The 117603-nt window shown below is 32.5% G+C and overlaps 8 protein-coding genes and 1 long non-coding RNA gene across 13 annotated transcripts; 5 read left to right on the top strand and 4 right to left on the bottom strand.

Annotated features, from left to right (window-relative positions):
- The first annotated feature begins 11827 nt into the window (after nt 1-11827).
- Nucleotides 11828-14900, top strand: LOC146934635 (pectinesterase-like). The gene is made up of 2 exons (XM_085706544.1): nt 11828-12857; nt 13859-14900. The coding sequence occupies exons 1-2, from the start codon at nt 11924-11926 to the stop codon at nt 14548-14550; spliced, it is 1626 nt and encodes a 541-aa protein (XP_085562670.1). The 5' UTR covers nt 11828-11923; the 3' UTR covers nt 14551-14900.
- Nucleotides 14901-19849: 4949 nt separating this feature from the next.
- On the bottom strand, nt 19850-23272 carry LOC146934634 (pectinesterase-like). Its single transcript, XM_085706546.1, has 2 exons — nt 22225-23272; nt 19850-20807 (listed from the first exon to the last, which is right to left on the bottom strand). The coding sequence occupies exons 1-2, from the start codon at nt 23168-23170 to the stop codon at nt 20116-20118; spliced, it is 1638 nt and encodes a 545-aa protein (XP_085562672.1). The 5' UTR covers nt 23171-23272; the 3' UTR covers nt 19850-20115.
- Nucleotides 23273-31407: 8135 nt separating this feature from the next.
- LOC146934633 (pectinesterase-like) lies at nt 31408-34410 on the top strand. Its single transcript, XM_085706545.1, has 2 exons — nt 31408-32450; nt 33313-34410. The coding sequence occupies exons 1-2, from the start codon at nt 31502-31504 to the stop codon at nt 34002-34004; spliced, it is 1641 nt and encodes a 546-aa protein (XP_085562671.1). The 5' UTR covers nt 31408-31501; the 3' UTR covers nt 34005-34410.
- A 10542-nt stretch (nt 34411-44952) lies between these two features.
- On the bottom strand, nt 44953-52297 carry LOC146934632 (phosphoglucomutase, cytoplasmic). Of its 3 annotated transcripts, none has more exons than XM_085706541.1 (19): nt 52210-52297; nt 51962-52069; nt 51265-51346; nt 51095-51150; nt 50504-50617; nt 50265-50327; nt 49112-49231; nt 48900-49000; nt 48501-48560; nt 48296-48395; nt 48032-48189; nt 47855-47950; nt 47300-47363; nt 47136-47217; nt 46867-47039; nt 46706-46782; nt 45733-45865; nt 45353-45469; nt 44953-45266 (listed from the first exon to the last, which is right to left on the bottom strand). In XM_085706541.1, the coding sequence occupies exons 2-19, from the start codon at nt 52040-52042 to the stop codon at nt 45195-45197; spliced, it is 1749 nt and encodes a 582-aa protein (XP_085562667.1). In that variant the 5' UTR covers nt 52043-52069; nt 52210-52297; the 3' UTR covers nt 44953-45194. The 3 variants fall into 3 exon arrangements, with proteins under 3 accessions (XP_085562667.1, XP_085562668.1, XP_085562666.1); XM_085706542.1 differs by having other exon boundaries at nt 52197-52234; XM_085706540.1 differs by having other exon boundaries at nt 51962-52048; nt 52205-52234.
- Nucleotides 52298-57992: 5695 nt separating this feature from the next.
- Nucleotides 57993-60462, top strand: LOC146934631 (uncharacterized). Of its 2 annotated transcripts, XR_015007834.1 has the most exons (5): nt 57993-58214; nt 58748-58869; nt 58983-59037; nt 59130-59720; nt 60170-60462. It is a non-coding gene; the product is annotated as an uncharacterized LOC146934631 (long non-coding RNA). The 2 variants fall into 2 exon arrangements; XR_015007835.1 differs by lacking the exon at nt 57993-58214 and having other exon boundaries at nt 58830-58950.
- Nucleotides 60463-61532: 1070 nt separating this feature from the next.
- LOC146934630 (LEAF RUST 10 DISEASE-RESISTANCE LOCUS RECEPTOR-LIKE PROTEIN KINASE-like 2.1) lies at nt 61533-65814 on the bottom strand. Its single transcript, XM_085706537.1, has 3 exons — nt 64998-65814; nt 63062-63097; nt 61533-62884 (listed from the first exon to the last, which is right to left on the bottom strand). Exons 1-3 carry the CDS (start codon nt 65773-65775, stop codon nt 61722-61724), a joined length of 1977 nt encoding a protein of 658 aa, XP_085562663.1. The 5' UTR covers nt 65776-65814; the 3' UTR covers nt 61533-61721.
- An 8221-nt stretch (nt 65815-74035) lies between these two features.
- On the bottom strand, nt 74036-77248 carry LOC146934629 (protein SAR DEFICIENT 1-like). The gene is made up of 7 exons (XM_085706536.1): nt 77068-77248; nt 76824-76899; nt 76082-76640; nt 75362-75522; nt 74817-75014; nt 74629-74728; nt 74036-74476 (listed from the first exon to the last, which is right to left on the bottom strand). The coding sequence occupies exons 1-7, from the start codon at nt 77160-77162 to the stop codon at nt 74235-74237; spliced, it is 1431 nt and encodes a 476-aa protein (XP_085562662.1). The 5' UTR covers nt 77163-77248; the 3' UTR covers nt 74036-74234.
- A 15606-nt stretch (nt 77249-92854) lies between these two features.
- On the top strand, nt 92855-93726 carry LOC146934628 (uncharacterized). Its single transcript, XM_085707929.1, has 2 exons — nt 92855-93532; nt 93655-93726. Exons 1-2 carry the CDS (start codon nt 92855-92857, stop codon nt 93724-93726), a joined length of 750 nt encoding a protein of 249 aa, XP_085564055.1.
- A 15847-nt stretch (nt 93727-109573) lies between these two features.
- LOC146934627 (protein SAR DEFICIENT 1-like) lies at nt 109574-113594 on the top strand. 2 transcript variants are annotated; one of them, XM_085706535.1, is made up of 8 exons: nt 109574-109759; nt 109968-110043; nt 110240-110798; nt 111452-111612; nt 111732-111929; nt 112018-112117; nt 112269-112533; nt 113329-113594. In XM_085706535.1, exons 1-8 carry the CDS (start codon nt 109665-109667, stop codon nt 113330-113332), a joined length of 1458 nt encoding a protein of 485 aa, XP_085562661.1. In that variant the 5' UTR covers nt 109574-109664; the 3' UTR covers nt 113333-113594. The 2 variants fall into 2 exon arrangements, with proteins under 2 accessions (XP_085562661.1, XP_085562660.1); XM_085706534.1 differs by lacking the exon at nt 113329-113594 and having other exon boundaries at nt 112269-112883.
- Nucleotides 113595-117603: the final 4009 nt, after the last annotated feature.

Raw genomic sequence — 117603 nt, 5'->3', positions numbered from 1 at the left:
TAAAATAAATAAGGTTAAAAATGGAAGAAAGTATAAAAAGCTAAAAGCTATTTGAATTAGCTTCTTAAAAAACGCTATAAGCTAGTGAAAAAAGTTTTTTACCAAACACATCTCATTTTATCAAAACAAGCTTATAAGCTAGTCCAACAAGCTATAAACTAGCTTTTTTTATGTTACCAAACACAGCCACTTGATTTTTCATGTGGGTATGAAGTTTTGAATTAGATGGGCTCACGTGGTTCTGTGGCAATGACATATGCACGAGGGTTGCTTCTAATTCTTCAAATTTTGCCCTTTTCACCTGCTTTGTTTCATTCAATTACATTTCTCTAATCGGTTTTCTTAACAAGGAATTGGTTTATGGACTCTGTTTTAGTGCAGTAAGTATGTTCAAGAAACCTGCGGTTTGGCCATGGTTCAACATGGCTAAAACTCCTCTCCCAAATTTTCCATATCAGAGAAATTGGCTATCCTTCAACCAAAAAAGGTTTACTTAAGATTTCCAAAAATAATTCAATTTCGGAAAGGAAAAAATTAAACAATAAAATGATATAATTGACATTTCTAATGATTTTTCAGGGTAAAGGAATAATTGTAGGGGTGCGGTATAACTTCCCAAGAGTTTTTGGGTAAATGATCCAAAATGAAATTTTAAATCCTCTGCGTCAAATTCAAAAAAATTTAGAAAAGTTGAGGGACCAATCTGAATTTTTTTTTCTTTTAAAATAAACTAAAAATAATCATCCAAGCAGTGTAACTTACATCGAAGAATTTGAATTATTACCTTAAATTATATTTCCTTATAAAATTATCTCAGATTCTTAATCAAGCAATTTATATTTCATTGCATAACAGTTTCTTATAACATTTTCAAACATGTTACATTAATCTAATCTCTTATGGTTAATTAGATTGGGAAGAATGAGAAGATGGGTATGAGTGTAATTCCATTGAAAGAGCTTACACAAATGAACCAAAAGTACTTACTCTTAAGTTACTCAAGACACTAGCCAGCACCTAATGATCTGAGAATGAGAAGTCACCTGGAGAACTCATTGTGGAAGTTATGTACAAACCTTTCAAGCAGGATGAATCATCCAAGAATACAGAAGACACTAAGGACAACCCAATGCACTTAAGCTTCCTCCTACACAGGCTCCGAGAACGGGTCTTACGATTTAGATGTATTGTATGCAGCCTTACCATGTTATTTACACAAGATGCGGTTTTCAGTCACGTGACAATAACATTACCATTGCGACAAAGCTCCCTCTTAATACAGAAGACACCAATGCAGTACAAAAGGCTCCTAAAGGAACACTTACTAGTGGTGGTTTGCTTTTGATTATCATACATGAAACCGAAGATGTGGTTTGAATATTTTTTATAAAACCACTTTTTGCCAAGGTAGAATCAAACATATACTTAATATTTTTTCGTAAGTGAACCACCAATTTTTCCCTAAAATTTGTAAGGGCTAGGCATTTATCCTCCTAAAATTTACGAATAGGCAAAATTACTTTGATTTTGAATTACGCAAAATAATTTGGTCATTTTGTTAACTTGTATCTAACTAACTAATTTACTCTCAAACTAGTACCAAACCTATATCATTTACTCTCTACATTATATCACTTTTTAGTAAATTAGTCTTTGAATTATATCACTCATTATAGCAAACTAATCACTGAATTATATCATCTATTATTAAACCAATCTCCAATCTTTACGAGTTAACACGGTGATCAAAATTGTCCGACGTCATACGAAATAAAGATATATTTTTGTCTAGTTAGAGCATCCACAATGTTGGGTGCTTCACCTATTTAGAATCGGAATAAATAAGTACCCTCATTGTGGAGAGAAAATGTTTGGTACTTATAAAGATGAATGAATATGTAAGCACACAATCTCTCTTTAATTTTTGTGAGTCATACGTAATAAATTACACACAAATCAATAAAGTTTGTTGAAATACAATAACATTGCGTTATTAATAACATTGCGTTATTAATTATCAGTTGCTGGGTTGAAGAGATTATATGCTTATTAAGTAATATTAGTGAAAATTATAAAATAGATAATGTGTACATGCATGATCCACTTAAGCATCCAAGATGGAGTGCTCTATTGGAGATAGTCTTACAAATTTCAAAGGAGTAAAATGTACGACCCTAACAATTTCAGCTAGCAAATCGTTGATTTAGTATTTTTTTCTTCATAGAGCAATTTACCTTGGGTCTATAAAGTGCTCTACCGATTGAATTCTGTGTTTCAAAGCATACTAGACGAGTAACGCCAAAACTATAGAAAAAGAGAGCAGACATATATCGACAAAAGGTTATGGATTTGTGGTTATGTATGGAAGCTTGGATTATGATGATAAATGATGATTTAGCATATATGAAGTCAATGCAGAAATTTTGTTAGTAAGTCTTAATCATACTTTGCTTTCTCATTTGAAGTTTTGAACCAGTTGTGCTGCCACTTTCCCTTAAAAATGATTCAAAATAAAATATTATTGCCTATTAGAACTAAAAAAATAATTAATTGCACCAAAAAAAGAACTAAAAGCATAAATAAAAATATTATTGCTTTTGTGTAAGAACTTGGCTACCATACGCAAGGACAATGACAATAATTTGATCTGACGGGTGTGTCATATATATAAGCGAATTAATTAAAATGATATGTAGCATTTAAAATTGAATGGTTGAGAATGCATAACAACAAAATTGTTTTGTTTTCCACTTTATAAAAGTGCATACTTATCAACAGGGACGGAGCCAGAAATTTAAAGTTAGGAGACTGAGTATAAGGAATATAATTTGATTAAAAATAATTATTCAAATACAAAAAGTATATAAAAAACCGACTTTACTTACCTCTCGGTCGAACTCCAGATCATAATGATCCCATTACCCGAGGGTTGAAAAAAATGACAATTGACTAAATAGAAAAACTTGTCTACGAGTGTGAAAGACATGAGATTTTTGTCACAATAGAAGAGATAATGCATTAAGAATTAAATTGTATTTTTATCTATTATTTTTATTTTATGTTTTAATTTGCTCTTTTGTTTTGGTTTTAAAATAGCCTTTTATTCTACAAAGTTATATCATTGTGGTCATTCCATTTAAAATATGTCATAGAGATGACCATATCAATATATTTTACGAAATGTAAAATAATTTTAAATAGTATTAATTAAGTACAAAAACTAATGATATTAGTTGCCAATTAATCTAATAACATAGTAAAAAACTTTACAATTTTTTTTTGGTAAAAAAAAACATTTTAATCAGATTAATTGGGACCATAACCTAATATATATTTTACTAAACATTTTAATGTAAGTAGTTGTGGTATATAAAAAAAATTATTGAAAATATGGGGGGACCATGGCCTCTAAAGGCCCCCCGTCCCTCCTCCCCTGCTTATCAATTATCATGTTGGTTGCAAAATTTGATATAAGGAGTACTTTTCACGTAGGATTAAGGTTTGCTCCAACTCTGCGAATTGTTTTATTGTGCTAATTAGGTTATTGCTAATATAAGTTCTGTACCAATTAGGTTATTGCTAATACAAGTTCAGCATGGTAAGTTATACGAAGAAAGATACATTAAAGCCTTGACCTATTTAGAAGAACATCAGCACAATCCTAATAAATAGGTGTATAATATGAAGTTTCCAATCCAGTGGTGCATATGTACGATGCTAATAATGCCCATATGGTCTGAAATTTGATAGGTTACCAATTTTTTAATTTTGTTTACCCAAATGCCAAATTTTGATTAATTAGATCATCTAGCATAGTTATATTATTATTATTATTTTTGAAAGAAACTAGCATAGTCATATGTAATATTTTAATTGTAACAACTATATATGATAATTCCATCATGCTAAATATATAAGAATATATGTAAAAAGAAGCTAACAAAAATATTTCATACACCATTCGATCACTATTATAAGCAAAATGTATTTTTTATATTTATTGAATACATAATGTACATGGTGTATAATATAGCCCACAAACGTAATTTATTGAATGAATTTAAAATATTTATTTTTACTTATAATAGTGACTAAATGCTATATATAATATATTTATTGTTAGAAACATATATACACATGACCTTCACTATAAGATTTTTCTGAATCCGTCCCTGATTAGATGTCCCGATATGACAACCGACTATTCCTTGCATGAGAGTAGCTCAATTTTCCTATCGAAAACGTAGCTTGAGAAAAAGTAAAACGTAAAGGGCATTTAATATGAACTTCAAAAAAGTTTATTAAAAGGAAACATGTGGTATTTTTACTAAAAATGATTTTTTAGGGATTTTATTAAAAATGATGGAAGTCCGTCTTTTTTATTTTATTATTTTTTTGAACAAACTAAAATGATATATGCTATTAACAACTGAGATTTACCTCGCACAAGGCGTGCAAAAGGCAAACCATCCAAAAGTATTTACAAGAACAAGGTGCAAACAAAGAAAAGCATCACCAAAACAACAAAACAGAGAAATAAAATTACAAATGGATGCCCATACAAAGAAGGGGATGATTCCATCAATCATGGTAACTGTAGCTAAATAATCCCTGTTTTGATTTAAACCATAAGAAAGAGTTTACTTTAACCTTTGCCAATAGAGTTGAAGTATTAGAAATCATATTTTTGAAAATACGGTCATTCCTTTCCTTCCAAAGGACCCAAACAGAGACAAACCAAATGATTCTGAAGTACAAATGAGTTGACCTAGGCAAACCCGCCATATTAGTAAACTGAATGAAATGTTGACGAAGATCACCTGAGGATACCAAAGAAATACCCAACCAGAGCCAGGCATGAGACCAAAGAGAGCTAAAGATGTCACAAGCCGAAAACAAATATGCTGTTGTTTCCAAATTCCCACATCCTGACATACAAACCGCCCTGTCATGATGAAGAACATGCCGCCTCACCAAATTAGCCTTGGTGGGGAGTCTATCGCGAAGAAAGCGGCATGAACAAAGACACCTTTGAAGGAATATGCTGATGCCAAATGTCATCGACTAGAGACCTATCCACTAACTCGCCGGAATCAGTGAGAAAGCGATACACTCCCCGCACCGAATAACCATTGGAAGGGTCTAAGAGCCACCGCCAAGCATCATTGACATTATCCTGCAAAACAATGTTATGTAACAACACAGAACACTCTCTCACACTCTCCTCCTCCCAAGCTAGTAAACGACTACGACACAGGCTCTCCCACCCACCATTCGCCCCCAGCACCCTCACCATCTCCTCCACCGAACACTCCTTGTTAATAAACAACACAAAGAGTGGGAAATTTTAGTTTCAACGGTACTTCCCCCACCCAAATATCATACCAAAATGAAGTACCCTTTCCATCACCAATCACCCTCCGAGTGTTATTTTCAAACCAACTCCCTACACCCTCACCAATCCATTCTCTAATCCTACTCAGAGACCATCACCATGCCGAACAATACGTTCCTCCCTCTTTCAACCGCCCCCCTCCTCCTCCTCCTTATTATTATTATTATTATTATTATTATTATTATTATTATTATTATTATTATTATTATTATTATTATTATTATTATTATTATTATTATTATTATTATTATTATTATTATTATTATTATTAAGTTTTTAACAGGGAGAATCCCTTTAAAAAAAGGGAGAATGACCAAAACTTTAGGATAACAAACTAAAGAATTCAATATATTTTTTAAAAGGAATTGGATGGATCATGATAATCTAATCCCATTTACAATCAAACCAAAGCTACTCTAAACATAAAAACGATTCAACTTGTTTATTATCCCATTTCCGATGGATAGATTCGTAAATTATATTAATTTTTTTTCATTATGTTATAAAATAAAATTGTTTTATAATATATCTTATTATTTAAAAATCACCTATTAAAAATATTTTATCGTGAAAGTCAATTCGCGTGAGCCGGATCACTAAATAGTAGCCTTCCCTTTTAACCTTGAGTTATTCTTACTCGACCCCTAGTTCATCCCTAGTCAACCTAATATATCCGCCCAACAGAGTCGGGGACGTTATACCTTATACCCCTACTTTTATACCTTCACCCCAACATTTGACACAAACTATCCAATATACCCTTTATATAAAATAAAACAAAACACAATTACCCTTTCACTTTTCACCCCCGCATACACTTTGTACGCTTTCAACCCTTTTTTTGGAAAATAAATAAATAAATTCTTCTACTTTTACTTCTACTTCCAACAAACAGTAAGCCTCCTTTCATATGTTCTCTTCATCGTTTCTGTGTTATTTCCTCTCTTTGTTCTCTTAATTGTTTACTGGAATCATTGATTGAGGTTTGCTAGGGTTTACAAGGTTTTTGGGTTAGTGGGTTAGGAATCCGAAAATTGTTCCGGTAGATATCTGGAAAACGCGTGCAAACTGTTCCGGTGTATTCTTCCCAGAATCGTTTTGTGAAGAATTCCGGTTCAGCCACATCTTTTTTTTTTTACGTTCTTAGTCTTTTTTTTTTATACTCAAACTTTGATTTTCTTCTAAGGTTTCATTGATGTCTCTGTTTTAAGCCTTCAGGTGTTCTAAGGTTTCATTGATGTCTCTGTTTTAAGCCTTCAGGTGTTTTTCCTCAAGGTGTGTTATTGGATTGTGGGGCTTTCACTGTTTGCGCACCCCCTTCGTTTGAACTTCAACAAAAATGTGCATTGTACGTATTTGAAGAACAACACATAATATGCTGATATAGACTAATTAACTCAACAAGAAAAGGAAGTGATTTGTGCGTGTTTGAACAACAAAGTTATTTCTCCCCCGTGTCCTTAAACAACACAAAAGTTTCAGTTTTTAAAAAAGAATAAAAAATAGCCAACACCGGAACACTGCTATATATAATTTGAGTAATGATATTTTGACATCCATTTGATTACAACTTTGTTGACAACCTTGTTTTTCTCACTTCTTATTGGTCCAAAACAATGGAGAGAGAAAAAGGAAGAGAGAGGATAACAACATCATGTGAGTATGAGAGAGAAAGTTGTCCAAAAGTTGTCAAAAAGTGGTTGTCAAAATATCATTTCTCTATAATTTTCCGGTTTACTATTTCAGAAAGCATAGAATAAGCATTCTGGTATATGTTTCGGAAACCTTAACATGAGTATTCTGGAAATATTTCGGAAAGGCACACGAGTATTCCGAAAATTTTACGGAAACGTTTTATATATTAAATATAAAAATCCAAAATGCATATATGGAAGAATATCATGTGGGGGTGAACTCATAGTGAATTGGGATTGAAAAATTTGAAAGTGAAAGTGAAAAATTAATGGGTAAAATGTTAAATAGAAAAAGGGTAAAAATGGAATTTATGAAAATGTATAGGGGTGAAAGTACATATGTCGGGATATAGGGTATAATTTCCCAGAGTCGGAGCGACTTTGAAAAGTAGGAGAGAGAATATAAAATATGGAAGTGAGAAAAGATTGTGAGCATTAAAAAATTAAGGTGATACACATGATCCCACTAGATTGTAGCCTTCCCTTTTTTTATCCGATCTATTATTGAGGTGCATCAATGTAACCAGGGGCGGAGCCACTCACATCACTGTGGGGGCTCCTGCCTGCACAATTATTTGAAATCCATAATATATACTAGTTACTTTAGGGTGCTTTATTTTTAAGGGAACTTTGGGGGTAGTTTTGATTAGTTGAAATTTTAACGGTTTCCTTACCGGCAGTCCAACACATGAGAAAAAAAAATTTCACCTCATTAATTTTTGTCACAGCTCACTATAACTTGATGGCAAGTTTAATTCAATTTATTATTTAAGAACACGAATATACTTAAATTTATATTGCATATTTTGTATCGTAATACATTTATAATGGCAATTTTAATTTATTTCAACAATCAATATATAACATGATAGTGTTAGAAATAATTGTTATTCTTCATTTTTATAAAGGCAATTTCTATGGTACACTCATGTTAGAAAGAATTTGAGTGTACCGGTACACTTATATTTAATTTAATAGTTTAATGAGTTATTTTTCTTAGAAAATAAAATATTTTTCTATCATTTACAATTATAATAACTATATTTTATTTCTCAAAAGTGTTAGCGAAGCGAAATTCATTTATTTTCATAATTTAGATATTTGTAGAGAATATTATGATGTATATGTATACCCTTAAATATGATATTTTTCATATTACATTTTTTTTTTTGACGGAAATTTTTCATATTACATACGTAGAATATTGCCCCCACTACATGCAATTCCTAGCTCCGCTACTGAATGTAACATCCTAGACGACGTTAAGCATTGCTGATTGACCCTACAAACCAACATGAGTCTTTTCAGTGTGTTTTGTCCTCACTTGCACGCTTACCGAAAAACTTTCCGGTAGGTCACCCATCCAAAGACTACTCCAAGTCAAGCACGCTTAACTGTGGAGTTCTTATGGAATGGGCTACCAAAAAGAAGATGCATCTTGCTTTTGGTATCCCATTCCATAAGAACTCCACAGTTAAGCGTGCTTGACTTGGAGTAGTCTTTGGATGGGTGACCTACCCGAAAGTTTCCTGGTAAGTGTGCAAGTGAGGACAAAACACGCTGAAAAGATATATGTCCTCATTTTTATTGAGGCAGATATATGCCCCATTTGGTATACATATTTTAAAAGGGTAAATACAGACTTTGGTCCCTTAACTTATTTTTGCGTTTCATTTTGGTCCCTTAACTTTAAACTGTATCAATTTAGTCCCATAAGTATCTCTCCGTTTACCAAAGTGGTCCCTTCCGTTAGTTTTTTTTTTTCAAAAAACGTTAACTTTGGCAAGGTAAGCTTCCAGGCTACACATTGGAAGATATTAGCGTCGGCCTAGCCGAGGCTACACATTGGAAGACTTGCAATTATGCACTTTCTCAACCACAACCACCACCTTCCATATCCAAATTCATCTCCAACCGAGGCTACAACATCATGATCATAAAGTTCCAATTTTTTTTCCATCAAAAACTCTTCTAGCTTCACTCATTAATCCACTATTAGCATACATATAAATAATAGTATTACAAATAAATTGATCCTTTTGAAGACCTAATTTCACAACTCTACCATGAAGCTGAGCTCCATAATGGGCATGACCCAATTGAGCATAAGCTTTGAAAACATAAGGGTAAGTCAGAGGTTGAATTTGAGAATACAACATGTCAACAAAAAGTGATATAGCAAATTGTGGTGTTGAGGATCTAGAAAAAGCTCTGATAATTGTGTTCCAAGAATAAAGATTTGGGTTTGCCATTCTGACAAACAGTTTGTAGGCATAGTTAATGTTGCTAGATGGTGAGGCACAGAAGGTGAGGGCACGTGTGGAAGCAATTGGGTTGAGAGTAAGGCCAGTTTTGATGATGTGAGGGTAGATTTGGTGGAAGTGGTTGATGGTGGTGCAGTGGTTTTGGAGCATGGTGAGACATGGGTGGTTGGAGATGAATTTGGATATGAAAGGTGGTGGTTGTGGTTGAGAAAGTGCAGAATTGCAGGTCTTCCAATGTGTAGCCTCGGCTAGGCCGACGCTAATATCTTCCAATGTGCCACCTGGAAGCTTACCTTGCCAAAGTTAACGTTTTTTGAAAAAAAACTAACGGAAGGGACCACTTTGGTTAACGGAGAGATACTTATGGGACCAAATTGAGACATTTTAAAGTTAAGAGACCAAAATGAAACGCAAAAATAAGTTAAGGGACCAAAGTCTGTATTTACCCTATTTTAAAACTATTCCTTAAAAAAAAATATTTTAAAACCAGTTAACTATATAATCGATTTTTTTTTTTAGTAAATATATAATCGAAATTTTATCAAGTCAAACAAATATTAAAAATAAAATTTGTGGGCAAGATTCCTCCTAATCTTATTGGTGGGGAAGTCTGCCACTTTAATCGGTTCAAAACTTTTCATTCCCCCCTTCCCCATGGTAGTTGGAGTTGTCTTTGTCCTGACTAAGACTATATGAACTTTTTTTTGTTTGAACAAATGATTTTTTTTAAGGAAAATGAACATTTATTATAATCATCAATAATGCAATACCATAATATTATCATCAATTAAACGAATGACCCAGAAGCAAAACAAATTAAAAATGAATATAAATACTAAGAGGGTTAAATTTAGTAGATATATATGTAGGAAATTGTGGACAATTGCTAGACACGTTTGCAATATTATTTTATGTATTTTTATTTATTTATATAATAATTTAAAACAGTTTGATATATTCCACCAAAAAAAAAAAAACAGTTTGATATCTGCCTCAATAAAATTTTTGATAAGAGCAGACCCCTTGGGGGACACGTGGTGTCATAGTAGTATACCAAATGTATACATGTATATGATCAAGTACACTGCACACCAACAACCATACCTGTAATTGCCTTATTGGGGAGTAAGGAGTGTGTTAGTGCGTCCATGACCATGTAGCTATGGGACGCTCACCTAATATAATCACTGGTTTAGGTTTTAGTTTAGATGAAAAAAGCAAAATTGAATCATAATCAAAACCCTAAAGCTTCACGAGTGATATCATGTGTGTTAGGAGGACTATAATGTGGTTGAGCTGCAAATTTAAGCTACATATGGTGTAGCTAATTAATCAGTGCAAGATGACTTGGTTTTTTTCTTTCTTTTTTCGTTTTGATTGTTTTGTAGAATAATGGCCTCAATTATATAACAACTTTAGTAAATAAATTTTCCTCCTTAATTTTAATTTATTTGCAACAAAAAAAAAAGATAAAATATCGACAAATTACTATTGGATACGACGTGTACCTACTATATTTCCAAAGGAACATAAGTACCATGACTTATAAAGAGCTAGTTACCGGAAATAACCAAAGGTTTAGGGAATATAGGTGGGTAACTTGGAAGGTTTAGGGAATAATAGCTTAGTTTGAAATAAAGTAAATCTTGTCCGTTTTGAGAGAGAAGATTAGTGGAAGAAACTATACGTACAATCGAAATCAACGAAAGTGGGAGCCAACTGTGTCTAACATTATGCCATTATCCAATCCAATTGTTATTAATTTAGTTGATTAATGTCTCTAAAAGTGATATGTTAAATAGAAAGAACAACGCAAAGGCCATTATTAAAATTGATTTATTGAATCCGTCACTTCCTACCTTTTGAAACCTTACGTGGTACGAAATTTTCGAAAAGAAAAAGTGTATTTTACGTGGCAGAAAAATAAGAGGCACTAAGTTGCAAAAAGAAAAGGTAGGGCATAGATTTTCTTTGAATAATTTTGATAATTTATCCAATTTTAATGAGTAAATTCAAAAGTATTATTTACAAACTGATTTTAACTCCACTTTATAGATTTACTCACGTGGAAAATTCTTTAAAAGAAAAAACCTTGCAAAAATTAGTGGTTTAGCTTTGACACGGATCAACTAAATTTGTTCTAGAAAACAATCCTTTCCATTTATTTTTCTCTAAAAATACCAATACAAATATAACTTATAAGATTTTATTTTCTTTATCTTTGATTCATTTTAATTTATGTAAGTGAACGCTAGCATTGGAGTAGTATTTTTCACGTAAACTTGGTGCATGACCCATCGAATAACACCACCAAGAACTTTAGGAAATGTAAGTAAAACCTTCCATATAATAATATGACTATTCCCTTAATTATATCCTAAGCTTCGAAACCCACAAATTAGTATACCTGTATGGCCTACCTAAGCCAAATCTCTTGACCTATATATAGCACCATTCCTTTGCACTTAAATTTCATTCATAAGCAAATATTTCTAAGATAATCCACTCATCCATTCCTATATACCTAGCTCTTCCAAATATATTTAGCCATTAAAAAAAAATTCGATACCATGCACAATATTGCATATCCTAATATGAATAAACTCATATTCAACTCTTGCATTGCATACTTTCTCCTTTTTTCTCTCTTGTTTGTGCATGGCAAAGAGTTATCATGCAATCAAACCCCATACCCTCATGTGTGTAACCATTACATTGGAACCACCACCACCAACACACTGTCTACCCTAGATTCTTCTTCTTTCCATGATATGGCTCTTAAGGTCACCATGGACCAAGCCATTGAAGCACACAAACTTGTATCAACCATGGAATTAAATAATTTCAAAGACAAGCGTGCCAAATCAGCATGGGAAGATTGTTTAGAGCTTTATGAGGATACAATTTATCAACTCAAACGCTCAATAAACTCAAACAACCTAAATGATAAATTAACTTGGCAAAGTGCTTCCATTACCAATCATCAAACTTGTCAAAATGGTTTCATTGATTTCAACCTTCCATCTCACTTAAACTACTTCCCATCCATGTTAAGCAACTTCACTAAATTGCTTAGCAATTCTTTGTCCATTAGCAACACTCTAACTTCATCACCATCATCCTCATCCACATCATCAAGTACTAAACAAAATGGAGGGAGAAGGTTGTTATCAGATAAATTTCCATACTGGCTTTCAGGGTCAGATAGAAAGCTGCTTCAGGCAACACCAGGGTCAGGGCCAGCACCAAGAGCTGATATTGTTGTTGCACAAGATGGAAGTGGAAACTATAAGACCATCTCAGAGGGTGTTGTTGCAGCTGCTAAGCTTAGTGGGAAAGGAAGAGTTGTCATTCATGTGAAATCAGGTGTTTATAGAGAGAATGTTGATATCAAGAAGACAGTGAAGAATTTAATGATATTTGGAGATGGAATGGACTCCACTATTGTTACTGGTAATCATAATGCTATAGATGGTTCTACTACTTTTCGTTCAGCTACTTTTGGTAAGTTAATCAATCCTTAATCACTAATCTATTCATATATCTATATATAGTTATATACTATAAATTATTATGTAAATAAATATCACAGTTGTTTTCTATATGCATGGGAGAAATCATATGATCAATGGAATAGTACGTAACAATAGTAGTAATATAAAAACAGTTTGAATTAAGTGAACACTAGAAAATATATCACTTTGGCCCCATTAAGATAGAGACATGCAGTACTTATTTATGTACAACTTGTGTTAAGGATCAAACATTATATTATATATTGAGTAACTACTTGTCATATGGCTATCAACAGATTAACAATAAAGTACAAATTTTTTAAATATCTTTTATCTTTGAAAACAGATAATATTTTCAAACTAAGTAATCTCTTTTTTTTTTGTCCCTACTTTATTTAACATTTGTTTTTAGTTACTTTTCTACTTTCTCTCAAAAGGTATTTTTTGTTCAATTTTTTTTAATTAAAACATGTTGAAAACAAAAACAAAAATATTCTCTCAAAAAAAAAAACAAAAATATAGCGAAGACATCATAACAATTATAAAACTGATATAAAGTCTAATCCATACGACCAACAATTAGACCTTTTACATCAGTCTCAGAAAACATTGTGATTGAGATGTTTTTACTGTATAATAAAAGTGAAAATATCTCATTTCTATGTATTGACGTTGACTTTATTTTTTGTTTGTCAAATGATATATATTAATAAAACCTTTTTAACAATATTCACTAAAGTTCTGGAGTTTAATCTCCATGAACCGGTCAATTAATGTAAAAAGTTTTCAATTGTTCATTATTGTTTTACTTCACATATGAGTATCGTTCACAATCAATCATTTGCATGCCTTTAATAAAGTAATTATGACCACATACTATTAAATGTTCAGGCAATTATGATTGATCCATAGTGCAAAAAATTCTTTACATAAATATACTGTATGAATTAAATCTAAAGTTCTAACTATGAAATAAAATAATTATTGCAGCTGTTATGGGAGATGGTTTCATAGCTAAGGACATGACCTTTGAGAATACGGCAGGACCCCAAAAACACCAAGCAGTAGCTCTCCGTTCCGGCGCCGATCACTCTGTTTTCTACCGTTGTGCCTTCAAAGGCTACCAAGACACCTTATATGCTTACGCCAACCGCCAATTCTACCGCGACTGCAACATCTACGGAACTATTGATTTCATCTTCGGCAACGCAGTTACTGTCCTTCAAAACTGCAACATCTTCGTTAGAAAACCAATGAGCAACCAACAGAACACCGTAACAGCACAAGGAAGAACAGATCCAAATGAAAACACAGGAATTGTAATACATAACTGCCGTATAACCGCAGCAAATGATTTGAAACCGGTTCAGAATTCAGTTAAAACATATCTTGGTAGACCATGGCAGAAATATTCAAGAACGGTTGTAATGAAAAGTAATCTTGATGGTTTGATAAATTCACAAGGTTGGGCTCCATGGATGGGTGGTTTTGCATTGAGTACACTTTATTATGGTGAATATATGAATGTTGGTGGTGGTGCTAATACTGGTGGAAGAGTTAATTGGCCTGGTTTTCATGTTATTACTAATCCTTCTGAGGCTGTTAAATTTTCTGTTGGTAATTTTTTGGCTGCTGATTCTTGGATTTCAGGGAGTGGTGTGCCGTTTGATGCAGGTTTGTGAATATTGATTAATTTCTGGTTGAATTGATCAAAGTATAGTGAAAGAAATAAAAGTGGTTGATGATTCAGTGGGAAGACTTGAAATGATGATGACTTTGGTTGTTTTGTATAAAAAAAAGAGGATGGTGAAAGCGTGGTGGTGACAATTGAAGATGGGGAAATTATTGTCATGTAGTATTTGTTGGGTGTTTGCCTTGTACAAAGGTTACACAAGATGTTACGTTGTACTTTGTCTGTCCATTATTTATTTTTTTTTTTTTTTGGGTCTAGGTGACACGTTAATTTGATTACATAATTGTATATGTACGTATTATACATGTATAAAAGATTTTATTTTCTCACTTGATTATATATGGCTGCTTTTGACGTTGAACAATTAGCACTTGAGTTTGTGAGCAGCGAAGAGACTCTTGCGAATGAACCTTTCAGGTAATATCTATGACCGATCCATGCGATTACATATAGCCGGCCCTAGTTTTTTAATGAGAAACTTCAATTTCTCCCTAAATTTTCTTTTTCCTTCATTCATCCAGGAGGGATGATTTTAGGTCATTTTTTGACATATAATCACCCATCTACATCGTTTTTTCTCTTTCTTTCAATCTAAATAAGTGGTTTTCACATATATTAAATTTTTCTTTGTGTTTTTTGTGATTTCGTCGTCTAAGTGCGGCGTTGTGTTGTTCGTCGTTTTGTCTGACGTTTGATTTTGCGTCTTGTCGCGGTGTTCGTTTAGTTCATGTTGAAAGATTGACATCAGTCAAATACAAATATTCAAGCAATGGTTTGGGCGTCAACGTTGCAGATCCGAAAGCAGGGTATTTCAGTGATTTAGATTTTATCATATTATTCGTAGGCATTTTGTCTTTGTATGCTCTTAACTTGGGTGCATGTGAGTTTGTTCGCATATTCACCATTTACGTTTTTTGCGATATTTGTATTGTATTTGATGTATTCTATCAATTTGAATGAATGAATATTGTTTTATTTTTGTCCAAAAAAAAGAGGTACTCATGGACCGGCTAATTTTGGTTGGATAATCCATATTTTTATCTTGAATTTGAAATTTAAAGCCAATTTAAATTCAAACTTAAAAAATATCGAATAAGAAAGTTATGGGAATAGTATGCACGTGGACGACTGCGATGTTTATTTAGGAACAAAAGTTGTAAAATATACAGAAATGATTTCAAAAATAAAATAAAAAAATCCATATCTACAACCTTTGTTTTTATCATGGAGAACGAGTTAGTCTTATTTCGTCACAACCAAATCTATAATGCATAGGCATACACACAAAAATACAAAAAATAATAATTTTTTTAATTGTTGACATTGTGTGTCTAAGTACTATAGATTTGATCTTTTGACCATACAAAAGATCATTCGCAGACACATATTGCTGGATGCACGGTACAAGACGAGACAAAAAAACTCATAAGAAATACATATCTAAGTATTTTCTTTTTAGAGAAATAGTAACGAGTGTCTTAAAAATACTTTTTAAAGACTTTAAATAGAAAAATTTTATAGAAAATTTTGCATTCAATACATCAGAAATTGAAGTGTTACATTTTTTATTATTACCTTTATGTGCTAACTAAAGTCAAGTCTTATACTCCATCCGTTTCAAAATGAGTGTCGCTTTAGCCAAAAAAATTTGTTTCAAAATGAATGTCACTTTCAGTTTCCAATGCAATAATAACTTTTTCTTTTCAATTGTACCCTCCAATTAATACTCTGCACACTACTTCAAAAGTATTACTTTTAAAACTAACCAATAGTTAATAAGGATAATTTGGTAAAATAACCATTCTCTTTCTTTTAATCATTGCATTTCTTAATATGTGTGTAAACACCTAAAACGACACTCATTTTGAAACGGAGGGAGTACATTATTACAAATTTTAAAGAGAAAAGAATACTGAAAGTAACATTGATTGCTTTTACACGTATGATAAAGATTCATTTATATGCATCGTTTACATGCAGGGGCGGATGCATGTTATTATGTGTGTGGGCATGTGTCTGCACAAAATCTTTAGAAACATTTTTTTTTAGTAATATAATGTATTAATAGTTGACATTTTGACTATATGACTCACACTTATCACAAATTATTTCTCTCTTGTCTCACACTTATCATCATATTATCTCAAATTCTTTCTTGATAATATGAATATTATCAAGAATTGAATGCGAAATCGAGTGGGAGATGATCAATTAAATGATTGTTTAATTATTTATATAGAGAAATATATTTTTTATGTGAAAATTATTCAAAATTAGTATAATATAAAAAAATTGTGGAGGACAATTTTATATGTGATGCCCCCACTATTCAAAAATCTTGAATCTGTCACCACCGTTTACACGAAAAGTTTTATGTAATCATAGAATCATTAAAACTTTTGAATTTTATTCTAACTACTTCTAATTAAGCCACACACATGGATTATTATAAAGTACTCACATCGTAAAACTTACATAGAGTGTATGAAAATACCTAACTTTCTTACCCCCTATATATAGCCAAGGAGTTATTCTTCCATGGCCACATGACCAAATAAATAATATTTGGACACACTCACATAAAGATATTATCTTTAAAATATTTAATTATTTTTTTTTATCAATTTTCTTTTCATCATTAAAAAAATATTTGTTTATGTGTGTGTGACCAAACACTATTTGTTTGGTCTTCTGACCATATTAGAATTTCTCTATAGCCAAGTCTGAGCAAGCCCTAATCATCCATGTTTTACCTATAAGCACTAAACACATTAGGTCTTGATCATGCCGCATCGTTTGCAAAATCTACCATACAATCCTTAGCAAGAGCAATGTTAAATCGTAAAACTAGAAAATAGATGTGAGATAGTTATAATTTAATTTGTGTTATATTGTCTTTTCAAAACTTTTTGAGATGTTTTAAAAGATTACCAACTTAAAAAGTAAGTGATATCATGAGGTAATTTGGTTGTATGATTATATGTATAAAAAAAATTTAGACACCGCTTTTAGAAAAGAAAGAATATATTGAAATGAATAAAAAATTCTATTGAAATGATAGGTGGATCAGTTTGTAAACCAAGCTTTCAAGTTCAAATTACGCTTTATTAATTGCCTTCATTTTCCTTTGCTTTTCAATAACCATCATTAATTATCGTACTAATTAAACATAATTATCAGAAAAGGAGATGCATGCTGCTAGTAACAACTTGCTGCTGGCGGCTGATAAATAGTGACCAGAAATTAATCCAAATCAATTAGAAAAAACAATCCATAAAGAAAATGACATTTGACTTAATTAGCATGAGCTGTAGTTTCACATCAAATTAATCCAAATCAATTAGAGTCTTCTGACTCCTGTTTATTGGTTAATGTATCTATCACAAATTACAATTAGAATGTTAACATCAACAAAAGTACCATTGTCTAATTGTGTTATATGCACTAATATAGCCAATTAAACCATGTGAGGTTGCTTTCTCACTAGTCCTTAATTAGTCAATAATCATGTTATTTAACCTTTTTTAGGGGAATCATGTTAATTAACTGTCAAGTACTGGATTAGGAAATGACATTTATATTTTATTCTACGTTAACATATCCTTTAGTCTTACATGTGGGGGATTCATATATCAATATAACCATTCATTATTCCATGCAACTTTAAATTAACGCATGTCTTCCCACCAATTAACGCATGTCTTCCTTCAAACGGAAAAATTAGATCAAATTAAATATGTTTTGTTCATATTAGTAAAAAATAATTATGGAAATCATAATTAAGCGGGTCCATTTCAATTCATTATTTCTTTCTTGTAAAAAAAAAAAAGCTCTGTTTCTTTTGTTTAAGAAGATAATTAATTGCCCATCAAAAAAAAAAAGAAGATAATTAATTGAATGTATAGATTAACATAAAAAAAGGGGAGAAAAGGACAATATAAGCATGAACATATTTTCCATATGATAATTCATTTCTGGGTCATGTTAACTTGTGTCCTTAGGGCACATGTTAAGCAACCCAAAAATGGAAACATTTTGTTAAATTTTGTGCATTCAATTATTGAAAAGTAAAAAAGTTAAAGTCAAATGCATTAATTATAATAGAATATTTCTATTTTGAATCATTAACTTGTACCTTAAGGGCACAAGTTAACATTTCCCTTCATTTTTTTAAGAATATTTGTTGATTAATTAGTGGGACCTATAGTGCAATATAAAAAACATCCAATGTATATGCAAGTGGAAACAGAAGACTTTTATACATATATACAATTAAGTAGTACTCCCTCCGTTTCAAAATGAGTGTCGCTTTAGCCCATTGCACACAGATTAAGGAATGAAATGAAATAATCATTAGACATAACACTTTTACTAAACTGCCCTTACTTTATAAGAAAAAGACAAACTTAAAGTTGTATTGAAAATTGTGACAGAAAAGTTGAAGAGGGTAAAGTTGGAAGAAAAAAATTAAAGTTGTATTGGAAATATAAAGCGACATTCATTTTGAAACATTTTTTTTTAGCTAAAGCGACACTCATTTTGAAACGGAGGGAGTAATAAAAGAGGAAGAAACTAACTAACACTATTTTTTCTTTACAATTTTATTGAAACTAAACATAGTAATAATAACTTATTTTTATCTATCTATTTATCTACGGTTGACCTCAATAATTTCCCTATCTTCATAGACAAAGTACAACATCTTATGTAACATTTGTACAAGGAAAAACCCCACAAAAACTACATGACAATAATTTCCCTATCCCTCTTTCAAAAAAAAAAAAAAAATTCCCTATCCTTATATATCACTTCAATAATTTAACAATTTGGTGTACCGGTACACTCAAATATTTGGGTGTACCATAGAATTTGCCTAATTAGTGGGACCTATAGTGCAATATAAAAAGCATCCAATTATATATATAAGTGGAAACACAAAGACATTTTTACAATTAAGTAGTAATAAGGAAACACAAAGACATTTTTACAATTAAGTAGTAATAAAAGAGGAAGAAGCTAATTAACACTATTTTTTCTTTACAACTTTATTTGTTATATACTACCTCCGTCCCAATTTAATTGACACAATTTTGTTTTTCACACATATTAAGAAAAATGTATAAATAAAGGAGAAAGTGGAATATATTGTATTGGGAATGATAAAAGTAGTATTATTTAGTGTTATATTGTATTGAGAATGATGAAAGTTGTATTGAAAATAGAAGTGGATCAGTTATTTTGGGACATTTTTTTTTAGAAAATGAATCAGTTATTCCGGGACGGAGATAGTAACTTCTTATTTTTATCAATCAATCTCTGTATAGTTGACCCTTTGGAGTAAAGGAAATGGACAGACAAAGTACAGCATCTTGTATAACTTTTTTACAAGGAAAAACCCAACAAAAACTACATGACAATAATTTCCCTATCTTTATAGACTTCAATTATCAACACCATATGCTTTCACCAAAGTCATCATTTCAAGTCTTCTCCACTATACTATACATCATCTCATCTCATCTCACTTTCTTTGAATGAATCAATCACTCAATATTCACAAACCTGCATCAAACGGCACACCACTCCCTGAAATCCAAGAATCACCAGCCAAAAAATTACCAACAGAAAATTTAACAGCCTCAGAAGGATTAGTAATAACATGAAAACCAGGCCAATTAACTCTTCCACCAGTATTAGCACCACCACCAACATTCATATATTCACCATAATAAAGTGTACTCAATGCAAAACCACCCATCCATGGAGCCCAACCTTCTGAATTTATCAAACCATCAATATTACTTTTCATTACAACCGTTCTTGAATATTTCTGCCATGGTCTACCAAGATATGTTTTAACTGAATTCTGAACCGGTTTCAAATCATTTGCTGCGGTTATACGGCAGTTATGTATTACAATTCCTGTGTTTTCATTTGGATCTGTTCTTCCTTGTGCTGTTACGGTGTTCTGTTGGTTGCTCATTGGTTTTCTAACGAAGATGTTGCAGTTTTGAAGGACAGTAACTGCGTTGCCGAAGATGAAATCAATAGTTCCGTAGATGTTGCAGTCGCGGTAGAATTGGCGGTTGGCGTAAGCATATAAGGTGTCTTGGTAGCCTTTGAAGGCACAACGGTAGAAAACGGAGTGATCGGCGCCGGAACGGAGAGCTACTGCTTGGTGTTTTTGGGGTCCTGCCGTATTCTCAAAGGTCATGTCCTTAGCTATGAAACCATCTCCCATGACAGCTGCAGTTATTATTTATTTCATAGTTAGAACTTTGGATTTAATTTATATACATCTAGTTAATTAGTAAGACTTTTATCATTAATTACTTTTAAAGTCATACAAATGATCGACTCTAATTTACTGTGAAAGAAATTTGCAATTACAATGCATTGTATTTTGTTAGAAAAGTTATCGTTACATATGGATAAGATATTTTCTTCGCATGATATAAAGTAAGAACATCATAGATAGATACCATGTTTTGTGAGACTGCTGTAAAAAGTGTATGTTGAGTAATATTGATATATTATTGCTGTGATTACACGGTTATAGAAATTAGAGTTTTTTTTTTTTTGAAAGAAAAATTAAAGTTATTAGAGTTTTATAATTGACATGATCATATCTTAGCTAATTTTTTTTTTTTTTTTGAATATGCGTTTGAACATGTTTTAATTAACAAGTCTAAAAAAAAAATATAACAAAAAGTACCTTTTGTGAGAAAGTAAGTAATTAAAAAAGAGATTATTTTGAAAATATTATCGTCTTTGTACTTTTTTGTTAATTATCCTATTTGTTAATTATCCTATTCTTTGATAGCAAAACGACAATTTTCTCAATATAATATTATATGAGCTATATGCTTATCAAAAAAAGAAGTGATGTATGATCCGTACGTAACACAATTTGTACAAAAGTAAGTACTGCATATGTCTCTATCCTAATCCCAATGGGGCCAAAATGAATATTTATAGTGTTCAGTTAATTCAAAGTGTTTTTATATTACTATCATTGTTACTATTCCACATATGATTTATCCCATGCATAATAGCAAACAATCATAATATATTCTCGATCAAATGAATCTAAAGGTCCTTTAAATTTTTCGTTTTTTCCAAAGTGATTTTTAAGTTTCAAAAGTCCCAAACAAGTCCTTTTAGTTTTTGAATCGTTTCAAACAAGTCATCATAATAGCAAACAATCATAATATATTCTCGATCAAATGAATCTAAAGGTCCTTTAAATTTTTCGTTTTTTCCAAAGTGATTTTTAAGTTTCAAAAGTCCCAAACAAGTCCTTTTAGTTTTTGAATCGTTTCAAACAAGTCATTTTAGAGGATAATGGAGATGATTCAGATGATAGCAACAAAGAGCATTATCCACCATTTGCCATACCTAAAAAGATGACTAATTTTAAGTGGGTGTTAGAAGCCAGATTTGGTACCAAAGATGAGTTCAAGGAAGCAATTACCAACTATGCTATCTACAATAGGACTTGTTTGAAACGATTCAAAAACTAAAAGGACTTGTTTGAGACTTTTGAAACTTAAAAGGACCACTTTAGGAAAAACGAAAAACTTAAAGGACCTTTAGATGCATTTGACCTATATTCTCACACAATAATCTATATGAATGAGTAATTAACTATTGAAGAACTTACCAAAAGTTGCTGAACGAAATGTAGTAGAACCATCTATAGCATTTTGATTACCCGTGACAATAGTAGAATCCATTCCATCTCCAAATATCATTAAATTTGTCACTGTCCTTTTGATATCAACATTCTCTTTATAAACACCTGCTTTCAGATGAATAACAACTCTCCCTTTTCCACTAAGCTTAGCAGCTGCATCCACACCCTCAGATATTGTCTTATAGTTCCCACTTCCATCTTGTGCAACCACGATATCAGCACTTGGTCCTGCCCCTGACCCCGGTGTTGCCTGAAGAAGCTTTCTATCTGACCTTGAAAGCCAGTATGGAAATTTATCTGATAACAACCTTCTCCCTCCATTTTGTTTAGTACTTGATGATGTGGATGAAGATGATGGCGATGAAGTTAGAGTATTGATAATGGACAAAGAATTGCTAAGCAATTTAGTGAAGTTGCTTAACATGGATGGGAAGTAGTTTAAGTGAGAAGGAAGGTTGAAATCAATGAAACCATTTTGGCAAGTTTGATGATTGGTAATGGAAGCACTTTGCCAAGTTAATTTGTCATTTAGGTTGTTTGTGTTTATTGAGCGTTTGAGTTGATAAATTGTATCCTCATAAAGCTCTAAACAATCTTCCCATGCTGATTTGGCACGCTTGTCTTTGAAATTATTTAATTCCATGGTTGAAACAAGTTTGTGTGCTTCAATGGCTTGGTCCAAGGTAACCTTAAGTGCAATATCATGGAAGGAAGAAGAAGATGATGAAGAAGAATCTAGGGTTGATAGTTTATTTGTGGTGGTTCCAATATAATGGTTGCACACATGAGGGTATGGAGTTTGATTGCATGACAATTCTTTGCCATGCACAAACAAGAGAGAAAAAAGAAGAAAGTATGCAATGCAATAGTTGAATATGAGTTTATACATGTTAGAAAATGCAATAGTGTGCATGGTGTATCAAAATGTTTTTCTATAATATTATACGGGAGCTAGTGCTAGGTGTATTGGAATTAATTAGAGAGGATTTGCTTTGGAGTATATTTGTTCATGAATGAAATTAAGTGCAAAGGAATGGAGGTATATATAGGTTAAGAGATTTGGCTTTGGTTGGCCATGAAGGTATACTAATATGTGGGTGTAGATTATTGAAGCCTAGTGAGGAAATAGTCATATTATATTATATGTAAGGTTTGATTTACTAACATTTCCCAGAGTTATTGGTCGTGTAAATTGATGAGCCATGCACGAAGTTTACGTGCAATATACTGCAATATTGCTTTGTTTTCTTTTACGTCTACAATGTAATTGGCGTTTACTTACATGTATTTATGAGTTACCCTAACAATTGTCCTAAGCGTGGGAGTCAATGGTCTCTCTATTTTTTATCCTTTCCATTTTTATTATCAAAATTTTGTGAATATAAATGTAATAATATGATATTTGGTGGGTCTAATTATTTAACATACACTTTAATTAAAATTTATTTTATGTTAACCCTTGGTTCATAGAAGAGGGCGTCGATAATTTAAAGTTCAGTTGAAAGGTAAATAAAATCTGACCAATAATTATTGACACATAAATTAAACTCAAATTCTCATAAATAATTTGTTCTTTAATGGGACTTATTATTCAACGAGCACGATTACTTGGTCCACTTTAAAACTAGTAATAGAGAGGAAAACTAGAGAGAAAATTTAAAACTCTTCAAATATCTTATATTAAAAATAAAAAAAATATTGTATTTTTAAAACATTTGAAAGGTTGTCCTCGTGAGCTTAGCTCAGTTGGTATGGACAATGCATAAAATATGCAAGGTCCGGGGTTCAAACCCCGGCCACCACCTAAAACACCACCTAAAAAAATTTAATAACATGACAATAACATGACATTTTTTTGTCAAGTAGCCTAGCGGCTAGAGAAATCCACCTTAAAGTAAAAAAATTTAATAACATGACAATAACATGACATTTTTTTGTCAAGTAGCCTAGCGGCTAGAGAAATCCACCTTAAAGGTGAATAAGTGGGGTGTCCGGGGTTCGAACCCCGGCCCCTCCATAAAATATACATTATCTCTTACCAAGTGAGCTACGGGGACAATAACACAACAATTATATTGTTTTTGATTACTTGTTAACATTTTCATATATTTAATCGGCCAATTAAAATTAATCAGATTATAGAAAAAGAATCTATACTAAGTTATATTCGTATAAAAAATATATTAACAGCATAATATTAGTATGGTTTTCTACAATTTTCTTGTTGAACGATATATTTCTAGAACAAATTTAGTTGAAGCGATCAAGCTAAGCCACGAAATTTTGCAACTTAGAGCGTATCATGATTATTTTGCCACGTAAAATGTACTTTTTCTTTTTTGAGAATTTCGTGCCACATAAGGTTTCAAAAGGTGAGAAGAAAGTGACGGATGCAAATGCAATAAAACAATTTTAATGATGGCCTATGCATTTGTCAAGAAAAATAAAAAAATAATAATGGCTTTTAAAGACATTAATCGACTAATTAATTAATAACAATTGGATAATGGCATAATGCTATCATACAAACGTTGGCTCCCACTCTTGTTGATTTTGATCGTGCGTATAATTTGTTCCACTAATCTTCTCTCTCAAAATGGATAAGATTTAATTTGTTTCAAACTAAGCTATATTATGGGAATCTTGTTAGGAACTCTCAATCGAGCTTTCTAACTTCCAAATTTACCCACCTATATTCCCTAAACCTTGGTAATTAGCTCTTTATATGTAATGTAATGTTCATTGCGAAATCTAGGTAGATGTCAATTCCAATATAGTAATTTGTCTATATTTTTTTTTTGTTGCAAATAAATGAAAAATAGGGGGGAACATGTATTTACTAAAGTTGTTATGAGATAGAAAAAAGAAAGACCAAAGTGATCATGCAATAATTAATCGGCTACACCATATATAGCTTCACTTTGTAGCCCAGCCATACATTTAGCTCTCCAAAAACACACGATATGACTTGTGAAGCTTTAGGGTTTTGATTGTGATACCATTTTCCTTTTTTTCATCTAAACCAAAACCATAACAAAGTGATTATATTAGGTGACCAACACATAGCTACATGGTTTTGGACACACTATAGAGCAACACATACGCACACCTCACCCTCAATAAGGAAATTTAAGATATGGTTGTATGTATGTACATGTGTAGTGTACTTGTTCATCTGGTATAATACCTATGAAATGAAACGTGTCCCTCTCCCTCAAAGGGTTTGTTCTTATCAAACTTTTTTTTAAATTATTATATGAATATGTATACAAACTTTTTTTAAAATTATCATATGAATATGTATAAAATAATATTTCAGACGTGTCTATCGATTGTCCACAATTTCCTATACATATATCTCATAAATTAGTTTTTTTTTTTAAGGAATATATCTCATAAATTAGTTATCAAAATATTTATATGCATTTTAATTTGTTTTTCTTCTTAGTCACTCGTTTAATATGATGATAATCATGTAGTTCATTATAATTATTATATTATCATTATAAATTTAATAAAAATGTTATATAGTCTTAGTCATGGACAAAGACGACTCCATCTACCATGGGAAAAGGGATAATGAAAAGTGAACAGATTATCCTTCAAAAAAAAAAAAAAAGTGAACTGATTAAAGTGGCAGACTTCCCCGCCAATAAGCTTAGGAGTGAATGTAACTTTGTCCACATGTTTTATTTTATAAAATAATAATTGACTTGGTCAATTTCGGTAATACCAAACAAGTAATAAGCGCTTATAATGTTAACTTGTGTCCTTAAGACACATGTTAATGAATTAAAAGTAGAAATTTTGTTTAGGAAATTGTGTCAATTTTTTTTTAGAGATTCAAAATTAATGTTTTGTAATAAATATTAACCATTTATAAAATCTTTAATATGTACTCTAAGAGCACAAGTGATACCCTAATTTATAATACACCCTCCGGTCACTATTATAAGCAAAAATCTATATTTTAGATTCATTCATTTAATGATGTATATAGTCTTTATTATAGACCACATACATCATTAAATGAATGAATCTAAAATGTAGATTTTTGCTTATATTAGTGACCGGAGGGTGTATATGTTTGTGTTTGAAGTTATTAATTATAAAAAGAACTAAAATTTTTAATTATAAATTAACTTGCATGCTTGTTGTATATTTTTCTTTGTTTAAAGGCTTTTACAGGGCATTTAATTAACATGGTATTTTCTTCGCCATATATGAATTTCATTAAGTTATTACTCCCTCCAGTCCTATTTATAAGAAAAAGTTGGGTCAACAAAAGTTGATGTATCTGGACTGAATTTTTAACAAGATACATCAACTTTTGTTGACCCAACTTTCTCTTATAAATAGGACCAGAGGGAGTATTACATAAAGGGATTTTCTCCGTCATTAAAATGATTGAAGATGGATCTCTCAAAAAAAAAAAAGATTGAAGATGGTGTTAGTGTCTTACATGTTTTTCATCATCTTTTTGTCTCAAGTTAAGGTGTTATGTGTATATTGCATGGTTTTTGTTGTCCACATATTTTTTGGTAATTTAATCAAGTGGTTGCCATGTCAAGTATGGTTTAGTACGTATGTTCATTTGAAGATGTTTAATTTAGTTTTGAATTTCATGTCTTTGTCTATCATGGGGGATTAAGCTTGTATTTATTTTTCTAAACGTTTCTAATTTGCTTTGAACATTTGGCACCTTTTATTCAGAAAAAAAAAAAAATTAAGTGCTTAAGACTCAATATGTTGAGTAAAAAAGACCAAGTATAAAATATTTCATAAAGTTCACAAAAAGTAAATAGGATACTCAACATATTGACTAAAAAAAATAGGATACTAACATAAAAATAATAATTGGGGGGATTGTGGCCTCTGCTGGTCCCTCTTCTACCTTCATAAACTTCAAGCTGCAATTTGCACATAAGTGTTAAATTTGAGGTGTGAAAGTTTCTTATTTCAAGGTTGGTAACGTCGAAAAAATGTAATCAAGCAATTTTTTTTTTCAAAAAATATACAAATGCCCCTTGTTGTGTGACATTACCTTCAAAATATATGATGGTATCAAATTGACAGTTAACGACCACGTCATACCCTTAAACAATGAAAACTAATAGAGGGACTAAAATGAAAGACGCTTAACAATTTCAGTATTTTCTTTTGTCATTTCACTAATTTTAGGTGGCATATTTGAGTGAAGGACAATTTCAGGGAGTGTGATTTGTTATTCACTCATTAAACAATCCATCAATATTTGTAAATTTTTAAATACCAAAAAACTTTTTTTTAAAATTGTAAAAAATCTAAGTTGAAATACTACCGAATTTTATGGTCTTTTTAAAAAAAATCTTGTTAATTTTAATTGTATACTACTAATATTATTATTTATATCTATAAAAGTTTTAATTAAATAATACAAAGAATATCAAAAAAAGTTTTTTTTTAGGAATAAAAAAAGTGTTTTAAAATCCCTTACGATCCTAATCCAGTACACCATCTAAATATATATTTTTTCTTCGCAAAGCAATTACCTTGGGTCTATAAAGTGCTCTATTCATGACAGAATATTATGTTTAGAAACATACTAGACGAGTAGCACCAAAACTATAGAAAACGAGAGGAGACATATATCGACAAAGGGTTATGTATGGAAGCTTGGATTATGATGACAAATGATGATTTAGCATATATGAAGTCATGCATAAATTTTGTTAACAAGTCTTAATCATACTTTACTTTTTTCATTTGAACCGCTAATGCGGCCCCTTTCCTTTAATTTCAAAATAATTTAAGGTAAAACATTGTTGCTTATTACAACTACAAAAATAAAAATAAAAATAAAAATATCATTGTCTTTGTCTAAGAGCTTCGCTAGCTTAGGTAAGCATGAATTAACTAAAATGATGTAATATTTAAAATTGAATGGTTGAGAATGCATAACAAATTTGTTTTGTTTTCCACTTTATGAAAAGTGCATGCTTAAAGTTGAGAAATGATATTTTGACAACCACTTTTTGACAACTTTTAGACAACTTTCTCTCTCATACTCACATGATGTTGTTATCCTCTCTCTTCCTTTTTCTCTCTCCGTTGTTTTTGACCAATAAGAAATGAGAAAAACAAGGTTATCAACAAAGTTGTCATCAAATGGATGTCAAAATATCATTACTCCTTAAAATTTCATGTAAGGAGCACTTTACTTTTCAACCCACTTGTCTTGGCTTTGGTGTTAACTTGAGATTTTGGATTGTACATCTCTTGGATAATATTTAGATGATATAGTTTTTGGTGATGATGGTGACATTGTTCATATCTCTTTTAATCAATCATTATCTCTTATCTAAATAATTTATTTTAAGTATTTATTCACCACTCTCTTTCATCTAAAATGCATTAATGTCACCAATGTCATCTAAGTGAAATTTGATTCTCTTATGCATGGTCTCAATTTTGATTCTTCTTAATGTTAATTTCAATTAGTTAGTTTGACTTCTTAAAAAAAAAACAACCGAATCAACCTTTTTTGTACCAAAAAAAATTATTCTTTACTTTCATGGAGGTCCTATTTAATAAACTGTTTTAAAATAAATAAGTTTTGATAAAAATATAACGAATTTTAATTATCGGTGAGACACATCTAATAAAGAATGGTAATGATTTGAGTTACAAAATTCTTCGTCAAAAGATTTCACTATTGTATTTTCATTGTTGAAAATACTTGTATAATCACAATAATTTGTGCATAATGTTCAAACACATACACATCAAAATACATTTTTTTTAATCATTTTACTCTTTTTCTAATTTTATCATTTTCAAATATGTGAGTGTGTCTGAATATTATGCTCAAATAGTTATAAACATCAAAAACTTCTTATTCATAGCTCATCACAAGTTATAGAACACCTTGAGGGAAGTGAAAGATAGAGGGAGACCGTAAATTTTAAATGTTTAAAAATAAAAAAAATAAAAAAAATAAAAACTAGTTTACTATTCCATCTATTTTGGATCAAGTCAACAAATATATAAAATAAAATATGTGGTTAAGGTTTCTCCTAAGCTCATTGGCGGGGAAGTCTGCCATTCACAACTTTTCATTCTCCCTTTTTCCATGGTAGTTGGAGTAGTCTTTATCCTATGACCAAGACTATGAGCATTTTAATTATGGGACCCTTTAATTATAATTATAAGAGTAATGCTAACTTGTATGATGATAATGAACTACTTCTCCTAAAAAAAATTAATTATAAATTCATATTAAACGGATGACACTCGAAACGGACAAACTTGTGAAAGTGTTAAGACATGGTCTGATTATAGTCACACTAAACTATTTAAAAAATGTTGATTATATTAGAAATATTTTTTAGTAACCAAATTATCAATCAATAAAGTATAAAAATGGTTCAATAATTTGTTTAATGACTAAAAAAATGACAAAAATTTGTTTAGCGACCATTATAATTTAATTATTTTATACTTTAAAAAGAGATTTTGATAAGAACAAAACCCTTGAGGGACACGTGGTTTCATAGGTCTTATAACAGATGTATATACACATATACACAATTACACATGAACATGAACAAGTACACCAACAACCATATCTGAAATTAGGAGTGTGTATGTGTGCGTATGTAGAGTGTCCATAAGACCATAAACATGTAGCTCTATGTGACTTGTCACCTAAGCTTCACGAGTTATGTGCGGTTAGGAGGACTAATTAATTAGTAGTGCATGATCACTTGGTGTTTCTTTGTTTTCTTTTCGATTGTTTGGTGGCCTCTATTCAATGATTATTCTAAAATATTCTTGACTATTTATTTCAGAGAGAAGAAATATTTCAAATACTATAAAGTATAAAAACCGGAAATTTAAAAGAACAACGTGGTACGACTTTTAACTCTTACTCCATGAGCCTCTTCTTAAAAGAATTTTTAACAAAAATCACTGACATGAAGAAAAAAAAAAGTGTTTGCGTAATAATTTTGTCCATTTATTAATGTTAATTTTATACATTTCAAGATGAATTGACGGTATGTGTACAAGGATTATATTTGAAAAAGTGTAATAAATACTTGTAGAATTTTATAGAAGGTCTCAGGGACAAAGAAATTTTCGTTAAAACTATATCAATCAGAGATGAAAGGGCCATTTAGTGATAAAAAATGAAAACATATACCTAGATTTCCGAGGAACAAAACCAAGGTTTAGGGAAATAGAGAAGAGTAAATTGAGAAGTTACAAAGCTCGATTGAAAAGTTTCTAATTAACAATAATATTGGCATGCATCATTGCTAGTTTGGAATAAATAATTGTCCATTTTGTGAGAGAAGATTATTAGTGGAGGAAATTATACGTACGATCTCTTCCTACCTTTTTGAAACCTTACGTGGCAAGAAATTCTCAATGAATGAAAAAGAACATTTTATGTGGCAGAAAAATCATAAGACGCACTAATTAAGTTACAAAAATTGATGGCTTAGCATGACCGCTTCAACTAAATTTGCTCTATAAAACTATCGTAAAAACAAATCTACAAAACTAATACAGTATTTTGCAGTTAAACAAAAAACAATACAAATTCCTTAAAAAAAAAACAATACAAATATAATTCCTTTTAATTTGATCAATAAATATATGTAAACGGTAACAATATTGTACATTTTTTTTGAGGCAAACAAATATTGTAGACATAAATAAAAAGCTTATCAAGATCTTCCGCAATACACTCATAAAAAAACAACTTATTTAGTTATTAATTTAAGAATTTGATGTACAAGCCGAGCTTTGTAACGCAAATTTGTAACCTAAGTAAGTGCATTAAAGTGTTGGAAGGTCTTTGATGTGGGTAAAAAAAGCTAAAAAAAAAATACAAAAAAAAAAAAAGAATTTGATTTACAAGTATTCTTAAATTTTTTGGTATGCCATGAAAATTTGCCTCGTATATTTCACGTAAACTTCCTGCATGGCCCATCACATAACACGACCAAGAACTTTGTGAAATGTTAGTAAATCAAACCTTCCATACAATACAATATGACCATTTCTTCATCCTAAACTTACACCCACAAATTAGTATACCTTTATGGCCCGCCAAAGCCAAATCTCTTGATCTATATATAGCACCATTCCCTTGCACTTAATTTCATAAGCAAACATTTCTAAGCAAGTCCTCTCGTATTCATTCCTATACACCTAGCTCTTCCCATTTATTATTATAGAAAAACATTTGCTGCACAACATGCACACTATTTCATTTTCTAATATGGATAAACTCATATTCAACTCTTGCATTGCATACTTTCTACTTTTCACTCTCTTGTTTGTGCATGGCAAAGAATTGTCATGCAATCAAACTCCATACCCTCATGTGTGCAACCATTATATTGGAACCACCACAAATAAACTATCAACCCTAGATTCTTCTTCATCATCTTCTTCTTCCTTCCATGATATTGCACTTAAGGTTACCTTGGACCAAGCCATTGAAGCACACAAACTTGTATCAACCATGGAATTAAATAATTTCAAAGACAAGCATGCCAAATCAGCATGGGAAGATTGTTTAGAGCTTTATGAGGATACAATATATCAACTCAAACGCTCAATAAACTCAAACAACCTAAATGACAAATTAACTTGGCAAAGTACTTCCATTACCAATCATCAAACTTGTCAAAATGGTTTCATTGATTTCAACCTTCCCTCTCACTTAAACTACTTCCCATCCATGTTAAGCAACTTCACTAAATTGCTTAGTAATTCTTTGTCCATTAGCAGCACTCTAACTTCATCACCATCATCCGCATCTACATCATCAAGTACTAAACAAAATGGAGGGAGAAGGTTGTTATCAGATAATAAATTTCCATATTGGCTTTCAGGGTCAGATAGAAAGCTTCTTCAGGCAACACCGGGGTCAGGGACAGGACCAAGTGCTGATATCGTGGTTGCACAAGATGGAAGTGGGAACTATAAGACAATATCTGAGGGTGTGGATGCAGCTGCTAAGCTTAGTGGAAAAGGGAGAGTTGTTATTCATCTGAAAGCAGGTGTTTATAAAGAGAATGTTGATATCAAAAGGACAGTGACAAATTTAATGATATTTGGAGATGGAATGGATTCTACTATTGTCACTGGTAATCAAAATGCTATAGATGGTTCTACCACATTTCGTTCAGCTACTTTCGGTAAGTTCTAACAACCATTAATCAACCAATATCTATTCATGTAGCTCTATAGTATGAAATATTATGTGTAACAATATTTTTTTATTGTTTCTATATGCATGGCAACAAAAAAAATATATATATATGATCAATGGAATAGTAACAATTATAGTAACAATAGTAATATAAAAAACACTTTTATTATATCACTTTTGCCCCATTAAGATAGGGACATGCAGTACTTAGTTTTGTACAAACTGTGTTACGGATTAATCACGTAATATATTGACAAACTTCTTGTCATATTGCTATCAATCAAAGATTTATTAGCAATAAAGTACAAAAAAAAATTCTTATTAAAAATGTACAAAAATTTGAAATATCCTTTATTTCTCAAACGTTACTTAGCAACTCATGGTTTGTTATTAACAAACTTTCTCACAAAAGGAACTTTTTGATCAATTTTTTAAAAAAAAAAAAAAAAAAAAACATGTTCAAAACAGAAATATAGCCAAGATATCATATATTAATATTACTCAACATACACTTTTTACATCAGTCTCACCAATTATGGCATCTAAGGTATCAAAAGTAAAAATATCTAATCTATGACATTGACTTTGTTTTTTGTTTGTCTATGTATATATAGACACACACACGTTAAAAAGTCTTGAATTTAAATTTTCATGCACTATCTGTTTGCAAGTAAAAACTAGTTAAAGTTATACTGCTAAAAGCCTAAAAGTTTCACACTGTTTGTACATCATTGGTCATAATCAATCGCATAATTAAAAGTCAAATTAATTTGACAATTATGACTTATACTTACTATGTATATAAATTAAATCTAAAGTTCTAACTATGAAATAAATAATTATTGCAGCTGTTATGGGAGATGGTTTCATAGCTAAGGACATGACCTTTGAGAATACGGCAGGACCCCAAAAACACCAAGCAGTAGCTCTCCGTTCCGGCGCCGATCACTCCGTTTTCTACCGTTGTGCCTTCAAAGGCTACCAAGACACCTTATATGCTTACGCCAACCGCCAATTCCACCGCGACTGCAACATCTACGGAACTATTGATTTCATCTTCGGCAACGCAGTTACTGTCCTTCAAAACTGCAACATCTTCGTTAGAAAACCAATGAGCAACCAACAGAACACCGTAACAGCACAAGGAAGAACAGATCCAAATGAAAACACAGGAATTGTAATACATAACTGCCGTATAACCGCAGCAAATGATTTGAAACCGGTTCAGAATTCAGTTAAAACATATCTTGGTAGACCATGGCAGAAATATTCAAGAACGGTTGTAATGAAAAGTAATATTGATGGTTTGATAAATTCAGAAGGTTGGGCTCCATGGATGGGTGGTTTTGCATTGAGTACACTTTATTATGGTGAATATATGAATGTTGGTGGTGGTGCTAATACTGGTGGAAGAGTTAATTGGCCTGGTTTTCATGTTATTACTAATCCTTCTGAGGCTGTTAAATTTTCTGTTGGTAATTTTTTGGCTGGTGATTCTTGGATTTCAGGGAGTGGTGTGCCGTTTGATGCAGGTTTGTGAATATTGAGTGATTGATTCATTCAAAGAAAGTGAGATGAGATGAGATGATGTATAGTATAGTGGAGAAGACTTGAAATGATGACTTTGGTGAAAGCATATATGGTGTTGATAATTGAAGTCTATAAAGATAGGGAAATTATTGTCATGTAGTTTTTGTTGGGTTTTTCCTTGTACAAAAGTTATACAAGATGCTGTACTTTGTCTGTCCATTTCCTTTACTCAAAAGGGTCAAATATACGTAGATTGATAGATAAAAATAAGACGTTACTATATTGCATTTAGTTTCAATAAAGTTGTAAAGAAAAAATAGTGTTAATTAGCTTCTTCCTCTTTTATTATTACTACTCAATTGTAAAAATGTCTTTCTGTTTGCAGTCGCATATAATTGGATGCTTTTTATATTGCACCATAGGTCCCACTAATTAACATGTAGGTCTAGAAAAAGACCAAGCAGCAGTTGAAATTCTTAACAACATACTCCCTCCGGAGAGAGTATATAGTGACTTAAAAAATGTTTCATGACACCCAATTTTTCCTATACATTTTGATTAATCATACAAATTTGTGGTTAATTAAGTTTAGAATATTATTAATTTTATCACGTTGAAATTTTGAAATTCTGGTTGATTATATATTCGAATTAAGCATATCTTTGGTCATAAATTAGATAACCGTACACTCAACTGAATTAACTATATTTTAAAAATTGATTAACCAAGTATTAGACTTGTAAAAAAAAAAAAAGAGTGTTTGCGTATTTTATGTTTTAGTAGATAGATAAAATAACATAATACTTGGAAACTAAAAAAATAACCTTTGAAAACCCATGAAACACTTAAGTAAAGGAGGTGAGATTAGTGTAATAAAATACTACTTCGATTAGCTTAGATCTCCAGTGTAAGGAAAGAAAAAAAAAAGATGGTTCTCATTTAAAGCAAAACACAACTGATCTTATCTTAGTTTAGAGCAATTCTTACATGGTCACAGACCCAAATCAAATTTATTTGGTCACACACACACAAATGTAATAAATTTAAAGAAAAATTATTTAGTCACATCATTCAAATTCATTCTATTTTATTTTTTCTTCATTTTTGAGTGTGTGTCCAAATAAAATTAATTTAGGATTGTGTCCAAGTTAGAATTTCTCCCTAATTTAAATGTATTAACAAAAATAAATGAGACAGGAGGAAGTATATTAAAATATACTTGCATGCAACGAATACCCTTTCTCACTTTGTGTGCTAAAGTCAAGTCTTATACTTGAACGACAAATTTACCATTAAAGGATATGCTCTTTGTCCTTTTGCCGACCCATAGATTCTCGTGAAGTATTTTGGGGCACAAGTAGTAGGAGTAATAATTTTGTAAATAATTTTTTTATATGATGAAATCAATTGAACAAATGAAGAGAAGGGTTAAATAAGGTTTAATTTCATCATCATGCATGTATATTGTAGCTTCCTATATGTATTTAGGGGGGAAATTATTATGTGAAAAATTATGGTCATGCTTATATAATTATATTATCTTTCTCTCCTCTTTGTTATGTTAAACCATATATTCAATTAATTAGCATCTGATAAAATTATTTTAAAAGAAAATTTTGAACATTAGCTTTTTTGATAATTATGAATTCCTTAAAGTTGTATGGAATAATGAATGGTTATATTGATATAAGCACATCACATGTAAGACTTAAGGATGTGTTTACATAGAATAAAATAAACGTGTCATTTTCTAATCTAGTACTTGACAGTTACTTAACACGATTAACGATTAACTAATGACTTGTGAGAAAACTACACATGGTTTAATTTGGGTATATAAACACAATTAATTGATAATGGTCCTAATTTTGTTGATGTTAACATTCTAATTTGTAATTTGTGATAGATACATTAACCAATAAACAGAAGTCAGAAGACTCTAATTGATTTGGATTAATTTGATGTGAAACTACAGCTCATGCTAATTAATTAGTCAAATGTCATTTTCTTTATGGATTGTTTTTTCTATTTCTGGTCACTGTTTCTCAGCCGCCTGCAGCAAGTTGTAACTAGCATGCATCTCCTTTTCTGATAATTATGTTTAATTTAGTATGATAGTTAACCATATGGTTATTGAAAACAAAGGAAAACGAAGGCAATTAATAAGCGTAATTTGAACTTGAAAGCTTGGTTTACAAACTGACCCACCTATCATCTCAGATAGCTGTCTTCACTTTCAATAGCATTAATTGATAAACTATTTCTTTTTTTTGGTTACAGAGGCGAATAAAAGAAAAAAGAGCAACAGGAAAGAAAAAGAAAAAAGACCACCCAAAAAGGACTACTCTCTAGGAAAGAGAGTCCCAGTAGCGTCCGCTCTAAGGAGATTCAAGAGATCATTCGGTGGGGAAGGATGGTAAAGCAGCTCAGTATCTGAAGAGGCACCAAGTTTCGCCATGAAATCCGCACATTGGTTACCTTCTCTAAGGGTGTGGTAAACACTGACATTATTTTGCTCCAACAAATCTTTCACATCTTGAATCAAGACAGCGTAGACATGAAAACTCGAGTTGGGACCTTTAAGGAGGTTGAAACAATGCAAAGAGTCGGTGTAGCAGACTAGATCATCAATGTTTAGGCTTCTAGCCAAAATAAGGCCCTGATGGATAGCATAAAGCTCAGCATATAAGATGTCAGAGGAGTCAGGAATAAAACCGGAAAAACCTGATAAGTAATAGCCTGCATCATTTCGAATGACTCCACCATAACCAGCTCTCAAGGGGGTGCCCAGACAACTACCATCAACATTAAGGATGATGCCAGGATGATTGTCGTTGTTCCACTTGATGAAAATGTCATCTAACACAGTTCTTGGATTAGAATCAAAACAAATTTTGAAAGAATCCACCATGCTATGAATGTTATAAGAGAGGCGACAAAGAGGCCAATTCTCGTTACTTAAACACATAAGATTACGGTGGCGCCAAGCCCACCAAACAGTAGCGGAGAAGAGGAAATTGTTATGGCCTGAAGAGCCTTCCTTCAACCAATCAATAACATTCAAATTTGCAAAGAAGTTCACATCATTGAACCCGACATGGTGCCAAATGGTACGAGAGAAATTACAATCACGAACACAGTGAAGAAAGGTCTCATCTTCAAGGCCACAATGGGAGCAAAGAGGCGATGGAGCAATATTTCTATGGTTGAGCAAAAGAAGAGTAGGAACAGAGTTGTGACAAGCCAACCAATAAAGAAATTTAAGCTTTTCCGGAAGTTTTAATCTCCAAATCCAAGACCAAGGGGAGGTAGTGCTAGAATGAGTTACCATGTTAGTACGGGCCAGCAACCACTTGTAAGCACACTTGGTAGTGTAGACACCATTTATGTTGGAACTCCAAATAAAAACATCTTCAATGGAAGGATTAAACTTGAAATTCATGGTATTAATAAAATCAGCTGCCAATGGAGGGAGTTGAGAGTATAAGTCCCTAGTATGAGGACCATTAGTGGAGAGAACATCTCTAACAGTCAAGTGCAAATCATGGATGTCTATGTAGGGGACAATGGAGCCTAAGGAACCGAGAGAACTCCAAGGACAAAACCAAAAGGAAGAGTTACCTGATCCCGCAAATCATGGATGTCCTTCAAGGTGATTGGGACAATTGATAAACTATTTCAACACCAAAAGATTTTTTTTCATTTTGTTTTGATTTTTCTTTATTACTCTTGAAAAATTGTGAATAATTTGACCTAAAAATACTAAAAATTAAGCATGCATATAGACAAATTTGGAAATGGAGTAAAATTATTTTGCGAGTGTCCCGGTACTCGTATATCATTTCATAAGAAAAAACATCATTTCATTGTTTATAAAAATCATACTAATTTTTTTTACATTTTATTGTAAAAAATAATCAAAATTCTCTATTATGAGTACTAAAAATTCAGAAAAATTTTATTTTATTTCGTCGACGTTTTTTATGAATAAGATTTAATTATTATAATTATAGGTGATAGAAAACAAATTTTCTCTTCAAAAAAATAACACATTTAACTATTAATTTAATGATTTGGTGTACCAATACACTCAAATTTTTGGATGTACCATAGAATTTGCCATATAAATTTACTCATATGACTAATAAATGATCATTGATTGCTAGGTAGTAAACTATATAGAATTCCTCAAGGGACGTTTTAACGAGTAGTGATATATGTACAACCATTTGGGACAACTTTGATGACAACTTTTATTTTCTCTCCTCTCATTGGTCCAAAACAATAGAGAGAGAGAGATAGAGAAAAAAAAAGGAAGAGAGAGAATAAGAATATAATGTGAGTATGAGAGAGAAAGTTGTCAAAAAATTGTAATAAAGTGGTTGTACAAATATCATTTCTCCGTTTTAACTGGAGTTTAAAGGTGGTGTCTAAAACTTTTTATAAATTTTATTGCGTAGTAGGAGTATATCGTTATAATACCACTTACTTTCCTTAAAATAAACATGATACCACTTAATTTTTAAGTTAGTAACTTCTAAAACATCTCCCCTTTTAATATCTATACATTGAGATAATATTAAATGTATGCATCAAAAAGTACTTTTGTATTTGTAAAAAAAAAAAAAGTGCTTTTGTATTTTTTTTATCAAAAAAGTACTTTTATAACTATCTCACATCTATTTTTTAGTTTTAGGATATTACACATCAGCAATAAAACTCCTAATTTTAAAATATTAAATAATGAATATACACACTCACACACACATGCACGCACACGCGCAATTACCCTTACACACAAAATTAAGCATATTATATGTACACCCATGATGGTGGTTGAGAGAATGAGCGTGGAAACTATAAATATCAAGGCATGATTATTGGCATTCTGCTTCTGATTTTGTTGATATAGTTGTTTTGCGATTATCTATTTGGATCTTTATAAGTTGACAAATATTGTGTCATTGTTGTCGTTGAAACATGTTACTGGTGATTTTTTAACACGCCCCATTTAATGACAAACACTTACTTTGTTGCCAGTTGTTTTTATTGCAACTAGTAAAGTTACCGCAATAATTATGAATGTTGCATGTTTCATTGGGTTGTTGCCACTCATATATCAATTCATTAATTATTCCATCTCACTTTAATAGTTGTATCTCTCGATAAGATTTCATCGACAACCTTACTTTATTTAAGTTATATAAACTCAGACAATGAACCTCTCAACAACGAGTGAATAAATGGGGACATTTCTTATTATCACTTAAATTAACCGATAGTATGTGTTCCTCCATTTCCTAATAAGAAACAAAGGACCACAAATCCCCCAAAAACCTACTGCAAATCCAACTCCCGTGCCTAGATACAATGATTCTCTTATAGATTCATCGTCTTCTTTTCCTCTAGATGGCATTGCCTTTGTATGATTTTCTTCTTCTACGGTACAGTTTTTAAGAGGAGCTCCGCATAATTGTGGGTTCCCAATGTAGCTCGATGCATCAAAACTTTGAAGTTGAGTCCCTATTGGGATTTTTCCATTAAAATTATTGCAAGATAAATATAAAACCTCTAAATAGGTTATGAGAGCCATGCTTTGAGGAATTTCACCAAAAAATTTATTGTTAGAGAGATCGAGAGATTCCATATTTTTCATGTCTCCAATCATCTTTGGTATTGTTCCAGTCAAATTATTGTGAGATAAGTTCAATGATTGAACTTGAACAAGCAGAAATAATTCTAGTGGCACTTCTACAGACAAATGTCGTTTTTCCAAGAAATCAATGTTAAGTTTTCATGAAATGTCGTTCCATTAAGAAATGTGTTTATTGGGTGGTTGAAACTCTCCCACAAGTAACCTACATGATTGTTATCTATGAGCACTACGTTACCATAATCTATGAGCTTAAGACTCATATTTTTTGTGATGATCCTTCTAGTTTAGAGGACCAATAGATTCTTGAGGCATCTAGAATTCATAGATTTGCATCATGAGGAATATGGAAAAGTTCAGTAGAATCTATAAGTGGTGTGTTCTATTCACTACACAAACCACTGGTTATGGTTCCAATTCATGATACCATATGCCCAAATATTTTTTGAGAATGGCAGGATTAGTACTACATCCAATTGATATTGAAAAATATCCTAATTAAAATTGTTTTCCATGTGAAACAAGATTACCCCAATCTTCTTCCTATATTTTTTTGGTAATTTGTAATGTATCTCTAGCTAAACATACTTGAATGGAAAGATAGACAAAAATAAGTGGGAAAAAAAACTAGTTTTTCATCGTGACAAATTTTTTTTTTTTTTTTGAGTAATCATTATGACAAATATTGTTAAGCAATGCATAAGAAATGTCCAAATTTGAAATCAAAATAACAAAACATACCTGCATAAATAGGGGACAGAGAAAACCAAAAAAGAATAATTTTTTTTTTTGAGTAATCATTATGACAAATATTGTTAAGCAATGCATAAGAAATGTCCAAATTTGAAATCAAAATAACAAAATATACCTGCATAAATAGGGGACAGAGAAAACCAAAAAAGAATAAATCATACAAATAACTTCAACCTACCACTTTAACATCAAAACTTCCACCATCTATTTAAAGATTAAACCAAAACGATCGATCATTCACCTGATTAAAATACATGTCTATAAATATTTGGATCTTTGTTGCGGTTAGAAGTTATTTCTTAGTCTAGCCGTTTTTTTTTTCCCTTAGAGTGTGTATTAAAATGAAAAATTATATAATTAGTATAAATATTTATTAGGTTAGGCTTAGACTCCAATAATAAAAAAGGCTAGACTTGACCTACGTATGAATAGCTAATAAAAATATTATAATCAATATTAAAATAATTCTCTCAAAAATTATATGAATGAATTATTAGTGATTGTGGATACTATTGATACATGTTTGAGTTGATAGATACATGTATACCTACTTTTGTTATAATTTTTTTGTAGTTTTGATTTGGTGTGAACTTTTCAATATTGACATGATATTTAACTTGTCTTTCATAATATTGTATTTCACTTGAAGGTATATTAAAAAACCTAATGACTAGTTTTTTGCACGTCTTTTATATTAACGAATATATTCATTTAAATAGTGAAGACACCCACTCGCGCGCACGCACACCCGCATACACATTCACACAAAATTAGTCACGTTATATTTACAACATTGGCAGTGGTTGAGGGAATGAGTGTGAGAATTACAAATGTCAAGGCATGATTGTTGGCATTCTGCTTCGGATTTTGTTAATATTATTGTATCACAATTATCTATTTAGATCTTCATTAAATTGAAAAATATTGTGTCATTGTTGCCATTAGAACACGTTTCTGGTGATTTTCTAACACACTCTTCTTGAATGGTTCTCCAAAGTATCCATGGCCAATACCTAACAACCTCAAACTAAACGCTAACAAATACTTTATTGTTGGTTGTTTTTAATGTAGCTAGTAAAATTACCATATTAATTTCAAATATTACATATTTCAAAGGATTACCACCATTTGCATACTCATTCATTAATTTTCATCTCATTTAGTTGTATCTCTCTTGAAGAGTTCATAAAAGACCTTACTTTATTAAAGTTACAACGGTATATCGTATAAACTCAGACAATGAAACCTTTCAACAACGAGAATGAGTGGGACATTTATTCTAAACCACATTCATCGGATTTCCAGTAAATTTGTGACTGAACCTATCGAAAGATTTTTTCTTTTGATGTTAAAACAGCCTAATGAAGCATGAAGCTTCTAGTTCCAAGGTCATTCTCGTTTTTTTTCTTCTATAAAGTTGTGTTAAATTTTCATTAAATGTCATTCCATTAAGAAACGTTGTTCCATTAAAAAAATACATAAACATATAGATGAAAAAAAAACACTTCGATAGACTACAACTCAGAGTGCAACAGAAATTTATTTGAGATGACCTGTAGATGAAGAAATGAAAGACATTCTTTGCAACAAAACAACTAGCTCCAGCCTTTTATTTCTTTAGCTGGTGGAAAATCCATCTTCCTCCAAGGCATAGCAAGGAAGTTAAACCACGGGAAAGAAAATGAAGGAATTATGAAAAGAGTAACCAAAGTAAAGCCAACCAAAGTGGAGACATTATATTCAAGGGCAGAGCCAGGGAGTGCACCTGCACACCCTCAAATTGTAAAAAGAACGCTAATTTTCATGTCTTGTATGCACTTTGCACACCCTCAGTATTAAGTTTTGCACCACTCTCACTCACCTTTCAATTTTGGGCTTGCAAGTATGCTACCTTTTTGGAGTGACAGTTGTTTTCATTTACTTTACTTTAATTAATTCATTCATTAATACACCTTCTGTTCACTAATATAAACAAAAACCTACATTTTAGTTTCATTCAATAAATTGATGTGTGGAGTCTTCACCCCTAAAAAAAGAATAACTTTGATTCTCCAAAAATTGATAAACTTCAATCTCTCGCTTCAGTTATAATGTATTAACATCTCCAATTTTTGAAATTTGTATTTTTTAACAAAATCATTGTTTATCCTCGAAAGATTCTCGTGAACGAGATATTTTAAAAAATAAAATAAATACACAATAGAAATGGTGAGTTTTATCCATTAATTCTAACTCTAATGACAAAAATGTTAAAATTGTTAGGTCTGACACCGTGACTGGAGTTCAAACATCAATTCTTCTACTCGTGTGTGGGTTTCCAATGACAATTGTCAGTTCTTCACTTTACTCAAAAATGGCAAATTTTAAAAAATCGGAGAAAAAAGAGAAACTAAAAGTGAACATGATAAATTTTTAGTGACTAAACTTATACAATCAATATATTTATGAGCAATGTTATTTAGTACGGAAATTTTAACCACGAAAAGTGACCAATGCAGCCAAGTTCAACTTTTAAGGAATAACTTTATGAGCAATGTTATTTAGTACGGAAATTTTAACCACGATAAGTGACGAATGCAGCCAAGTTCAACTTTTAAGGAATAACAAATTGATTTTGGGGAAAGGATTGTCTCCGGTCAAATTTTCTCATGTTTTCTCCTGTGAAGCAATCTGAGCCCTCCATTTCTTTTTAATGAAAATCAATGGCTATTAATTAAAGCAATTAAAATCAACATAAATTTTGTCTATTTCATTTCATTTCCTTCTTTCTTCTCTCGGGAGACCAGCTACTGTAAAACACAAAACTGTTTCATCTTCTTCAATAATAACAACACAAGTTACAACCCAGTGAAAACCATCTATATTGATGATGCCATCTTTTGTTTGCTATGTTAGATTATGTATAACTCCAAGCAATTGTCATGACAGAATAAGAGATCACTGTTTGTATAACTCCAACCATTTGTCATGACAAAATCAGTGGTTTTCAAGCAATTACCATGACATAATCCGAACCCAAGCAATTGTCACTATTTCCAAGCATGTAAATTTGAAATTCAGATTGATAATGAACCCAACCATTTTGCATCAAGTAAATTTGAAATTAGGTTAATGTATAATAATAAGAAATGGAAATCAACCTTAAACATCAGAAAATATACCAAGAGAATGAGAGAAGGAAGGAAAATAGAGAAGGATGAAGGAAGGACGTCACTGTTTTTTCCTATGAGAGAAGGAAAGAAGAGGGGAAAATAGAGAACAAACTTCAATCGCAAAAATGGTTTGTGAAGAAGGGGATAAGTGAGGAGTGTGAGAAAGGAAAGAGACAAAATCCATCATAACTAATTGGTCTTGTTTTTAGCCGTTGATCTATCATTAAAAGAAATGGAGGGCTCGGATTGCTTCACATGAGAAAACAGGAGAAAATTGGACTAGAGACAATCCATTCCCTTGATTTTGTATTTGTAAAAATAAATAAAACTGGTTTAGTTGCTGTTTGTCGGAAATCACGGGGGTAGTGGCAATGTAATGTTAGACAACTATAACGTGAAAATAAGCAATAACACTTTGGTGGTTTTTCGTTGCCTATCTCGTCGTACTATCTATCATTATCCTTTTTAAAAACATATATCAAATGTGTGTTTAAAAACAAAGTTACAAAATTAACCTTTGGTCTATATTAGTTCAAAATAATAGATAGTGGTTTTTTGGTCAATATCAAATGGGAGTAGGCTTGCTAACTTACTCCTTCATGTTTTTAGGTGGGAGTAAATTATATATATAATACTACAATTATGTTTTTAGAGAAAAGCTAAAGTGCACGACAAAAGATTCGTCACTATTGCACGAATGAGTTCTATGTTGTTTGAATTCTTTTTCAATTATGATTTTAGTCCAAATGATCTGTATAGTCTAGGTTTATGTTTTATTATAAAATATTATAAGGTAGCAACCATTAAAAGAGAAAGCCACTTGTTATTATAAAACATCCAAATGAGACAAACGGTGATGTATCTATGCTTGTGAGCTGCAACACATGTTTCACCATTTGACAGTCATTGAAGATCAATATGTTACAAAGCTACAGTGATGTGGAGAAAAGTGTGTGTTTTCTCATAAACAAACATATGCTAGACTATACAGATCATTTGGACTAAAATCATAATTGAAAGAGAACGTGCACTTTAGCTTTTCTCTTAAAAAACACAATTGTTCTTTTTTTTGTTACGATCAATAACCTTGTTTTTTCATTAAAAAAAAAAAAGACATTGTTATAACCTTTGAATTCAGATTTATTCTTTTTTCTATAAATTTTGTCTCCCAATCATCTCTACACAAATTTTATCAAAACAATAAAATCATCTCTATATAATACTACAACAGACAAAATAATTTATAAAAAAAAAAAAAAAATGTGCAACACTGTTTCACTTTTTTTTAGAAAAAAAAAAAGTGAAACATTGTTTCACCAGCTTGAAATTTTATTTTAAACACCGCCGCTGAATATATTATTTAAATATATTATCTTTGAAATTAATACTGCTACTGAAAATTTATTTTAAACACCGCCACTGATTATATTAAGAGTGCATATATATATATATATAATCAGAACTCAGCAGTTTCAAATTATTTATCACATCAAAATTTAGTTAAGTAATACAAATTCCACTCAAGTGCCCATATATAGGGGCCGAAAACAACCAACAGTACAGGTTGTGGCTACTCAAAATTAACATTGGATGAAGATTTTAACAGACAATAAGAAATGACTTGGTTTCGGAAGTAATGTATTTATGTGATGACTGTGGGAGCAGATCGACCGGTGAACTCTTCCATCTTTGAAAGTTTCAATGCAGCCTCCACCTGTAATTAAGATATATTTCAACTGGTCAAGATGTCTGCAAGCTTGGCAATGAAATTTATACTTAAAACTATTATAAGCATCTTACAAGAGGAGCAAGTGCTTCATGTGAAAGTCTCCCGATCTTTGATGGATCCTTCTCATATTGCTCAATGTATAGTCTAATAGTTGCACCTTCTGATCCAGTTCCAGAGAGGCGGAAAATCTAGGGCAGTAAAGTGAAGGTAAGAAAAGAAGAGTTAATAGATCTTGTGAAAAAATGAGTAAGGAGGAAAAGGTAGGCATAAAAGTGAATGTATCCATGGAAACAAAAAAAAACACATTAAATCCATAACACGTGAAAAAGATGAACTGAACAAAATGCATTTACAAATCTTAAAGTCCACCTGCATTTTCTATCCCAATAAGCTAGTAACAAATAATCAGTGAACTTTTCATCAAACAAGAAATAATAATCAGTAAACTTACCAATCGTGATCCATCCTCAAACAAATATCGGATGCCCTGATGTGATGAAATGGAACCATCCACAGGATCATTGTATTCAAATTCATCGCCGTGGACAACATTTGAAACATCAGAACTTGCCCCCTTAACAATCCTATATAGACAGTGAATAAAATCCATTAGAAATTTGTGATGAAGCCTTAAATTCAACCGTTCCATTTCATTCCTCAGACACATACTATATATGATGGTGACACATACGGGTTTGTCATACCAAGTCCATCAACTAATTAGTTTTGGACTTACTCTTGAATAATCACGAAACTGTATTTTCAAACTGGCCCTACAATGAAAAATAGACCATGACCATCATGAAAGAGCAGCTGATGTGACTACCTAGGAACTGAGGCAAGACAGAAAAGAGGCTCAGCACCGGAGGTGATCAGAAGAAGGATAGCATATTCAAAGTGGCAGCAAAGAAAAATAAAAAAGACTTCTGAAGTTGTGTGTACAAGACATCACCAATGGTATGCTCGTTCAGGAAGTGCAGTTACCTAGGTTCTTTTGATATGGATAATGAGTTTTATGTTTCATTTTAAGTCATGACTCCAGGAGAAATCTGCCCGGATGTTGGCAACGATTTTGTTCAATGATTGCTCAATTTATTGGTTAATGGGTCATCCGTTCTTTTTGTTTTCTATTTGTAAATCTCTTATTTAACGCCTTTAATAAAAAAATTACAAGCTAGTATGTCAGCTCTCACTGGAAGAGTATTTTTGAAGTGGAATAAGTACCATAAGTGTAAGAAAGCACTGCTAAATATCCATGGGGATCATTAATCAGAAGCAGAAGTCATTTTCTATTTTCTAAACATCAACGGCTTAGAGCATGTCACGTCTTAGTCAGACTTGAAAAGCTTCTACTTAATCACGAGGAAAACATACTGTAGGATATCTCTCAGTTTAAATAATGTCGAGTATTAAAATTAACATACTCATTGACTTCTGAAAGTGAGGACTGCAGTTTGACTAAATGTGCCATCAATTCCTTTGCTGCACCTGCATCCACATTCTTTAAGGGGGGTAGGAATAGATTAGGTTAACTGATATTCAGAAGGAATTGTACTAAAGTAGAATAACTGTAATTGAATCATACTTCGTAGTCATATCGAGTATAATAGTGGCGCCCATACTTAGCCCAATGCTGGCGAACTATGTCTTCAACTGTTACAAGCTTGTCTTCAAGATTATCTTTATTTTTATATGCAAGTATAGATAACCAAGCCAAAACTGCCCAGATTCCATCCTTCTCACGAATGTGATCCGAACCTATCCACAAACACAACAACAATCACAAATAATAAGAGGTTTGAGTACGGTTAAAGGATGTAGATCGCTCCTCCTAATGTAGTAGCAAACACTTACCAGTCCCAAAACTTTCTTCACCGCAAACTGAGCACAATCCAGCATCCATTAAATTACCAAAGAACTTCCAACCCGTGGGGACCTGATTTTGAATAATAAATTAAATAACTGTCTAAAAACAAATGTGACCATTTTCACACTTCAAGACATTAGAAACAGTATACCTCAAAAAATTTCAAATTCAGATGTTTGGCTACAACATCCAGGGCAGCAGAGGTTGGCATGCTCCTACAAAACATTTACAGCTAAAGTTGATATGTAATGGTAAAAATAGTGACGTGAGGTCAAGTTCTAAAAGATCAAATTGCTAGGAAATAAGCTCAAGAACCAATAGCAGATAAGAACTCTGGGACACCGGGGCAATATATACAAACACTTATATTGCATCTTTGTATTAAATTCAATTGAGTTCCTTCCTATTTCATTGTCCTACTAGAAATGCATATGATTGGCCCTTTTGCAGCAACTATCTAGATAATTACAAGACAGTTAACTATAATCAAGCATATACAAGTATAAGCCTTCCACTAATGCATTCGTATGACCACATGTGCTCTTATATGCTTGTAAACACACACTTCAAAGTGTGTGTGTGTGTGTGTGTGTGTGTGTGTGTGTGTGTGTGTGTGTGTGTGTGTGTGTGTGTGTGTGAGTGACAGAGAGAGAAAGAGAGGGAGAGGGAGAGGGAGAAGCTAAAAACTTGTAAATATGATGAAAACCTGGCAACTCCCTTTAGGCCAGCAGAAAAGTATGGTATTGCTTCAACAGCATTTGCAGCAATAATGGCCACAGAATCCGAAGGAGTGACAAAGAACCTAATAAACAAGAGACAAGTGTAAATAAAAAACAAATAGTAGAAAATATTTAAACTTATCACAAGTTAAGGGCTCCATTACCTTTTACCAAGTATCATGTTGCGATCTGCATCACCATCAGCAGCAGCACCAAACTCTGGGGGCTCACCTTCTGATTCTGATTTTCCCAACCCCATACGAGCAACCAATTCTTTTGCATATGTCAAATTGGGGTCTGGGTGTCCCCCTCCAAAGTCTTCCTGTATCCAAGAAGTCATCCACAAATCAACAAGTAGTCATTGCTATATAATTCAGAGTCGGGCTACTTAAAGCTTATTATTGGAATAATCCATAAGAGAATAAAACCTTTGGTACACAGTTCAGCAAAGAGCTTTCTTGTGCTCCAAGCTCATCCACAAAAATACGCTTTGCATAAGCTCCAGCAACTCCATGTAATCCATCATAACTTCAATAAAGTAACAGAAACTTATCATCATTAAGTTTTGAGATGAAAAAAAGAGCAAAAATAATATTCTATATCACAACTTAAAACAGTATTCATAAAAGATACCAGAATGTGAATTTAGGAGATGACAGCAGTTTCTTGATAGATCCAAAGTCAAAAATTGACCTGCAAAATTTCAACAGAGGGTAGGAGAGAATTGAGTCTCAGTAGGAGCACATAGGTAGATAGAGTGTTTGACTATCTTATGAAAATCAAAATTCATACTTTCAAGAACTGTTTCAAAAGTGACTCCAAACTGAATACTCTAAATGAAAAAAGCAAGAAAATTTATTAAAATAAACTTTAACAGCCGAATTTAAGAATATTTGATTCCTTAAAGCATTATCCAATTGTGCAGATCAAGTGGTATTGTAACATGACATGGTTAAATCCATTTCCAAAAAGCTCTTTCATAAAATGAAAAGTGCAAGACAATGTGAATAGTATAACTGTAAAATATCTCACTTCATCAACTTTATATAATCGCTTGCTGAATCAAAAACCTCAACGTCAAATGGTCCTTCAGGCCCTGTAAAGTTTGTGACACCTACTGTGGTGATATCCACCTGGGAAAATAAATTAATGTTTGGGACGAGGTTTAGGTAGATGAATCACATAGCAACATAATTAGATAAATAAAGATAAGGGAAAATATGTAGCCAGGTCGTGAGCAGTACATTTGGCAGATCTGGAGCAATCAAGTACTCCTTGATTGTTGTTGTGTATTCATATATTTTGTTGGTAATTCCCTCTGGTGCAGGTCCACCATTTTCCATGTTATATTTAATCCCAAAATCCTGCGTAAGGGAAACCAATCGACAGTAACAATCGTTTAGAGTTGGTTTTCAATGCAACAAGATCTCACTATAATATCATACAAAAAATTTGCATCTGAATCAAGTCACCGATTCTATTTATTCAACCTAGCCTAACATCCAATTACTCAACACATACCTTTGAAAATATTCATCTTATTGAGTTAGATTATGTGAAGTGGAGCCATAAGTCATAACGCAAAGATTGAAGTTGCAGCAGTATGACTAAGAGATCATGGGTTTGAGTCATGGATTAAGCCTCTCTTCCAAATGAAAAGTAAGACTACTTGCATTAGATCCATAGTGGGTCCAATTGTTTCCTAAACCCATCATAGCTGGAGATTTATAACACTAAATATACCTTTTTTAACTTCATGTTATGTCTAATTGATATCCAGAATAAATTGATATATCCTATGTTCAATTTCAGAATCATTTTCAAGTCATCCAAAACTGAAATGTGATTCACCACAGCAAAAAGCTTATCTGCCTTTTTGTTTTTTGTTTTGGGGCAGGGACTAAGTAATGCTTTTGTGACCACATAAACACAAGATTTCAACGTCAGACAAAATCAAGCTAGGCACTGAAGACTTCACTTCCTCAGCATATCTTCCTATTTAGTCTTAACATTCCAATCAGATCATAATCATACTAAACAAACTGTTATCATCTAAGACCCACTACTACCGTTAGGCCTTTTGAAAGTTTGTTTATGGGGAATTTGAAAAGAGTAAACTGGTATTATAACTTTTCATTTCATCATCCAAGCTAGATATGAAGGAAGAATACATATGTTTCATCATAAACTCCCTGATCCAAGTAAACTACATCCAAGAAATGTAGGTCAATCTCAAATATTTAGGTGGCTAACCTAAATGTCAGGCATATCGGTTCAAACCTCAGAAATAGAATGTGTGAGAGTCACAAATGAAATCATTATACCAGATATCATCATAATCACTGATAAAATGTATTCCTCCAAATATGATTAAGAATAAAACATAGCAGTACTCACCTCATTAGGACCGCCAGGGTTGTGACTTGCTGTCAGTATAAATGCTCCTGTTGCCCTGGATCCCTGAAAATAACATTTGTTTAATCCACTATTTTTCTCTAATTCAGGAGAAAAAAATGTTACCTTCGCTTGTAAGGCTAAAAATCATGAACTACCTAGGATAAAAAAAAAAAAAAAAAAAACTATGCAAAGAGAGAAGGAAGAATAAAGAGAAGTAAAGTACAGAAGACACTACTTACATCAACCCCAACTCTTTCACGTATAACAGCAGATACTGCAGGAGTTGAAAGCAACCCATTTAGACCAACCCAAATACGTCTAACTCCATTTGCTGCGGCCATTTTAGTTATAATCTACAGATTCATGAAAATCATAAATGATGTACAATTTAATACTATATTGCTTTAAGAAGACAAGCATGTGATGTACAACAAGATACATATATCCCCAAATACAAGAAAATCATTATTGAGGATGAGGAGATGCATAACCCAATAGTGTAGTAAGCTAAGAAACAATAAATAATCTTTACTCTGTACTTTTTAGTTTAACTGAAAGTGATAGTAATTTTCATAACCGTAATAATAAATTTTATACAAAAGACCACAAGATGTACAATTAAATTAGTCAAAATGCTTTCCTAGTTAATGTGTTGGAAAGTACTAATCAATTTAAACCCAAGAAGCTCAGTTTAAAAGCAATGCAAATGTGAAGTTTCACATAGATGGTATCAATTCACTAGCACTGAATAGCACGATTGATAAATCAGTTTCTAATGATGCAAAGAAGTCCACATTAAAAGGTAAAAACGGCGTATATGTTAAAAGTACCTGAATTGCTTGCTCCGAGTAATAACGACCATCACCAGATACAACTAGTGTTGCACCTACAGATATGGAAAGTACAGTTCTCAAAATCCACATTGCAGTATAATTGAAACACAAAAAGGAAACATTTCAAAAACAAAAACATAAAGATTTGGATTTATATGGACACGAACCTCTAACTTTTTCTTCAGTTAGTGCATTGAATGATGCCTGAACAAAGTTTTCAAGGTAATGAGTTTGCACAAAAACTTTCACCTGAAAAGATCCACCCAATCCATTATTAGATACAACAATTAATAATCAACGAAAGAGAAGCAACAACCGCGTCCATACAAAACCAATCTCGCAACGCATAAGAAAGTCAGGTTCAAATTAAAATGTGATTCCGATAATTGATGATTAATCGTAAATCAAAATGTGGATCAGTAATTGCGCAAAATGAATATGAAATTTGATTTGAACATGCAAACACTGAACATATTTTCTAGCTTAGTTCTGAATTCTGATCTAATCAGAATTGATGATAAAAACTAAAAAATCAGATGCAGGTATCAAGAAATATAAATTAAAATTACAATGTTATTGGAGATAATGATTAAGCAATTAAGTAAATGAAATTTGATGCGAACATGCAAAGTCTACATCAAGACAGATTATCCAGCTTAGTTGTGATGTAATCAAAATGAATAGAAAACGTAAAAATCAGATTGAAAACAACATGATCGAGAACAGATCGGATTGATAAGATCTGGTTTCAAATACGATACAGTAACATAACATGATCATAAGAAAACATAAATCGAACAATATATATAATAATGAAAATAAAAAGAAAGAATGGAATGGAGATAAAAGAGTGAAGAAGAGGACCTTTTTGCGGAGACCAGAGGTTCCAGGCTTCTGTCCATCGAAAGGAGTAGTTTCAATGCGGGAGACATTGAAGAGCACCATGGTTACCTGATCGAAGAAAAACGAAATCTAAAAGTTTCAGAGAGAGAAGAGGATGAAGATGAAGATGAAGATGAAGATGCGAGAGAGGTGGTAGTTATTAATATTAATAGGATAGGAATGAAGAAAAGAGAGAGAAATGAAAGGAGAGAAGGACGAGTGTACCTTACGAGTTCTGGAAGAAAAATATGATTTGAGATTATAATTGTGCGACGGGGAATTTAAAGGCACTTCTCTTCACTACTTTCGGACGGACTTCTGTATTAGAATCCGCCGGTATCGCTTTATTTATTTTTTAAAACCACGGATTCTAAATAAGATAATCAAAAAATCAATTTTATTCAATTCAAAACGGATAATACAAGAAAATGAACTTGTTTCACCTCAACTCAACTAGATAAAAATTGTTTTTTTACATTAAAATTTGATTAAGTTTGATGTTTAATACGAATCTTTTTTAAATTTTGAATTCAGTTTGTTTAAAGTGTTTATAAACAACTCATTTCATCATTTTGGTTTAACTTATTTTATAATCACTTAATTCAAAAGTTATTTTTTTTTTGTCAAAAAATCAAATTTTATATTTTTGATCTCAAGGTTCAACTAACGCCATCAAAGTTGGAGATCATCCATAAACGATATCTTCATGTTAACTATAAGAGTTGAACTTAAGGCATTGCTAGATGTCATGAGTCAACATTCGTCGACTAAATGGTTGGTTTAGTCTATGTTAATTTGATTTTAAAATGTTTGCTTAACAATTTTCAATGTATTTTATAAGAAAAATCATGTGTGGATTCTATTTCTAACACTCACTCTAATATTTATTTTTTATGTGATGAAATTCAGATAGATCTCATCATTTTATGTGGATTCATTTTTAAAGTGTATCTATATTGATTTCAGTCAATAAATAAAGAGTGTTGAAAAGAATGTGTTTATAATACTCCTCATTTTATTTTCATTTTTTTTGTTTGTCAAGTAACCTATTTGCTAGAATTTCACCATTTTAAAATGAATAAATGAAAATTTAGGGTTTGAACTCCTGACTCTTACCTATATAATAATGCAATGTCTTTGATAATTGAGTTAGGCTCACGTTTTCATTTTTGTATTATAGATATTTTATCATATTTTTGACTAAATATATAATTTAGTCGAGTTTATAAACGTCGTAGTTGTTACTCGTGTCCTCGTGAGCTTAACTCAGTTGGTTGGGACAATGCATAAAATATGCAAAGGTCTGAGGTTCAAATCCCAGGCACTACCAAAAAAGTTGTTACTCGTAGATTTTTTTGTTGGGACAACTTACCCATAGACTATTGATTATGCATATAATATATTTTCCTTAATATTGTGTTAGGCATATGATATATCATATTTTGGTAGATGATTAGGCATATTTGGCATATAATATGAGAATGATGAGTGGAGCTAATCAAAAACATGACATCGAACAGATTTATTTTATAAAGAGTCACATCCATCGATTTATTTTGCCAAAATTATCTACGAATCTTTTTTTCTTTTGAAAGAAATTATCCGAAATTAGTTATTACTTTATTTGTTTTTTTAATGATAAAATTATTTACTTACTTTACAACTGTGAGTCTGTGATGAACGTTCTTACCATAAGAATCTTGACTGCATGCAGCACATCCGTTCATTTTGGTAATATTCCAATCTCAAAAAGGTTTATTCCATCTTATAGTGATAGGATGTACCAAACCACATGTCAATAAGACCCTTTTCCCCCGCTTAGGATCCTGATCCATATAATATATTAATATTAATTGATATTTGATTTTCATTTTTTTTTTACGATTAATATTTTTTTTTATGGAGATGATAATCGTTAATCACTTAGTGTGTGTTTAGTTTGGTTAAAAATAATTAGATATGAATTGATTTATGTTTTGATATAATTATTTAAAAGTAATTCTTATGAGTTGATATTCTTTAGATAATTTGAATTAAAATTAATTTTAAATGTGAAATGATCAAATGCCCCTAAACATAAAATTTCATGTATCACCATCTGGAAAGGTTGTGTTTGGACATGTGATAAAAAAAAAAAACTATATTTATAACAAAAAAAAGTCACTAAAACCCAACCCAACTTTCTTCCTAAATTAAAAAAAAAAAAAAAAAAAACCCAACTTTCAACAAACAAAAGTTGGGAAAATCATAGATTTAAGAGCTTGTAACCTTCATATAAGTTTATATACCATGTGCGTGTCCCTTCTGCTTCTCTACAACCTTCTTTAATGGTTTCTACACCCTTCCTCGTCCCTCAATACTCCGCTACCGTTTCTTCTTCCTCCATCTCTCCATAATTTCATTCCATTCTATCATTTTTTTCATCAATTAGTACTTGTGCCTGATAAAAATAATTAACTTATACAGGGAAATTCAGATATGTATGATTGAGTTTCAAAGCTAAAATGTAACACACAGTTGGTTGGAGACTGGAGTGCAAGATCTGCGTGAGGTGAAGAAGAAAGCTATGGGTAATTTGGTAAAGTGCATCAATCACCAAAAATTAAAATCCAAACACGATTTTTCTTTGCCATAGAAGCTTGGGAATTTCATCTTCATCTCTATTGCCGTTTAGAAGCTAGACGTAAGATTCCTATATTTGATTTTTTTTTTGTCATCCAAATAACAAAAAAAAAGGTGAAAATGGCGTTTGGTTGGTAAAACGCACGTTTGAAGGAGAAAAATGTGTGCCCAAACAGACACTTAATCCATATACATTTTGTATACGATAAATTTACGATGAGAAGAGGGAACCAGTGGATCCACACATAGCGTGCAGCGGCACACCTCAAAATATGAAAATTGAACTAAAAATTCTTATTTATTACTATTTTAACCCCGAGAAATTTGTCAATGAACCCTGCACCTTTTTTTACTAAGAACCATGCATCTTCTAAATTTCTATCTAACTGCACATATCATTCCGATGTGTGAATCATTTTCTTTTATGTATTTATTTTTTGATATTTACAGTGATATTTTAAATAACCTTTTCACCTTTCTCTCAATTTTTTCGGTTCATAATTGGTTAAGAATCGCAAATTAGATGATAAGTGTAATCCACATCTTATAAGTTGGTTTCGTAACATTGAATTATGATGGAGTGAGAGGACCATATGTACAAATGATATTATGTGGTTTAGGGGTGCCAACATAGTTTGAATGTTAAAGTTATAATATGATGCCTTTCCATTTTAACGTTAGCTTTAAAAGAAAAAAAGAGAGAGGTCCATATATGTTAGTAGGGCTAAAAATGAATCAAGTTGAGCTGAACTTAGATCAACTAGGCTCGATTTGGTAAAAACTAGATCAGCTCAAAACTCAACTTTTACTCGTCTTGATTATTCTTTTCAGCTTAAAATCAACTTAATTTGTGCTCGTAAATTCGAACAGTTTGATTCAACTGGATACTTCGAATCAAGAGAACCAAAAGATAAACAATTTGAAGGAACACATGCATTCTTTCAATTTTAAGCTCCATTCTCAATAAATAACAAAAGACCATATATGATTTAGGCTAGATCCGAAGATCAATTGTCTTTAAAAAATAAATTCTTTTTTATTTTAGGGTTTAGGGATGCAACTCACATAGTCTAAGCGTAAAGAGGATAGGTATTATAGGTTCGAACTCGTGCCCTAATATACTAAATGTTTTTACAGCCGTCATCTCAGCTGCACTTACGGGGCTAAATTTCACATTTCTCGTTACTCTTAAAGAGGAAAGTGTAAGAGAGTAGATTTTTCCAATGATTTCAGTAGTAAAGTCGAGGAGAGTTTCACATGTGAGATTTCTAAGCGTTGAACATAACTCAATAACAAACTTGAACAATAATGTAGCACCTAAAAAATGTTATACCGTCATACAAAAAAATTATAAATACAAATTATAGACATTATTTCAAATGCCTTTTTAGAAGTTTATTTAGCTTAAAAGGTTAGACCATTGACCATTAAAAAAGTCTACTTAAGTATATTATATTTTGTACTTTGAATTAAATAATACATTTGTTAACCTTTTTAGTAATTTAAGCTTATTAGTATATATTAAAATTTCACATATTAAAATATTTTATTATAAACTAGAGTCTAAATATGATATAATAAATAGTCAAGTTCTCTAAAAAAATCATGTTAAATATCAAAGGAGAGTTTATCTAATTGATCTATTAGTTCGCCCGTCTATTTAAACTTATATCACATTGTTTATTTAACGATACTAATTTGAAATAGACTTTTAACGTAGTTAACATGTCATATCAAGTTTTCAGAAGACCATGTTTAAGCCTAAAGAATAAGCTCTGATAGGTAAAGCTTATGCCTTACAAATCCCAAATATGCCTAACATATTTCCATCCATACATAAATTTTACAAGAAGCACTTGGACAAGGACGCATATCAATATGATTTTGAGATATAATCATAATTATAAGCACGTGGTTAATGATTTTATTTGCAGCGGTTGTGTATAAAAGAGCATTTATTTTAAAATTAATGGAGCTCATTAGCTAGATAGTTGTTCCTAACTTGAGACTAACATTTTGGATCCAAGTCATCAAATTATGTATGCAGTAACTATGTTGGATAGTTAATTTTTTTTTTCTTAAAAAAAAAAAACTTTTTGGCCATTCTATTTTTAGAAAAATTAGTTTTGGTTTCTCTTAACCTTAACAGGATCCAAGTCATCAAATTATGTATGCAGTAACTATGTTGGATAGTTAATTTTTTTTTCTTAAAAAAAAAACTTTTTGGTCATTCTATTTTTAGAAAAATTAGTTTTGGTTTCTCTTAACCTTAACAGAATAGAAAGTTTTGGTTTCTCTTAACCTTAACATTCTTTTGGTTTCTCTTAACCTTAACAGAATAGAAAGTTTTGGTTTCTCTTAACCTTAACAGAAAATAGAAATTGGTTTTTTGGTAGTGGCCAGGGTTTGAACCCCGGTTTTTTGGTAGTGGCCAGGGTTTGAACCCCGGACCTTGCATATTTTATGCATTGTCCCAACCAACTGAACTAAGCTTGACTTTTTTTTTTTTTTAAAAAAATCGATTTGTGTTCTCTTATTTAAGTTTTTGTTGAATTTTGATCCCCCGTCTCATTTTTGGGTTATTTTTTATAAGAAAAATGCTATTTCTAGTGAGAAATAAGCATAGCGAAATTTTCCTGACTAGTGTTTATTACATGATTTATAGTTCACTTTCTATTTTTCAGTCTCACCTCTGTGTATTTGGCAAATAGTGCATTGTGATTGACTGCTCTTTATTTTTGAAAAGATCGTGATGCTTCGTTTCTAGAGACATACCGGTGCTCTTTTTATAATGTTGTTTATTCATTTATGACGTTAAAGCGATTATTAGGTCACTAAATATTCATGACACATAAAAATATGTCTTTTTTTGGCAAAAATATGTCTTATTACCACTATCACATCATAAATGAATAAATTACGTTTTAAAAGAAAAAAAGACCTGAAATGAATGACCAAAATTAAGAAGAAAAAACTTTAAATAGGGAGACAAAAGACCGATTTTTAAAGTAGGGTTAAATATGTTTTTGATCTCTATAAATATGTCAACTTTTCGTTTTAGTCCTGCTAAAATTTTCCTTTAACTTTTAGTCCTTACAAAATTTTTCATTTTTACTTTTGGTCCCTCCACTACAAAAAACGCGTTGAATTGAGGAGGTTATTTTGGGGAGGTTTTAAAAAACCCCCGCAAATTAGTTGAAACAGTGACGCACTCCCATTTTTGTTCTAACAAATACTTATCAATCTGCAGCAGTTTAAAACCCCCGCAAAATTAAAGCAAATTTTTCCTTTTTCTACCTATCCCGCCACACTTTCACTTGTGGCGCACTTATATTTTCGTTTCCCTCTCTTCTATTTCATTAAAAATTAAAAACAAAACAAAACCCCTTTGTCACATTATCTCTTTCTCCCTCACAGATCCAGAACCTTCTCACTCTCTCTCACTCACAGATCCACCGCCTCTCTTTCTCACTCTCGCCGCGTGACTCTCCAGAACCGCTGTTCCAACACTCACTCTCTTCCTCTGTCACTCTCGCTGCTGTCAAACCACTCCATCACTCTCACTCTCTCCCTCCGTCACTTTCATTGTTCCATCACTGTCTCCCTCATAAAGGTATTTTTATTCTATTTTCCATAAATCAATTTGTTCAATAATTTGGGAATTAGGGTTTAATGAAATTGTCTTGCCTTTGAATTGTTTTAATGAAATTAATAATTCTAGGGTTTGAGGCTTTTGATTTTGATGAAAAATCAATATTTAGAGTTCACCAATATTTTCTGCAATATTACAATTTTAAGACAATTTTAGGGTTCTTCAATAGCTATCACAAGCCATGAACAAACTTTATTCAACTATGATACAGTGTTTCAACTCTTGAAATTCTTTGTGTAATTAATTTTGTCGTCTTAGGGTTGAAAAATAACTTTTGGAGTCTAGATGTAAGTAATTGAATTTGATGACAGTGGAATGAATGTCAATGTACCATTGTTTATTGTGTTGTGGATTATTTTTTGCTGCTGTGTTGGAAAGCTATGTTTGAACCAATTTATTATGTCTATTGTTCTATATAAACTCTGTTTTGCAGTGAAGTATGCACTCTTTTGACATGATTTAGTGTGTTTTGATATGCTATGGTTTTGCTTTAGGAAAATTTGTCTGTATCCAAGGGGGGATGGAGTAGACGACTACTTATCAATTTACTTGGAGGCTGAGAAAACTGCTAATATGTTTAAAGGGTTGCGAGAGAATAATGAGTATTTATTATTAGGTATATTGTTTGACTCATTTACTTTATGAGGTAACCTGTTAAATGATTTTGAGCTCTAATATATCATTCTTACCTGGCTGGGCATTATTCATTCCTTTCTTCTTGATATTTAGGCATTATTCATTCTGAGCGTGCTAATGGAGATAGAACACACACACATTAGATATGGTATTCCTACAAATTTACTTGGCTAAGTTTTGAAGTCTTTAGACATTGATTTATGCTTTTACATGACTGACTTAAGAACATAATTGCTACAGGTTTCCAATGCGAAGGTTTTTGTCCAGGACTCTCTTGGGATGGAAATTGAGTCTCAGCCTCTGCCTATATCTTTTTTTTTTTTTTTTGAACAGCCAATATATTAAGCAAGGAAAGCACAAAGAGTACTTGTCCCGCATAGGAGGAAAAAGAGTTACAAACGAGAGCCAAAAAACCAGCAGCATCTCGGCACCAAACAACAACTCAACAAAAAACCCCCTACAAACCAATACACTAAGAAAAGGATCCAAATAACCAAACCAACCAACAAGAGCAGAAGCTGATAAAACACCAGAAACCACTGCATCCTGGCAGCTAACACGCACCAAACCGATCAGCTGCAGCAGAAGCACAAAAGGCAACTACCCAAGCAAACTAACAGCACCAAAACAGCCCCAGCAGGAGAACAAAACAGTCAGACCAGCTTTTCTGATATACAACCGATGGCAGATAGCAGAACAGCAGGACCTCTAACCTGCACAAAACACCAAAACCAGCCCATCCAGATCACCCACGAAGACACAACAAGTAAAAAATGTCAAAGCATATATAGGATTCCTGATGAAGTGGCTAACTTCTTTGGTTCATCTAATGTGAGTTCTTTTATGATCCTATCTTTGTTCCTTTCTTTGACGAAATAATACATCATGTGACTTTTTTTTGGTCGAATACATCATGTGATTTATTAGATTGTATATGTGGGTAGCTTTAGTTTTTTTTTTTTTTTTTTGCATCAAGCTGGACAAAGTAAGTTATTTTACTTTTTAATTTAGGATGATTCAAGAAAGAGAGTTAAGTACCCGTCCAAAATGATAGATGAAAATAGCATTTCAAGTTTAAATTAACCAGTCCTGTTTTACTTGTTGTGAACTTCTGATACAATTATATGCCAATAAAGAGCGTTATGTTAGTTTGGTGCTTTTCTTAGTTTGGTTCAGAGCACGATCAATCTAGTGTGGTATTTGTTTTACTTTTTTCTGTAAGTTTTTGGAAGCTTTGTCAAATATTTTAACTAATGAAGTGTTTTCTTTTTTAATTTCAGGAGACAAATGTTGCAAGTGAGCCTAATTCGCCTTTGAAGGAAGAGGATCATGTGGTGGAAGCAACTTCTGATGTTTTTTAGATTATATAAAGGTTTTATATCAAACTTCAAACAACAATTGGTTGATTGTAGAACTTCTAAGTTTTTAATTTTAATGGAAGGTTGAGCAAAAGATATGACACTATGTTTTGTTATGATATCTCTTTTAGAGGAAGACATATTTTATGATATTATTATGAATTTGTTATGTATTGTCACAATTGATATTAGATTATATATGGATATTTTGGACACGTTGTTAGTGTTACATATTTATTTTGGAATTGAGGATATTGATAAATTTAAATCTTACAATACCAATAAATTGCAATTAAAAGCAAGTATAGATTAAATGAAGAAAAAATTTATTTAACGAAAAACAATTATATTATCTTTTTATTAAAGGAGGTTAAAAACCCCCACAAAACAAACAAAAAAGAAATTAAAAAAAATATAAATCCCTGTATCTAAGGAGGTTAAAAACTCCCGCAGATTAAACATTTATATTGCGGAGGTTTTGGGATTGAATACCAGCGGTCACGAAAAACCCCCGCAGTTAATTTGTGGGATTAGTATAAGCGGGGGTTTTGAAAAATCCCGCAAAACATTCTGTGGAGGTTAAAAACCGCCGCAAAATAGCTCTAAAACCCCCGCAATCTAGCGCGTTTTTTTGTAGTGCTCTTTTAAAGTAAACTCATATGTAGAATTCATATTTTTGAATAAAATTTTGCAAAAAAATTCATAATAATATAAGAATCTCTCCCAAAAAAAATAGATTTTTTTAACAAAACATGAATTTAATATGAATTTTTATATTTTTTATGGTTAAAAATTCATATTTAATTTATGCTTTGGTAAAAAATTCTATTTTTTTTTTACAATATTCTACACATTTCTGGACAACTTCATTAAAAAAAATACAAAAGTTAACTTAAAAATAGGGACCAAAAGTAGTGATTGAAAATTTTATAGGGACTAAAAGTTGAAGGAAAAATTTAGAGGGACTAAAACGAAAAGTTGATATATTTATAGAGACTAAAAACATATTTAACCCTTTAAAGTATAACAAAAACACAATATATATTTTTAAGATATGGACCAAAATTGCCTTCAAAAAAACATTCAATTTAATCCAGATGTATGTTTTGTTGCATCAATTTAATTTCTCTCTTTTTTTCTCAAGATTTAATTTAATTTCATACTTTGCCATTTGAGGAAGTAGAATCAATATGAACTTAGCGAAAAATCAAGAAGAAGATGAGACGATATAAGGCCAGAATTAAATCAACCGTAGGCACATCGAGAGGAACAGAGGCAGAAGCAGTTTCTGAGATTAACTGAAAACATATATAACCAAAATGTGAACATACACAAACATACATATACTGTTATTGATATACATGATGTGTATGGAACCATGGTCCATGTATCTGCGTAGAAATATGAAAAGTTCAAGCAAAATATTTATACCTCCAGTCTTGAAACAACACAAGCAATTCTTACATCATTTCCATTAGTTAGAGAAGCTTTCCAATGATTTTGATGAAGTAGAAAATTCTGGTATTGATCTTGGAGGAGAAAACATTACAGGTTTTGGTGGCATTTCCAAAGAATCCATGCTACCTTCCAACATATCAATAACTTTACTTATTGTAGGTCTATGAGTAGGAATTGTTTGAATGCACCACAAACCAACCATAGTCAATTTCTTAGCTATCTCATTTTCCTCATTAGACATTACCCCATCATCAAGTTCCAAATCATTTCCATGTTCAAGCTTCTTATAAATCACCAAATGCGGAAAATATAACTCGCTTGAACGACTAGCTTCAACAATGTTAACATTCTTCCGTCCACCAACCATTTCTAGCAACATCATTCCGTAACTATAGACATCAGACTTGTGTGAAACGCCTCCGAAACTTTTGTTGAAAACTTCAGGAGCTACATATCCAACCGTCCCTCTAGCGTTTGACATTGAAATAATGCTCTCATCCCTTGTGCTTAGTTTAGCAAGTCCAAAATCAGATATCTTCGGATGGTAAGTTTCGTCCAAAAGAATGTTATGTGGCTTAATGTCGAAATGAAGAATCCTAGTGTTGCACCCTTTATGCAAGTACTCTAGTCCTCGAGCTATCCCTATTGCAATCTGGTGTAAATTCTCCCAACTCAATGAAGGACTAGTCGTAGTTTTTGCCGCCTTTTCGGATTCTTTGTTGTGACTTTGAATGAACTTTTCAAGTGAACCATTGGACATAAACTCATAGATGAGAGCTTTTTTGGTTCCATCAAGACAAAATCCTAAAAGAGTGACAACATTAACATGAGATGTTTTGCATATGCTTGCCACTTCATTGATGAAATCTTCTCCACACCCTTTTGACTCATTCAATAGTTTTACAGCCACAGAACCACCATTGAGCAATTTTCCTTTGTATACAGAACCATAACCACCTTCTCCTAGTTTAACTTTGAAAGATTCAGTCATTTTCTTTATATCAGAGTAATTGTATCTTTTTATATTCAGAGGACCTTGACTTTCAAGGAAGTCTTCTATATGCTGATTGTTCCTTGTTATTTTGCTGAATTGTGTTTTTATAAACTTCCATATCCTAGCTTTATTTCGGCATATTATGACAGCAATAAGAGGTAGTAACATTCCAGTACCTATGAAACCTATCAAAGTCCAATGTAATATTTGATTAATTTTAGAATGCATTAAATAGTATCTTATATATACTCTTATAATCTTAGTAGGAAATGTAGAAGCAAATTGGCTTATATTTGTCTATAAGAGCACATGTGCTTAATAATTTAATAAGGAATACTAATATATTTGAGAGAAATTTGTACCTATAACCAGCTTCAACACTTTGCTTTTTTTGCTACCTGAAATGAAAAACCACATTAGTCTTGGATTGATAAGGTTCACAACTTTATATTATATTAATTGATTAATTGAATTGAACAAATGTAAGTACGACATTGTGATAGGAAAATGAATATCTGACTTGGCATCTAGAACCTAGAGGCAAAAAGAAATAAAGTGAGTGTGCCAATGTTGGAAAATAGTTTCACTTTATAAATCATATTTTATTATCAGGGATATGAATCGATAATTATACCAATTTGCATATATACATACATACATGGAGCAGCACTTGAGTGCCATTAATGGCAGCGTGCCATTAAATCCTGGCCATTAATGGCACCCACACACACACATCACATACACACACTTGAGCAATGTGTGACCCAGATCTAATGGTATGATGTCATTAATGGCACCAAAGTATTTCCCACATGTGGAGCACTTGGGTGCCATTAATGGCAACCAACAACCGTATGTTATGTTCAATTTCTATCCATGTGGGGCTGCTACTAAATTACGCAGGAAAATAATGATAATAACTAATAAGTCAACATGGAAAAAGGTGTCAATTATAGTCAAGTAATGTGTGCTACTACTATTTGTTGTGCTAGTGTCCAATTTTACATGACTTGTTTTTCAAACTGTCTTTAAAATGAAAAGTATCAGTAATGTTTTTTTATAGTAATTATTATTCCTGATATTGGTGTTTAGTTTACCTATATATCACGCAATTATGCATAGCTTCACGTCCTTTTAAAGAAGATAAATAGTAGAAGGGTTGTTAGGTGGAACGTCTACATTGAAGCATCCAAGTTAACATATGATGTTAAAAAAATCAAATAGTGGATGATGTGTCATAATTTAATTGGTTTCACTGCAACAAATATCCACTGCTTTAGGTCATATAGTCCTGTCTCATGACACCCATGGTGCATTAATTTATTTCCTTGAGCTTAAACCCTATCCATTGAGGTCAATATGAACAGAACTAGATCTCTCAAAAAAAAAAAAAAAAAGAACAGAACTAGATCTCTAAATTATTTTGACATTGCTTCAAGTATGATGATTAGATGCATACACGTTAATATTAGTTTACAAGCACATCGCATTTGCCCGAACCAGAAGAGCTTGCATTTGTTAGGACAATTTAGATTAGATCTACTACGTGTTAAATTAATTTACTTTTTTTCCTCTCATACTTTTTTTAAACACATTTTTATAGAAAGTTAGATATGAAAGAAAGACAAATTACGCCGTTAATTTTTTTTTTATGACAAAATTAATCATTTTAAAACTACATTTATAAACATGAAAGACACAACATAATTATGTATACACTACGCAACATTGATATATGATGGCATATATGATCTATATCATATTATACCCAATATAGTGATGTTACTTTTGTAGTAGTAAGTAAATACTGAATGAAAAGTGTACTGAATTGGTTTTTAAAAAAAGTGTTTATAATGAATAGACAATTTAATTAAGCGTTTATAACATAAATATTTATCATATAGGCGTTTATATTCCCTCAAAAAAAAAAGTCATATAGGAGTTTATATAAAAAAAAATTAAATCAAATCAAATCAAATTATTTTCAGATAAGCTTAAATTATTTTCGTAAGCAATTATGAAGAACTTATGAAAATAAGCTGAAAACAATTTATGACCATAAGTAATTTGTGTAAACTCTTCCATGAAGTGTAACAAGTATGTATGTTAATAGATAAGGTGAAATAATTAAGTTTATAGAAACAAATGTTTATCCCACTTAGTAAAATTATAGAATGAGCTAAACATGAATGTACTACCAATAAAACAAGTTTATGCAACACAATAAATAGCAAGTACTCGTGCATTCACACTATAAAAAAATATGAAAAAATAGAGAAGAAAAGAAAGAGTGCATACTTTTGTGAGCAGAACATTTTGCAGCATGAGTTGATCCACCAGGACAATAACAAGAAAACTGAGAAGAATCATTCTGATTGGTACCACATGTTCCTCCAGATTCCCTACACACTTCACACTCTGAGGACCACCCTGCACCTTCATCATACTTCACATCAAATCCTTCTTGCACTACCTCAACTCCACTCTCTGAAACAGTACCATCCATAGAAACTTGCACTTGAACACTAGCCCCACAGTTCTGAAGGTTTGAGAATTGGTTTTGTAACTGAGTTTCATTCTTCACCACGTAGAAAACATGTTTATTACTACCATTCTTTTCACACGTAAAACTGTTTATGTTTTTTCCAATAATTGAACTACTTTCAATGGGACAATTATAAAAAACAGTGAGATTCTGAACGTTTGGAAGAAAAGTAAAGGGACTTCCATTCAAAGAAGTGTTGGTGAAATTTGAAGAACAAATATCATTGACAAGATTTGTTCTAACAATTTTCATGGTAGAAGCTGTTTGGTTCATGTTTAGTACATTGAACTTTTGTGAACCAATTTGAATAGAAGTGTTTTGGTTATCCATGCAAGTGAGTTTGAACTCATTTTTGCCACAAATATTTGGTCGGTTCTTTCCCCAAAAAGGAAATGATACATTTGTGTTTGTTCCACATGTGAAATATGATTGGTTGCAAGTAGAAAAAGTGTCATTTTTTTGCGAGTTGGATTGTGGCAAAATTGTTGAGCAGAAAATAATGGTGAATAATATAATGAAAAGGGTTCTCATTGTTGCGTGGTAGAGCTTGGAGTTGGATGTGATTAAGATGAAGAAGAAGCATATACAAGGTGTATTTAAGGAGAGAAGATTCAAATGTGGAAATATACAAAATGAAGCGTGGAGAATTTGTTGTGACTATAGTCTAAGCTATATTATTATTATAATTGGTGTGCTAGTTATGAAAAGCTGGATGCAATCAATTAGTGTTATATTATATATTTGATTATTGGAAATGATAAAGACTTATAAGTGGAAAACAGAAGAAAATGTTGACTTATTATATAGATGGCAGGGCAAACTCAATGATTTTAATTGAGAAAAAGGATATATGCCACTAGCCTCTCTCTGGGAAGAGGGTGGGAAACTGCCAAGTACTTGTTTGGTATGGACTAGCCCACTATTGTTGTTTTTGAATTTTCAAACTGTTGTATTTGGATTTCCAAATTCTATTATCTACCGAAGTTGTTACTAGGTTGAGTCACGACCAGGTCGCTCTCTTTAAGACGTTTCGTGGCACTACCCAAAATTGTGCAAGGTAGACTATCAACCACGCCGCCTCCAGGATAAAACAAGTCCAACTACAACTGTTCGATTAACTACTGCACTGTAGAAAGTCGTTCGAGATTTACACCTTCGAATATGGTACTAAGACCACTCTTTAATACTGAAACCACTTTAATATGATATTATTACCATTCTATATGGTGCTAAGACCACTCAAATATGGTGTTTCCACCATTCTAACCTTTAAGTTCTCCAAACTTTCAATATGGTATTACGACCACTCAAATATGGTGATACCACCATTTCTCCTCAAATAGAAAAAATATTTAAATAATTTATATACTGTTAAGATCATTCATAATTCCGACGGGACATTATTATTACGAAAGGGACTATGATCTTAATAGTACTCTTTATTCCGAAGGGACTTAGATTATTGAAGGGACTATGAACTTAAGACCACTCTTAATTCCGAAGGGACATTAAACCAAAAAGGGACTATGGTATTAAGAACACTCTTAATTTCGAAGGGACAGAAAGGAGTAGAAGCAGAAGAAACTCGTTAGCACAAGTCGGAGGGAGAAGAGAGAAATCGCACAGGAAGCATCAACTGTGCGATTTGGTGTGTTTTTTGAACTGAGTGGAGTCCTCTATTTATATAGAGATTCTGTAATTGTTTTAGCACAAATTGCGACAACAGTTACTCTTAATGGATTCTGTTAAAATGAAGTTTATCCATTAATCAGTTCAACAACACTTGTGGATAGTATCAAAAGAAACAAATCCACAAAAGTGGAGGAAACAAACTATTAGATTTGAATGAAGGAAATATAAGAAATTCAATTAAATTCTTATTCTTATCACAACCACCATAAGCTAAATTTATGGGAAGTGATATTCTTGAATAAAAATAATAATTACTATTATTTTTATTATTATTAAGTATTTAAAATTAAATACCGCAATTTAAACACTACTAATGTGTGTGTTCTATTTTATGTGGGACCCCCACACTCTATTTTTTCAATTCACACAACATTAGATCAAAGTATGATTACTTCGTGTTTAATCTTCCAATTTATTTTCCAACATCACACTAATGTTCCAACAATCCCCCACTTGAATTTAAAAAATGGTTTCAATAATAACGTCAAAACGTTTCTATAAGGTTGCTAATAAACAAAGGTGTCACCTACAACTTGAACCTCTGCATAGCGAGTAAAATTCTGATTAACAAGAGTTGCTTACAGCATTGAACTCTATCTCAGACATAGAACCCACACACAAACCTTTTCATAAGGTGTATTCTAAAAGCCCGTGCGTTTATGGCCTTGCACGTGTATCCCGGTTTTAACGAACGCTCTAGGTATTCTGCCCCGAATCCCATAGGAACCGGCCATTAGTTCCACATTCGTATAGGTGAGTCTATCAAGAGTACTCCTGTAGCTATGTACTCCACTCCAAATAGAGTATAGATTTCATTAAGAGTTTCTATTATCTCATCCTTCTGTCACTACAGGAATCATGCTTTCTTACTTTTAACATAACATGTTCTATCACTTGTGACTTGTTATTACCCATTGAACCTATTTCTTGGGATCTCCAGTCATGTAGGTCGGGTTACCATCACTTATGACCTTTGGGCATTAGTCCCATCCTATTGGATGTGTTTAGGACTTTCTTTTTAGTAATTCCTTTCGTCAAAGGATTGATTAATTCTTTATCAGTACGTACATGATATACTTTAACTGTTCCTTTTGAGAGTAGCTAGCTCTCCAATACTTTATGTGTTCGTGACTTAATAATCGCCTCTTACCATTGTGGTAACGATTCTCAATTTTTGTAATAGCTGCAGACTATCACAATAAATTAACACTTTTGGCAACGGTTTTATCCACTAAGGGATCTCAACTAGCAAGCATCTTGTCAACTTGCTTCTCCACTAGTTTTCTCTAGTGTTCTCATCTCAGATTCATTCCATAGTGGACTGAGTCAATATCATTTGTTTTAACAAACAACTCCTCTAGTGATGCTCAATGTGCAAACACTAGTCGCTAAATATTCATCTGAAAGATGTTCTATTTTATATCTTGTACCATTTAAGTACAATAGGTTACTCCTAGTGAAGTAATCCTAGAGTCATAGTCTTCTTAAGGCACCTCATGACTCTTTCTATAGCATGGCAATGCTTTTCTTTTGTCTACTAGTAAACTTGCACAAGAGTTTTACGACATCGACAATGTCGGGTCTAATACATTCATTGGCATACCTAAGGACTGCCAATGATGCTCGCATATTCTATTTGTTTAACTTCATCTCAAGTGTTCTTACACTTGAATCATAATATATGCTTGCAAGTTTACACTCAAATAATAACATTTTCTTAAGATCTTCTCAACTTTGTGAGATTTATCAAAAAAGTTCTCTTTTCTGATCTAGTAATCTTGAAACCAAGAATTACTTCAACTTTGTCTAGGTCTTTCTTATCAATGTTATTGATAAACAATGATTTCACATAATTCATAACATGAATCTTTAAACCAAATATGAGCAAGTTGTCTTCATAGAGACATATGATCGTGCAAATATTATTTGTCACTTTCATTCACTTTATACTCATTCGATAACATTAGAATGTCAAATTTTTCATGTCATTCCTTAAGAATTTATTTTAGACCTCACAAAGAATTATCTTACTTACATGTCTTGTTTTCTTGTCCATGAACCGCAAAACTTTCAAGTTGTTCCATATAGATTTCTTCTTCTAGTTCACCATAAAAAAAGGCAACTTTCACATCCATTTGAAGTACTATCGAGTTATGAACGGCGGCTAAAGGGACTATTACTCTTATGGATATGATTTTCGTGACTGGTGAATGAATGTCGAAGAAGTCTATATTTTTCTTTGTCTAAAACCTTTGACTACAAGGAGAACCTTGTATTCATCAACCGTACCATCAGGTTTTAGTTCCTTTTTCCAAAATCAAAATACAACCGATTGGTTTTGCAACTATGAGACAAGTCAACCAAATGTCATGTTTTGTTAGACTTTAGAAAATTCATTTCATCGTTTATAGCTTTTTGCCATAATTCAGCATCCAATGAGGATATAACTTCTTTCAGGCTTAATGAATCTTCTTCCAATGTATAAACCAAGTTCATACTCTTTAGCAATTTTAGCTTTCTTACCTCCTTGAGGTTCTCTAACATCTCGTATGATGTTTCCATAACTATTTCTAATTACATGAATGTGATTAGATATAGTGCCCCCACTAGTTCTTAATTTTTAGAAGGGAATTTATTTTGCCCCCCGCTAATGTCGAGCTCCCATTAGAGCCTCCACTAGTGCCCCCACTATTCTTTTAGTTAAAGGGGTAAACATTTACATAGAAATCGACATCTTTTAAATTATATGATCACTTTAACATTTAGGTCATAAAACCTATATGTTTCGTTATTTATCACATACCAGATGAATACACATTCATAGGCTCTACTAGTGAGTTCAACTCTCTTGGGTGCGAAATCCGAACTTATGTCAGATAATCTCAAGTTCAAAGATAAGACAAGTTGGATTGTCTTTTCTTCAAAAAATTCTTAATTAGAATTTTTGTTCATAGACTTGGGTACTCTATTCAATATAAATTTCAATTTTTTTTTTGTTATAAAAATTGAACATATCAAGCGTATCAATTTTATTTTTTCCAACATTGACAGTCATCAATAAATATGATAAAAATATCATTTTATGTGTCATCAAATTCACACATATCATAATTTATTATGTTTAGAGATTCATATTCTCTAAATTCTGATTTATATGAACTTTTGGTTCATATATCTTGACTGCAATAAATAAAATTGTCTAATCATATAACGTTGGAATTAAGTCCAAGTTAGTCAAGTTTAAAATATTAAAATCACACAACTAATGAAATAGAAGGAGAATTTAATTTTTAACATACCATCAAAGTGCAGTCTTTTCCCACAAGAATGCATGGTACACAAGTCTTTCTTTAAGTCTGAGTCAACTCAGTCTTATTCAATAAAAATCTGAAATTCAGATTCTTTCTAAACATAAAGTACAATTCCACAACTCCATTTATTTTCTTTATCGCAAAGTTATAAGTTCGAAGCTTTAGTGGCTATGGTTCATAGCTGGTGCTCAATATTATAACAATATTTTTGTTTTTTTGAAAGAACAATATTATAACAATGTTGTTGTGCTTAATCTTAGAGCCTTGATCTATCGATATCATCTGAGCATAATTTTTTTTTCCCAATACTGTTTTTCAAGTGAAGTGTGATACTAAAACAGCACGTATGAATTAAAACCGTAAGCTTATTCAATTATCATTCCTTTAACTCAAAAAAAAAAACATCAGCGTCATAAAATACTGAGGAAAATTATGGGATTGCATCATGTCGGATGTGTCCAGATATGGCTTACTTGCAATTAACTCCACACTTTACAAAAAAGAGATATGTGAGTTTCATAGTGTTGTTGTTTGCAACAAGCACTTCATCGTGTTCAGTCGAAGGATTTATTTTTATAGCTTGATTTATCCTTAATGTGTTTAGGGACAACTTAACCTCCATATGTAACTTCTTCGGTAGACATAGCATATAGAAACGTCTTAAAATTGTTGTTTTTGGATTTTCAAACTGTTGTATTTGGATTTCCAAATTCTATTATCTACCGAAGTTGTTACTAGATTGAGTCACGACCAGGTCGCTCTCTTTAAGACGTTTCGTGGCACTACCCAAAATTGTGCAAGGTAGACTATCAACCACGCCGCCTCCAGGATAAAACAAGCCCAGCTATAACTGTTCGATTAACTACTGCACTGTAGAAAGTCGTTCGAGATTTACACCTTCGAATATGGTACTAAGACCACTCTTTAATACTGAAACCACTTTAATATGATATTATTACCATTCTATATGGTGCTAAGACCACTCAAATATGGTGTTTCCACCATTCTAACCTTTAAGTTCTCCAAACTTTCAATATGGTATTACGACCACTCAAATATGGTGATACCACCATTTCTCCTCAAATAGAAAAAATATTTAAATAATTTATATACTGTTAAGATCATTCATAATTCCGACGGGACATTATTATTACGAAAGGGACTATGATCTTAATAGTACTCTTTATTCCGAAGGGACTTATATTATTGAAGGGACTATGAACTTAAGACCACTCTTAATTCCGAAGGGACATTAAACCGAAAAGGGACTATGGTATTAAGAACACTCTTAATTCCGAAGGGACAGAAAGGAGTAGAAGCAGAAGAAACTCGTTAGCACAAGTCGGAGGGAGAAGAGAGAAACCGCAAGGGAAGCATCAACTGTGCGATTTGGTGTGTTTTTTGAACTGAGTGGAGTCCTCTATTTATATAGAGATTCTGTAACTGTTTTAGCACAAATTGCGACAACAGTTACTCTTAATGGATTCTGTTAAAATGAAGTTTATCCATTAATCAGTTCAACAACACTTGTGGATAGTATCAAAAGAACAAATCCACAAAAGTGGAGGAAACAAACTATTAGATTTGAATGAGGAAATATAAGAAATTCAATTAAATTCTTATTCTTATCACAACCACCATAAGCTAAATTTATGGGAAGTGATATTCTTGAATAAAAATAATAATTACTATTATTTTTATTATTATTAAGTATTTAAAATTAAATACCGCAATTTAAACACTACTAATGTGTGTGTTCTATTTTATGTGGGACCCCCACACTCTATTTTTTCAATTCACACAACATTAGATCAAAGTATGATTACTTGGTGTTTAATCTTCCAATTTATTTTCCAACATCACACTAATGTTCCAACAACTATGAAACAAAGTTTTTGTGTACAAAAGTGCTTATGTTTGATGTTTCAACTTTTTTTTTTCCAACCGCTGAACTTGCAATTTGGCTTTGTTTACAGTTGATTTTAAATCAATTAGTGCATACTTTGTATCAGTCATAGTAATTTTGCAAAAGTTACATTTATTGACAAAGGCACTTAGAACAAATGGGTCATTAATTTAGTTTAAATAATCACTTTTTCATTTTGTTTATACTTAAAACTTCTAGAAGAGAAGCAGCTAATATATGCTCCAATAGTCCAATTAATTAATTAATTAAATATGTCATTTCGTATGTTTGGCTGGCATGTAGTATAAAAATCACCTATATCTATCATATTTTTGGCATGGAAGCCAAAAAGTTCAATTTCTGAGCGTGAAGATCCACAATACTTGGAGGAACATGCATGAGCTGTATAACTTGATTAATAATAAAGCTTTTTATTTACACTTGATTATGATAAGCTAGGATATGCCGCAAAGTGATTTTGACATCGAGTAGAAACCTAGCACGATACTATGTGCTTGGTTTTTGTTGGGTTTCAAGTGTGTCTAAGACTCTTAAAAGACTTAGAGATCACATCTTCACCAAAAACCTTAAAGCATCAGGTATATAGATCCCGAACTCCACAACAATTCACCGTTTCATAAAAAAAACTCACATTTACACAATTTTCAATGCCATTTTTCAACGTAAAAATCAAACTCTTTAAATTGGATCTTCACATTTGCGTACGTTTGATGCTATTGGCCGCATATCCAAACTTGCTAATTAAACAGAGAAGTGCAAGAAGCATAAACAGCAGGACTATCAATAAAATCGTTTAGTCATTGTAAACTGTAAATTAGTTTATAGTGCTTGGCCAACAAACCCTTAGTGTGAAAATTTTATTTAATAATTTATTTTATAATATTTATTATCAGACACATTAAGATAAGTATATAAATTATATATTTGATTCTTTATGAACACATAAAGCTAATTGTTTATAGAAAGGGAATGCACTCAATTGTAGTTGTTAAACCTTTAGAAATTAATCACTTGTTCATATTACTTTAGATATTACAATTTCAATAGGTTTTGATTCACACATAGTATTACTTTGCTGAATGGAAACATGTGAGGTAAATCCTTTGTTCAAGTTACTAATCTTATTCGGTTCCTCCCTTTATCTTGGATGCCTCCCCCTTTTAAGAGTTATAAATATAATGTGGATGTAATTTTTTTCTCATGCAGCTGGACAAACAAGTTTTTGTATGTCCTTACGGGATCATAATGGTGATTAAATTTTTGCTAGTGCTAGAATTGACTGTATGTATATCTCACTCATTTGTTATGGACTATAGGGGATTAATTGATTCAACCGCTTACCTTTTTTCATTAGGCTATTGGCAGGTAAAAAAAAGTTGTTGAAGAAGAAAATAAACATGTAAGGATCTTCTAACTTTAGGCCAAGAAGCCGGAAATGTCACCCGACTTTCTTCCTAAAAGAGTTGGTTGGGACAATACAATGAATTCGAATATCAAATTTTCCTTTTATTCATCTTAAAAGTGAAATCCTAGTCATTAGACTTATAAAAGATTTGTGATATTTACTCCTTGTTAATTGTTTTTTGGTCAAATTGTAATTCGTCGAAATTATGATAAACATAGCAACACTGGCCTAGTGAAGGCAGGTTTGCATTTTTTTTTCTACAAAAGAGGAACAAGGCCCATATTTCAAACAATCTTATAATGGGCCTAGAAAATAACTAAGCCTAGTCTAACTAGAAACAGAGATTAGAAAATTGCTCTTCTCCCTTTTAAAATTGTTCATTCTCTTAATTGTGCTCAACATGACTTAACTCTCGCTCGACTTTTTCAATGGAGTTAACTCACGCAGACACATGAATGAGCAAAAACAAAAGAGAAAAGAGTAATTTTCCAGAGATTAAAGTGAGAGCCCAACATAAGCCAAAAGACATTACATTTTTTGGGCCAAGACTTGACACTAAGACTCTAAAGCATATAATTTATGCTCCAACTGCTAAAATTTTTATATACAGCTGAAAGTCAAATAATACTTTTGCTAATTCAACCTTGAAGCTCCATCAATGAGGTGTTATATCACCACCGTCTGATTGTGAATCTGGGAAGCTGTAAGGTAGGCCATTCATGAATGGTGATGTGGCAAATGATGATGACCAGTCGATGCAACCTATTTGTGCATTATTGTTGTTGTTTGCTACATAGTTGCCGGTCTCTAGACAATTATCACCAAAATAGTTGTTTTGATCATATGTTATAACTGGTGCTTGATGATTATTGTTTGCAAATTGCTCCATGGTTTCACCTGTATAGTGAGATTCAATAAATAAATTAATTCATAATAATTGAATTTATGATCTCACTCTAAATTTCATTTTTCAATTGGAAATTTACTTTTGGTTAAATAATTTTGGATAGTCACATAGAAGTAACTTATTATTGATTATTTGAACATACCTTGAGTTAACAAAGCAACGTTGTCATTCAAAACATCATCAATTTCCTCCAACTCATTCCATCTAGCATATGCTTCTCTCACATAGTTTTGTATGTAGCTCTGCAAATTAAATGAACTATATAGGTTAAAAACCAATGCATAGAAAAAGGTAGCAGTAGAAGGACAATTTTAGTATAAATAAATGTACCTTGCCCAATGTGTTGTTAATGTCTCGGATGGGAATGGTTTGGCCATTGATGTTAGCTCTAACCATTTGGCATATTGCATTCAAATGGATGGTAAATTGAGGACCGCGGTAGACATAGAGTTTGTTTCCCATTACACAAGTCTTTGCATGCTTAATTGTCACATCCCACATTTTCTCGGACATACCAACGCCTAAAATCTGCTAGCAAAACCATATAATTGAGAATGTTATTTTAACATCAAAAATTTGAAAACATAACCTATAAATATACATCATTTATAATTATTGGTTAGATTCAAAGCGCGAGAAAAAACTACTAAAAGATGAACGTGTATCAACACCGTATATAAAAATACATTGTGCGACGACAAAGTTGTTATCTAAATAACTAACATTTATAACATTAACTTATGTTTCATATATACATAAAAAAAATTAACCATTTATTGAACATTAATAATGAATAGTTAGAATTATCTCAAAAAATAAAAAATAATGAATATATAGTTAGGAGAGGGTTTATATAGATTAAGATGGATAGTTACCTTTCTGAGCCTAAGAGGGTCAACTACAGACAACTTGAGAAACTCTTGAACTGTTGTAATCCCTTCTGAGGTCAACTTTTTGTGAAAAGCTCCGTCTTTACCAATCTTCTCTAAACGCCAAACTTCATCCTTTAGACTTGGTGGATGATGTTTCTTGTACACTTCATTTGTACGAAAAAAATTATTGTTAGAAAACAATTGTAGTGTCATCCTCATCAAGTAGGAGAACAACTATTACTATAAGACTAAAAAGGTTGACCCTATATGATCCTTTATTTTAGTTATAACCCAACAACCGTAAAATAAATTAAACAAAAAATGAAGATTGTTACCAACTAATCATTAATTAACAGTAGTTATTAACAAATCATTGCTTAATTAAAGCTGCAGCTACCACCAAAGCATATATACCAGGTAGCTAGTTTAATTAGCTTCAATGTGATGCATTTAAATGAAGAGGATCATTTTCTATATGCAATCATTTGACCAAAAAAAAAAATCATAGAGAAAAATAAAAAAGTCAGAAAAAAAAACTTATTATACATATTATAATCAATCATGCTTGCATATAAATTAGAATATCTTGAAGGTGCATTTTCAGTGTGAATTAGTTTTGTAAATTCATCATATTTTCTCATAAGTCTTGTAAAACTAACCCTAACATATTGGATTCTCATTAGAAATGAGAGTAAATATAAAAGAAAGAGAAAGAAAACTCACATTCGCCACGGTGATCCTTAACAACAAAAGCTTCGGTCATGCCTTCACGAATTCGGACACTTTGATTAGTCCCAGGAGCAATTCTAACAGCAACTCTAAACTTTCTACTACGTATCCAGCTAGAATTATCGGTGAACTCAATATCCCCAATTGGTGCAATTCCATCCCTCATAGTAAGATTCAATTCTCCTGTAAGCAATGGCCTTTTCCCAGTTCTCTCTTTCACAATACTGTTATTGAATTCCTCACTAGTCCATGATGATTCATTTTCACTAGAAGGAAAATCTCCATCAAGGACTACAATTTCTATCTTGATTGGGTGTGCTAGACTTGTAGGGACTATTTGGTCATTGCTTTGGTCAACAAGAATCACACTGATTGGGTTTCCATCCGTGTCTAGTATTTTGCTACCTGTGAATATTGGAAGTGAAAGTTTATTTTTGAACATGAATTGAAAACTTAATGGTTCTTCCATTGCTTGAAGTCTCAATGAAGGTGACTTTGTTATTGATCGTGGTGGATAACATTGTCTCATTGCTCGTTCAACCTCTTCATTCACCTGATCATATCAAAGACATGTTTGTTACAACCTTTTCTTTATAAAAAAAAAAAAAAAAAAGTGACATTTTTAGATAAATTTTTCACATTTTATCTCTTTGTTGAGATAAATTTAGTCACGGTACGGTTCACATTAATTTCATTTCAAAATTATGGTAAAGTTGAATGGTTACTTAGTACTTACCACTCTTCTAAGTAAAGGTTCCAAGCCAGAGAAAAGGTTTTGCATGTTTTTCACCATAACCACTTCTCCTATCACCCTGCCACATGAGAATTGAGAGTAATTAATGGATAGTAGAGGATATATATTATGCAACATTAATAACCAAGCTATATATAAAAAAATGAAAAACTTTAATGAATTGAAAGAATATGATAGAATGAATGAATATTGGGTTTGTTAATTGGTTTAAGGAACAAAAACATACGAAGCAAAAGAAGGTATTGTTGCAGTTCTTATCCGTTTGTCATTTGGTTTGTCTTTGTCTTGATTAGAATCATCGAAAAACCGTTTTGCAGCCATTTTGGTAAAGAATTTAGGACCAGCTTGCTTTGATGTTATTGTTGGTTTAAGAAAAGGTTGCAGTGAGTAGCTATAGGTGGAGGAATGAAAGGCATAATGAGACGATTTGAGTTTTATATATGGGAAAAGAAGAAGCTTCTAGGAATATTGGAGGAAATAGCCAAGCAAATAGATAGAATTAGACTGATTTTTATTTCATGTATATAAGATGTAAAGACTTTGGATATCAACAACCATCCCCAAGTCAACCGAAATCTTTATACAAAGCTAAAAGGTAAGTAGGACCCGGAAATTATTGATTTGAATATACCCCTTGATAATGACTCAATTTGGTGTAGTTTAGGAGAAATATTTGATTTGTCACGAGCCTGAATAAAAAAGGTATTTAAGTACACATACATAAAACTACTTATCGTTTAATTATTGCAATAACACTCATCATTCTTGACAAAAAAAAAAAAAAAACTAATCGTATCAATACCTTTTCACTTTTCTGAGTGTGTCTAGATCTTATGACCAAACATGATTTTCGCTCAATTTAGACACAAAAATGACACCATGTTTATGTTGTGTGCATGTAAGAGCTTCCGCTTGAAGGGGGGTATGATGAATAGATGGACTCACACTTGAGGGGGAGTGTTATGTGCAAGTGTGAGTTATATGTCCTACATCAGATAGAAAAGTAAAGCTTGAACACCTTATAAGTAAGAGGACCCATAAATCCATTGGCTTAGGGTTTTGGGTAAGAGTGTGGTGTCTCTCTTGCTTATGCGGTTGTTCTGGCCTCGATGTGGACGGTCCCCCTGTGGGGTATTCAGGGTTCAAACTCCGACATGTGCATATATTATACAATATATGTAACGCTAACATGTGTTCTTAGTATGCTTGTATTCAAGGTTCAAACTCCGACATGTGCATATATTATACAATATATGTAACGCTAACATGTGTTCTTAGTATGCTTGAATTAAAAATTATGCTAATCTATTTTTAAAAAAGTTGAAAATATTTTTTTTCTCAATAAATAATTGCTATTGTAGAATCCTTAAAAGTGTCTTTATGACACACGTTAGCATAACCCTTAGGCTAATATTCCACAAATATCTGAGTTTTGTTTTAGTGGAGCAATTGGTTGATTAGGGTTTACTTATCTTTTATCTAAATTTTAGATTATCATATTGCATATTCCTAACAATTACTTCCATCGATTTAAAGGAGACACATGAATCAATAAATGTTGATCTATTTTATCAATATTTTTTATAATTAAAAGAAATCGTAGTGCATAATAAAAGAAATTGATACTGAAATGAAATTATTCTTTTAAATATAAAAATAAATATTTATTTTAAATTTGTCGAAAAAATTTATTTTAAAAAAAAAAATCTTAGCACTTTTATTCATATGAAACTGTTTATAAAGATTTTATAAATTTCCTTTTTTACAAATTAAATATCATTGTTTCGTAAGAAATATTTCTTTTGAAATTCCTTCACACTACTCATTTCTCCTTTTTCATTCTCTCAAGTCTCATTTCTCCTTTTATTCCGACACGTGATGGGTACCGGAAAGTATTTGGGGTTACCTTCGATGATTGGTAGAGATAAGAGGTCTGTTTTTTCTTTTATCAAGGATCGTATTTGGAAACGAATAAATGCATGGAGGGGACGAGCATTATCGAAGGCAGGAAAGGAAGTTATGATCAAATCTGTGTTACAATTTATTCCAGCATACATTATGAGTATTTATCTTTTGCCGAATTCAATTATAGATGATACTGAAAAGATGATCAATGCGTTTTGGTGGGGAGGAAGGAGTAACAACCGAGGGATTAAATGGATGGCATGGGAACGTGTGGCATGCCCCAAAGAATTTGGTGGAATGGGGTTTCGAAATTTCAAAGCTTTTAATCTCGCAATGGTAGCTAAGCAAGGATGGAGCTTTCTGTCTAAACCTGAATCGCTGGTTGCTAGATGTAACACCCCGTTTTCCCAACGTAAAAATTTCATAATTAAAAATCAGAGTAATTCAACTTTAAACGGAATGCTACACTTCTTAAAAATTCATAAACTGAATAAATAACAATTTATTATTCAAAATCATTGAACATAAGTAATTCAAAACTTCGCAGCGGAATTAGTTCATTCAACATAAAAAGTCTTTGGCACGCAGGCCTCATCAGAAAATCTCATAAGTCTTAGTTCAATATTTATTCATAAAAGTTCATAAACAATACGTAAGGAATAGAAGTAAAGTCAAGTCCCATCCCGTTACGTATCAGAGCACCTAGACACACATGTGAGGAGTCCACTCACGACGCCTCTAATCTTGATTACCTGCAAGTTACCCATACGAAGAGCAACATTTCCAAACAGAGGGGTGAGATTTCTCAAACAATAATATTAAACATATAAATCATATAAAGTACATTCAACAACTTAAACATCTTATAATTCATTAATCATATCTAACAACTTAAACTTCCTTAACTAGTGTCATTATTCTTCCTACATTAGTCATATACTTCATCAAATAACCTCAATTATTAATCATAAAACATCATCACATGTCATCAAATAATAGTCACAAACACCTTATCATAAATCACATAACATCTTATCATAAATCACATAACATCTAACATCAATAATAATCATAAGCATCAACATCTAACATCAAATATAATCATAAGCATCATCATGTAATTCACATAAGTATCATTATCAAAACATAACATTATCGAAAACAACTTCATAATCAAATTCATCATCATTAAATCATAATCATCGAATCACAATCAAACTTCATAATCAAACCTCACTTAACTCGACAATGTGACTTAACTCGACTATGCAACTCTTAACATCTCAAATCATCTTAGCATCTTAACAACTTAACAACTTGACACCTCGACAACTTCACATCTTAAATCATCTTAAAAACCTCTTGATATGCAAATGCATTTGGTACCAATACAGAGCATCAAGCTCCCAACCAACTTATATGAGCGTAAATAGGCTCTTCGGGGCATCAAGCCCCCAACATAGTGAGTTAAAGCTCCAGGGTATCAAGCCTTCACCCATCGTGTGAATGACTAAGCATTCCAAGGCATCAAGCCCCCAACCAACTTATATGAGTATGCAATGGGCTCAACAACTTAACAACTTCAACTTCGTAACAACTTACAACTTAACAACTTCGGCTTCATGACAACTGTCAACTTAAACAACTTCGACTTCATTGACGACAACAACATCTTCGCATGATAATATCATTATGAAGGTGAGAAAAAACACAAGAAGGGGGGTTGAATTGTGTTTTGAAAAATTCTTCGTTTCTCCTAAAAACTGAACACACTGATCAGAAGCTAGGTGAGACAGCTTCTGAAGTGATAATCAGAATCTAAATGCAGCGGAATAAAACAGAGAGAGAGAAGAAGAACGACACAAAGCAATTATACTGGTTCCTTCCACAATCCGGAAGTAGTCCAGTCCCCCTTGCACTTCCAAGGAGATTTCACTATGAGTAATATCTGATTACAAATGCTCAAGCACACAAGCAAGAGACTTCCAATGCTCAAGCACACAAGCAAGAGACTTCCTTTGCTCAAGAACACAATCAAGAGACTTCCTGCTCAAGCACAACTGCAAGAGACTTCCTAACTAAACAAAATTTCACAGAAAATTGTTTAAGGTTGAACACTTGATATACAATCAGAGGTGCTCACAATACAAATCAGATACAGACTCAATGGACTTAAGAATTTCTAAGATATGACTTTGAGACACAGAAATTCTAAGTGAATGCAGAACAATTTCAGCAGAGGTTTGGTACTTGTGAAAATCTTGTGAGTCTTTCGTTCAGCGTTCTTGCATTCCCAAATCTCTAGGTCTTCACTCCTTTATATAGAGGTGTGAAAGAGACGTTGTGAAATTGCCAGCACACCAAAGAGTCGTTTGTTGAAGCTTGATCTTTCACCAATGATCTTTTGCCTGATTTGGCTGTTGTCCTACGAAGAACCAATTTGAAATCCATTCCTTATCCAAAGGAACATCTATGCAGGCGAAGCTGTATTCTGGAGCTGTTTTCTTGTCTTGTAGCGTGGACACAAAACAGAGTAGTGGAGAACGTGGTTGTACAATTCGTACAAAGTACAATGTCAACGCTTTCGTCCAAATTGCAAGCACAAGCCTTCAAACACCTTTGAAATGACCGTTGCAAAATTCCACTAATCCTTTGTTTGTGTTTTCGAATCCAATAGACAGCTTTTGCATTGATAATTCTTCAATTCTTGAATCTTTTGTAAATCCAGTTGAGATTCAGCTTCTGGTGAAATATCTTCTGATGAGGCAGCTTCTGATGATGTAGCTTCTGATGATATGACTTCTGCAGCTTCTGATGACGCAGCTTCTGATGATGTGGCTTCTGGACCTCTTGTCTTCAGAAGCACTATTCTTCAGGAGCAGCTTTACTTCAGGAGCGCTATTTCTTCAGGAGCAGCTTGACTTCAGGAGCGCTTTGCCTTCAGAATCATCTAAGCTTCATTTTCTTTTGCTCTTTATTTGCTCATTCAGAACCAATGATGATGTAACTTTATAATTATGGTCCTGTACACTTGAACAAATATTAGCTAGTCCAATTTACAATTTTTAATACCTTGTTATCATCAAAACTCTTTAAGGTTCATTGTTAAACACATTTTGTTCCAACAATCTCCCCCTTTTTCATGATGACAAACAAAAGTATTTAAAATTGATCAATTGTTGTTAATCTAATTAACAAGTTGACTTTGGGGTTCTGAGGTTTGTAAGCTCAGAGTCTGAGGTTTGTAAGCTCAAACTCCCCCTGAGTCTGATAGTCTTTAAGGTGAGGTTTGTAAGCTCCCCCTAAGTTCTATCCAGGTTAATTAAATTCATTTTTCGCACAATAAAATTATCAGAGCTTTTAAAAAAAAATTGAATCATTGAAAGAATTAACTTATAGATAAGAAGAATGGTTCAATTAATTTTACTTGAATTTTGATACTTCTTCGTTCGTTCATAGCTTATACCAATAAGGTAAAAAAATGATAGAAGTTTTTCAAAAATTTCAAATGCCATTAATGGGGCTCAGAGCCTTTAAATACTTGTCACATATACTCCCCCTTTTGTCATTATCAAAAAAAATGAAATAAACAAATAAGCATAAAAGACAAAAAGATTTGAGAAAAACTCAAACAAAAGAGAGTATACAAGAAATTAATTAAACAAATCAGATCAAAATATATGAGCATGAATATCCAATTATCAGAAGCAGTAAGCATTCAGAAGCAGTAAGCATTCAGAAGCATAGAGAAATAAAACAAGATGGTTTCAGAAACAAGGACTAAGAATTTAAAACAAACAACAAAAAAAATAACACAAATGTGTGCAACTAAGGGTTGGTTTGTTGTTGTTTCTTCATCTTCTCCATTTCTTCAATCTTCTTCTGCAACAGTTCTTCAAGCTGTTGTTGCCTCTGGAGAAGAGCCTGTTCCCTTTCTCTAGCTTCTTGCTGCTGCTGTGCCATCTGTTTCTTCAGAAGCTTACACAACCTTGCTTCTCTGGTCAAGTAGGCCGTTTCTGAGAAGAAAGGCTGGTTTGCCAGGAGCAGTGTAGAACTTCTTACTCTGAGACTCTGATTCAGATGCTCCATTAACTTCCTGACAGAAGCTTCCTTGCTTCTGATGCACTTAGCCCTTATGCTTTCAATTAGCTCAGTTGCCCGGTTCTGAAGAGATGCCCAGGAGTCTTCATATGCACTTGTGAGATCAATTGTCCTTCGTTGATCCACAAGATTATGCATCTGACTCAGGATTGTGAGAAGCTCAGAATTAATATATCCAGATTCCAGGATGTTTGAGGGTGGTTGTTCAAGGATTTCAAGATCAGAATCACTGATTTCCAAATCTTGAACAGGGTTAGGAACTGGAATGGTAAAGTGTGTTTGTGTGTTTGAAGATGAAGGCTGGTCAGAAGCAATGTGTGTGGTAGAGGTTGAGGCTTGAACATTGACTAGAGAGTTGTCAACATCCATGGGAGTTGGTTTTGGGGAGTGTTCAATTTCAGTTGGTGGTTGTTGTGGTGAAGTTGATGTTTGAGTGTTGAGTTGGGGGTCAATGGTAGCTGTTGGTGATAGTGGGGGTGTTGTGGGTTTATGTGGTTCAGGTGTTTGTTGATGGGGGTTTTCTGAAACAACATTTTCAGAAGCAGCTGCTTCTGGAGTTGCTTCAGAGGCCTTTTCTGAAGTAGATTTGTCTATGGGTAACTCACCTGAGTAGTGAAGAGCAAGATTGTCTAAGACAGAAGTGTCTTCTATTGGTTCAGGTACTGATGGTGAAGAAGGTGAAATGGGGATAGAGGTGACTGGAATCTGGATTTCCTGAACTACAGGACCAGCTTCAGAAGAGATCTTCTGTGGACTAGCAGCTTGAGGAACTACTTCTGAAGTTCTCTCTTCTGGAGCATTCTCCATAAATATCATCATTTCTTCATCCTCATTGTCTTCAGTAGATTTACCAGCAATGGCTCTTACTTCAGCCAATTTCTCTTTGAAGTACCTATCACAATCTTCCATACCCAAGGCCTTGAGCTTTTCATCTCTTTGATGAGTGTATTGTGCTTTTAGATCCTTTTTGTCTGAAATAAGTTCAGAAGCACGTTCATCTGCCATCCTTTTCCTTATTGGAGTCATCTCAACCATAGGACACACAAGTTGAAGGGGAGCCTTCTTCTTCTTCAGCTTGGGATCAGCCTCTTCTTTCTCCATTTCTTCAAGAGCTTCCTCCAGCTGCTCTTGGGTGATTACCAAATCTGCCTTACCTTTTCTTCTTTTCTGAGGAATAGAGGCAGCACCAACCTTCTGCATCTTTCCTTTATCCTTGATAGAAACAGGTTTAGCTATAGCAGCTTCTGACTCAGTACTAGTTCTGGCCCTCTTTCCTTTAGTAGGAGCAGCATCAGATTCTGAACTAGTTCTGGCCCTTTTCCCTTTAGGTGCATCAGAAACAGCAGCTTCTGACACAGCAACTGCTTTGGCCTTCTTGCCTTTCTCTTTAGCAAGAGCAGCTTCCTCCTGAGACCTCGCATCTTCCTCCAAGACGTACTCAGCTATTAATCTAGCTAAGTGTTCAGGATTACTTTCCTTAACTATGGAAGGAAAGTCCCTGATAATCTCAGATTCTTCTGTGGTCAACTCCAACCATTTCTCATCTTTAGGAGCTGTCTTGAAAAAGTGCATTGAATGCAAAGTCTTGCTACTGATAGTCTTCTCTGCAGTAGAAACTTCGAAGCATTTATCAGAAGCATCCCTTGTTCTTCTCAACAAATCCAGCACTTTCCCTTGATAAAAGATCTCAGAGAGCAATCTTCCATAGGGCACTTGTTTCCTTCGTTTGACTGTGCTTTCATTAATAGCCCAGCAGAGATGATCCAATACATATCTTGGAAAGTTTATCTTTTCCAGATTGGTCATGAAATAGATTGCTAGCTTCTGTTGGTTGTTGGGTTGATCAGACCCACCTGCTCTTTGAAAGAAGCAATCGTTGCTGAATTTCACCAACATTCTATTGTGAATCTCCATTTCAGAAGGCTTAGCATCTTTGTTACCACCCAGAAGAGTGTTGTAGTAGTTTTGCAGCAGGACATCATCCTTCTTAACAATTTCTTGAAACCTTCCTTCTGCATCCATTCTACAAGCTTTAGCAGCTATCTCCTCTGTGATGATTACGGGAATACCCATCACTTCAGACCTTATCTCAAGGCTACTGAAGGAAGTGGGATTCAACTCAATCTCCTTCTTTCCTTTCTTCGACCCAGCTGGTTTATCTGCTGCCTTCACAGGCTTTCTATTGACAATTTCAGCCTTTAACCAGAAATCTTTGACCAAGTTCACATATGTTGGCCCATTTAGCATGTTGAAGTAGCCAGACAGTTTCTGAGTTTCTATGTAGCCTTCCATGTCCACTTCGTACTTCTTGAGTGAAGTGAAGTCCACTGGTGATTCTACTTGGACGATTAAGGATTTCCATGGAATATCCATAGTCTTCTCTTTGTAGATGGACCCAGATTCTGATACGCTTTGCTTGTTTGATGTAGATTCTGAAACTTTTGAGCTTGATGATGCCATTTGATGATTGACGAAGATTTGAAGAAGATGAAGATTTTAGGGTTCTAAGTTTGAGAGAATGCGCTTACTTCGCAAGAGGTTTGAGAGCAAATGTGTTTATTGTGAGTGAGTAGTGTGTGAATTGTCAAAGTGTTAAAAGTAAAACGATTGCAATTCAAAAGAGACAAACAAACATAACATTAATGACAAAATTGGGGGCGCGTGAAAAGTACTTTCAAAGCTATTAAATCATCATTGCCCTTTTAGTTATACACCAACACATACAGGCCACGTAAGAAGTTCACAGAGTAACTACCAAGTTAATGGGCCAGAAGTTACTTTTTTAAAAGGTAACTTCCAACGTTTCCACTAATTACACTATTCAGAAGCAACACATCCAGCTTCTGGACTTCAGATGCTGACGTCATCATCAGAAGCGAGTTTTCCTCAGAACCTCAATAAAGAGCTTATGATGGACTACCGCTTCTGAACTAACTTCAGAACCTAAAATCCTATTCAGGAGCAAGCATTTAATCAGATACAAAGTGCATGTTCAAATTTTTCTTTATAAAATCAAATCTTTCAACAGTTAAAGGCTTAGTAAATATATCAGCCCATTGATTTTCAGTATCAATGAATTGTATATCTAAAATTCCTTTTTGAACATAATCTCTGATAAAATGGTGTTTGATTTCAATGTGCTTAGCTCTTGAATGCAAAATTGGATTTTTAGACAAACAAATAGCAGCAGTATTATCACAATAAATGGGAATACTGATAGCAGTTATCTGATAATCTTCCAACTGATGTTTCATCCAAAGTAGTTGTGTACAACAACTTGCAGCTGAAATGTATTCTGCTTCTGATGTAGACATAGCAATAGTTGTTTGTCTTTTGCTAGCCCAGGATATAAGATTATCACCTAGAAATTGACAATTGCCACTGGTTGACTTTCTTTCAATCCTATCACCAGCATAATCAGCATCACAGAATCCAATTAGCTTATAATCTAAGGATTTCCTATAAAGGAGTCCAAGATTGGTCGTTCCTTTCAAATACCTGAAGATTCTCTTGACAACAGTCATATGAGATTCTCTAGGATCTGATTGGAATCTTGCACACAAGCATACACTGAATAAAATATCTGGCCTGGATGCAGTGAGGTATAACAAAGAACCAATCATACCTCTATACAGCTTCTGATCTACTTTAGCTCCTTCATCTTCTTTGCTTAAGGTGCACGTAGGGTGCATTGGAGTGTTCATCACCTTACAATCTTCAAGTTTGAACTTCTTCAGAAGGTCCTTTGTGTACTTTGATTGATGAACATAGACTCCATCTTTGCATTGATTGATTTGAATGCCCAGGAAGAATTTCAGCTCTCCCATCATGCTCATTTCAAATTCATCCTGCATTAACTCAGAAAATTCCTTGCAAAGAGATGCATTAGTAGAACCAAATATTATATCATCAACATATATTTGCACAACAAGAATATCTTTCTCAAGGGTCCTTCTGAAGAGTGTAGTATCAACCTGTCCTCTTTTAAAATCATTTTTGATTAAGAAATTACTTAGTCTATCATACCAAGCTCTGGGAGCTTGTTTCAAGCCATATAGTGATTTCTTCAGTTTAAAAACATGGTCAGGATATTTAATATCCTCAAATCCAGGAGGTTGCTTGACATACACTTCTTCTTCTATGACACCATTTAGAAATGCACTCTTGACATCCATTTGATATAATATTATGCCATGATTAACTGCATAGGAAAGAAGTAACCTGATTGCTTCCAATCTTGCAACTGGAGCAAACGTTTCAGAGTAATCAATGCCTTCTTGTTGACTATACCCTTGTGCAACAAGCCTGGCTTTGTTTCTTGTTACTTCACCTTGCTCATTCAGCTTGTTTCTGAATACCCATTTTGTTCCAATAATGTTCTTGTGCTGAGGTTTGGGTACCAGATCCCACACATCATTTCTTTGAAATTGATTCAACTCTTCTTGCATAGCTAGGATCCATCCATCATCTGAAAGTGCTTCATCAACTGTTGTAGGTTCAATCATTGAGATTAGTCCAATCATTGACTCCTCTTGTCTGAAATGTGATCTTGTTCTTCTTGGACTATCTTTGTTTCCAATGATTAGCTCCTCAGGATGTGAAGACTTGTGTTTGAATGTGTTTCTGGGAGGATCTGCTTGATGTGAGCCATCTTGTGCTTCATCAGAAGCAGCTTCATCTTGTGCTTCTGATGTGGGTTCAGCTTCTGGACTATCTTCAGATTCAGCTATCTGATCAGGTTCTGGAGTAGCTTCAGGAACCTGAATCTCTGCAGAACTTTCACCTTGCTTTGAAGTTTTATCTTCAAGCTCCTTGTCATCAAATTTAACGTGCATAGATTCTTCAACACAAAGTGTTTCTGAATTATACACTCTGTATGCCTTTGACCTTTCAGAGTAACCTAAAAAGATTCCTCTTTGGGCCTTGGCATCAAATTTCTTTAGGTAGAGCTTGTTGTTCAGAATGTAACATGTACATCCAAATTGATGAAAGTAAGAGATATTGGGTTTTCTTCCTTTAAAGAGTTCATATGCTGGTCTTCAGGTTCTGATTGAACAACAGTTTCCAACTCAGCCCCTTCTGGTACAAAGAATGTTTTCAGACCTTCCTTGATGCATTCACAACAAGATTTTAGATTGGTTTTCTCAAGTTTCACTTCTGGAAAACCAATTCCTCTGCCGTTGTTCTTGTAAATGCTATAAATCATAGAAGCCACTCTGCTTCTGTCAATGCCAGATATAATAAAATCTTCAAGAGCAATTTCATGGTTACTTAAAGGTTTTTCATTACACTTTTCTTGTAGCTTCTGACATAAGAACCTGAGCTGATCTTCATATGTTTTACACATAAAGTCAAAGCCCCTAAGTCCTTGTTCAGAAGCTTTCAGATCCAATAGAGTTGATTTTTGCTGTTGTACCAAATCAGCATATTTTTCTTTTAAATCCTTCAACTCATTGGTTCTTACTTCAAAATGTGTAAGAAGTTCTTTAAGTGACTCAACAAGTTCATTTCTGGGAATTTTGGAATATACCTCGTTTTCATCTTCTGAGTCTGAATCTGATCCAGCTTCTGAAGTTGCTGTTGCTACCAACCCAACAGCTACCTTTGCATCTTCATCAGCTTCCTCTTTATCAGATCCAGATTCACTACCCAAATCATCCCAGGTTGCCATTAAACTCTGCTTAATCTGCTTCTTGAGTTTGCTTGGTTTGAATGTAGACCTCTTTGACTTGTCCTTTGACTTTTCTCTTTGAAGATCAGGGCATTCAGCAATGAAGTGACCTGGCTTCTTACAGTTGAAGCATCCCTTCTGATCTTCTTTCCTTGAGCCTCTGGAGTTACCCCTTTTGGCGAGAAACTTTCTGTTCTTCTTGACCAGATATTGAAGTCTGTTTGAGAGCATGGCCATTTCAGCAGCATCTGGTTCAGAATCTGAACTTGACTGTTCTTCCTCTTCAGATTCAACCACTTTGAGAGCTTTTGATGACTTGCCTTTGGATGGAAGAGCTATTGATTTACTCTTCTTAGTAGACTCATGTTCATTAAGACTTAACTCATGAACTTTGAGAGAACTAACAAGATCTTCGACACTTAAAGTGTTTAAATCTTTAGCTTCCTCAATGGCAGTCACTTTTGGTCTCCATCTGGCAGGTAAGCTTCTGAGTATCTTGCTTACATGATCAGAAGCAACATAGCTCTTCTTTAGAATCTGTAGCCCAGAAACTAAGGTTTGAAACCTTGAGTACATCTCCTCAATAGTTTCATCATCCTTCATCTTGAATAACTCATACTGATGTACAAGCAGGAGAGCCTTTGCTTCTTTGACCTTCTTGCTCCCTTCATAATTTGAACAGAGAGAAGCAAACATAGCTTTAGCAGTGGATTTGTCACTCATCTTCATATACTCTGCTTTGGGTATGGCAGTGACAAGGGCTCCTCTGATAATATGATGCTTCTTGTAAAGTTTCCTCAGTTCTGGAGTATGTTTCTTTCTATCCACAGCAGCTCCTTCTTCATCAAGGACTAAATCACCAACACCATCTTCCAGAATATCCCATAATTCTTCATCCAGGCTCATGATGTAACTGTAAAAGTTGGTCTTCCACCAAGAGAACTCTTCAGCATCTCCATTGAACTTTGGAACTTTTCCAACACTGGTTTTCTTACTATCACTATAATCATGTGAGACATGTTTATAGCTAGTATCACTAGGACCAGTAGGAGGAGGAGTAGACATGTTTTTCTCAGATCTTTGACTGTTGCACGGTTAAGTGTTACACAACAGACCAAGGCTCTAGATACCAATTGAAGGTGAGAAAAAACACAAGAAGGGGGGTTGAATTGTGTTTTGAAAAATTCTTCGTTTCTCCTAAAAACTGAACACACTGATCAGAAGCTAGGTGAGACAGCTTCTGAAGTGATAATCAGAATCTAAATGCAGCGGAATATACTGGTTCCTTCCACAATCCGGAAGTAGTCCAGTCCCCCTTGCACTTCCAAGGAGATTTCACTATGAGTAATATCTGATTACAAATGCTCAAGCACACAAGCAAGAGACTTCCAATGCTCAAGCACACAAGCAAGAGACTTCCTTTGCTCAAGAACACAATCAAGAGACTTCCTGCTCAAGCACAACTGCAAGAGACTTCCTAACTAAACAAAATTTCACAGAAAATTGTTTAAGGTTGAACACTTGATATACAATCAGAGGTGCTCACAATACAAATCAGATACAGACTCAATGGACTTAAGAATTTCTAAGATATGACTTTGAGACACAGAAATTCTAAGTGAATGCAGAACAATTTCAGCAGAGGTTTGGTACTTGTGAAAATCTTGTGAGTCTTTCGTTCAGCGTTCTTGCATTCCCAAATCTCTAGGTCTTCACTCCTTTATATAGAGGTGTGAAAGAGACGTTGTGAAATTGCCAGCACACCAAAGAGTCGTTTGTTGAAGCTTGATCTTTCACCAATGATCTTTTGCCTGATTTGGCTGTTGTCCTACGAAGAACCAATTTGAAATCCATTCCTTATCCAAAGGAACATCTATGCAGGCGAAGCTGTATTCTGGAGCTGTTTTCTTGTCTTGTAGCGTGGACACAAAACAGAGTAGTGGAGAACGTGGTTGTACAATTCGTACAAAGTACAATGTCAACGCTTTCGTCCAAATTGCAAGCACAAGCCTTCAAACACCTTTGAAATGACCGTTGCAAAATTCCACTAATCCTTTGTTTGTGTTTTCGAATCCAATAGACAGCTTTTGCATTGATAATTCTTCAATTCTTGAATCTTTTGTAAATCCAGTTGAGATTCAGCTTCTGGTGAAATATCTTCTGATGAGGCAGCTTCTGATGATGCAGCTTCTGATGATATGACTTCTGCAGCTTCTGATGACGCAGCTTCTGATGATGTGGCTTCTGGACCTCTTGTCTTCAGAAGCACTATTCTTCAGGAGCAGCTTTACTTCAGGTGCGCTATTTCTTCAGGAGCAGCTTGACTTCAGGAGCGCTTTGCCTTCAGAATCATCTAAGCTTCATTTTCTTTTGCTCTTTATTTGCTCATTCAGAACCAATGATGATGTAACTTTATAATTATGGTCCTGTACACTTGAACAAATATTAGCTAGTCCAATTTACAATTTTTAATACCTTGTTATCATCAAAACTCTTTAAGGTTCATTGTTAAACACATTTTGTTCCAACACATTATTCATCAATCATCAACAACATCATATAACATCATATTCATCAATCATAAACAATCATACAATAATTCATCAATCATAGACAACATCATATAACATCGTATTTAAACATCAACAATAATTTACTATGTATCTTTGTAAAAACATAATAAATTATCCACAACATATTTTCATGTCAAACCAAAGCTACTGAAAATATATCACAAATATCAACAACTTTCATGTTTACAACAAAGATCAATTCAAAACAGAAACATATGAACAAAACGCAAAAATATGAAACAGAGAATGTTGTCACCGTACAATTTTGCTAAGACCTCCCTGTAGTATTTTCATCATAACTCAAAGACCAAACATCATTTTCATGCAAACCAAAGCCACTAGAAAGCTAACAAAATTATCTAAAACTTTCATGTTTACGCCTAAGACCAATTCTGTACCGATCAATGCCAGTTTTCATTTTAATTTCGGAAAAGTTGTACTGAAAGTCCATAAAAATTCAATGTGACCTACGTGCAGTAATTTGACCATAACTCAAGTTCTATATATCTTTTTGACGTGAGACCAACGACATTAGAAAGCTAACATCCATACCTACAACTTTCGTGTTTACACCTAAAACCAATTCAGCACCGATCAATTCTAGTTTTAATATCAAAATTCAGGCAGAATGCAGATTTTCTTCAAGTTTCACCTAATCTCATGGTGCTAACCTCAAAACTACTTCCAATAATCATCATATGGATTATCTAAGGTCTGTACACAGTTTCTACATCAATCTAACAACTTTTCATCGGTTAATCCTCAATTATTCACTTAAAACCCTAATTCTTCAATCCTCACAAACTCTCCCCAACTTGTTCGATGTAATCTAATGATTTAACAACTTAATATTAATGCAAGATAGTCTCACCCTCACCTTAGATTAATTCCTGAATCAGCAGCAGCGTTCTTCTTTCCTAAGGTCTTCTCCTCTTCTCTTGACTTTTCTCTTCTCTTCTCTTTTTTCTTGTTCTCCTCTTTTCCAAAAAGCGGTTTAGGGTAAACTCTTTCCAACCTAAGCTTCTCTATTTATAATACTAAAATATTCTTCCCAAATCTATTTAGGCCCAACAACTTATTCTTCTTTCTATTCTAACCCCCAAATCCACTCACACTAATAATCCTCATATTCTAATAAATAATATTTCTCTACTAAATATATAATAATACACCAAATAACAAATATATATCTATAATAATTAACAAATATATTATGTTAGTAAATACCAACATATAACATAACAAAATATCACTCAACAAAATATATTAACTAAATTATAAAAAGACATCTAATCTCAACAAATCATATATCCCTCATATACATCATATAAATATATAAATATATTCTAAAACTAATTTAAATAATTAAATAAAAAGGTGAGCGTTACACTAGAGTCTTTAAATCAAGGTACTTTCCACGTTCCTCGTTTTTGGGTGCTACACTCGGACATAACTCGAGCTTTGCTTGGCGGAGTATTTGGAATTCGCGTTAGTTACTTTTGTATGGATGTAGGTGGACAATTAGAAATGGGCATCAGGTCAGCGTGATGAATGATCCATGGGTTCGAGGTGGTCATGGTAGCTGGATTCAATCCCCACAAAGTCAGGGTGTGCATAGTTTGCGTGTGTCTGATTTGATAGTTGACGAGGAACGAGTTTGGGATATTGATAAGCTTGAATCTCTGTTTCCAGATGATATGGTGCAAGCTATTCTCGACACACCACTATTTGCAGAAGTTTAGAATGAAAAAATAGTGTGGATGATGGAACGTAACGGGATGTATACTGTTAAGACTGGTTATAAACTTGCTATGATGGAGTTGTTACATACTGATCGGTTCCATGTTGAAGGAGAGTGGCATAGAATTTGGAATGTGAATTCCCCTCACAAAGCACGTAATTTGTTATGGAGGATTTGCAGAGGGTGTGTTCCGACGCGTCTCCGACTACAATCACGGCATGTACAATGTGAGGTGATATGTCCCTGGTGTGATACGGATGTTGAGGATGATTGGCATGCTTTTGTGGGTTGTATGGTGGCGCGTGAAAGTTGGTATTGGGCAGGACTTTCGACTGTGCTGCAACCGCGAGTTGGAACTATGAGCAGTTTGGCAGATTTGGTTTTTGATATATGTCGTTCCGAAAGCCGAGACATTGCTGGTTGGGTGGCTTCACTTCTTTGGCAAATTTGGGCTGCACGTAATGATGTCATTTGGAATGCCGCTCATCATACTTCAACAAGCATTGGGAGGACGGCACTAGATGCATGGCAGAAATGGCAGGAGGTTCATAAACATCCCCCACAACCGGTTGTGCAACACGGGCAGAATAGAGTGCAAGGTAACAGCTCAGTTTGGGAGAAACCACGCGAGACATGGTTGAAGTGCAATGTGGATGCCGTGTTCCATGACCATAACCATATTACATCTTTTGCGTGTTGTGTTAGAGACTCCCGCGGGCAATTTATTCGGGCTCAAACGAAATGGCAGCGGGCAAATATGACAGTTTTGGAGGGGGAGGCAGTAGCCTTACTCGATGCTCTCCACTTTGCTGATGCGAACAGATGGGACCAGATTGTCTTCGAGTCCGACTCATCTACTCTAGTGCAAGCTCTATCGTCTCCGTGCCAGGGTGATTCGGAATTCTATGCTATTGTTTCTAGTATTATTTATCAGTTATCTTTAACTTCCAACTTCGAGGTGAAGTTTGTTAGGAGACAAGCGAACATGGTTGCTCATAGTTTAGCTAGGGCGGCCTGTTCTTGGGCTAGTCACCGTATTTTTTATTCTTATCCTTCTTGTATTGAACATTGGATGATTAATGATAATAGTTAACTTTGTTTCGGTCAAAAAAAAGTCTCATCTTCTAAAGTGCGAAAGTGAAATTTTTTATCCTCTAATATCTGCATTTTTATAAGGTTGTCTTGAGAGAGAAATTTCTAAAGTGGCAGCACTAATTAAAACAATATCTTCCAATGATTTGTTAGCTCATTATTCACATTGCACATTAATAAAGATAAGTCTAACAATATTAGGTGGTGGAGAAGTTTATAAAATTTTGCAAACTAAAATGCTTATATATCAAATTTTAAAATGGAGGTACCAAAATAAAAAATCAACAACAATAGAGCGATTACTCCCTCCGGTCACTATTATAAGCAAATTTTTACTTTTTAGATTCATTCAATAAATGATGTATGTGGTCTATATTATAGACCACATACATCATTTATTAAATGAACCGAAAAGTCAAAATTTGCTTATAATAGTGACCGGAGGGAGTACAATGGTAACGTTGCAGTCCATATGGTTTTTTGGTGAATGTTTGTTCCAATCCATTCCATGACATGCCAACTTCAGTTTTTTTTTTTTTTTTAATTATAAGTGAAGTGAAGCATAACATTGTAAACATTTATACACTTAAAGGATTGATATGGAAAAAAAAAAATCAATGTGTTACAAACTCCAAACTTTAAAGGATTTTTGTTGTAATTTAACCTAATTAATATTATATCATCACTTGCAATAATGTAGTCTTACTTAGAGAATTAAAAGAGAAATTTAATTGGAGGTTAGAGATTTAAAGACAAGTCTTAAAATTAAATAGCTTAAAAAAATGTAAGAGAAATGTTAACAACACATATTTTAACATACTTTCCAATATATTTTCTTTGATTGGTTAAAATTCACATGAGTCATACCATGTAGTAAATTTTAAACCAATCAAAAAGAAGTATTTCTCAAAATGTAAACGAGTCCTCCTCGTAAATAAGTTTTCTTGTTTCTCAGCGGCGCTGTTTCTCTTTTTTACGGATTGTTTCTCGTTACTGTTTTTTGTCATTTACTAATTTGGTCAAACTACTTGTTTCTAGGAACGATCGAATACGTGTTGGGGGGTCTTTGCTATTGTGTGACTCGATCGAGGAAACTTGTAAGCATGAAATGAAACTATTCTTATGATTTACGTATTTAATAGTACTACTAGTATATTTGTCCAAAAAAAAAATACTACTAGTATTTTCAAATTTGTAGTGTTTGAATCATTAAATCAAGTGACATCTTGTTTGTAAGTCAGTCTGGGAAAAAAAACAAATTATAGATTATAATAAAAAAAATAACAATCATTTAAATATTACTATTTTTAAGTGGCTTAAAAAAAAATTAAGAGGTTTTTTAGAATAAAAGAAGCAGCTCTGTGTTTATTTGTCTTAATGAAAACTCCTTAAAATAATATTTTTTTAGATTAAACAAACAAATTGTATCAAAACGGACCCTCAAATCAGGCCACATCTATCCTATCACGAAATCCTCATTATCAACATAATCAATCTCCTTTGGTCAAAAAAAAAAAATTATTTGTGTCCATTCCTCAAGTTAACTTAGTTTGGAATTTTGATATCATAGTAGTACTTTACGTGAACTCTCTTACATAATAAGGGAACAAATATAATTGTGCAAAATATTGCTAAGTATCACATCATCATTATTATCATTATGACATTATCGTTTTTTTTAACGGATCATCATTATCGTTATTGTCAATATATTATCCTATGTTGATTTGTACCGCCTCTGTTTCAAAATGAGTGTCGTTTTGGCCATTTGCACACAGATTAGGAATGAAATGAAATAATCATTAGATATAACACTTTCACTAAACTGCCCTTACTTTATAAGAAAAAGACAAACTTAAAGTTGCATTGAAAATTGTGTGAGAGAAAAGTTGGAGAGGGTAAAGTTGGAAGAAAAAAAATTAAATCTGTATTGGAAATGTAAAGTGACATTCATTTTGAAACAATTTTTTTTAGCTAAAGCGACACTTATTTTGAAACGGAGGGAATAGTATTCTTGAGACTATCAAATGGAAAGAAAAAAAAAAACATAAGCTATAAATCATAATCAATCAACACCAGTGACCCGCCCATGATGATGGTGTTGTCTACGGTGAGAGACCTCTATAGGTCTCCTACCGGTGGGAGACCCCCACCTTTTTTTTTTTTAAATCAATTAAAAACCATTAGATGTATTGATGAAAGACATTGAACGGCTGTGATGTATAGGGAATATGGCCCACAAAAATTAATATTTAATCATAAATTTTGATTTTAAAAAATGAAATGGAAATTGAAATTAAACTTAGGAAAGAGTGTTTTGGGAATTGTAACAAAAAAATTTAAAAACCCGGCAACAATTTGATAATTTTAAATTTTATTAAACCTCTCTAAAATTAAATTTTATTTTAATAGAATACAAAAAAATCATTTTAATTAAAACGAAAACAGAAGAGAAATAATAACAATCCAGATGGACAAAAAAGAAATTAAATTAAAATAGGCTTAATTTTGCAGACGTTTAATTAAATTAAAAATTATCAAACTTCATTATAATGTTTTAGCAATTGTTAAAAAAAAAATTGAATATAGTGTTTCCAAACCGTGCTGGGTTTTTAAATTTTTTTGTGACAATTCGCAAAACACCCTTTCCTAAGTTTAATTTCAATTTCCATTTCATTTTTTAAAATCAAAATTTATGATTAAATATTAATTTTTGTGGGTCATATTCCCTATACATCACAACCATTCAATGTCTTTCATCAATACATCCAATGGTTTTTAATTGATTTGCAAAAAAAAAAAAGGTGGGGGTCTCCCACCGGTAGGAGACCTATAGAGGTCTCTCACCGTAGACAGCGCCCAGGATGGCTTGACTCGGTTGCAAAATACGGATTGAATTATGGTGACATTGACAACATTGTTCTTCTCTTTTTTTTAATCAATCATCTTTGAGTCTTGCTAATAAGTATTTCATTTAAAATACATTAATATATCATTTAAATGCAATTTAAAGTAGACCCATGTAAGCTTCACAGTAAGTGGTAAGTGACGATAACAGAAAGTGCAGAAGCTCATTGGTCTAAGTATTGCATTTGGGGATTTGGTAAGAGGAAGTTTGGCATCACCTTCCTTCCTATAGTTAGTAGTATTTCCAATTTCCAAATGCAGTGTCACAGTGTATGGTGTGGGGTCAGCTTTAAACCCACATGGCACTCACACAACACAAGCACAATACCGTCCACATCTATCCGAGTTCAAACACTGCCACGCGTTTATACTTTCCTAAAGTACTATATCCTTTAACTTTAACACCAGTACTTTCTACATATATTTTTATTTTTAGGATATAGTTCTATTTTAGTTTTTCACAAAAAGCACATCATTTAGTTTTTAGTCTTTAAAATAATTTAATTTTTAGTTTGTTACCAAAATAAATCAAACATGTTATTCTATTCATCAATTGTGACACTCTACATATTATATGGTCGATAATGTGCATTTCTTTCTGTCAAGAAATTAACAATGTAAGACGTATTTCGGTTTCAAACAAGAACATTTTAAAAATTAAAGTTCATAAATGAGAAAATTAAATATTCCTCATTCTTTTTTCTTTTCTATATCTTCCATTCATGGATGAAAATCACAATTTTTTTCATACTTTTGCTTCGACTTTTTTAAAATGCTAAATAAAAAAAATCAATTTTCTTCCTCCTTCTTCGTAGTTTTTTTTTCCTTTGAAGTTACACGATACATGTCCCTTCGGTTACTATTATAAGCAAAAACCTACATGTTAGATTAATTCAATTAATGATATATATAACATTCATTATAGACCACATACATCATTTAATGAATGAATCTAATATGTTGATTTTTGCCTATAATAATGACTGGATGATGTATTTGTTTGACCATTGGGTTTTAAATTTGTTGGTATCATTATTTTGATTTTGTCGATATCGTTTTGTTTGGCAATGTTATGTAATTCCATCGGATTAGAGATCTTCCGCTTAAAGGGTGTTTCACGACTTGAGAATGGTGGGTTTAGAACATGAGACCTTCTTATTCTCATATAGAGGGTGGTGTATTTGTAAACACTTTAACGATCAAATAAGAATGCGAGATTTTACGGGGAGAAAAATGTATGCATGAGTTTAGGCTATAAGTTAGCCTTAATGGTGAGAAATCAGGGTTTCTTGACCCACAAATCCGAGTTTAGAGAACTATATCATGGAACGCATATGAGCATATTATAACACTGTAGCTTGGGATATAGAATGGACGGTTATGATTCTTCTGAGTGGCCCCGATTGAGTGTATCCTAAGCAACTCTATATGATGTGTAACACCCACAGCTGACGAGGACAGGGGAGTGGTCGCCGGTGCACAAGGCACGACAATGAGGGGCTCCCGACAGTTTCTAGAGGAACCGAATCACATCAGAATGAGAGGGATCCTGAGGCCGTGTAGGTATGGGACTACATGGTTGAAGGAAGACTTATAAGAATTGTTTGGTACTACCTATATCAACAAGATGCATATTCTTTTTGGTAGCTCATTCCATAAGAACTCCATAGTTAAGCGTGCTTGACTTGAAGCAATTTTGGGATGGGTGACCTACCGGAAAGTTTCCCGGTAAGCGTGCGAGTGAGGACAAAACACGCTCAAAAGACTCGTGTTGGTTTATAGGATCAGTCGGCAATCCTAAAAGCAGTCTGGGATGTTACATGATGGCCCGAGTATTAGATAGTGACTTGAAAGGACCCAACTCATTGAGGAATTGAGCTTCGACCAAATCTGTAAAATACATAAAGTATGAACAAATGACTTCATCATGCTAGTTTTACATGGTTTTTTTTAGAGGAATTTCATAAATTAGTATTAAAGTATGTAAATATCTTTATTTATTTTTTTGGTACAAAATATCTTTATATTTCTATGAATATTTATATGGCGTGATTCGATTGAATGCATGTGTAAAATATATAAAGGGAATACACCCTTCTTTATGCTGAATTTTTATTGGTCAGTTTTACCCTCTACTTGCTATTAAAATAACTAGTTGATTTAATAAAAACATGTAAGTAGTTCCCTAAAAAAAAAAAGGAAGAAATAAAGCAGAAAAAAGACAATGGATTGCATTTATTCAATAACAATAACAATATATAAAGGGAATATGAGATTTTGGACTGAATTTTTCATTAAGCAATTATACTGTTACACAAGTTTGCATATAACAATACTACATTATTTGTGTTATTGAAATAGATAAGAATTTATATTTTATCTGTTATATTGTTGGTAAAAGATAAACATAATTTGTTACAATTTGAAAGTAGCATTTTTTTAGGAATAAAGTAACAAACATATATATCTATAATTTTAATCAAAATCAAATTTAATATAAAATTTTGCTTATAATTCACACGCGTTAGCACATCAAAATTTTGATCTGCCTTTTTCATTATTTCAATTATACCGTTAAACAAACTCTTCCATAACATTGCTATATTGTTGGTGTCATTAAAAAAAAGATAAGAATTCCCCATAAAAATATAAGAATTCATATTACTTTTGTTATATTGTTTATGTCATTGAAAAAGACAAACATGATTTGTTGGGTTTGTGATACTTTGAAAGTCACAAACATCTATAGATATACTTATAATCAAACTTTCATAAAAAATAAACAAATCATAATTTACAAATGATAGCGCAATAAAAAAGTTAATTGACGATCATGTGAGTGTTCGTCTTTCCATTAGTATACATAAGTCATAATTTTTTTTATAATCATGCTAAGACCATCCACAATGGTGGGTGCTTAACCTATTTAACACCTATTTAAATAGGCACCCCATTATGGAGTAAAATATACGGGTGCCTATGGAGAATGGTGGCTATGGAAGCACCCTCTCTCTTCATTTTTTGTTGGTCCTATTTAATAAATCTTAATAAATTAAATAAATTTTGTTGAAATGTAATGATATAAAATTATTTGTGGGACCTATTTAATAATTTCTTTTGAGGTGCCGAGTTGGAGAAAATTGATGCTTACTAAGTATTATCGTAGAATTAATGATGACACAGGGGACCCATTTAAGCACCCAATTTTGGGTGCTCTATTGTGGATAGTCTAACACGTGCTCTTAAAATTTTTACAAATAAAAAGTATTTATTAATAAATACAAATTTTCAACCTTTAATTTTAAAAATAAATTGACACAAAAACACGTACTGTTAATTTTAAATTGCCAGTACTATTAAACATTTTGTGGAAAAAGAAATTTATGGAACTTTATTATTAGGATCAGGTAATTGAAGTTCAAGTTCAACATCCATCAACATCACACCAAACTCACGCAAAAGAAAATCAACAAAGACACAGGACAGCTTCGTCGAAAAAGGAGCAGATGATGTACGAATGTCTAATTCATATTTTTATAATTTTATTTTATATCATTTTAAAATTTACTTTATATACACGTAAAATATAACCTTTTTCATATCGTTTTTAATGTTTTACATGTAGATTGTAATGTGATTTACATCATAATGCATGAAAATTAAATTTACTAATTTATTTATTTTAATTTAAAAAGAAAAACCGAAGTGATTGTTGTGAAGTTAGGGATGATAAAATAGGTTGGTCTTTCCTATTTTAATCGACCTTTCACTGGACTTTCATGTCTAAAGGTGGGACAACTTAAGTAGGTGAATTGAAAATTTTAGTCTTCTTCTCATGGGGTTTATCTTAGATAAATTATTTCGAGAAAATTGTATTTTTCATTTTAATTTTATTATAATTATAAAACTAGAAAACATATGAAATAAAAATTTAGCAAATAAGTGTTTTCGTAACTAAAAAGTAAAAATATAAAAAAGAAATGGAAGTTAAATATATTTCTCAAACTCAGGCATCTTTTTCCTTTTGGTTGGTAATACATAAAAATAAAGAACAAAAATATTAGCTTAATAGGAATGTACAATAAGAAATAGCCCCTTGAGTAGTGATAACAACTGCTGAGTATTTATACGTAGTGCTCATTGCAATTTGCAAAGCATGTATAGCTACAATGCAACAAAAATTAAGTGATTTGGTTAATTCTCAGTTTAAACCAAAACAAATTGTCCTAATTTATGTTCTACTAGACTCTAACCCGTACGATGTACGGGTATTGTTGAGTTTCATATGTATCAAAGTGGTTATATTATTAATTTTAGAGTTACATTTAAAGTCATAGAAACAATCAAACTAAGTGATGATTGAGAGTGATCGACATGCAAAATCTCAAAAAAAAAAACAAATTAAAAACATTAGTTTGCATCAACAAAAATGAATATGGAATCAAAGTCATAAATTAAATTATGTGAAAGTAATTAAACATGGGAATAAACACAATAAAAATGAGTGTTAGTGGCTTAAAAAAAGGCATTTAGGATTACATATCCATTTTAGAAGCAACAATATTTAAATAAAAATGTTAGTGGTCTAGTTGTAAAACCTCTAAGGGTTGTCATGGGATGGGTAGGCGGTTCAATTCTCAGCAAACCTTTTTCTTCAAAAAAATTATTTAGACCCGCCAAAAAGGGAGGATTAGGGTTAAACAGGTTGATTGGAGACTGTCTAACATTTATATATATTAAGATTAAGATTAAGATTAGAGGAATGCTAAGCACAGTTGCTTTAACACTCTCCCTTGGACACCTTCGCTACCATTGGTCCAGGTGGTTGTTAATTTAAAATTTTGTAAAAGGCAACCGAGTAAGTCAATTAATATGGTTTAATTTTTTTTTATTTTAATCAAGTCCTTTTGTAGAAATTTTTTTTTTTCTGCCCCTATAACAAAAAAAAATGATATATCTGCCCCTAGTTGAAAATTATTGTTGTAAATGCCCTTGTTCTTCAATTCAAATGGCGAGCATCCCATTTTTTCAACCCTTCTCTGCAAGCTTGCAGGCTTTCTCAGACTTTCTCTGACTTTATCTGTGTGTTTGTAATTTCATTTGGCGAGCATGTATATTTAAGGCATTTAATTTTTTTTTTCCATGCTTGATTTTTGAATTGGCGAGCATGCCATGCTTGGGTTTTTTTATTTAATTTTTTTTTTCCATGCTTGATTTTTGAAATGGCGAGCATGCCATTCTTGTTTTTTTTTTAGTATTTTTTTTTGCTTGTTTCATTTGGCGTGTCTATTTGCCTTTCAAAACATGAAGTTGCAAACTAGCATTGCAAACTTGATTTTATCTCTTTATCGAAGGAGGATGGGGCCAGACATTGAGGTAAAAAAGAACTTTGGAGTGCAACATTAATGATAATAAAAAATAACAGTGAATATTGAGAGTGAGAGACACTTCCAAAATAACATCTACAGTAAAATAGAGAACAAAAGAAAAACCAAATAGTAGTAAAATCAACCAACCTGTTTGTTGCCATCAAAACTTTGATATTTCCTCGAGCATCAAACCCATCAAGCTGATTCACAATTTCAAGCATAGTACGCTGAACCTCATTATCACCACCAACACCAAATGAAACAAGCAAAAAAAAATACTAAAAAAAAAACAAGAATGGCATGCTCGCCATTTCAAAAATCAAGCATGGAAAAAAAAATTAAATAAAAAAACCCAAGCATGGCATGCTCGCCAATTCAAAAATCAAGCATGGAAAAAAAAAATTAAATGCCTTAAATATACATGCTCGCCAAATGAAATTACAAACACACAGATAAAGTCTGAGAAAGCCTGCAAGCTTGCAGAGAAGGGTTGAAAAAATGGGATGCTCGCCATTTGAATTGAAGAACAAGGGCATTTACAACAATAATTTTCAACTAGGGGCAGATATATCATTTTATTTTGTTATAGGGGCAGAAAAAAAAAAATTTCCCTTTTGTAACAAAAAAAAAAGTCTGCAAGGCTATCTGTATTCATCCATCATCCTCAAGCATCAATGGAATCCTTGAAAGTGTATGACTACGAGATGAGAGCATGCAATTTTTGGGAGGAAATTGAAGAACACAACCATTCACTTCACAAATACTCCATATTAAAATTTGATAAGTAACATATAATCAATTTTTCTCATGCCAGCAGCAGCTATGGAGTATTTGTGAAGTGAATGGTTGTGTTCATATTAAAAGTTGATAAATAACATATAATCATTTTTTGGAAGGAAATTGAAGAACACAACCATTCACTTCACAAATTTACATTGCTTCGTTTGGGGCAGCAGCCTGCTGCCTGCTGCCCTGAACGAAGGATCTGAACCAACATCACATTCACAACAACCTCGCGGCTCATAACCATGCTTCAACCTTCGGTACCTAATTCACCTAAACATCAACCAAAAATCAAATCTTTCCCTAAGTTTCACAAAAGGGTCAAGTCAAATTATTCCAATAAACTACTCCCTCCGTCCCGGAATATCTGACCCATTTTCTAAAAAAAAGTGTCCCAAAATAACCGAGTCATTTAAATTTTCAATACAACTTTCATCGTTCTCAATACAATATAACTCTAATTAATACTACTTTCATCATTCCCAATACAATATATTCTACTTTCCCCTTTATTTATACATTTTTCTTAGGGTAAATTACACTCACCTCCCCTGAGGTCTTCTTAAATTACACTAACCACCCCTCTAGTTTTCAACTAAACACTAACCTCCCCTCCATGTAACACCGTTAGCTCTCAGTTAAATAACCTTTCAAAAACCTCACCCTCTTCACTTACTCAACAATATTATCATGTTTTTGTTATCGTTACCTTTCTTTAAAAGCAGCACCTTGTTGTTTGAAATCAGAATGTTGATAGTTTACACAATTAAGGAGGTTTTTTTTGTTCATGAAATTAGGTAGTGACTATATGAATAACCAAAACGGAACTGAATCTGAGACAGAATCGTTGAGATAAACGCCGAGTTAGAACTTAATCAGAAATAAAATCATCAAAATTGGAAGAAGTTACGGAGCCAACATAGTCAAATTCAATTGAAAATTGAAATATATTTGCTGATAGATTTGCTCTTTAAGTCTCTCTCTTGAGACATAGAAGAAGAAGTGGGAGGAGAAATAGCATAAAAATTGGGGCAGATTTCTGATTGCTCTTTAAGTGAAAATGAATTTGAATTACTCAAATGATTTTAAATTGGATTCCTTCTCTCCGGGTCCTTTTTATTCTTCTATCTATCATGTTGAATTGTGATACAATTAAATGTATTATTCCCTATGTTTGCTAATCGGATGTTGATCTTGATTAACTAAATAGAACACTACCTCTTCAATACCATTTTACTGAGTTCATTGCAATTTTCTATGGAATCTTGGATCAAAGCAAATAAAAGGTAGAGAAGTTAATTACACCACTCCCTCAAAAAGTTAATTACACCACTATGAACAAATTAATGAGAAGTTAATTAACCGAAGACAAACTAACGGTGTTAACAGGTAGTTAGAAGGAGGGGATGTTTGTCATTTTAAATAAAACTTAAGGGAGGTTAATGTTTAATTGAAAACTAGAGGGGGTGTTAGTGCTATTTAACAATACCTCAAGGGAGGTGAATGTAATTTACCATTTTTCTTAATCTGTGTGAAAAACCAAACTGGCTCAGATAAAACAGGACGGAGGGAGTATCCATCTCCAAAGAATTCATATTCTTGTGCCAATAACTATCAACAGTCACACAAAAAAACTCAAGTATTCCCTTTCTTTGTGTTACCCAGCATAGCAAAACTCAAGTATTCCCTTTCTACTGCTACTATCTCATTCTTCTTCTATCTGTAGCAAAAATAGAGAGCTTGCGATTGGGGAATTTAATATGACATAATTCAATGGGTTCGACACAGAAAGGAGATTCAATATTTGAAACAAAGAAAGAAATCGCTTAAGATGAGCTTCTCATGTTGTTGTGGATTTAAGGTGTTTTTAGATTTGCTGCACAACACAATTTTTGAGTAATAATAATTAAAAATTAAAAATAAAATGCTAATAAATTCATGACTTGTTCAGCCGGTTACAGGTTTAAGATATTAAAAAGCACATGACGTGTCTCCTATAAACGAGAGAGGGACCAACCGCGACTGTACGGGCGACTGCCCGTAGCACTGCTCATTAAAATTAATTCTCTCATTTATGTTCTTTTAATTCTTCTTATTCTTTTTTCTCTCATTTTGTTGGTGATTCCTATGGAAGTTTATATTAGCAACCAATTTATGATTTATCTGGTGTTCTTTTTGACAATTTTCTAGTTCTTTAGAAAAAATGAACCATGAAAATGTAGCATTTAGACTCTAGTTTTATCTTGGTTTTCGGGTGTCAAACATTAATTATGTTTGAACCTTTTTAACCGGTGATATCTCATTTTTTCTTGGGAAAGGAAAAAATAAGCAAAACCCTTGAGAATCGAGGTCCGGGAGTTGTTTTCGCAACGGGAAGGTGTTAGGCACCCATAACGACTATAGTAACCTATAGGAACCGTCTTTATTTTCTACGCGCGCGCTTTATTTTTAAATGCTATTTGAAAAATGATATTTACACCTAAGAGTTTTCTAAGTGAAGAATTGGAGGGAGAAGAAAGCGTTTGAATTTTTATTTTATTTGAATTGAAGGAATTTTGATTCCTTGCCTACGTACCCTTTTAAGGGATCAAATCCACCGTAGTTCTCTTCCAAAAATGTTTTTGTTTTTGTTGGTTGATTTTAAGTTTGAAAATTGAAATCTTGAAGAATGAGAGAGAGAGGCCTCAAGGGCATAAGATTGTGAAAAGTGGGGTTTGATTAGTGATTTTGGAAAAAAGTCAAGTATGATTAATTTTCATTGAAATTTGATTAAGAAAATAAAAGGAAAATACAATGGGATCTTAATCCCAAGGTTTATTTAGAAAATGGTTTGAGTGATATTGTTCATGTTTATTTGGAAAATGATTTTTGCTAAGTTTCAAATCCTAAACATACATCTAAACATACATTCCCTAAACATACATCTAAAATATCCATGTGATGTGTGTGCATGTGTCGGTGCTTGTGTCGGTGTACATTATTAGAGTCCATAGTCCATATTACATCCTTCACCTACATACACACTACTTCCTTGTGAGAACTTAATCCCACATAAATGAATTAAAAGCAAAAGAAATGTAAAGAAATGAGATGAGAAAGTGTGATGGAGAATATGCTTATGATGTATGAAACATGAAACAAGAAAATGTTAGTAGCATAGGGTAATATCAAAGAAAATAAAGCAAGTAAGATATCAAGACAAAAACATAGAAAACTTCACAAAATAAAGCCAAAAAAGTGCAAAAATATAACTAAAATTTACTCACAAAATGCAAGAAACCTATTGCCTAAAATTCTCACATTCTAATACATTTTTCAAAGGCTTAGAATCAGGTCTTAAAATGAGAATTAGGGCAACATGATGAACTTGACATTTACAAAGTAAATTTAGGCATATTTGCATTATTTATTCACAAATGTAACTTGTAAACCAAGCAACTAATCAAGATTCACACACAAGCATCAAAATTATGTACAAACAGTAGCTAAAGATTCATAGAATCATATAACATGTATATCAAATAGTCATCAAGAACATAGAATGGAATTGAGCAATTTTTTTTTAGAGGTTTTTCCACACAAAATCAAGAAATAATGCAAGAAAATGTGTTAATATTTTTTAACAAAATTTTCAGTGAACAAAATGCATAGAAACATCACAAAAATAACAAGAAATATACATGAAATTTTTTTAGAATTTTTAAGGGATTTTGAAGCTCAAGAACATATGAAACTTCACAAATTTTAACAAAAAAAAAATAGTAAACAATTAACAAGAAAAATACCACACATATTTTTAATCAAGATTTAACACATAACAACATCACAAAAATGCCAAGAAAATGATCAAGAACATATAGAAATTTTTTTTAGGAATTTTATAGCACAAAAATAAGCATGCAGGGGTGCCAATATCACAAGGCAGTGTGGAAAATAGAAAAAAAGGCAGCAAAAAACGAGATCTTCAGCAACAGAGGCCCAAGCCCAAGGTCTTTGGTGGATTCGGATCCTCCAAACGCCTCAGAGGCGTTGGATTGATCCATCTCCAACAAAACCCTAGATCTGAGGGCTAGGAACACGCAAAACACCATAAGACGGTTTAGGCACACCAAAAGAGCAAATCCACACCGTACACGTCATTGGAAAGCAAATCAAACGGTGAGGAAGGAAGAGAAGATGGTTTGGGGAGCGAACCAGACTTGTTCAGGTGAACCGGTCCGGTTCACTCCCTATAAAAGTTAATGAGCCGGTTCTTTCTTCATTTTCAACCGTTCTTTCTCTTTCTTCTTCTCGTCTTTCTCTCGTTCTCTCATCTTCTCTGATCTAACCCTAACGGCGTCAGAGATTAAAAGAATGGTGATAACCACACTGTGAACCTCAGAGAACGATGGAATCATCGTCTTCTCTGGTGAGAGAGACGGATTCCGTTCGTTCTTCGTTTGTTTTTGTTGTAACCGAAGGTTTAACGGTGTGTTTTCGCCGTTCTTTGTTTAACAACCCTAGATCTATGAGATACGAAGCTAAACGAACATGAATCACATTCTGGAAATAGTTTTTGAGGATTTGAACTTACCAGTGTTTTAATCGGAGGAAAGATTTCAGAGGAAAGACGAAAGCTTCGATTGAACCACTTCGTGTTCTTCTGGTAAGCTTCCACTGAAAATGAATCGGTTACTCTCCTTGTTTTCTTCACCGGTGTGATTTTGCTTCGTCTTCACTTCGATCTTTCTTCTTTTCTTCTCCAATCTTCTTCTCGTGATCGCCTTGGGCTTGAATTGCGAGAAGAGGAACAAGTACGGTTCGATGATGATGATTTTCGAAGAAAATCACTGAGAACTATTACGAATCCAAATGAATTTTATGAAAATCTATCGAATTGGCATGGCTTTTGATTTCGATTTTCTGATAACTTGTGTTGATTTTTGTGAAATTGGTGATGAATTGGTCAATTTGTGCCTGTTTTTGTCAATCTGGAAAACGGTTAGGGTTTAGAAAGGGGATGAATGTTCTTGAATGTTCATCTTCATTTCTTTGAATTCGTTGGGTTTGATCTTGGATGATTCTGGAAAGAGAGAAAGAAAAGTGTTTTTGGTGATTTGGCACTCAATTTTGCTGAGTTGTTCCGTTCTCTTTGGGACTGTGATGATTGGGCCTTTATATAGGTGACATGTGTTACTGATAGCCAATAGGAGCTTGCCACGTGTTATGGACTGATGACTTAGACAAAAGGACCATTCTGCAATTCTGGAAAATTTAAAAGGACCAACATGCAAATAATAAAAAAACTAAAAATAAAATTGGACAAAATATGGACTGTTCTGCAATTATTAAAAGAAAAGGACTTAAAAATAAATTCGAAACAAAAAAGGACTTGGATGCAATTATCAGAAATTTGAGGACTTTGAAAAAAAATTAAAAATAAAATTGGACTAAAAATTGGTAAATTTGACTAAACGTAAAGTGAAACGATTAAAAATAACAAAACGGACTAAAATGAACCAATTACTTAAATGAGGTAATTTAAAGTAACCTCTCTCTACCAAAATTTCGTGTGAAATGACCAAAATGCCCCTGGGGACCAAAACGACTCAAAATGACTCAGATGCAATTTTAAAATGGATTTTATCATGAAATTAAAGCAAGAGTTTATTCAAACCAATTGAAAAGACTCAGAGACAATTTTTAGAAATTAAACAGAGTTTTGACATAGGAAATGACTAAAATGCCCCTAGGGGCTAGACTGACTCAAAATGACTTTAAACGTAATTTTTGAAATGGATTTTGACATGAGATTGAAACAAGGGCTTATACAAACCAATTGAAAGGACTCAAACAATTTTCAAAGACTAAAATGAGTTTGAATGCAGGAAATGACTAAAATACCCTTTTCCATGAATTTTGCAAATGACATTGAAATAAAATGCAGAGAAACATGTAATTGATCAGAGACCAATTCAAATGACTTGAAATGCCAGAAAGAAGAGTTGAGCTAGTATTTTTAGGTCCAAAATTAGGGTATAACTTAAACAATTCAATTCTAATTGAAATTGTGGATCTTTTACAAATAGTTCAAATGGTATGCATATCAATGTTATGTCTCTTAAATCTATGAATGTGTTTTTTAAGATGATTGATTTTGTCATCCAAAAAAGATTTTGTCATTCATTCATGCATGTGTAATTTTTAATATGAAAGGCATATGAAAATAGATAATTTATATGACCAAAATCATTGAAGCCCATTAATCAAATGATATGCCCAATTGTTTGATAATTTACCCGGTGGTTAATTTTATTGATAAATTTCTGATTTTTAGTCTTTGGCTTTAATTTAATCAATAACAAGGGGGCATTTGAAATTAAATATTTGGGTCCTACATGCCTTTTTCAGCTTGTATATCTTTTTTCCAATAAGGGAAGTTGATAAAAATTTAAGTTGACTTAGAATGGCCGTTGATGTCGAAGTCTTTGCATTATATATATCAAATGAAAAGCATTCTAATTCTAGTTATTTGCTACGTTATTTCCACCAACATTCCAAGAACCTTCTGCTTTTCTCATATAAAAAAAACTCAAATCGTCTCATTCTGCATTTCATTCATCTAAGCTAGCTACCTCACTGCAACCTTTTCTTACACCAACAATAACATCAGAGCAAGCTGGTCCTAAATTCTTTACCAAAATGGTTGCAAAACGTTTTCTTGATGATTTTAATGAAGACAAAGTCAAACCAAATGACAAACGCATGAGAACTACGACAACATCTTCTTTTGCTTCGTATGTTTTTGTCCCTTAAACCAATCAAACAACCCAATATTCATTTTATTATGTTCTTTCACTTATTTAATTTTATAAAACTTATTTTTGCTTAATGTTTTTTACTAGTATTTTATGTTTCAACTATTACATAGTTTTAATTAAATTAAATGTTGCATAATATATATCCTCTACTGTACATTAATTACTCTCAATTCTCATGTGACAGGGTAATAGGAGAAATTGTTATGGTGAAAAACATGCAAAACCTTTTCTCTGGCTTGGAACCTTTACTTAGAAGAGTGGTAAGTAACCATTCAACTTTACCATAATTTCGAAATGAAATTAATGTCAACCATACCTTAATTAAATTTATCAGAAACAAATAGATGAAAGCTTCTGAATTTTTTTTATATGTTATTTTTTTTTAAAGAAAAAGTTTTAACAAACGTGCCTTCAATATGAAAATGTTTACAATTCTTTCTATTTATATATGATTAGGTGAATGAAGAGGTGGAAAGAGCAATGAGACAATGTTATCCACCACGATCAATAACAAAGTCACCTTCATTGAGACTTCAAGCAATGGAAGAACCATTAAGTTTTCAATTCATGTTCAAAAATAAACTTTCACTTCCAATATTCACCGGTAGTAGAATACTAGACATGGATGGAAACTCAATCAATGTGATTCTTGTTGACAAAAGCAATGACCAAATAGTCCCTACAAGTCTACCTCACCCAATCAAGATAGAAATTGTAGTTCTTGATGGAGATTTTCCTCCTAGTAAAAAGGAATCATCATGGACTAGTGAGGAATTCAATAGCAATATTGTGAAAGAGAGAAATGGGAAAAGACCATTGCTTACAGGAGAATTAAATCTTACTATGAGGGATGGAATTGCACCAATTGGGGATATTGAGTTCACTGATAATTCTAGTTGGATACGTAGTAGAAAGTTTAGAGTTGCTGTTAGAATTGCTCCTGGGACTAATCAAAGTGTCCGAATTCTTGAAGGCATGACTGAACCTTTTGTTGTTAAAGATCATCGCGGAGAATGTGAGTTTTCTTTTCTTTTTCATTTATCAATTCGATATAATAAATAATTCATAGAGAAAAGATGATATGCAAATTCAAGTTCCTTGAATTTATATGCAAGCATGATTGATTAGATTGATTATAATATGTATAGGTTTTTTTTTCTGATTTTATTTTTATGTTTTCTTTCTTGGTCAAATTAATATGAATAGGTTTTTTTTTTTCTGATTTTATTTCTGTGTTCTTTCTTGGTCAAATGATTACATAGAAAATGACCCTTTTCAGATGTATGCATCACATTGAAGTTAACTAATCTAGTTACCTGGTATGTACTTGGTGGTAATTGCACCTTTAATTAAACATTGATGTGTTGTTAATAACTGCTGTTAATTAACAATTAGTTGGTAACAAGTCTGCAATTTTTTGTTTAGTTTATTTTAAGGTTGTTAAGATATAAATAAAGGATTAGAGAGGGTCTCTAGAAAGAAAAGCATCCGGTTCCAGGGTCAACCTTTTTAGTCCTATAGTTGTGTCAGAAAGAATTATGTTATTTCCACATTGGTACCATAGGCATTTTATTTTCACCCTTTCCATAGTTGGTTTGTTATATCTTGGTTAAGGAGTATGACTCATACAATTGTTTGCTAAAATTTAAATTGTTCATACAAATGTAGTGTACAAGAAACACCACCCACCAAATCTAAAGGACGAAGTGTGGCGTCTAGAGAAAATTGGTAAAGATGGAGCTTTCCACAAAAAATTGACCTCAAAAGGGATTACCACAGTGCAAGAGTTTCTCAAGTTGTCCGTAGTTGATCCTCATAGGCTCAGAAAGGTACATATCCATCTTCTAACTCAAAAAAAAAAAAAAAAATACGATTCATTATGAATGTGTCAATAAATGGTTTTCTATATATGAAAAATAAGTTAATGTTTATATGGTATTGCAATCAGATTTTAGGCATTGGAATGTCAGAGAAAATGTGGGATGTGACAATTAAACATGCAAAGACTTGTGTAATGGGAAACAAACGTTATGTCTACCGTGGACCCCAATTTATCATCCATTTGAATGCAATATGCCAAATGGTTAGAGCTAACATCAATGGCCAAACCATTCCCATCCGAGACATTAACAACACATTGGGCAAGGTACATTTATTTATACTAAAATTGTCCTTCTACTTCTACCTTTTTCTATGCATTGATTTTTAACCTATATAGTTCATTTAATTTGCAGAGCTACATACAAAACTATGTGAGAGAAGCATATGCTAGATGGAATGAGTTGGAGGAAATTGATGAAATTTTGAATGACAACGTTGCTTTGTTAACTCAAGGTATATTCTAGTAATCTATTACTACATGTGTAACTACAATGTGACTATTGTGCACAACTATTTTCTAAAATTAATTTTCCAATTGAAATTCAGCGTGACATAATGAATTCAATTATATGAATTGATTTGTTTTTTGTATATCACACGACAGGTGGAACCGTGGAGCAATTTCAAAGCAATAATCATCAAGGATCACTTATAACATATGATCAAAACAACTATTTTGGTGATACTCTCGAGACTCACAACTATGTATCAAACAATAACAATGGACAAATAGGTTGCATCGAGGGGCCACCATTTCCCACATCACCATTCATGAATGACATCATACCTTATAGCTTCTTAGATTCACAATCAGACGGTGGTGATCTAACGCCTTCAAGTTCAGGACCAATCGTTGATAGAGCTTCAAGGTGGCATTAGCAAAGTTTGTAATTTGACTTTCAGCTACACACAAAACACATGAAAAAGTAGCGGTTGGAGAATCAAATTAGTCTAATTGTCAAAAAATATAGCGAGTATATCTTGGCTCTCAGTTTAATCTCTTTTTAGTTAAGCCCATTTTAAGGCTGCGTCAAATATGGGCGTTGTTTCTCTTTTGGAAAAAGAAAAAAAAAGCAAAACAATCTCTTTTCCCACTCTCCACACTTGGTTCGGGTTATGAAATCGAAAAGAAAAAATGTAGGGTGTTTGAGGGTGTTTTTAAACCTTTTGAATTATATAATCTGAAATGTTGATGAGATAAGAATTGTCCAAATGCAAATCTGCCTTAACTGGTCCAGTGTTTCTTTTCATCAATTACGAATTTAACAAAAAAGCTATTACAAAGCAGCCAGCAGTTATAACAAAACGTTTCTAAAAAAAACTGCAATAAATCCCCTATATCCTCAAAATAGCAAAGGAATTCCGGTCAAAGGATTGCATATAAAAAAATAATTTCGAAACAGTTTATTCTTACCATTATAATTGTTAATTTATATGGTCCTTAGAGCTTCGCCTCAGCCCACATACATCATGGGAGACAAGAAAAATTCAATGCTAAAAAACAAATTCAATGTTTCTTGTCTTGCGCGTGCATGCTTGCATATGTATGTATGTAACATCAATGTTTTACATCAATGTTACTCCCTTAAGCCTTTACTTTTAGCTTTACATATATTTTTTCATGCATTTTTTGTTCTCATGTTTGTGTTGGGATTATATTATAGGTGAACCGGATCAGGCTCCAGTCAGCCAAACTGAACCATTGGGCCGGGGCAAGAGAGAAACTAAAAAGCCCAAATGGATGGACAATTTTGTATCACGTTAATTCTGCTTTTAGCTGCATTGAGTTATTGTTCTCAAAGCATCTTTAGAGTTTATTCTCTAGTACAAGTGTCCTTTTGTGATTGATGAAAGTGTAACAACAAACTGAGCCTATAAGAAGCCAGTACTATTCACGTACGTAATGGTTATGCAAGAAATTACAGATCTATTCTCTCTCTCTCTCTCTCCCGTTTTTCTGGAGTTACTCAGAACTCAAAAATCTGAGAATTATCTTCTTCCCTTTTATCTTGCATCAGTTTGATACAGAAACAATGTTGGCATTTTAGGTATTTCACAATTTTGCATCTCTACTTAATAAGACAAAAGATAGAATGGTGAGTAGCTTTAGGTTTCCATATCATTAAGCTATAAACAAACATTTTCTATATTTGCAATTTGGATTAGTTTTGCGTTTTAGTAATGGAAGAAAGGATTAATTTAGGAACTTCAAGAGCTTTAACACGTCAACCTTAACTAACAATATTTTTAAGCCAAAGTTTCATTCAGTTATAATTTTCAAAACAATGACATAATAATTGTGGTTATGTTTCTTTTCTTTTAACTAAAAGAAACAAGAACATAATAATTGTGGTTATGTTTCTTTTCTTTTAACTAAAAGAAACAAGAGGATGTAAATCATTTTACTATGGTGACTGTGTTTTGCCTCTCTGTTTTGTTAAGTTTAGTTGAATTGATATTTTTTTCCTTTATATATTATGCATCACTTTTTTTTTTTTTGAACAATGCATCACTTGAGTTTTACAAACTGATAGTATGGCTGCGGAGAAGATTAACAAGACTTATGTGGAGGATTTATCGATGGCATTTGCATGTGAAGAGATTGGCGTAGCATAAAGTGAGAGAGAGGATTCTATGGAGAAGTGTTGAATGAGAAAGAGTGGGTAACAATTTTTTTTGTGTGTTGCAGGTCCAGTGTTACCGAGGGCCATATGTCCAGAAGTGGATTGTACTTATCAAATATAAAAGAAAAAAAATTACTTTCTAAAAATTAATATATTAAATTAACTTATAAGAAAAAAAAAGCACAATAATTTTACTTATATTAAATTAACTTATAAGAAAAACAAAATAAAAGACAATAAATATTTAAAAATATTGAGTTCAATATTGCTTCAAATAATCAAATTTATCTATAATAATTTTGAACTAATATGTAATGTCTTTTTCAATGCAAACAATTAAGTCATTTGCAAAAAAAAAAAAAAAACACTCTTTACTAGTAAAACTCTCTTTATAGTTACTGAAGAGACTAAAAGTGTCAAAATAAAACGAAATAGATTTATCAATCATATGATATTTTTTTGACTGTCACGTTTCTATCAACTTTTTGACAAAGAAATTTATTTTAAATAGTTAAATATATATTATTGGGTGACAAATGATAAAACATACATGTTAATTAAAGCAAAATAAAAAAATTTGAGGAAGCCAAAGCTACCCCATGTTTCTACTGGCATCCGCCCTTGAGAAATTTATAACACAGAATTCCTTTATGAATATTTCGTTATTCACTTTTTCTATATTAGTTTATATTTTTCTAGTATGTTGTTTATTTCATGTCAAGTGCAGTTCTCCTTCTCGTTAATTTACTCAACAAAAATAAAATATTTTATAAAACAATTATCAATATTATCTTATGAATATTAAATTTTTTAATGGCATATATATATATATATACACACACTAAATAGAGTAACATTTATTAAATTAAGAGTATATTTTTAGAGTAATTAATAGAGTAAAATTTAATAAATAAAGAGCTTATTTTTGGAGAAAAAAATATTGCATTGATATTTTAAAGTCATAGTTATCTTGAAACAAATCTATAAAAAAATAAAAAGTTATCTTGAAACAAATAAAAAAAATCCAAAAGTATAGCCGGAGAGAGTAATTATCCTTCAATAGGATAGCTAATAATAAATGGATGTAAAATAAAAAAAAAAGATGCGTGCATTTTTTATTTTTTTTTGACTAAAGAAGATGCGTGCATTTGAGCACTTACCCATTTCGCAATGCAGAGACACAAGTTTAAGGCTGTGGCTACGGTACGAGACCATTATAGGTCTCTCACCATGCAAGACCTCTTAATTTTTTTTTTGTTTGTTTCAAATTGCTTAGGAGCCATTGGATTGACTTATTTTAAGTGAACGACAGGGATTAATTTAAAAGTTCTCAAAAGTTGACTGTTAAAATTTGTCTTGTTGATAAACATTGTGGAATTTGTAGTTTCATTTGAAAAGGGTGATTTAGTCAATGAACCAAAAATACTGTTTAAAAACGTAGTGGAATTATGGCATTTGGATATTGTGGAAAACCGTTGAAACAGACAGATTTAAACCATATTTACTGAAAAAATTACTAAGACTGGATTTTAAAAATGTTATTAATAATTGTCCTTATATTTACTAGCATATATTCGTCTTTCTGCTCTTTTTGTTGCGCTAACATTTGAAAATTATGGACGGTGTTTTTTGTGAAAATTTGATTTCGATTAAAAGTAAAAATATAAATGTTTTTTGCTTTCAAATTATAACAAATCAAATTAACTTATCTATTTCAATGACACCAACATCATAACTAAAAAAATATAATCTAAATTCGTATTTTTTTAACGACACCTACAATCTTTATTATAGAAAAAATTGTTTATAGGTATGATTGAGATAATAAAAAAGTAAGTATATATATACTCAATTTCAATGACACCAACATTATAACTAAAAAATATAATCTAATTCGTATTTTTTTAGTGACACCAACAACAGTCTTTATTATAGAAAAAATTGTTTAAAACTACTTTCATTCTATGAGAATATTTCAAAGACTAACTTCCGTTCTTCGAGATTCTTCCAAAGACTTACATTTTATGAGAATCTTCCAAATACTTGCTTTCATAATCTTCCAAATATTAACTTTCGTTATGCAAGAGTCTTCCAAAGACCTGCCTTCTTTCTATGAGAATATTTGAAATACTAACTTTTGTTCTTCGAGAATCATCCAAAGACTTACTTTCATTCTATGAGAATCTTCCAAAGACTAGCTTGCGTTCTATGATAATCCTATAAAGACCGAGTTACGTTATATAAGAGTCTTCCTAAGAATTAAGATTATGTTATACGAGAATCTTCCAAATACTAATTATCGTTCTATGATAATTTTCATAAGATTAACCTTCGTTCTTTGAGAATCGTCCTAATAATGGCTTCTGCTCTATGAGAATCTTCTAAATAATAACTATATTTTTATGAGAATCTTTCAAGAGGGTATAGTAGAAAAAAAAGTGCAAACATTCATTTCCTTAATTTGGTGTTAGTATTCCAAAACAACACTTAAAAAAGAACGAATGGAGTAATATGTATTAAACTAAAAATTAATTTATTTTTATTCAAATATAGTTAATATATTAATATAAATAGTTGGAAATAATTAACATCTTCAACAAGCCAAGAAAAAGAGGATAGGTGCAAAATATGAACTACCTAAATTGACCTTTACTTGAATACGTGAATATAATTGTTATAGTAAATTAACCTACAGTTTCAATTTAAAAACAGCAACGCCAAAAAAAAAAGGGTTATAATACATCATATACCGTAGGAGACCCATGTTGCTCGCGTACGGGAAACGGAGCCCAAGTTTAATTGTGTTCCCACTTCATATAGTGGTTATTTATGAGAAACCCGCAGATGCGAGGAACTGAGTTAGCGGAATAACCATGCATAACTTTTTTAATTCAACTAGTAAAAGACCCGTGCGAAAGCACGGGTCGCGTAACATTGCAATTATTAATTCATCCAGGGTTTCTAGAAAGAAAAAGCATCCAGGGTCAACCTTTTTAGTCTTATAGTTAAGATGTGGACACACATACCACATAGATTACATTTTTACATATTTTTCAGCAGATATTCTATCTTGTCTGTCATGTAGACGATCAGTTATGCAACTTTTCAATAATTAATTCGTTTAATTTAGTTTATGAACCAAATGGGTTGAATTTGAGAGGAAAATTAAGTTTGTTAACTAAATAAGATGAACTTCAACTGTATATAGTTCGACTTATTTGATTCATAAGTTAGCTCGATTATATGTATATGCATGTATGTGTGTGCGAGCTTGCACTCGCGCGTGTTAAATCACATGTACCGACGCTCGTGCAT

Source organism: Medicago sativa, chromosome 4 (assembly GCF_051527215.1).
Source record: "Medicago sativa cultivar Bolivia chromosome 4, Bolivia_mono, whole genome shotgun sequence".
NCBI lineage: Eukaryota > Viridiplantae > Streptophyta > Magnoliopsida > Fabales > Fabaceae > Medicago > Medicago sativa.
The sequence above is the reverse complement of the archived record's forward strand: the minus strand, read 5'-3'. Positions and strand labels throughout refer to the sequence as shown.

What these genes read in the sequence shown, in the direction of transcription:
- LOC146934634 (XM_085706546.1), bottom strand. Translation starts at nt 23,170, where the DNA reads ATGCACACTATTGCATTTTCTAACATGTATAAACTCATATTCAACTAT. An exon ending in ATTTCGTTCAGCAACTTTTG is followed by an intron (nt 20,808 to 22,224) that starts GTAAGTTCTTCA and finishes TAATAACTGCAG; the next exon opens with CTGTCATGGGAGATGGTTTC.
- LOC146934635 (XM_085706544.1), top strand. Translation starts at nt 11,924, where the DNA reads ATGCACAATATTGCATATCCTAATATGAATAAACTCATATTCAACTCT. An exon ending in TTTTCGTTCAGCTACTTTTG is followed by an intron (nt 12,858 to 13,858) that starts GTAAGTTAATCA and finishes TAATTATTGCAG; the next exon opens with CTGTTATGGGAGATGGTTTC.
- LOC146934629 (XM_085706536.1), bottom strand. Translation starts at nt 77,162, where the DNA reads ATGGCTGCAAAACGGTTTTTCGATGATTCTAATCAAGACAAAGACAAA. An exon ending in TTAACAACACATTGGGCAAG is followed by an intron (nt 74,729 to 74,816) that starts GTACATTTATTT and finishes TTTAATTTGCAG; the next exon opens with AGCTACATACAAAACTATGT. An exon ending in CGTTGCTTTGTTAACTCAAG is followed by an intron (nt 74,477 to 74,628) that starts GTATGTTCAAAT and finishes CTCACTATACAG; the next exon opens with GTGAAACCATGGAGCAATTT.
- LOC146934627 (XM_085706534.1), top strand. Translation starts at nt 109,665, where the DNA reads ATGGTTGCAAAACGTTTTCTTGATGATTTTAATGAAGACAAAGTCAAA. An exon ending in ATCCTCATAGGCTCAGAAAG is followed by an intron (nt 111,613 to 111,731) that starts GTACATATCCAT and finishes TATTGCAATCAG; the next exon opens with ATTTTAGGCATTGGAATGTC. An exon ending in CGTTGCTTTGTTAACTCAAG is followed by an intron (nt 112,118 to 112,268) that starts GTATATTCTAGT and finishes ATCACACGACAG; the next exon opens with GTGGAACCGTGGAGCAATTT.
- LOC146934628 (XM_085707929.1), top strand. Translation starts at nt 92,855, where the DNA reads ATGGAACGTAACGGGATGTATACTGTTAAGACTGGTTATAAACTTGCT. An exon ending in TTACATCTTTTGCGTGTTGT is followed by an intron (nt 93,533 to 93,654) that starts GTTAGAGACTCC and finishes TGATGCGAACAG; the next exon opens with ATGGGACCAGATTGTCTTCG.
- LOC146934633 (XM_085706545.1), top strand. Translation starts at nt 31,502, where the DNA reads ATGCACACTATTTCATTTTCTAATATGGATAAACTCATATTCAACTCT. An exon ending in ATTTCGTTCAGCTACTTTCG is followed by an intron (nt 32,451 to 33,312) that starts GTAAGTTCTAAC and finishes TAATTATTGCAG; the next exon opens with CTGTTATGGGAGATGGTTTC.
- LOC146934630 (XM_085706537.1), bottom strand. Translation starts at nt 65,775, where the DNA reads ATGAGAACCCTTTTCATTATATTATTCACCATTATTTTCTGCTCAACA. An exon ending in AAAATGTTCTGCTCACAAAA is followed by an intron (nt 63,098 to 64,997) that starts GTATGCACTCTT and finishes TTTTCATTTCAG; the next exon opens with GTAGCAAAAAAAGCAAAGTG. An exon ending in AGTGTTGAAGCTGGTTATAG is followed by an intron (nt 62,885 to 63,061) that starts GTACAAATTTCT and finishes GGACTTTGATAG; the next exon opens with GTTTCATAGGTACTGGAATG.
- LOC146934632 (XM_085706541.1), bottom strand. Translation starts at nt 52,042, where the DNA reads ATGGTGCTCTTCAATGTCTCCCGCATTGAAACTACTCCTTTCGATGGA. An exon ending in ATACTCGATATGACTACGAA is followed by an intron (nt 46,783 to 46,866) that starts GTATGATTCAAT and finishes CCCCCCTTAAAG; the next exon opens with AATGTGGATGCAGGTGCAGC. An exon ending in TCACTTTCAGAAGTCAATGA is followed by an intron (nt 45,866 to 46,705) that starts GTATGTTAATTT and finishes CTGTCTATATAG; the next exon opens with GATTGTTAAGGGGGCAAGTT.